Source organism: Pelmatolapia mariae, linkage group LG7, assembly GCF_036321145.2.
Source record: "Pelmatolapia mariae isolate MD_Pm_ZW linkage group LG7, Pm_UMD_F_2, whole genome shotgun sequence".
NCBI classification, from domain to species: Eukaryota; Metazoa; Chordata; class Actinopteri; order Cichliformes; family Cichlidae; genus Pelmatolapia; species Pelmatolapia mariae.
Window position 1 is genome coordinate 6,241,972 of NC_086233.1, and position 144,179 is coordinate 6,386,150.

At 39.3% G+C, this 144,179-nt stretch overlaps 1 protein-coding gene across 1 annotated transcript; it reads right to left on the reverse strand.

Moving 5' to 3' along the window:
- Positions 1–4,916: 4,916 nt before the first annotated feature.
- LOC134630417 (spondin-1-like) lies at positions 4,917–115,907 on the reverse strand. The gene is made up of 16 exons (XM_063477684.1): positions 115,381–115,907; positions 114,011–114,117; positions 95,096–95,229; positions 79,455–79,528; positions 78,372–78,485; positions 76,592–76,740; positions 34,331–34,395; positions 30,833–31,034; positions 25,937–26,077; positions 24,809–24,884; positions 21,740–21,922; positions 12,395–12,565; positions 10,565–10,732; positions 10,235–10,393; positions 8,168–8,365; positions 4,917–7,446 (listed from the first exon to the last, which is right to left on the reverse strand). The coding sequence occupies exons 1-16, from the start codon at positions 115,604–115,606 to the stop codon at positions 7,292–7,294; spliced, it is 2,322 nt and encodes a 773-aa protein (XP_063333754.1). The 5' UTR covers positions 115,607–115,907; the 3' UTR covers positions 4,917–7,291.
- Positions 115,908–144,179: the final 28,272 nt, after the last annotated feature.

The window sequence follows — 144,179 nt, forward strand, 5'->3', positions numbered from 1 at the left end:
TGATCCAAGTTATTTAGATTCATCTACCTTGAGTTTTTATCAAGGTAGATGAATCTACTGCATGTTTACCTTTCTACCTGACACAGGACAGGATGGAGCTACAGCACTGTGCAAAGGTTTTAGGCAGGTGTGAAAAAATGCTGTAAACAAAGAATGCTTTCAGAAATATAACTGATTGTTTATTGGCCCCAAATGTATTCTGCAGCAGGACAACGAGCCCAAACATACAGCCAAAGTCACTAAGAACTATCTTCAGCGTAAAAAAGTACTGGAAGTGATGGTATGACCTCCACAGAGCCCTGATGCCAACATCATCGAGTGTGTCTGGGATTACATGAAAAGACAGAAGGATGTGAGGAAGCCTACATCCACAGAAGATCTGTGTTTAGTTCTCCAAGACGTTTGGAACAACCTACCAGCCAAGTTCCTTCAAAAATTGTGTGCAAGTAGAAGAATTGATGCTGTTTTGAAGGAAAAGGGTGATCACACCAAATATTGATTTGATTTAGATTTCTCTTTTGTTCATTCACTGCATTTTGCTAATAATGAAAATAAATGATTAACACTTCCATTTTTGAAAGCATTCGCTTTCCACGTGCCTAAAACCTTTGCACAGTACTGTATGTATTCATGTTTCATGCATACAACAGCTTTGATCTCTACTTTCCAAATGTTGCAGCAGAAATCAAGACTATCACAGGATCCACAGGTTAGTCATTACAGAGGAGAGCAAAACAGCTGTCCTGGAGACATAACAGAGAACTGCCAGAGTTTTGACACTCTTTTGACATTACTTCTACCAAGAAGCAGGAATGTGGTGATGTTTGTGTCTAGAACAGACTTTAGTGCATGAGAACCCACCATACCATCGTATATAATATGTTAAAGATTTTTGTTTTGAGCCCTTTTATCCTTTTAGCTTACTAGACAGGACAGTGGAGGAGTCAGGAGAGGGGGACACTGACATTTGGGAAGTGGCTGAGGGTGGAATGAAACCTGGGCCTCTGCAGTGACCTTCTGTCATACTGGTTGCTTATTTAACACAGCCAGCTAAACTAGCACCCCTATTATTACATTTTTTCATGAGTATCTGTATGCTTCATATTATGGCATAAATAAATACACATTTTACATGTTTAAATTAGTCTTTCTACCTTGCCCATACAAACTGTATGGGCAAGGTAGAAAGACTCTTGTGAGACTCTTGTGAGGCACACAGTGTTTGCTTGTGCTTTTTTTGCTTGTCTGCTTCAATATTTGACATGTTGTGTATTTAGAGATGCTTATTTGCATTCCTTTATTCTAACAAATTTGAGTTATTATTGCTTTCCTACCAGCTTGAAGCAGTCTGGCATTGCCTTCTAACCTCTGACATCACCGGATCTTTTCCCTTTTCCGATCATTCTCTCTAAACTCCAGAGATGCTGGTGTGGGAAAATCCTAGTAGATCAGCAGTTTTTGAAATACCCAGAACAAGCCTTCTGGCACCAAAGTCGATTAAATCACCTTTCTTCCCCATTCTGATGCTCGGTTTGAACTTCAGCAGATGGTCTTGATCATGTCTACATCCTTAAATGGAATGAGTTTCTACCATTTGATTAGCTGATTAGATATTTGCATGAAAGTGCAGTGAACCTGTGTATCTAAGTGGCTGGTGAATGTATGTATTGTATTTATTATGAAGCTTCATTAGAGCCTCTATCTCTAATGAAGGAAAAAGGCAAACACACAAGCCTGAGTGAACAAATAAGTGATAGTGCAGGTAGACAGTATCTAGTGTAAGCCTATTTGATTTAGAATATATATTGCATCTATGTGCAGGACACCAGATTTTCTCAAGAATTCTACAGGAGGCATCATTTCATATGTTTACCCTTGCCCAGCCAATGCCCCTTGGCTTGTTGCTAAGAATTCAAAATAACAACATGAGTTTTGGGAGTTAAATTATTAAATATTGCAACAATGTTATCACTGCATCAGGACACCTATCCTCAGATGAACTTTTCAGGGTCCAAGGTTTTAAAGGAAAGTGACTGCAGTCATTGTCATGGGAACTGTCATAAAGTGCTTGTGCCCTGTTCTCAGCTGAAAGCATGTCTAATTGTTGCTCTCACTGTTTGAGCTGAAAGTTATTGCCCAGAACCCAGCAGCTTCAAAACATCATTCAATATTGATCTTTGGTGCATAAAAAGCTATATTGTACTTTCTCTAGCATCTCTTATTCATAAGAATATGATATGTGGGCTGACTTGATGACACTTAAAGTCTCATTGGATTGCACAGGTTTGTTAAACAAGCAGTCAAGGTTCAGAGTTGCAAGTTATGAGACTTCAGGTTTTATGAGGTTATTATATTTTTAAGTTAAGTCAGTTTAAATATGTAGTCTTTGTGCCTTTTATCTTAAACCATCAATCCACATTTTTATTTTTACACATTTTTCTGGAATATTAGAAATAACGGATTGTATGACTGTGGTCTTCTTATTAGACAGAGAAAACCAACTCTGCTGAAGTCATAGTAATGTCATTCTAGGACATGTCAGGTTTGCCTGCTATCATTGTGAAAGTGTGGCGTTTTATAGAAACTGGTTTTCAATGCAGGTGCAGCAAAAGGAGCCATTATGGGAAATGTATAATTTCATGTGGTGGAACTTAAAAACAAATGATGCAGACTGCTCTACCTCAGCTTTTATTTTGGCCATGTTTTTAATGTCAGGTATAAGCATTTCAGTAGATGATAGACAGCAGATGCAAAGTAGGGTTATAGCCATTATGAAACTGTTAATCTGAATATAAGCCAACTATGTTAACAGACACTGAATAAGTCGGACTACATTTTTAGTCCACTCCTACAGAAGAACTGCCATCCTCATGCCTGTATCTCCATCTAGTGGAATTACATTGCAAGTACATCAGACACAAGAACTCTAAATACCACAAAACCGACTGCAGAATAATTGTAGAAACCCTGTCACTGAAGTTCATCTGCTGAATTACTTGTATCTTCTTATCAAATAAGCCTGGCTGGACTAGACTAGGGCCCCAAACTCTGTGCAGTTATAACAGTCAACTACAAGCCAAAAGGACTTGTTTAAATCAGTTTGGCTATTATATCATCTATGAGTGTAGCTGATATACTAGCACCCAAAAATGTAATTATATTAGCACTCATTCCTGTACTATTTACGAACTTCGGGGTGAGGAAAGAACCAGAAATCTTGATTATTATGAAAAAGACTGTTATTTATGGTAAGAATAAATAATAAATAAATGAAGATACATATTCTCACTGAACCTGGACTCCTCTTTGTGTCATATTTTTCAATGCATGCATACAGTCATATGAAAAAGCAAGTACACCCCGAAAACAAATCATCTCGTCGTATAACAGTGCTAAAATTAGGCAAATACAACTTTTTTGAGCAACAACATGACATATTACACAGTCCTGTTATTTACTGAACAAAAACTGAGCCAAAAATGTAGATGCAGTGTGTGAAAGCAATGATTTTAAACCCTTTAGAACCATTTTTAGTAGCAATAACTTAATTATTTTCTGTACGACTATGAAACACTCACATTGTTGTGGAGGAATTCAGGCCCAGTCTTCTTTACAACATTGCGTCAGTTCATTGAGGTTTGTGAGGATCCATTTATGCACCTCTATCTTGAGGTCCCACCACAGCACAAGTCCAGAGTTGTTGCTGTCCTTAGGATCGTTGTCCTTTCGCATCACACAATTTCAGCCCGGCCTTAGCTGATGGACCTCGCATCTGACTCCAGAATACATTATGATCACTGACAGGTGAAGTGAGTAACGCTGGTCATCTATTTATCTGGTAGTCAGACCTGTTAGTCAGGCGGATATGTTAGGGAGCAAGTGAAAAGTGGGAAAAATGGACATAATTCAGTGATTTAAGCAAGTTTGACAAGGACCAAACTGTGATGACCTGGCACCAGGACTGTAGAAAAAAGGCAAGACAGCAGAGGGAGTGTGATGCTCCGGGCAGTGTTTTGCTGGGAAACACTGGGTCCTGCCATCCATGTGGATGTTACTTTGGCACATACCACCATGTATAACCAAAGTATTTTTGTGTACATCCTTTCATGGAAAAGGTACTCTTTCAGCATTATAATGCGCCTTGCCACAAAGCAAAAGTGTATCAGAAGGAGGAGAACTACAAGTTTGAGGTGTTGACCACAAATTCTCCAGGCCAGTCAGTCCAATTGAGCATCTGTGAGATGTGCTGGACAAACAAGTCAGATTCATAATGGCCCCAGCTCGCAACTTACACAACTTTGTTGAAAACATCTTGGTGCCGCAGCACACCTTCAGGGGTCTAAAGAAGTCCAGGGCTCCACAGGCTGGAAATGTTTTGGCAGCAAAAGAGGAATTAGCACAATATTAGGCAGATGGTCATAATGTTATGCCTCATGGATGCAATAACTACTGTTATTATTGCTATTTATTTATATAACTTTTGTAAAGCTAATTTAACATTAAACAGTGGTATGATAACTAATATCCACTTACCAGAAGTATTGTTAAAATATGTCATTTTCTTATCATGAATTAAAAGACTATTAAATTGGTGTTTTGCAATGTTTCATTACTGATCAGCAAGTTTGTTCTCATCCTTAAGACATTTAAATACAGCAAATATAGTCTGACTAAGTTAGATCAATTTTGTAGTATTGTAGTCATCACTTAGCACTTTATACAAGGCCGAATATTAGTTATCAAGGAACTATTTATTAGCGGTGGTTATTATAAAGTTTCAATGTTGTATGTGGTGCATGTTTCTTCTTTTATTTGAAGGACAATATTGCTTCTTCACTTGTCACCTTGTTGTCATTGTTGGTTCTTACACAACATGCTGAAGGAAGAGCTTCATTAGTGCAATGACTCCATGACTCTCACATTTACCATTTTTTTATTGTAAAGGTGGTTTCTTACAAAATAGTCACGTGGTACAGACATAAAGAAACAAAAGAAAGAGCCTTGTAAATAAAAGAAAGTGACTTCAGAGAAAACATCTACAGAAAACACACCTTTGTGTTGACATTCTTATAAAAAAATGCAACAAAATCTGCTAAGTAATGCAAAAAAAAAAAAAAAAAAAAAAAAAAATCCCCAAAAGATTTTACAAATCAATTTTATCTTCTCAAAGCGCAGTAAAAACAATACATGGGAAAAATGTGTTGTAACCAAGGTCCCAGTAACAGTCTGCTGTACATTGATCTATCCTACAGGTTTGAATACTGTAGAAACTTCTATATCCTCTACAGTACATATGCCTTTTACAGCCAGCAGATGTGTAAGATGTCTAAAACACTTCTAAGGCTCCGTCTGAACAAAGCAGATACAGTCATTTCGCTAGTGTTTTACGACCGCAACTACAGCTGATAAAGCGTGATGTCCAAATATAACATAATCATCTCTGAACATGCTAAAATAAACTCTTCTGACAGAATGAGAGCTATCGCAGGCTTGATGCTACATCAGCTGAAATGACAGATAAACAGCAGTACAGTATATAAAGACTCATTTTAACAGTATAAAACATCTCCACTGAAATGGTCTGTTCATAAGGAAAGTGGTTTTTAGTAATTACATAGCAGTGTCATTTATATGTGTTGGTTAGATAGTGAATGTACGTACATCCTCAGATTTTTAGAGACTTCTGTGTTACCATCTATGTCTTGCAAAAAAAAAGAAGAAGATTTTCACAGTTAGTTTGCAGTCAATTATTCAATCCTTGGGATTTTTTTCTCACCAGAACCGAAGCTCATTTTTAAATCAGTGGGTAATACATCCTAAAAATGTTTCCGTTTCCATTATCTGACGTTAAGTTTACTTCATACAACAATAACACTGGAGTAGCACATTAACATTTTGAGAAACAGGCTTCTTTTACACTGATCCAATTGAGTTGGATGTATAAACTTATCCTCTGATGTTTGTGAGAACCAACTTAGTTTGTTTAGCCTGAAGTCTGAAAGCAAGGGGAAGAGTTATCCTGGCTCTGCAATGCAATTGCTGTTTCACTGTCACCCTTACAGTGACTGCACATGTCCAAAAAATAGCCCTTCACAGAGCCCAGTGGAAAATGGTGTGCACTAAACATTTTACATAATGAGTGATGTGTCAGTGAACTAGACACACTAGAAGATGGATTTTGTGCTTTTTGAACGGAGCCACTCAGTGCGTTTTCTCATTGTCTTTTATGTAGTTTTCATTTTCCCTCAGCCAACCAGGTAGAAGTTGCATCCTTTTACCACACAAACTAAGAGTAATAATTAAACATGGCTTTAGTCCAGACAGATCACAATTTCACACTCGGTCACGATCCCGGCTGATTCCCTTCTACACATTCATCCATCCAGCTTCTCCACTGTCACTACAGGCTGCTTTACAACTGCCCTCCACCCTGCTCCTCCTGTTATCATGTGTCTGACTTTATAGTACAGATGTACATAATATTCTTTTGAGTATAATAGCTCTCACTGAACTAATATTTTTCCTGTGCAAGAAATCTTAATATAACAGTAGCACTGGATGAAACACTAAATCAAAGTAAAGTAGTACAGTATTAATGGCATTTAATGGTCAGATTAAAGTTGACTGGTAGTGTTATAGGAGGCATCTTAATAGGGACAAAGCAGGTTAACATATTTCCAATACAGAGCGTGTAATCCACTTAGCTAATGCTAATTTTGAATTCTCCCCAGTAGAGCCTTTACATAAATAGTACATTAAAAGTATCCAGCTTTTGCTAAAAAGCTCAGCTCCTGATTTTTTAGTAGCTAAATCAATGTTTTGGAGGTGCTGCAGAGGACAGGGAGATTTTGGTGAAAATACCCAGAAAATACTTTCCTACCAGGAGTAAACAAAACCTAACTAAAAAGTTAAAGTTTGTTGCAAAATATGTATTAGGTTACTTTAGCGTCAGGTTTCCTTCTTCTTCTTTTTTTTGCAGGACACAGGCTTTCTCTCTAATACTTCCACTATGCTCTAAAAGGAAAATAAATCAACCCTGTTAACTAAATGTCCACAAAATCGTCACTAAAACAGCATGTCATTACGTCTTATTCTTCTTATTCCTTCCCTTTCTTAAATCCTTAAATAAATCCTCAGATTTTTTCCAATAATAACCCATAATAATCCTGTACGTCTCCTCCCAGCTATATAAAAAAAATCAATCTCTGTCACCACTGTTTTTAATGAATTCTGACTTTCATGTTTAATCCACTGCACACCTCCCTGCCTCTCTGTAGCTTAGCAGTGCCCCCTAGCATTCCCGAGCGTTACAGGCACGGATCTCCTTCCTGTCCTTACAGCCTTTGGACTTTGTTCTTTTCTTTGCCACCCTGAAACGCTCCTGGATCCCTCCGCCGCACGGTTTGGTACACTCTGTCCAGCTAGACCACGGCTGCATCCTGCAACCTGATGGAATAAAACAGACTCTTAGTTAATAGAAAAAATTACAAGGAAAAGCAAAATATCCCGAAATTGCATGAACTTAAACATTTGTTCATTATTTCTCTTATACAGAGGCTTCGATCTCGGAAGGAGAGACAAATCCCTTCGGTTGCGTCAGGAAGGGCATCTCGTGTTTTTTAAGAGCAAAAAGAATGATCGGCCAAATCAAAACATGTGGAGCTATCTCCTTTAGCAGTCTCTTGTGAATAAGGGAGCAGCTGAAAGTAGCTTCACTGAACATCTCTGCTCTGTGTGTTCTCATGCTTGTCTGCACTCTTGCTCGACCCTTTGCATCGACTATCTTCTATTGCGGACATGGATACTAAAGACTTAATGTCTGTGTATCACATTTGTTAATGTGGTATATTTCCACATTCTATATTTCTATCAGGAAACAACTTTAGTTTAAACAGGTCACAAAATCAAACTCAGGCGATGTCATTGCAAGCCAATGTAACCTCATGGATCTGTTGATACGGTTACTCACGTCTAACTAGCTAGGTCCCACATGGAGCCATGCCACCAAAAACAAACGGCTGCAGATGAATATATCAGGGTTTGTCTAGTATCTCAGTCCTGACTTAAATTGCTTTGCTGGAATAAAACCACTAACCATCTAAAACATCGGCTCGTTAAAATGTCTAAATGCTACATGAAGCAGTTTTAACAGACTACCACGACCAACCTGGCACCTCTTCCTCCTTAATCGGTTTTCGCCGACACTTCCGGAGCTTGCACTTCTTCCTCTGGATGGTCTCAGGACAATAGCTGCCTCCAAACTGTGGCTCCACTTTGATCATACGGGTCCGAATGGTGTGTCCTTTACCACAGGTCTTGTTGCACTCTGACCACTCTGACCACTCTGAGACCATGCAGTCGACAGCTAGATAGATGGAAGGACAAAAGGAAGAGAAGGGGAAAAGGTAAACATGGAGGGAAAGATAAAGCACCAGCTAGGAACTGGCACAAAATTTAAAAAGAGCTACTCCAGGATTGGTGAGCTCACTTGACCTTATTATCTTCTCCCTGGCGTTTACTTAGTGTGCTTTTGTCTTGACTTTGTTGGTTCATTGTTACATAGCCTTTAAATATTATTATTATACTTTTTTTCTATTTCTATATCCATTTCTTTCTTGGTTTTTGCTTGGATCCTGATTTAATACTGTCACCAGCATGACACCATGAGTGCTGATGAACATTTACAGTTACAGCCCCGAATGCTCTGGAGCACAGAGAGTGTTGCACACCATGCTAACTAAGACTTAACCTTTGTTAAGTCTTAGTTAGCATGGAACTATGCAACTAGTGTATTCACATTATACAGATCAACTCCCAATGAGCACGGCAGGTGCTCACTTTTATACCAAAATTATAAAGTTTATGCAGATAAAAGATTTCTAAAAGCCAGCAGTGCATGCTATATCGTGATTGGAAATGACCAATCCAATATGGTGTTCAGTCATGTTTTTGTCACACTATAGTGCTACTAGTCACATGTGGCATGTGGTCAATTTAGGGGAATGGGCTGAATTCATTTCATGCAAAGTTGCTACATCTTAAACACGACGAAATGGTTTATGGAATCATTTTTTAATGAAGTTAATTTCTAACCCTGTACATGACTAATTTATCATACAAAAAACTTTGCTGTGCTCAAAGGCAAGTGATTACTATTGTCAATTCTCTGCTAGTCCCCTGCTCTGCAAGTTTCAGCTCTTAAGCAATGACATATGACTCCACATAGTCCCCAAGTCTGAGAAAAAGTGATGGGGGCATGTTAAATAATTACTGAAATACACTGTGGGCAAGGAGAATAAATCTTACTCTTTGGCTATGAAGATGGGAATGACTCTGCGTTGTGTGTGATTTATGTCTAGTAAGTGTGGCAGCGCCACTGTTTTAGTCCTGGAGGAAATCACTGACACCCTGATTAACTAGCCCCTTCTATAGTCAAACAAGAAAAGAAAAAAAAAAAAACAGTTTTTAACACCTTTCTTAGTAATATCATTAAAGCCTGACCAAAATGTGACTTTTGAGGTTGATACCTCAGGGGGTAGGTTTTGTTTGATTATTAGGAGGGGCACAGATGAAGTCCAGGGTCCTATCTGAGGAAATATGGAGGATGAGACTCTTATTTCCTGCATTCTTAGGAATCTTTGTAGAAAGGATTCCTAAGAATTATTACATATCAGCTGAAGTTGGTTGTAACAAGTGGCTATTTTGAATTACTGTTGCCTTCCTATCAGGTTAAAGCATTCTTGCCTTTCTCTTCTGACTTCTGGCATCAACAAGGCATTTTCTCACAGAGAAATGCTGCTCATCGGATATTTGGATCTCTTTTTCTCACTATTATTTGCAAACCGTAGAGATAGTTACGTGGGAAAAACCTGGTAGATCAGCAGTTTCTGAAATATAAAGTCACTTAAAGCAATGTTAGTTGCCGTTTTAATGGTCAGTTTGAATTTCAGCAGGTTATCTTGACCACCTCCAAATTTCCAAATGCATTGAGCTGGTGTGATCAGATATTAGCATTAATAGGTAACTAGTTACTATGTTAATATATTCTGGCTTTCTGTATTACTTTCAAAAATTTAGTCTCCACTTTTCTCATGTAATCCAGTTCAGTTAATGCAAACAGGGATCGTTTAATCTTCAGTGCTCTTTTGTGTTTGGCTGGTTTTAGATGTGAGAGTGTGAGCTGTACCCGGTATCTACCTAAGAACAACAACAACAACAACAAAAAAGCACTTACGACACTCAGGCAGCATGCACTTCTCTGTCTGCTCCAGCTCTTCAGTGCACTCTGCAGGATCAGACTTCAGCATCCTCTGCCGTGTTCGGATGCCCCGTCCACATGTGACACTACACTCACTCCACTCCGACCAAGGCGACAGCATGCAGGGGATGGTATCTGGTTTAAGTGATACACACACGTAATTATAGTAGCTAACCATAATAACACTCCCCTGACGTTGCTCATTCATTACAGTCAGCTAAAATAAAATGCAAATGAAGTGTTAATATACCAACAAATGCTCATGCAAAAAAACAACATAAGACAAAACAGCAACTGTTCACTCACGGCATTCTGGCATCATGCATTTCTCCACTTCAGCTACCTCGGTCTTACACATGGATCCATCTATAGGGGGCATCTTTACCATACGCTCCCTTCTTCTCATGCCAATCCCACAGGTGACGCTGCAGGGGTCCCACTCCCCCCACTCAGTCACCACGCAGCTGCTGAGTGCTGTTGGAAGGACAGAATACAAAAACCATCCCCATCCATCAGTTTCAGCTCAAAATTGAACATTTACGGCAAAAATGTATCATTAGTTCACTTTCAGTTAATATATGTTAGTATTTTAAGCACAGTGGAATAACTACTGTGCAAATTTGACCGACCGATCAATAATAGAGGACAAGTAGGAGAAAAAACACTCCTTTTGCCTTTAAAAAAACTAAAAAAAAGCCATCACTGTGATGTAAATATGATGGTTTCTACTCTGTATTTTTATAAAGAGCTTATAGATCTGCCTCTCCTTCAGTTTCCACTTAATTCTGACCATTAATAAGAAAAACTCCTTGCTACTTTAATATGCAAATGTACTCAAGAGATAAAATAGGCTACTCTCCAAACTTACAAATACAGAGCACATGTTTTATACAAGACAGATAACCTTCACCATCATTCACTTAGTGAATACCAGGAACAAAGCTAGAAGTCTGACGACCTTGAATAGCCATATCTGCTCAGCGTGTCTCTCATAAATTCAATAAAAACATCACAAACAAAGATGATCACAAATAGTGCAATATCAACTCCTATCAAACTACAAAGAAGCAACAGACACTACGGCAATGAAGCCACTGGCATGGGCAGTATAACAAGACTCAGGCACAAAAGGCATCCAAGTGGATCAATTAGCTCATAACCTCTGTCGCTATTACTGTTTATCAAGTTACAAGCTCTACAGCCACACTACAGGGGGAATTATAAAAAGCTTTCTCTGTCTAATGTTGATCTCAGAGATCTGAGCCAGTCAGACTCCTTCAAGATTCCAAAACACATCATTTTTTAAAAACTACTTCTAAAACCTGTTTTTATGTAAAAATGTAAGTGACTTTACTTATGTTATTATAGTTGTAACCCAAAGTGAGAGTTGGAGAACATTTCTTGGTGTATAAAGTAGGTGTAATCCAACCACTGACATCCCCCAGGTGATCTGGAGGTGTTGGTGAGGAGAGGGAGTCTGGCATCTCTGCTTAGAACGCTGCCCCATGACCTAGTCCTGGATTTGCAGTAGCTAATGGATGGATAGATGGACAATTGGATGTTTGCAGAAAGTGCACTGCATTAAGAGAAGTCCAGTCCCCCCACTCTGTTTCAAAATGGATATCAGAAATGGCTGCCTGAATGCTCTCAGAGGAAAATCACATATATCCTGTCCAACAGATACGATCTGGCAACCTTATATCGGATCTATAGGAACAACTTCCTTATCAGCTACACACATTTTCTGGCACCAGTGCACGTTAATGCTAACATCCAGATAAAATGGCTGAAGTAACTTTGCTGCGTCTTTGATGTTTTTATTAGGAGCATGTGTTCTAAACTATGTTACGGCCATGAAATACACCTTGTTCATCAATTAAATGTGCATTATTTACTTCATTTATGCTATTATTTTTTTCACTTTGTTCTTTTATGCTTCTTTGACAAAGTTTTTTCTTTTTTTGGTTGGACTATTTTGCATATTAAACACGGTGAAATTAGATGCTCTAATTTAAAGACGACAGGCTACATTAAACTCTATGCGAAAAAGAAATGTAGCAGCTGGCTCAAATTAAAGGCATTGTTAATTTGGTTGGTTGGGTCAATCTGTTCATACGGGAGAAAAAATAGACTCACAGCATTCATCGTTGACAACACACTTCTCAGTCTCCTCAGTGTTGAGCTGGCAGAGCGAGCCGTCCTCGGGATACTGTTTGACATATCGCTCTCGAGACCTCATCCCCATCCCGCAGGACACGCTGCAGGCCGACCAGCTGATCCACTCTGACATCATGCACGTCGAGGGCTCTGTCCAGCAGGAAGAGAAAGCAGACAACCACCAATTTGTTTTTCTTACTGAGTAAACACCTGCATTTGTACTTGAGCAAAATTCAGCGTTGTAAATGTGCGCAGTGTATGCAGTATAAAAGTAACACTCTGGAAGTCTGCTTCCACAAGACGTCATAAAACATACACTGTCGCCAAAATACTTCTCTTTGTGAACATTCCTTGTTTCAGAAACAAAGAGACATGGAGAGGTTAAAGGTCAGATTCTTGGAAATCAGTTTTTTAAATTTTAAAGAGAGTCCTTATTTAAATCTGCTGACTTACAAGTGGCAGCCATGAAAACAAAAAGCCACCATGCTGCCCTGTCTGTGTCTGTATGTCAGTGAGGTAGGTGATATCAGCTGCTCCAAAGCAGGGCTGGTTACTGGAATGAGATCAACGGAGCCTAAAAGCTAAATTATCTGTATATTAACACTAAAACAATAATAAGCAGTTCACCTAACCCACCTCTGGGAAAATGTAAAAACCTATTGATTGAAAACTTACAAACATACATGGAAATAGTGTATATAAGGCAAAACCAGAGTTTGTATAATTCTAATAAGTTTAGTCAGTATCTGAAATGAGCTAAAGCTAAACTTTGAATAGTGTGATGAGTGAATTCTCTTAGACAAGCTTTTGTGTAATTTCCTTGTAAGTTCAGGAATAGTTCTCCGGGCTTCTTAAGGGACCTTCCAAAGCTATTAATTGGGTATTTATTCATTATCAAATAAAATAAAAACATAAAAACACAGGTAGAACTAAAAGTGGCCTGAATAGTTTTACTCTGTTTCAAAAGCCCAAACATGCTATCAGATTCAGTTTTTGTTTTTATTGGATTTATGAAAGTGAATTCAAAGCCAGTGTTGAATTTCAGCTCTTTACTTATTAAATGTACCACAAACATGAAATTGATGTAATGCTGTGTAATATAATAAGAATAATAACAATAACACCAGACACCAAATAATCATACAGTAAGTAACCCACTGCAGAGCAGTCACATGTGGCAAAAGATCTTTTACACCCTTTATGTTGGGTGTGTGTTGGGTCCATATATAATATATATGGATTCTTGCAGCTCCCTATAGATTTTCAGTGGCAGAAAATTGCCCCAAAGTGGCTCTTTTGAAGGTTACCAACCAATGCTGACTCTAAAGTGGCCTTAGGATTACTGGACAATATCCTCATACCATTTTTTGCAGATCTATCAGACAGTAGATGGTGGGTTGACCATCCTCTTCTACGTTTAGAATCAATGGAGGGTGCCTGACGTCATGCCGCACTGAGCGGACTATTGAAATTAGTCTGAATAAGGAACACCCTGCATGTATACGCTTTAGTGAGCCAATAGAATGAGTGGGATCATCAATAAGACATGAATCTTAGTGACATGCACATATAACTGAACACAAACACAATGGACAAAAACAAACAAATGGACAACATACACACAATAATAACATGGACTGAACCACCACTCACAAGCACTTTATATAGCCTCTGTATACATTATCCACATACTTCACTTACCTTAACTCCACTACAGTAAATGCTGTATGGACAATCATTCTGTACAATACGATAATTATAATTCTACAACTGTTTATAACTTGCATAGTTCACATTTCTGTATAGATTTATATTTCATATTTCTGTATAGTTTTCATAATTATATCCTGTTCATAGCCTGTACATAGCTTGTACACTTACTACAGCCTGCACATACTTATACTTATAGCATATTCATAACCTACCTTCATACGGTGTACATTGTAACACACCCATAATAGACCCATATTTTGTACCCTCATACCTATAACAGACTCATTTCTGTAATATATCTATATTATGGCTAAAGCACTTTCTGGATGGATGCAAACTGCATTTTGTTGCCTGTACTTGTGACATGTGCAATGACAATAAAGTTGAATTCTATTCTATTCTATTCTATTCTATTCTATTCTATAACTTCAGAACCTTCCAGAGTCAGAGCACAAATGAATAAGTCTTAAAAACAAAATTGTTGATTTTACAGAATATTAAAGACGCAGCTTTTATATGTTGCATATTACTATTTTTTTATAACTCTAACTTTTAATATACTTACCTTATTTATATGGAAGTGCTGTTTTTAGCTCCTAAATTTTAAGCAAATCACTGCATTTATTTTTTCAGAAGATGCTTTTGAAATGTCAACTTCTTTAGATGTTTTACATTTTATCCTAGAAGATTTAAACCATTGTGGAAAAAAGACTCAAAAATTCCCAACATTTCCATGCAAAGAAAAGTAATTTCACCAGGAAACGTGTTTTATTGTCCCACCTGTGCCTTCTGCAGAAACAACCTTTCTGCTGCTAAAACCCAGTATTGGAATGGGACCTTCAGATCTTCAGTCTAGCACTCTCCCAAGTGAGCTATTTCAGCTTCACTATCTCAGTCAAGAGGTCCTCATCAAAAAGAATCCATACAGGAGCACTTGAGTTACAGGATCCTCTCTCTACACACCAAACCAGAATCCCCCCACAGCTGCTTAGGCTTCAGCCTGTTCAGTCATCTCAGAGTTGAAAGTGCCACTTTTAAAAAGCCCTTCCTCGGACACTGCCTTAACTCTCTTTTAATAAGGCGAGTTGCCTGAGGGACAGTCTTATTCACAGCAGGGGCCTTCAGGGAGTGGAAGTCAATATGTATGACCTCGCTGTGTATCAGCTGAAAAGTGAACTGCAGCTTCTCGAGCTTAACAAGGTTCCACTCTGATATATTTTATCACTATTAGCCAGAATGGTGCTTCGAGATCTCCCTGTTCTTCACTTACAGAGAGATGCTGTATGAGCCATCTTGTTCCAACACCTCTTCTGAGAATAGCGACTAAGACAGTGAATCAAAAGTGACAAAAGGGAGTCGGATACAAAGAGATCGTTTTGTAAGAATTTTTTTAAAAGAAGGAACGAATGAACTTCAAGCAACTTAGCATGGGTTTTTCTTTTTTTCTTCTTTTTGGAAATGTATAAGCCTCCTACCAAACTGAGAATAGTGTTACTTATCAGAGGTGGCCTAATAAAGCAGAGCTAAGTGAATCATTAATAAAAGATACAGGTATTTGAAGCTTGGATGAGGCCTCTAGAGAGCCAAAATATTTCCCAGGAATATTAATCACCCTTGGAGGCGGCCTCTATCCAGCCCCAGCATGAACCCTGCAATTATCAATCTCCCACTGCACACTAACGGAGCGCTAAATGAAAACAAAGGAGAGGCGCTCAGGAACAAAAAGCTATCCATGTTGCTGGCTGGTAATCAATAAGAGGAGTAGTGAGGGGTGGAAGTGTGTGCATGTGTGTGTTAGAAGCTTGTTGAGCCTTGAACAGCTGGAGCTTCACTAGTTTGAGGCCTTGTAGACACCCTGGGAGCAAAAGAAGAAGAGCGAGGAGGTGGGTGGGGAGCAGACAGGGGCTGACTTTACTGCCTCTCAGTATTTGTTCCAAATTGACAACTTCACCGAAAAACGGGCAAAAGCAAACTTCCAAAGTTTTCTGCTCGTTTGTGTGCTTGCTGTCATTTTTTTAAGCAAAGGTCCATCAACTCTGACTGAAATCAGACAAAAAAGTTTCTCATCTGGCAAGAAGAAAGAGAAACTGAGAGGAGGAGGAAAGAAATGTGGAAAAAGTTGAAAGTAATTTGATAACCTAGATTAGCGTGAACTGTCAGCTTAGTAAATATGTGTGTGTGGGCCCTCACTTTGTGTCAGACTGATAATTGGCTTCCCGCACATACACAATCCTCCACTTGCTCTTATTAGCTTTAACATAAGATTGAAAGCACGGTGCTTCTTTTAGAGATAAACACAATCAAATCCTGATTTAAGTATCCTGGATGCAGCAGGCCATCCAGCACCAAGACCTGATCCACATAATCTTTTATGTTTGAGTGAAGTAATTAGGGTATCCAATTACCAGTGTTTACTCTGTGTGATTAGGGATTTCCTGTATTTTGTCACATATTCCCTTGATGAAACTATATAAACATATCTTCAGATATGCGTGGCCTTTTTCTTAAATGGAGCTTTCGTAGTAACTAGCTGGAGATTCACTTTTTAATGACAAAGGTGCCACCTGTTTCCTTCCATAAGCGCACAGTAATCCCTCATAACAATAACCTAAACTGCCACAATGGAATTTAGGTAGAAAATAATTTCACCGGGCTGTGAAATATAACCAAGGGAACAAGATTCAATTGGTTTAAGCCACAATGAACCACCCAGAGTCACTGAGTGCGTTTTGTTTTTGGAATAAGATAAATAGCGAAGCTTTAATCTGCTTATTTCGAAGGTTCACTGATTGCCCCTCTTGTTGATCCGATTTTAATGTCTCAAACTCTAAAAGGATTAGAACATAGGAAATACAAACTTTTTTTAATGTAATATTACAAAATTGTATTTTGATTCATTTAGTAAAATTTGTGACTGTGACATTCCACATGTCGTTGCTCTGTTAATTTCTGTAATTATTGTTTGTGTATTATTATATTTTTAACTTCGTCGCTATTAAGTTTAGGTTTAGGTCCACTTGAAACAAGCTGAACATTCCACTGATGAGACTGAGAGCCAAAGTAGTCAATGTCGTAGCTGTGAAATGATGACTCGGCTTAATGGCAAGGAGAAAAACAGAATCAATGAGCCCAGGTGGTGTTGTGTCCAGGTTTCCTGTAGTGAGGTCTCTGCCCTCTCTTCAGGGGAACAGAAATGCATTTCACCTGTGTTTTTTAGGTCAGGACACCTTTACAGAATACAAAAACTTCCTGCTAAAGCTAAACTTTGAATAGTGTGATGAGCTTTTTTAACAGACTGAATTTGAAATTGTGAAGAGAAGTGACTCATGAGTTTGTTGAAGCATTTTTAAAAATGGTTGTTGTCATGTTAGTTATACATTCAGTCACTTACATTATCATTTCTATTCCATCAGACATGAGATTTTTTTTTCCAAACCAGCCACTACAGACCAACTTATCTATCTGGCACTAATACCATTTTAAGGGGGCACTGATGTGTAGCCATGCCAACATACTGGTTTTGCTAAGGTTTTATAATGTGGAGCAGAGTGAGGTAAAAAACAATTCAGCACTCCCCAGCTTTCCTCTGGGTGCAGAAGACAAGTGAGTGTTGGCTGCTTTGATTATTGTTGTCGTAGAGCACAGGTTGAAAATGCTTAACAATTTAAAGTCAGTGAATACAACTCTGGTTATACAAACTGTGTAAAATGTCAAGAAAACACCTGCTAACTGTTTAACCACAGTTAGCAACAGTTGTGCCATTCTTTTCTGATACAGGATTCTAGCTTTTAAACAGCACTGAGTCTTCTTTCGTTCTTGCTGAAATACACACAGACGTACATGTAAATGATGTCTGGATGGGAGCATATCCTCTAAAACCTGTATATACCTTTCAGCACTGATTGGCAGCTTGACCATCTGCAAAGGCACAATGTGGATGTGCATAAAGCAAAGAGGAAACTGCCTCTTTGAGATGCTCTTTTTACACCCAGTCATGTTACTGACCGGTTGCCAAGTGAGCTAATGAGTTGCTTTTCAGTACCACTATCATTTTCACCCTTTTCTTTCTGTAACCCAACTTTGGAGACATGTTGCGGTCATAAAATTCAAAATAAACCAACATATTTTATGATGTATGAGTAAATGTCTCAGTTTAAATATTTGTTCTTTTGTGAGTACAGTTTGGACTTTAATCGTTGAATTCTTTATAGTTACTTTTTACACAGTGTCCTAACATTTTTGGAATTTTAGTGATTTAGTGATTAATCAGAGTTCCAAAATTACACTTTAGTATCTTTAATAAATTTTAATAATTTTAACCACTGAATGAAATTTCAAAATTGTGGTTAGCCTGAAATCTCTATTCAAACTTTTGGACTCAAGAAAGTCACAAACTAAATACAATTTGACCTTATAAATACACTATCAGCATTATTAGTACCATTTTACATGCTGGGGATCTTAACACCTGACAAATTTATATTTATTTATTATTATGGATCGTAATTTATGTTGATAACTTGGTTAAAAGATGCTTAAAGGATTTGTGAATGTGTTCACTGCTGTAGTACATTTAGTTGAAGATCAGATTGAAACTGGGATTTGAGCCGATTTATATCACTCAAGGAATTAACAGCAACTTTTAATTTATTTTGCACTAGGGGGCAGCAGGAAGACACAAACAATGCTGATTTGGCTTAAAAATGTGGCAATCTTACAAGTCATAATAACGTACCTTTTTGAAATGAAACAAGGGTCGAGAATATAACAATAAACACAAAAATAAACAGACATTATATAACAGAAATGTTTTTTAATTTTTTTTTTAATCTTTTGTTTCTCTTGTACTGGCTTAAAGGACCAATAACAAGATCATACTGGAAGCCAAAAGTCCAAAACTCTAAAAGCACATGGTTTTTAAGAGGGAGTTCATTTAGTTGTGTTGCACAGATACTTAAACAGTCCTCCAGTTGTTCTTATTAGCTTTAACCGAAAAATTTAAGCTTGTTTTGACGTGTGCTGCATGTGTTTGGAAAGAATATAGAAATTTAATTATTCTGCTGCCACAGTTGGAATGTGGGCAGACGTGTTCATAACAGATGGGCGATGTTTAATTAAAATGCCTAATTTACTGTATAAGAAGGTATTTAATTAAAAGTAATGGTGTCACAATTTAAAGACATTAAACAAATCTAAATTAGTGCCACTCAAGAGTTGCTCTTAACTTTTACAGTAGGAGAAAACAAATAAATGAAATAAATGTCTATTTTCCACACTGTGGAGGACATCTTTTTTTACTCCTGAATTTGTATTTTAGATAATTTTTATAATGTTATTTGTAGAATTTTGTTTTCAGGGCTCTTTAGTAGGTAAAAATCTTCTCTTTTGGCCTTCCTCAGAAGGAATTCAAAAGCAGTTACTTTGAATCTAATAAGGAAGATGAAAAATGATCTGCATTTGCATTTTGTCAGGGTTATTAGAGGTCCTTCTACACAACTGCATAAATATTATTTAAATGGACTGATTCTTATATAGCGCTTTTTTACTCTCCCGGAGTACTCAAAGTGCTGTATACAACATGCCACATTCACCCAATCACACAAGTACTGTCTCTAAACTGAGTGCTTTTCTAACAACATTCACACACATTCACACTCCAATGGATTCATCGGAGAGCAACTTGGGGTTAGTATCTTGCCCAAGGATACTTGACATGCAGACTGGAGGAGCCAGGGATCGAACCACCAACCTTCCAATCAGTAGTTGACCTGCTCCTGAGCTACAGTCACCCGATATTTACTGAAATAAATCTGGCTGAGAAATCTTATTCTCTTCTAAAGCCTCCATTATTAATGCAGACAAAACTTAAATGAACTCCTGCCCAGTACACTCACTGCAATCTACTGTTGGGGTCTAGAAGAACTTCACGTTCAACCTCTACCAGAATATATACGGAGGGGGAAATAATTATTTGATCCCACTTACAAAGAAATAAATAGTCTCCAAATTTTAATATTTCATTTGAATGGAGAGAGACAGAATATCAAACAAAAATCCAGAACAAACACATTACAAACATATAAGAGTTATAAATTGATTTGCATGTCATATTGTGAAATGTGTGTTTGATCCCCTACAACACAGCCAAGAGTCAGGCTCCAATTTAGAGTCTCAATCCACTGCGTGTGTATAAAGCACACCTCTCAACAGAAGGTTTCTTCCATTCCAGCCTCTCCACTATCATGGGCAAGACCAAAGAGCTGTCGAAAGATGTCAGGGACAAGATTGTAGAGGCTGGGCTGGGCGACAAGACCATCAGCAAGAAGCTTTCGGAGAAGGTGACAGCTGTTGATGTGATTATTCGGAAATGGGAGAAACTGGAAATGACTATCAATCACCCTCAGTTCAAGAAGGAACATGATCCCAAAAACACCATCCCCACAGTCAAGCACAGAGGTGGAAACATTATGCTTTGGACAAGTTCACCACATTGAGGGGCCAACGGATTAGCGCTATGTGCTGCTAAATTCTGAATGAGAACCTCCTTCCCTCAGCCTGAACCCTGAAGATGGGTTTTCCAGCATGACATTTAACCAAAACATATCGCTAAGGCAACAAAAGAGTGGTTAAAGAAGCAGCACATTAAGGTGATGGAATGTCCTAGCCAGGTTCCAGGCCTCAATCCTATGGATAATCTGTAGAGAGAGCTGAAGCAACATAAAGGATTTAGAGACCTTCTATAAAGAGGAGTGGGCCAGAACCCCTCCTGATTTCTTGCAACCATGTACTAGTTATACTTTGCGTGGGGATCTTATTTCACTTAATGACATGCAAATCAATTTAAAACTTTTACGTAATCCATTCTGGGCCATAGAATGAAACTACCATATGAATTAGAGACTGTTCGCTTCTTTGTAAGTCAGCAAACTTACAAATTAAAACAGGAGTTTAAATAAATATTTCCCCCCAATATATGCAGCCATGTGAAAAAAACAGAACTCCGCGAAGTGCTGTGAAAATCTAAGCAAACCCCAACACTCTGTTTTCGTTGCAGTATTAAGTAGCAGCCAGGTGCTGCTAATCAAACGCGCCTGATTAACTGATCATCAGCAAGTGTGATGATCTCTATAAAAGCTAAAGCTTTTGCAGTTTGCTGGTGTGAAGAATTTAAGGGTGTGTTGATGCAATGCTACAATCTTCCCAGGAATTCATGTCCTTGCAAATTCACTCCAAGGTCGGAGCGGTGCTCAGAGAAACCACAAGAAAACTTGAGCACTACATCTCAAACTTAAATGTTCTCAGCTGTTTCTTTAGATTGTGGTATTATGTGTTGCCTTTAGGGATTCTTTTTAACCTACTTTGCTTTGTTAGATTCAGTTCAAGTGACAGTAATCAGTCTTAGGTGCAGCTAGTGAAACTAAGAAAAAAAATGTGGTTAGTCACATTTAATTCACGAGTTAACAAATTACTTTTATCACACAGAGCCAGGTAGGCTTGAATAATGTTCTTCCCTTAACAAATGAAACTGCCATTTAAAAACTGCAGAGTGTATTTGCATGAGTTATCTGTCAAATAATACCTGTGTGTGTCTGTGTGTGTGTGTGTGTTTACCCTCTCTGCTGCATCCTGGGCCCATGCAGGGCTGGAAATCTTGAGTGTGGGGACACGGCACGCTGAGATCCAGCTGGGCCTTCAGCATCCTTTGTCTCATCCGGCGACCTTTTTCACATGTAGAGCTGCTACAAGCTGACCAGGGAGACCATCCTGAGTAGATGCACGTCTCAGGTGTGTCATCTACGAGAGAAAGATCGGTGATGACTGGGAAAGAATAATTTCATTTTTTTCAGCAAATAAATTTGCTTTGCAAAACTTAATTTTCCTTTTCACTCCAGCGAAGTTGCTGAAGTCATTTGTCACATGAAGTGGGAGGGGAGAGGGATGAGGGACTGCACTGACATTGATTGTATAAAAACTGCATCCAAAGGTGATTACCACAGGTAGTTGACCACAAGAGGCCACAAAGTGACATCTGAGGGGGAGAGAAAGGAGCTGAGGGGAGAAGCTGGAGAGGAGTGTGATTTGTGAATGTCCTGTCCAATTATCAGTGATAGCAGAGCTACAAGAAGTAGCAGGGGTACTGGCTTCAATTAATAATGCTCCCTCAGGGCTTCAGAAAGGCAGAGAAAATGAGACGAGAGGCGAGAGAGAATATACTGCCAGGCCACAGAGACAAACGTGAGTGGGTCCAATTCTCTGGGATAAAGTGTAATGACAGGAGAATGAGGGAAGAAAGGAGCTGCCGACACTAAGCGGAAGGTAAGAGGAGCGTTGAGCTGATGTGTAAGCGAAAGCGTCAAAGCTTCAGGCGGACCAGGGGGATCAGCCCAAATAGATACTCGTCTCTGTAGTGTCACCTCATGCAGAGATAAGGGAGAAAGCGAGGACAGGTAGAGGAACAGAGGAGGGGAAAGAAGCAAATGACTCATGACTGACTGAGGAAGACATTCATTAGGTGGCAGGAGATCCTTCTTAAGAATTCTGCTGTGTGGGCAAAAACCTTCCCTCTTCTCAAAGCCACTTCTAGTAGAAATAGGCTAAAACATCTACGCACAGCATAAACAATGTCATGCGACAACCCGTATTTGGGCTAAAAACCGTTAAAAAACACAGTTGCTATAAGGATTTAAAAAACAGGTTACAGCAGGCAGTAACCTCTGGATCTGAAAAACTTCTGCTTCAGTGTCTACAAACATGTGTCAGTCCTTACAGACTGCCATTTAAAACCCCATGTTTACAGCACTGAAAAACATATTTACAGCCTCCTTTCTGTAATTTCCTCCTTAATAACTGTACACTGGGTGGAAAAAAAGAAACACCCTTCGTGCACCCACTTACATCCATCTAGACCTCACTTTGATTGACGGGCATCTCAAAACAGAAAGTGGAAGTCATTTTTTATACAACTTTATCAGTCTCTCACATCGTTGAGGAGGAATTTTGGGCCACTCTTCTTTACAAAGTTGAGTCAGTCCATTGATGTTTGCAGAGGTGTTTATGCACAGCTCTCTTAACCTTTCAGTTGTGGTCCCCACCCCTTACTTTAGTGGTCCAGTCAAAATTGACCAGTCTGTTTTAATAGCATAGCAAACATTTTTCACCACCAAATTCAGTTCAGTGGGTCTTTCATTTGGTCGTTCAGTTCCCATTCATTTCCTATGGCGGTCACTTTTGACCGGGAACACAACAGATGTAACAAGGTTGATTAAAACACTCAAAATTCAATGAAAGGGGTGCTCATCACTTTTATATGTTCAAGTGCAAAGTGTGGAGGATGTCATAAGGCCTTGAGGCAATCAGACGTAAAACACAATATTTATGAGTGTTTTAATTTGTAAATCTGTCACATTTGACCCAAACATGACAGGTACCACAGGTACCACCTGTGTACCATCACAGCACTTCAATTTAGGTCTGGACTTCGATTGGGTAATTGAATTCTTTTCTTTCTCAGCCATTCTGTTGTAAATGTGCTGCTGTGTTTGGGATCATTGTCCTGTTTGGAACAAGCTGTTGGACAGATGGCCTCATATTTGACTCTTTGGCATCCAGAGCAATTTATGTTCAATGACTGCAAGCTGCCCAGGTCGTGTGTTTACAAAAGAAGCTCAAATCATCACCGCTCCACCACCGTGCTGACAGTTGATATTAGACATTTCTATTGAAATGCTGTGTTTGGGTTGCTCCAAAAGTGGTGCTGTGCATTCTGGCCAAATATCTCTACTTTGGTCTCATCTGTCCAAAGGACATTGTTACACAAGTCTTGTGGTTTGTCCAGATGCTGATGTTTCTTTTTCCTACTATCATGAACTTTAAGATTTAACATCCTGACTGAGTCCTGTAGAGTCTGAATTAAAACAAAAACCTTTTCTTTTACATAGGAAGGCAAACCTCCTGATCAGGTTCATTTGAATAGCAACCCCTTGCTTCTACTTATCATCTTAATTCCTTCTTCTTAATAATTTGTAGAAGACGCAACAGAGTCCTGTGAAAACTTTTTCACATAACTTCACTGTCTTTTCTAAAAAGTTTAATGGTTAAATAAAAATAGAACTACTTTCATAACCATCATAATGAACGTCTTATGACTTTATGCCAAACAGGTAACGGTCACAAACAGATTTCATGTGTAGAGCCTCAGCCATCAGTGTCCAGACTGAAAGCATCTCTGCTGCATCACAGAATATCAAGTATGTTTGATAAGGGCAGGGCTTGCTCCAGACGCAACTGTGGGGGTCTGGAGCAGTGGGGCGCCCACCTGCACACAGCAGGGTGGAGACAAAGCCCTGCCAGATGTGTGTTATGATTGTGTGACCTTCCATCTGAGTCTCAGATGATACCAGTTGTGTCTGTAATGAGCTGTGCGTGCGTCCTTGATAATCTGAAGACACTGAATCCCTATTGTGGCTGCTCATTTTGCCAGGAACAAGGTTTAATAGTTAAAGTAAAAGTTTTGTGAACAAAGAGGCAAGTTCAAAGCACAGGAATGCAATATCTTATAATCATGGGGTTTGAATAATTAGTTAAACACTGAGGCTCTTACAGGTAATCTACTATGTCTTGTTTGGGGTCTTTCCCTGAACAACTTTAATTAGGAAAGAATGTATGTGAGTGTGTGTTTACCTGTCTCCTTCTCCTCTTGTCCAATATCTGCTACTATGTCATCTATGGTGTCGGGGACCACATTACACTGCTCCCCCTGTGCACACGAGGAAAGATGTGACTACACACTTAAACACTATCAAAAGCATGTTGACAAAGCGTGACTTTGAGACTTTATTTCTGAAGTTAAAAATAGTAGTTTAACATAGGATAAATAACACTAATTTAAGGCAGACCGCTTATTCATTTACCTTTATTTTCTGCTGTGTATGTATGTACTATATGAATTTTAAATAATAAATTACTTCAAAGTACTTCATTTCAAAAAGTTTTTCTACACTTGGCTCTCTATGATCTCAGTGAGATCTCACACTCACAGCTGCCCACCTACTCCTGAAATCTTTTGTTTTTGAGGGCCAGCCAATCAGGAAAAAGGTTGTCCTAAAGGGAGGGAAAAGGAGCTAAAACAAGGTCCAGTAAAGGTCCCTGTAATTAGGGATAATTTTTAATTGTCATGCAAAGATACTTCAGTATCTTCACTGCAGTGAAGTATCTTTGCATGACAATGCAAAGATGCTTTTTGATACTTCAAAAAGCAGTGGAAAAACTGCATGGGTCACATGAGGTGAGACTAGTACCTCTGCTGGTGAGCTAATTTGTAAGCATGTTTGTCATCTGCTGACCTTCACTGGCTTTGCTAACCATTATTACAACACAAACTCAGATTCTAGCAAATCCCACAATTAACATAAAAAGCTCACTGATGACTGTGTGTGTGTGTGTGTGTGACTGACATTTTTATTAGTCAAATTAAAAACTTTTTTTATGTGAACTTTAAAGTTTAACCATCTACAGAAAAAGCATCAACCACAGTAGAATTTCACATTATTTCCTATGAATTAAACTGTGTACCTTTATTTGTGGTTGGGATTCAAACTTCCCTTATTACAACATGAAATAAGTTAGGCGCGAATGTACACATAAAATAGTACACGTAAAATAGATAAGAGCCAAAGTCAAAATCGCTATTGGCATCTGTTTTGGCCAAATTTAATCGGTCCCTTTAACGTCTCACCACAGTAAAAAGCTGCAATGTATAGTTGTGTTTATTTGAAACCCTAAACACATTCACACAGATGAAATTTTTACCTTTCTAGCAATGCGTTCCACCACTACCCTGGCCACAGGGGTGATTGCTCCGCCCTCTGGGTCATAGAACGGGCTCTGGAGGTGGTCCAAACTGGTCAGAGGTCGGATCTTCTCCTGAGGAACCGTGGGCTTGTTTGGTGACTAAAAGAGGCAGAAGAAAGGGTGTCGATGAGCTTATAAGGAGTTTAACATGCACTATAAAAAATAATAAAGCATTTATATTATAAGTGACTCAAATGACTGTTAGTGGAAGATAAAATACATGTATATGCTGACAAACCTAATGATATTAATTTCTATTATGTTTTAGATGTTTTATTGGTTTAAACACTATATAGATTGCTGCATCCCTCTTTTATGCTTTTAGTAATCTCTCTGGGCAAAAATATTCCACCATAGCAAAACTAGACAGACGCTATCGCCCAACTAAAGGCAGACCTGCTATACTGAAATCCAAATCAAAGGGCTCTTACTTTTCACTTTTATCTCCCTAGGTAGATGTCACAGAGTTTCAACGTGAATCTAAAGGTGACTCAGCTCTGACGGCTCTTTAACAATCAGGGGAAAGCGGACGTGTCCAAATAATATGCAATGGCTAAAGATCGGGTCGTGAACTGAAAGAGAGCTATTCACACTCTCCCACATTAGGATAGAGCAAAGCACTTGGTCTAAGAAGGGATGGTGTCCTAGAGGAAAACATCTGCTCTCCTATATTGTGCATCCAAAATGCCTGAAAGAAGAGAGTCCCAGTCCTCCACTGAGGAATGGTTAGAGTAATTAAAGTTAAACAGCAAATATTGAGGGCATGGGAATTATTTGTGGGACAAGAATACTAATCCAATAGCGGCCTATTGTGAATGCATGTCTGTGAAACAGGCTTTTAAAAAGGGAACAACAGAATTCTTCTTGAGTGAAGCAAACAATACATAAGTGGCTTATTCATAGTAGAATAATTAAAAAAATGAATAGCAACACAATAGCTTTCTGATTTTGATTTTCCATTCTGTTCCAAAATGGATAGGTGGGGAAGTAAAAAAGGCGATCTTATGGAGTCACAGATTTTCCAATAAACCACCTGGTCTACAGCTTCATTTCTGTTTGATCTTACCATGCATCACTTATATCCATTCAAACAGACCCTTAATAGGAGATACTTTGTTTCCAGGTATGTGTGTGTCATAGCATGTGTTGCCATGTCCAGAGAGGAGATAAAAACATGTGACAATAATGAATTATTCTCTGTGTTCTCTCAAGTTCAGCATCATTTTAATTCTGCCCTGTTTTGATGTATTTTAATATATTCAGCACCAATAAATAAGCCATTAGAGGAGGTACAAAGTTACACTCTCATCTCCACTGCAATAGTGTTAATGATTCTCTTCATAACTCTAGCATGGTGATGCTTTGGTGCTGTGTTGGAGCTATGCAGAGCTTTGCAGGTGCACATCTACATGTTAGAGTTGTTTATTGCCACCACAGAAGATTTTAAAATTAACAGGAAATGATTAAAGCTTTACTTTTAATTCAAAGGTTTTCACAAGTATTGGATTAACAGTATAGGAATTGGAGCCATAAAAAAAACTCCACTTTGATATAGTTATACATATATTGTATCCAGTACGGGTCCATACTGGCTCGGATGTCGCCCAGATTAACAAGGTCCGCGTCAGGTGTTGAGGAACCAGGACACCCTGATGAGAAGTGCGCTTCTGGAACAAGATGGCATAGGTGGGCAAGAGATGAAAATAGGGTGCTGTTGGAATTTTACTACACAAGTAATCCCAGAGGAAGGAGTTACATGAATAGCATGAGTGGCCTATGGAATCTTCGATACCCAGGATCCAGATTGACAGCGAAACAACTAGTAGCTCAGTGTTCCAACATTCGGAAGAAGGAACTGCTCTCACAGCTAGAGATTGATGAGGTACAACACAAATGCTACGGCAAGGGGGAGCCAGGACCATGGGTCAGGGGGCAGACCACAGCAACCTCCCTGAACAGGGTCCAGTAACCATCACAGTGGCAGACATCCAAGAAAGGCAGGAAGAGTTGGACAGCACCAGGCCCTGACATGGTTCAGCCAAAAACCTGCCTCAGTACCACATGGCAGCTCCTGTCAGGCATCATAGCGGCTAAGATGATCAGGCACATGGCTACAATACATGAGCAGGGCACAGAAAGGAATTGGCAAGAATACCAGAGGAGCGAAACACCAGCTACTGGTAGACAGAACATTCACCCAAGACTGCAACACCAGACTGACCAATCTGTGCACTCCCTAGATTGATTACAAGAAGGCCTATGACTCAATGCCCCACACCTGGATCCTGGAATGCCTAGAACTGTACAAGATCAACAGGACCCTAAGATCCTTCATCAGGAACTCAATGGGGATGTGGCGTACAACACTAGAGGCCAACTCCAAGCCCGTAGCACAAGTCAGCATCAAATCCGGGATCTACCAAGGAGATGCTCTGCCCCCACTGCTGTTCTGCATAGGCCTGAACCCCCTCAGTGAGATCATTAACAAGACTGGCTACGGATACCGACCATGGAATGATGCAATCGTAGGCCACCTCCTCTACATGGATGACATCAAGCTGTATGCCAGGAGTGAACGAGACATCGATTCAGTGAAGGTAACAGTGGTCCCAGTGGTAATCGGAGCGCTAGGTGCAGTGACTCCCAAGCTAGGCAAGTGGCTCTACTAGATCTCAAGAACAACATCTGAGATCTCTGTCCAGAAGAGTGCAGTTGTAGGAACAGCAAAGACACTGCGCAGGACCCTCAAGCTCCCAGGCCTCTGGTAGAGGACCCGAGCTTACAGGATAGACCGCCTGCAGGAGCCAGAGGGGAAATTTTTTTTAATATAACGTATCAAGTTCAAGCTTGGCAATGTTGGCTTGACCATGTACAAAAGACTCTGTTGCCTTGGTTACTGGTTGAATTCATATTATCCTTGCATTTGCTAAGCTGAATAGCTTTCTTCCATCTGCTTAACGTCATTTCCCTGCTTACTTTCTCCTACATGTCCACTGGATTATCTAACTAAGACCAAAATGTAAAAAAAACATTTTCTTCTTACATTTTGGTTGAAAAAATTGTATTTGTGGAAGACACAAAAAACAATAAAAACAGCTTCACTAATGTCTGCAAACACAAAAACTGCAAAAGCATTTTTGTATAGTTTATGAGCAAGTGTCTGGAAGACTACGTTCCTCCATATGTCTGCATGTGGGTGGCAGGAATTCAATGTCTGATGTACAGGATGATGCATTCATTATCTCGTAGTAAAACCTTTGCAACAATACATTGTTTTTACCCAAGTAAGAAGACATTATCGGCTTGGAATATGTGCCATTTAAGGACTAAAGAAACAGCAGGGTCTAGGCAATGCATAGTTACATATATTACTTCTGTTATAGCCCACATTTTATATAAAGGCTGACTCATACACAGAATAAAAGAACATGGTTACAAAAATAGCTCACTACTGCTCAAAGTTACATTTATTTTTTTAAATGAGGAAACTGTATACTTTGTGTAGTCTAAATTATACTTCCTTTTGAAAATGGTGAGTAAATTGACGACACTTTTATTAATGTCCCTAATTTTATAACTTTGAATGCACGTGCATATACAGAAAAAAACCTTAAATTATATGAATGTGAGTGTCAGTGTCAGCTAGAGCGCTTAGGCAGAGACTATGTGATAAAAGACTAAGAAGAAACACTTCCATGTTTACAAAGTAACAGACGTGAGTTGAAAGAGGACTGGTTTTATGTAAGTGAGGTTTTTGAAAGGTATTTACCACCTCCACTCTGCAGGGTAAGCTCCTTGCTTATTCATGAGCTTGTAAACTATAAATAAATCCCTTTAGTCTCCAAACGGTGGGTGAATATGGATGAGCACCTTGCATTCCAAAAATGAAGAAAACCAAAGAAGTCTCTCAGAGTAACAGACAGGTGAAAGTCAAGAGTGCTGTGATGTGATGAGGCAATTTGCTATAAATTCTATTTAATGCCAGCACAGCCACACAGCACTAAACCTTCTAATAAAAGGCAATAAACAGATTTATCTCTTAGAATTCACTTGAAGATATTATACTGCTTATTCCATCTGATCTGGTATTAAAAATATATGTAAATATTTGGTCTGGTCAGAACATCATGGAGTATTACACCATGTCTAGAGTTATGCCACAAGCTTGTCTGCTGGAGGTGCAGCGTGCTAAGAGTGGAGCCTACATGTTGGACCCCATGTTGATTAAAGAAAAGTTAAAAGATTGATCTGCGACATTTGCCCTCCTGCAGGAGCTGATGCTGAGAATTTGATGCTACATAAAAAGGCATGTTTCATAAAGCTAATTGTCCCATAATTCCTTAATGATTCCTGTGGCAGTTTTGTTAAACTGTGACAAACCTTCAACGCCTCTTCTGCCTGTCGCACTTTACAGGTGTCTTCTAGTGGCAAAAATGTTTGAAATAAATAGAAAGGTTCTCCGAGAGTGTTTTCAACCAAGGCCAATGCCCTATTTCACAATTTTAGAGAAAATGATCCAGATACTCGGCAAATTTTCATGGGTTGAAATCACCTCAATCGGGGGTGGATGTAGGTCAGGAGGTAGAGCAAATCACTTCCTTATCGTAACGTTGGCGGGTCGATCAAATATCCCTGGGAAACGTACTATTCCCAAGTTGAATGTTTGCGAATGTGAGATGCACTTACATAGAAAAAAGTGCTTGTATGAATGGGAGAATGAGGCAAGTTGTATAAAGAGCTTTGAGTGCTCAATTTACCATTTGCATCAACAGTTATTAACTTTAGCCTGGCACTTTTTATGTGATCTTGCTAACCAACAGCAAAGATCACACTTGTAGAATCAGGATACACCACCTCATATGTGACGCCACTGTCAGTGCCTGCATCCCATGGGATGAGGTCTGTCTCCAGTCTCTGGACCCAGCCACACTCCTTGGTACAGAGGTCCTCTCCTGACAGCCCCACATTCCAGTCTGGGCTGGGCCCGAGCATGGTGAGGAAGGACATCAGGTGACGCGTCCGGTCTACGGAAAACTCTGCTGAGGGAGCTGCTCGCCTAGAAATGGTGGTGGAGAAAGAAACGACAGAAGGTAAATAATTCAAACCATACCCTAAGTATTACTGTAATGGTAGAGCATAATAATCTCATCATTATATCCAACATTCAGCTGTTGCCGTTTCAGTGAAAAACAGCCAGTTTTGATGTCATGACCTCTGATCTATGCTGCACTGCTAATTGCTCGATAATTGAGGCTCTAAAATATCCAATTAGCGACTGAAAATTGCTCATCGATACATATTCTCTTTGCACGTCCAAAAGGTAGTGAAAGCACTAAGCTATTCTGAATACAATAAAGTAAGCAATTTGAACTTTCTTTTAAAAAGACAAAACAAATCTTCTTAATTATCATGTATTAGTCAAGACATATGTGCAAACACAAATATTTCAGAATCACCTGACAAGTCTGCAAACAAAATACAACAAAATGAGCCAATGCTTCAGATGCCCAGTGAGTGTGTGGAGGTATAGCTGTGCAAGCATGTGTGCGAATGTTCTCATTAGTAAATATAATAGTGGCACAATATATCGCAAATGACAGACAACGCTAGGAGGGGTAATTAAACAGATGTTTGGTGAAAGATACAGTACATTAGTGTGTATATGTGTGTGCGTGTGTTCATGCTCATGCAGTGCTGAGGGCTACAATTGTGATAAGTTTCTAATTGCTCTTGAACTAATTCCAAAGAGAGCACAGGATGCCAGAGTGTGCAACTATTCAAGTGAGCCTGGCTTTTGAGAGGCGCATAAAGAAAACCATCATAAAACAATTACGAGTACGTTTATTAAAATGTATGCATTACATTACAATAGTATCTGAATTTTAATTATAATACAAAGTTCACTGAGTGTGTCAGAAATGAAACTTTTAGCCAACGTTTAAATACTTATCCTGCAAATTAAGAATTTAATACTGCTCATCAGGAAGATTAGCTTTAGTTTTTTTGTCATTCGTGGAGAGGTCACGATGTCTTGAAATTGCCACTTGGTAATCAGTAACAAAGACAGAAATATGAATCTCGTTCTGCTTTGTCTTTTGAAGACAAAGAAGTAAATCAATAAAAACTAATTCTTTGCCACGTTGCTTCAAACCAGACAGATTATTTTATGCTTTACAAAACAGACACTTTAAAATAATTTTGGCTTGAAGGAACAATCTTTTCAATTGGACAGATTGATTTAAGGCCTAGAAAATAACATATTTTTTATAAATTTACAAAACCAGGCATTTCAACTACAGGAGATGCAAACGGTCCTGCAAAACAAAGGTGCACCTACCAACAACAGTGGCCCGAGTTGGCCAAGCCAAAGATACATAAACATGGGGACAAAATTTTACATTCAGGAAAAAAAACATGCAAACGGCACTATTATGTCTGGTTAAATGTTCCCTAGTAAATACTGCATGTATAATGTATGAGGAAGTGAGATTAATGGGCTATTGAGATTTGTCTCCTAATGGAGACTCCCTTTAAACTTGGCTAACTCAACATGATAAATAACGGTAAACACATAACTCAGTCCCAATTTTGGTTTAATATCAGCTCCAAGCACCACATTTTCACTGCTTTCTTTCCTGGGGACATGTTGTAAGATAAGTATATATTTCCTGGTGAAGGAATACACATGCTACCTGGTAAGCCACACATTAGTAATAACACAAATGGAACCTTGCAGCAGGGCAAACTGTATGAGTCACAAATAGATGGTATAAAGGATGGTCGTAGCTTCTGGTTCAAAGGTGAAGCCAACATGGAAGTGGCTAAAACCTGACAGCCTTTTATTGGCCACCAGGTGGCGATACCTGTGGCTGCAAAAAGACTTTCAGTCCTCTAGAGCAGCGGTCCCCAATCGGTTTAATGTCAGACAATATTTTCACGGACCGGCCTTTAAGGTGTCGCAGATAAATACAACAAAATAAAATGATACGACCAAGGCAAAAACTGTGATGTGGTATTTTGTAAATATAATAATAAACGCAAATTCACTGTGTAATTGTGTAACTTTATTAGCAGCGTCCTCCTGAAATCCGCCAACAACACTGAGAGTAACATCCTCCTCTCTGCCCCTTAATCCTCTCTGGTCGCTATGGTAACGCGTAAATATTTCTTTCAAAATAAGACACACAATTACAACACGGGAAAAGACCCAGTGAAACCGAGATAATGATAAAAACCCTGAAAACCATAAATTTCCCACCCAAGGCTCAACTCTCGCGGCCCGGGGGTTGAGGACCACTGCTCTACAAGTCTGTGGGCTCAACCCCTCATTTTGGATCATACTAAATAACGCATCAAGTATATTCTGTAAATTTTAGACATTCTAATTTTGAAAAAGGATGATTAATCAGGAATTGCGTTCAGTTTCACAATCAGATCCAAGCCTCGGTCATCACATCCGGTTTCAAAGCAACAAGACCCTGTGAAACGCTCATCTCAAGGCTTCAAAATCAGACTTCACAAACCAGTGTCTGATATCACAGTAGCTACATCCATCTTTTATACAGTCTGTCGCATCACATTGTCACAGTAATTTACATTCATTTAGCTGGTCATGCATAAAATGTCCAAATGTGTGTTTTGTTTTGTTTTAGCTTGGCTCAAAGTTGCTGCTTTCATTCTACACTGCTATTAACTAAAGGTAGACCATCTATCAGCTAAGAAAAAAAAATCAATAAATACAATTAATTTCACTTTGATCGAGTCAAGAACTAAATTGATTTCCACTGTTATGAATTGAATGAATCAAATAGCCTATAATCAGTGTTCAAGTTTCAATTTTTCCACTCGAACGTTCAGCTTTCACACAAACAGTAAAATAAATATGTTCACTTGTAAACTCAAAAGATTAAGAATTTTCTGCAACACTGTTCTCTTATTTGCAACCAGTGTTGCTTATTGTTTTTAAATTGTTTGACCTTCTTTATATCACCTATTGACTTATAAAGTCTGTGTCTGAAGCGCTCCATCTGTCTGTTTTGTAGAGAAGAAGAGTCAAACGTCATATTAACCCAGATTAACAAAAAAAGTTTAAAAGTCAATAACTATGTTCAGGATACCCATTGTCTCTGACTGGGGTTCTTTTTTTTATCATTTTGTCAGCTAATACAAAGGTAAATAATAAATAATACACAAATAATTAGGTAATAATAAAGTAAAACAAAAACTTTAATCAAGAATTTAATTTTATGGCTGATGTTTCACAGGTTCAATTTAAATTTTCAATATTTCCAACCACATCTTTCCAAGATGCACCTCACCCTTGAGCAAAACTGACACTGAAGATATACTTACAGGTTGAGAGGCTGCCACGCAGGCCACTGAGCCTTCGTTTTAATGACGGTCAGTACTTCATCTCCCTGCAGAGAGAAAGACAGAGAGACATTTACAAGAAGTCATTTGTCACTAAATGGATGACTGTAAAGGGACAAAAAAGAAACATTGACAGAGAAAAGGACAAAATTGACAAATTGACATGACTGAGGGTGAGTACTCTCATCCAAGGACAGCAAAGCGTATTCCACTTTTCAAAGGCTTAAGAGCCTGGACAAAGTGTGTCTTATCGGGACAAAATGACTCGATGCTGTCTTATAATAGCTGTCTGTCATTCTAGCACAGAGCCACACTTTATACTCTGCGCAGCACCCACCACTCTCTATAGTCTCTCGGTAGCATTATGGCCACTTTATGGACCGCGCAACACATTATCTATCATAATGCATCTCATCCAATTATTCAGCCAAAAGCAGGAAGACAAATGACGAATTTAGTGTGGCGCAGCACTTGATTAGAACTGAATTGGAAAGTCGAAATGTGCCCTTTCTGCTTTAATAAGAGCCTTTATTGTGTTTTCTCCACCTCCATCTTTTGTCTCTTTCTCCTTAAAAGACAAACACACACAGACACACACATACACACACAACTGAATCAGTTTGGGATATGCCAAAACAAAAAAAAATCCCTTTTTCTGGTTGACTGAAGGTTCCACAGTCGCCTTGAAAGCCTCCTCTCTTCCTCTCTTCCCTGGGGCAGTGAGGAGAAAACAAGAGTGTGTGTGTTACTGCGTGCGCGTGCGTGTGTATCTTGGTTGGTTGGTTGTTGGGTGTGCGGGTGTTTGCATGTGTATGTACATGGAGGAAAACTGGTGTAGAAGCAAGTGTCCATCTTCTCTTCAGAGTAGCCCGGGGCTCTGTGACTTCTTTGGCTTCAGACCCCACCAACCTCCTCTCCCTCACACACACGCATACACGCACACGCACACGCACACACACACACACACACACACACACACACAAATACATGCACACGCAGATATTTATACGACTACAAAGAGCCAGAGGAGCAGAAATGCAGTGCCATCTCCAAAAGCTGCCACGATGGACTCAAAAGAGACAGACTCATAAATAGAAGGACACATGAGCCATGAACGGATAACCACACAGGAAGGTGTCATCCACAGAGACAGCAATAATATATGCGGGGTTTTTTTTCATATTTTCCCTTGAAGCAAATCTGCTTTTTGTGTTTCTTTCACGAATCCACAGTAGCTCCACAAAGTTCAATTAAAAACAAAAGCTTAGGAGAAAAACAATCTTGTCATGATGACAAAAAAAAAGTATCTTGATTGTATAATAGACAACAGAATGCTTTGATTTTATCATCCATCAGCATATTAATATACAAGCTCTCCTCGTTTATGTGGCGCTTTCTTCCAAAGTCATATAAGACAGGAAATGATCCATGCTACAGCAGCTTGGTGTGTCACTGAATACATTTTTTCCCTGTTGCTTTAATGAGACACAGAGCAATGACTCATTTCACATTTCAGTGTCATTTTAGTTTAACTTTAGCTACTGCTCTCACACTGACAGAGGATGGTTTAGGAAAATCCAACAAATCCTCATCACAGAGTCTAAAACAAAACCGTAGTGTCCCCATCAACTGGTAGCACAGAGATATGCAAAAAGGCTTCCATTAGAGCCTTGATACGATGGCAATGGCACAACTGGACACAGATAACTCTTTTTTAACAGCCTGATAAAGTCTGGATTTGGAAGCGAACTGGGTGGCAATAGAGAAAGCCACAACATTTGGGTGCTTTGAGTATTGCCCTTTAATTTGTGTTCACTCTGTTTAGCTGTGTTTGGGTTTACACACCACAAGCCAAGGAGTACTTTACAAGGATCCACATTTGATGAGTTCAGGGTGACCAAGCCGTCTCACTATTGCCAAAAAAACATGGTGTGTTCGGGTGCCAAGTACAGAGAACTGGAAAAACATTAACACATTTAATTACCAACATTTAGGGCCATTTAGTTTTGGATGATTAGGGACAAGTTATAGACAAAAGTTAGCGTCAGTTTGCAAGCAGACCAACGTTTACAGAAGATTTGAAGGGAGAGAACAACTAAAACCTATTTTACTGATAAAATGACAGTTTATTTGAGTTGCTGACTGGTTACCAACCAGTTTGTAGAAGATTATTATATTTCTTTTATTGTAAAAGTTAATAAATACTGTTTAGAACATTTATAAATATGTAAGGTTATTTTAAAGGTAAACCAGACATTTATAAGACTTTTTACTAGTTATTTATCCATGCATACAAAAAGTAGTTGGTTAAGTTTTTCAAAAGATTGGGTTTTTGGTTCAAACATGATGTGTGTGGAGTGAGACTGGTCACACTTTTGCACCTCGTGTGCATCTCTGAGACATCAGCAGCTTGGACTAAATGGAAATGACACAGGGCTCGCTGACCTGGCAAGAGGGATTCTCGTGATCTTGTGAATCGGATAAAGAATCCAGCTGCCTCAGATGGTAACGGGTCAAAGTTGTCCAGCAAAGAAGGAAAGAAAAATGCACGTGGCTCATTTTGAAAAGCAGTTTCAGCATCTTTTCATATAGTTTTGCAGACTTCTTATGCCCAACAAAATTCAGTATTTGATCTAATGTAATGGTTCAGTCCAGGCTTTAGGAGACAACAAAGTCGTCTGTGGAAAGGTTGAAGTAATCAACACTGGTACTGTTTTAATATTTAAGTCCAACTGAATCCCTCAAATAAAAGAAATTACATAGGTTTTCACACCAAGGAGAAGGTGGGTGAAGGATGCACTAAACATATTATGTACATTATGTACTTTTTTCCTGTTCAAATTACGGATAATAGGCTACTAGTTCTTAATACGAATAAACTAAACATGACTAAACATTTGTCTCTGTTTCATCTTTCTTGTTTAAACATGAGAAACTCAGTAATTACACAATTTATACTTTCAAGAAACACATTCTCAGGATAAACATGATGAAGGCATTTTTCTCTGTCGTTCTTTCACCATCTGCCATTACCAGACACTCTGAATGTTTTGGTTCAATTTAGGCTAAAAGAAACAGCACCCTGTTCTTGTGAAACACTCCTGCACATTTTATGGCAGACCTCAGCCAATATCACATAATGCAAAATGCTTTGTGGAGGCTCATAGGAGATGCAAATCTTCCTGTAATGGTCTTGTTTGTTTATGGCAATTATCGTAATGGCACAAAATGACTGTGATTTAGTAATGTTTAAATGCACATTACATTTTCACGAATGTTTTCGAGGAGAAGAGAAACAGGAGAACAGAAGGACAAGGACACGGATTTAGAGACGCTTGTTGGGTAAGGACAGAAAACAGGAGGGAAAGATTCTGGAGGAAGAAGGAGAAAAACGACAAGCATTCATAAAGTGAGACAAGGAGGACGAAAGGAGAGAGATTTTAAAAAGAGCAAGGCAGGAAATGAGAAGACTGATTTAATGGTGGAAGAAAATGACAATCTGAGAGGCTACGGACAGGATAGAGCTTAAAAAGAGACGCACACATACATTTAGTTTGATTAAAATGACCTTACCTTCATCACACTTTCCTAGCATAATAACTACTCCCTCCATGCTTGTTTTGTTCTATATTACATTTCCTCAGGTTTGGGAAGCCTTTTCAAAACAATAGCATAAGCTATTTAGGGGCAGGTTAAAGTAAAGACTGCTTTGTTTTTTTTTTTTTTTAATTTGTCACTAGCCTAAATTTTTGGTAATCTTGACCATGCCATGATCATAAAAGATGGATTTTGCTATTGTAAAACAGCATCTCAGGGAGTAGTTTATTGAGGACTTGAGACACAATGAATCAATTCTCTGCACAGTTAAACTAGGCTGATCGGCATCTGATTCTAGGTACATACCTATGTAATGTACAGATATGAGACTGGTATTTAGTTGTCATCTAATTTTTTGGAAGGAGAAAATTCAAAAGCAGGCAGCAGGAACAAACAGGAATTAGGATAAGTGAGAAACAAGGAGCAAGGTGGCTGGTGATGAACCAAACAGCCAAAAGATTAGGCTGCTGACAGGTGAAGTGACTAACACTGATTATCTTGTTGCAATGGCATCTGTCAAGGGGTGAATTACATTAGACAGCAAGCGAAAAGTCAGTTCTTGAAGCTGATGTGACAGAAGCCCAAAAAAATGGACAAACATGAGGGATCTGGGCAACTCTGACAAGGACCAAATTATGATGGAACACCCCCATATCTCAACATGTCAGCATGTAGCTGCTTTGGCTATATGAGAGGGACCTCCGCAATAGAAGGAAGGTGGTTTTATGGTGATGATTGACTGGTGTACACTACAGATCCAGTGGAAACTGTACTCCAACACACTGTATTCAAGTTTAGTTAAATGCTTAAGTAAATATGTTGACATGTTCACTGTAAGAAATCAATGTTTTTCTCTTTAATATTTAACTTGTCCGCCTTGGAAGCCTACTTTGGGTAACCCTTGTTTCTGTTTTCTGAATTGAATGGTTCAGTCATATTTCTGGTCTGATTCCTGAACAAAATAACCGGGTGTTAGTGAGGTTGACCTCTGCTTATACAGCTTACAAGGGCTTCTCCTGGAATGAGGTGGTCATTAAATGGTCATCAAACCACGTCTTTATTAATATATACCGAGGTGTCAAAGCTCACCATTAAGACTACAGGGGAGGTGGTCAAAACTTATCTTTATGGGGAGAAAAGTTAAGAAAGATTCCATTTTAATCAAAGTTTAGTATCCTACTTTACTAACCCCACTAATCCTAAAGTAAAGTGCAGGCTAATGAGTTACAATAGGTCTTACATATCAACTACAACACTGGAAATCGATGAATCCAGTCTCAGCTGGATTTCATGCATTTGAACCAACAATTCATCAGACATCTCAAAACTGTCAACCTCATGACATACCTAAGTCATCACTGGTGATAACCCCAACTCTCACCTTAGGCTACCAGAATATTTCAGTTTTGTTTTTATTAAATTCTTCTTTCAAGTCTTAGCACTGCGGAACAAAGAAAATAATAATTCTAACTGAAATCCATCAAAAACTATTTTACTATCCCCCCCCCCAAAAAAAAAACTAGGGTTCGGGTAAAAACAAATAGCGTTAGGATAGGGTAAGACTTTGGCTTATTACCTACGATGACCTCAGAGTGTTCATGGCAATAGTTTTAACAAATGTCACTGGTGTAAAAGTACAGGTCGGTTCTATCTCTGTGTGTAAAGTCAGGGCTGAAGACAAAACCGCTTGCTGGTTTGTCTAGACTCTAACTTTAAGTTAAATTAAATTAAAGCTATCCAGAAACTAACTATTGTTACACTTTGGTTGATGAAAGCTCCCTCCTACAGTCTTTTCATTAGTAATACAGGCAAAGGAAAGGTAGACGAGACGCCTTTGGGAAGTAAACAGTTAGCAGGTGAATGAATCTTCTCTGCCACAGCCTTTTGTAAATGAATTAGAGTCTTGCTCTGTTAAGTTGCTAGGGTGGCTAATTTTACCACTTAAAGTGAGAGTTGAATGGGCTACTGTACTGAAGTGCCAGAGTAACACAGTATTAGACGTCCACACAGACATACAGGTTGGCTAAAAACATACATGCAGAGAACTATAATAGTTTTATTACAATACATTTCTTCTTTTCGCCTAATCAACATCACAACATTTTTTAATGTCTTCCACATAGATGCCCATTTACTCATGTGTGCAAAGTGTTGAACTGAGAACACACTCTTGGGTGAGCGCTGCTCTGTCGGAGACTTGATGTCATTCGTGTTCTGTCAGACTCTACAGCAGCAGGTGTCACAGCAGTGAAGAAAAAGCTGAGGCCCAGGACACATATTACAGCAAAATTACAAAGATTAGTGAGTGACACTGCTGGCAAACGCTTGGGCACACGGAGCCGAGGCGAAAACTGGAGGAAAATAGTGCTGTGACTCACTGCTGTCCATGCGGCATCTGAGCTGTGACAGCAAATATAACGTCTATATCTGGACAATCAGACTGATGGATGGGAAAAATGGTGACAGGGTAAAAGCAAGAGACAGCGACAGAGATCTAGAGCGATGCCGACAAGATGGATAAATATAAAAGCAGAGATGGAAGCGCACCCGACGAGCCGGTGTGTTGCATATTTTTACCAAATTAAAAACTGAATGATGAAGGCAGACGTCGAGAACTAATGTTTCCCATTAGGGCAAAAAAAGCTTTTAAAGTCAGTTCAGCCATCAATAAATAAAACAGGAAATAGCCAGGGGTTGAAATGTTTTTGCAGTATAATAATTAAGAAAATCATCCCACGATTGTCCAGAATGGTTTCTGCATCTTGAATCACAATAGCTAAATGGCCAAGGAGGTTCATAAATGTTCACAGACTTGTTGACATAGCAGAACTTCAACCTTCAGCCTATACTCTGATGAAGGCTGTAAGGTCTTAATCAGTTATGCCAGTCATGTGTGAAGATTTGATCACTTACTAAAAAGCTGATGCACAGGGAGAGATGCCTCAATCTTTGCTCATCCAGTGTCAGGTGTGTTTATGACCTTTTAACCTTTTCTCAGAAAGGAGTTTCAAGTTTTGATTTTAAGCATTGGTCTGCCAATACTGTGTCTCAATGCATCTTTTTTACATTACATTTTACAGCCACATATAATCATCAGCATCAAAAGAAGACACATAAACTGTTATAAGACTTTTTCAGTCATTAACAAAGACTTAAATTCAGCCTAATTTTATAAATCAATACATATTTAACCAGCAAGCAATTGTGTTGTACTGCTGTACTGTTGTATCAAAACGCAAATGCAACCTTTTTGTTTTTTTGAATTCATTTTGGATTATGAAATGATTACGATCAGTGCATTCACTTCAGGTACACACACTACCATCAGATAGCAAAAAGTCATTTGTAGTGAAAAAGTGTTTGTCCTGTTTTTTGGCATATTTGTCACATGTTTTAGAAAGTAAGTAAATAAAAAATGCAGTTTTTAAAAGACAATTTAATTTATTAAGAGAGAATGTTATACAATACAAGTATAGGAAAGAAATGAATCCAACCAGGAATTTCATCTCATTCTCCAACGTGAGAGAAGAAATGAGACGTATGTCAGACAAGTCTTCTGGGCTCGGAAGAAGGGGGAGGAGTCAATAAGATGGGTAGTGTTTGCTGAAGAAATGTCTCTGAGAAGGTTAGGTTGAAGTTAAAGCATGTATGTAAAGCATCTTAAAATAATCTCAGGTTAGGGTTGTGTCTGCTTTCTGCAATAAAACAGTTGCAGTACCATAGCTATTATCTGGAGTCACGTTCCTGTCTACCTGTTCAAAGCTCCACCAAAACTAGTTGGGATTGCAAAATGCTCCACTACTTATATATGTAATGATCAGCTGCCTTTCACAGCTAAAAACAATGCCTGAACCAAAATACACTCCCACTCAACTCACAGACAGTTGGGCAGGAACTTGGGGTCATATTTTGATTATATTTTATCGATATTTAGTGTAATTTTCTCACAGACAGAGTAATCCTTCAGCACTGATTTCCAAGACAACAAAAAGCTACAAAAGTCCACATTCTGGGGCACGTGGGGCAGAAACAAAAGTCCATGTCCTTTTGGGGATTGCTTTTTTTTTTTTTTTTAACACTTCTTTAGTCCTTTCTGAGTCTTGGCTACACAAATTTGCCTCCTTGGATACTATGATTATGTGTCCATTGACAGTGACAACACCAGCTGAGTAAACTGGTGGAGAGCAGCTGTGCTTGAAATTTCATATTTGTGGTGCAATAAAAAGGTAGAACTGGAGCCCCGTCGGTGTGCAACCCGTTCATCTTTTTCTTTTTGTCGTCTGCTTGTTTTCAGCCCAGCATCTGCTCTCATTTTGTTGTCAATATATATTTATTTTTGTATTGTTCATACAACATACAACTGGTACAGCTACCAGGTGTTCAGCTGAAATCAGTCCATGTAAACATTTGGATTATAACGCAGATTGAACCAGTTGGGTCTGAAAAAAACAGCCAGTCATATTAGTTGGTAATTTAAAATGCCAAATCAATCCTGCAAAAACAAAAACTAAACTAAAAAAAACATTACCAAAGGTGAAGAAACAAAGATACAGAAGGATCCTAGACTTAAATAACACAATAACCAAACTGTTTTGAGAAGGATTTTTAAGACTGGAATCAATAAAGATACTTGGTGATTTAAAAATCCAATATAATTTTTTATATTTTTTTCTTTAGACACATGAATGAGTTCAGGATATTGCCAAATGGCTAATATTGACCGATATAGCCACCCTCCCCATATATAGGCTCTAGTTGCCATGGCGATATTACACATTGTTTGAGTGATAACGTAGTAACATAAAACAATGATCCTTGGCGATATGTGTCCTGTCACTTATCAACCATCTTTGAAACACCTCCGGGGAGTTATCTGCAAGCCAATCTCTCAACTGGGAGGGAATTATATATTCTGTTACACTATCCAATGGGACATAACTTCTTGTACAGGATCACCAGTCAAGTCTGGTAAAAATATCGTCAAAAGTCACAAAATAGTAGTTGTAAAGGTTTTATTCCCAGCACAACAACAGGTTAACATCCTTCCTACTTTTAATAGTTTAATAACTTTTTAGGGACAGGTGGGACAACCCTCATCTCAGCAAATCAGTTAGTAGTTCAGTACATAAGTGGCAATTATTGAGAAATGCATTGATGGAGGAAGAGGGCGTAGACTCTAGAAAGAATAGCTTGTAGCAGTTTATTTAAAATAAATACATAAATAAAAATAAGTTGCCTAATATGAGCTCGTTCATTTTAACCTGCACAAACTGAACTTAGAGTTATTCCCTGTGAACATCATCACTTTTAATTATCCGATCAAACGTTATCACTAAAACATCCATTTCCAAGGTGTAAAGTATACTTTGTTGCTCCTACATTTAAGCTGCCCAGCACCCAATAATGGAGCCAGTCAAGCGTAGTATTAAATATCAATTTTTTTTAACTTGATCAAAACACGAATCAGCAGAGGGGATTAACGTGCACGAGAGGATTGCATTGTAACTAGAGCTGCAACGATTCATTGAGCAATTCAAAGAACTCGATAATAAAGAATTCTGGACACAAATTCTTTGCTGCGATGCTTCATTTAACACATGGCTCTGTACCGCGCCGATGTATTAAACGATGTAAATGTGAGCATTTCACCCACATTCATGACTAAAAACAGAGCTGCAGAAGTACAAATACGTCAGTACTGGACCTGAGTAGAATTTTTTTTAGGTATCTGTACTTTACTTGAGTATTTATTTTTTTAATAGTTTGACACAGATTTATTATATATACACACACATATATATATATATATAAAAAAAAAATATATATATATATATATATATATTAGGGGTGCAACAATACTCGTATCGACATTGAACCGTTCGATACAGTGCTTTCGGTTCGGTACACATATGTATCGAACAATACAAAATTTTTAATTTATTTTATCAACTTTTCCTCTGACGATGCTGTCTGTGTTGAGAGCTCAGTGGATCTGCGTTCGACTTATCCGCCTAGGCTGCACTGTCGAGCGCAGATCCACTGAGCGCAGCGCAAGCTAGCAAGACAGAAGTTGCTCGTTGCAACTTGGCAAACTGAACCTCCCCCACCCTCATTCAGATCTGGCCTTTGGAACTATTTTGGTCTTCATGTGAAGTATGACCCTGATGGTAAGCGCATCATGGACAAAAGTAAAACAGTATGTCGGATGTGCCATGCAACGCTCAATTACATTGGTGGGAACTAGTGCGTTAGCGCAGTTAGCTTGTTAACGTGTTGACGCCGTCCAGCCCCACGCACGGGGCGATCCGCGGTAGCTCGTTAACGGAGATTTGCCGTGTTGTGGCGTTAACGTCATTTCAACGAGATTAACGCTGACGGCACTAGTGGGAACACAACGAATATGACTGCACATTTACGCCGACATCATCCTAGTGCGAAGACAAGTGGAAGCAGACAAAAACAACAAGCACGCATGCTACAAACTTTACCCGAGTCATTTAGACCGCTGTTAGCACATGATTCTCCTTATGGGGACCTGATATGTTTAATATGCTGCTGAGAATATAGCCCAGAAGAAGCGTATAGTATAGCTTTTATTTCGGAAAGAGCCATTTGTCTGTAATAAACTCTCTTTTTCCAAAGATGAGTGATTTCTCGATCAGATAGATTTATTACTTTGTTTCAGCAACATTAAATTTAAAAACTGTACTTTTGAGTTAAAATATATATTTATAATTTTAATAAATGACAAATTAAAAAGGCATGAACATTTTTTTGTATCGAAAAAATATCGAACCGTGACAACAAAGTATCGAACCGAACCGAACCGTGAATTTTGTGTATCGTTGCACCCCTAACATATACATATACACCTTTATTTGACTTTCATTGTACTTGAGATTATTTATATATTTTTGTATTTAAGAAAATGTTTTCTTAAAAAAATTAATTTTAATATAGCATGTAAAAACAATCAAAGGGCTGAGTTGTTGTTTTTTTGACTTATTTTACTTATTTTTTGACGTTATTTGCAGTTATTAAACTGTAAAGCACTGTAATTTTTGTGTCTTTTCTCTTTTGAATAGTTATTATTGCTCATTAATAACACAATAATTAATAAGAATAAGAATAATTATTAAGAATAAGAATTTCTTATGCGATTACTCGATGGGATAACCAATAGATTATTCGAGTATTATAATAATCTATAGCAGCAGTCCTAAGTGTAACACTTACAGATTTTGGAGTACATTTTCTTTGTCAGCTAGATTGAAACATACTCATGTGCACAGGACAGAGGCAGACACACAGGCAGCCTGCAGCATTCCTTCCCAAATCCCCTCAGTGATCTCAGTTCTGCCCACTTATCACTCAGCTCACTTTGGAATGAAGTTTTGTCTGCAGGGACTCTGCGACAAGAGGCTCTGTATTGTCTTTCCAAACTTGGTCTAATAAAGGAAAATGAGTCTGGGGACTCTGGGAAAAGGTGTCTAATAAAAAATCAACACTGCACTAATGCAATTACAATTGCATAGGGGCTGTGGAACTGTAACTCAGTCGGATAAAATTCCCAGCTTAGGTCAAAGTGTGGGAACACACACACACACAAACACACATCCTCTTCTCACATACACATGCTGCACAAAACCCCACTCAGGAAACCCATTTTGGTTTTAGGTAAAGGTGAGTGCACGATGAAACAATCTAACCTTTTAGAAACAGCAATTCTCATCATCTTACAGGATATATCTTCAGTCATTTCTCAGATATTATCTTGCTTACACACACAGTATCTCAGCTCAGGAGGTTATTTATCAACCATCTGCGACATCGATATAAAGCCATGGGGCATTTCACATCATCTGTCCAATTACATTGTAATTTACTTGTCCCTCAAGCTAGGTGCTGTAATTGTACTATACAATATAGCAACCAGTGTTCCCCTACAGCAAAACCAAGAACAGATTTCAAATAAACAAAGCCAATATCTCCTTTCCCCTGAAGACTCACAAATCAATCATATAATGTGTTTTTTTTTCCCCAAGACAACTGATGGACTGTGACAGTGAAATGTTTTGTGCTTTAAATGTTTCTCATTTTAATTTTGCTTCTGGAAAGTTTGTTCACTTCCGTGTACATGTAAAACCCATCATAACTCATGTTCCAGCAATTTGTGTTAAATTTTAATACTTCACATAAAACACACATATTGGATGTCAGCGTTCAAAATCAAAGTAATGGAGCAATAGAAACCACATTAGAAGTGAGACTTTACGACTGCGTTTCTAATTGTAATGATGCTACTGGCAAATGTTGTAATGTCAGCATATTAAAACACGCTGTTTTATTTGATGCTGCCAATTAAAATCCTGGTGTTAGTACAGAGAAAGAATTCCCGATGGTTTAGGATTTATAGGCGTTAGATCTGCTGTGACAGCAAAAACCACACCCACTGTTTTTAAAGCCACAAAATCTAAAATCTGAGGCAATAACCGATAACACTGAGTATCCACAAGAAAGGTTGAAGAAGAAGAGCAAGGGGAAGGGGGTGGTTGACCAGGCAAATTACAGCTTTGGCACAGCGTCCTGGCTGGATTAGTGAAGCCTGGAAAAAAAATCTCAGGGGACAGAGATTTGTCACATTGGAGAGGAAAAGTTCCTAGCAAGGATAGTAGAATGGGACCAGAACTATCAACCACAAGATTATTTGACGACTAGGCCTCTCTGAATCAGTTTTCTGATCCAGTTAAAGTTGTTAGTTCCATCCTTGTTACTTGTTTTCATTTAAAAACACTAGTAGCTTACTTTGGGCATGTTTGGATCTCAGGAATAGCCTTCTCTGAGATGAATACAAAACGTCCTGTTAACTCTTGATCAGAACAAAGACCATCTTTTGAAAACCCAACATCCTGTCAGAAGCTAGAACAGACTCAAACACTCTTTCAGATACATCAGCATATAGGGTTGGCACAACAAACAGCAAAACAGCAACTATCTCAGTTCCCTCCACTTTGGTTTCCTTGTTTCTATCTCACAGCTCCACAGTTAATAACCATTTTGCCAATTATAACATCACCTCATGAGATCAGTGGGTCCCACGCTGTAATCAAAGAGACGGCCTGAAAGAGCTGATAAATGGGCTGTTCCGGTAAACTCTGCAACACAGTTCCAGCTGTGAAAACAATGCTTAATGCGGGCTGGCCCCTAGTCGGAAGCCTTACCAATGATATTAAAACCTAGTGCTGAATGTAGTGTCACATGTAATCTAGAGATGGTTTGACAGAGTAGAACAAATGCACTGAATCAGTTAAGCAATCTCCTTTGTCAGAAAAACCCAATTTCTTTTCCACTTACAGTCACAAGATTGACCCAGAGAACCATATTAGAGACACGCTAGCTGCTTTTAGACCAAACAGGTCTGGGTGCTACTTGGGGGAAAGTACTCAACTTGAGAAGTCACCTGGGAACTAAATATCTTTTAAGCCTTTTTCTGTTTGCATACCCTCTACTAACAGGAAGAGTGAAATCGTGCAATAGCCGACCAGCTGCTGGTAAAGCAAAGTCACCTCTGATTGTCCCTTACTTTCTAATCCTTGTGTGGGTTCTCTCCGAGTGCTCCAGGTTCCTCAAAAAATCCATACTCATGCATTAAATAGGTTAACTGATATTTCTAAATTAGCCCTCTCTGTCAGCTCTGTAATAGACTGGCGACCTGTTCAGGCTGTATGTCGCATTCGTCCTATAAGAGCTGACATAGCTATTTATTTCAAAACTGGAAGGCAAGAGTAAAGAGTTGAAAGCACAGTTGAGTGAAGTATAATGGCTCTGTATAATTTATCCATTTGCCATGCAAACTATTTAGAAACCAATTTTTTTGTTTGTAAATTTGTGACAGTTTTAAGTATACTTTAGTTGCAGTGATGTGTGACCAGATCTAGAATTCACTCAGTGCAAATCACCTCTGGTTGGGCAGTGGTGAACCCTGACAGGGGCCCCAAGTCAGTGAGCATCTCCTTTATCTCTCTCAGAAAAGCATGACTTCCCATGTCTGTCTTCACGGTAGCCATAATGTGTAGTTTTAGAGGCCTGTGTGCTCCATTACTATATCCTTTGAGCAAGTACTGATGTCAACCCAAGGGACTTTTTAAAAATTCTTCAATCTAAAGAATTTTTCTAGAATAGGCAAATATTTTAAAAAATAATTGTTATGCTTTTCCAGACCAAGTTCTTACTGGTCAGACAATCAAGTCCAGTCTCCATTATTCACCAGTACTGCCTTTGGAGCACTCTGGAGCATTTTTATTAGAAATACTTGAAAATTAACATGGTTTGCTATGAGGTACTGTCCTACAAATGAGTTTAAGCTTCAGATTCTATGAATGAAATCAAAGCATCTTGTTAGCTGGTACAGCTTATGGATGTAGCTTGTTAATTTTAATCTGTTCTGACTTTTTTTTGAATTACATAAAAGTGGCAAAAGCTACAGCACAGAGGCTTCAAAATGCTCGTCCACAAACCAGCGTGAGACTCTAGCTGTGTCAGTCTTTTGTGCTGTCCAAAGATGTCTTTTTACAATCTACTGAGGCTAAAAAGGCTGGCAGGTAGAGTCACTTCACACACTTTGGCAGACTAATTGATTGTTTTAGGAGCAGGTAGGATTGCAGCCAGGATTTTGTTGACTGCAGCCAAAGTGATTTCACATGGGCCTGCCCTCTCCAAACCATTAAGGGCACAGGAAAAAAGGCAATATTTTTTAAAAAATATTTGAAACCGTAGCTTTTCATGACATTTAAACTGTGGTTGCTTCCTACTGGTGTAGCTTGGTATTTTAGAACAAAACCGGCATCACAACACTGTGATGTTTCAGTGTTTCAGTGACAAAAACATTTTTATTTGTGTGTCTGTTTGTTTGTGTGTTGGTGTGCACATTTCCTGTAACCCGGAGGCCTGGTAATCCATCACACCCGCGTCAGGTGTAATATGTGACACATTCACCTGAGGAAACATTGTCACATTAGTCAGTGTGGATCAATGTTGAGTTTTGTCTTGGAAAATCTCTCTGTCGCAAACAACCAAACAGCTGCAATTAATAACAGCTGAAGAGCAAGGTTTTTTTACGCCGTGCATGATTTACAGAGCTCCGTGGTAAAGCATATGCACGAGCTTTTATATTTACATGAGCAAAATCCAAGCGAAAGCACATCCACAGATCATCCCACTTTAAAGTGCTAACACACCTAACGTGCCGTTTGTTTATGTGTTTGCCGTGCCATTAACTGCGAGGTAGTTTGGGAAAATGGATGACTACTGAATCAGAAAGGAATTTGTTTTTCATCACCGGATCCACGGAAAACATCAAAACATGTTATGACAGATTAAGAGAAAAATACTTTGAAGCTCAGATGAGAAATTAGATGTTGTCATTACAATAAAAATAACTCGACTGACATGAAAGCACGTTTGAAAGTGAGGTCTTGCAGTAGCAGAAATGGGGGTGCTTTGGCACGAAGCCTTTTGAATTTGCATTTGAAGTGGATCTGGAAATGACGTTTTAAAGACTTCTATCCATAGAAGACTGCGAGCACTCATCCAAGACACCTCAAAGGCTTTTAGACTAGGCACTCAGGTTTAAATTTGAAACATCATTATCATCAAGATCTACTGGAGATGAGAAGAGAAGAGGAGGGGTAGCCGAGAAGAGGTAGAAAATTTCATCTTATTAACCTGAGTAATTTAGTACCTTGTCTTGTGTAATGGGAGTCTCGTACCATTAGGGGGCTTCTCCTCTTCTCCTGCACACTGTCTGTCCATTTCTCTGTTCCTCTTGGTCCCTCTGGTGACTGCCATTTCTTGCCATATTGTTGCAATCACTCAGTCCAAGTAAACCTTAACTGATTGGCTCTTTTGTTTCTGTGTTTCGGGGAAAGAAAGGTTCTGACATTTTCCCAAGGTTACAAATGTTGCTTTTAGCATAGTGGGCTACAGATAATTGATCAAAACTGCAATCTTGAACCTTTCCTTAGCTGTAATTTAGGAAGAAGGCAAAGGTCATTATGTGCTCAGCTGAGAACTGGTTCTTTGCTTCTGGCAGCTAAGGTGATTATTTTGAAAGCGCCTCTGGCAGTTTCATTTTGTGCTGTATTATGGTAGACTGAAGGGAAAAAAAGCCCTGACTGACCTGAAAGAAACCCTTTTATATAAAAGAAGGAAGATAACATGCTGCTATTTTTTTAACACCTAGTTTTTGCTTAAGCATTCAGTATTTAATATTTGTTCTCATGCATCGTTGCTTTGCTACAATTGGCTGGAGGGTGGGCAATATTTTCCAGTTACACCACAGCCCTGACGTAGGACTGTGAACCTTACTAACGTTAATGTTAACATATTTTTTCGGACAAAGCCAGCTGGGACAGGCCGGCAATTTTAAACACATTTGTTCCATTCATTCTTTGGAGCCTGAATCAGGTTTTTGTAAACACCGTAGAAAAAAAGGAAACCTGTTTGGTCTTCACAGTAAGTCGTGTTTGTGCCAGTGAGGGCAGATTTTAAGGTCTGCTAGTAGAAATGCACCAGCTACAATTTTCTTTCCAATTTCCTCCCAAGTCTGATCTAATTATCTAAGTCTGATCATGATAATAACTCTGACTTTCAGCATCATCAAAAATGTTCATACGTTTTCTTTAACCCTTTCATCTATTGTAACAACCTCAATCAGGATTTTTTTTAAGTATTTTTATTCATCTATAGGCATGAAAAAAAGATTTTTTTGAACTTCATTTTAAACATGTACTTTTCAAAGAGTTTTTTACATGTCCACTTAGGTGGACAACTGGCTGACCAGTGGGTGGCAGGGTATGGAGTGAGACATCAATGTCCAATATAGTGGTTTATGTGCAAGTATACCATCAACACTGACACAAATACAAGAAAACAGCCTTTGAATAGCGGTCCACTGTTTTCCAATGTTTTCCTACCAAAAATTCTACAGGTTACAGGGGCAGGGCATTTTTCCACAAATAAAATCTGCATATCCAACTTTCTACAAAACGATTTCTTCAGTGTGCTTCATGCCATGCAGATCGGGCGGAACATTTCACTACTTTTACTGAAATCAAACAAAAAAAGCTTAATCTTTAGAACTGAGAGTTACTGAGAGTCACAAAGCTGTGAAAACAAAGGAAACGTGCATAGGATTATGAGAAAGCTAGACATAATTACATTTTTTGCAGTGAAAAAAAATCTCTTTCCCCAAATCAAGCTGCCAAGTTTGTACTGATTTGCATATTTGCACAGCTCATTCTACCAAGTGGAACGATGCAAGTTGTTCCGGTTTGACTTTGTTATATTGCTCAACAGACGCATGGCTAATTTGATCAGCAGGCAATAAGATATATCTGAGGCTACGCAGAAACTGACAAACACCAGTCGCTCACTGATTGGTTGGTGCATCTCTACTTAGAAGTTAAACTAATGTTTACTAAGGTACATCGTTTGAGGCAATTTACACTTCACACAGCTCCCTCTAGAGCCACTAAAGACATTATACAACTGCTTTTACGTAGAAAGTAATCTCTCACATGAACCCTGACAGTCAAAGTAGTGCTGGCAGGCTACCAAGCTATTATCACATAAATCTGTGTCTGAGTGGTTAGTTCCCTGTCAAAAGTTACATCTGAAAAAATCTTTTACTTTGAACTGTAATGATAATGACAAGCTGTATGTGAAGATAATCAGACCTGCAGACTTCTTCTGAGGCTATCACTGGGTCTGTTTGGATGAAGTAGCTGGAAATCTTTTACCACAATCAAACCAATCTGCTGCGATCTATCTGTTATATCTAATCAGAGACTGATTTACACTCCAGATACAAGGTCACTGCTGCTGACCCGACTGTGGTATCAGCAGTCAAAGTCATGTGAACCAGAACTACAAAGTGTGATTTAAAAGCAACTGAATTTGTGTTACACAGTACAATCAAAGCATCAATGTCACTGAAAAAAAGACATTTTTAACACTTGTTAAGCAGAAAGACATGAGTGAGGAAGTAGAGGGGAGTAAGTTCACTAAGGTGCAAAAAGAAAAGCGCAAGGAAGAAAAACAAAGCGCAAGTAAGAACAGACGATGGAGAGAAAGCCCACACAGCGCGATGAGAGCGAAGGAAGTGAGGTCAGGGTGGGGAGTAAGAAAAGTAGAGTTTTGTGAAGAGAAGAGCAAAGAAAAGGGAGAGGGGGGGAGGTCAGAGAGGGAGTGAAAGTCCAGTAATTGCTTTGACCTTGAGCTGAGCCGAGGTGTAACTCAGTCAAAGCGAGTGATGAATTCCATGCCCTCGGCCCTGTCGCGGGGATAAAGCCACCGCTCGCAGGGATTTTTGTTTATGACCACTTGGAAAAAAATATGGAGGGAGGACAGAAGAGTCGCTGAAAGAGAACCTTGCTGGGCAGCTTTCACAGCCGCAGAGGGAAACCGGTAAATGGAAACGGTGGGCTGGAGGGGTTGCTTAAAGGCCAGAGAAACAAGACGGAGTGCAGTAGAAATAATTGTAACACGTTTGGGGAAGATCTATTTTGGCTGTGTGACCTGTCAGACGAATGTTTATGACCACTGACAGACCGAGCTCTGGAGAAGGACTCGGAGAAAGCGGCACTCGCAGAGCTTCTCTTCACTTTCTTTCCGGGGTTATAGCAGCTCCAGCACAAAATACAGTAGCAGGTTTTTCCTGCTCATTAAACTTTCATAAGTCTTATAGCAGCTACAGGAAAATGTCATATTCTGAATGTCTTATACCATGTCACCCACTGTATGAAGAATGACCTTTTATACGACTTGCTTTTCATAGTGTTTCGAGCACATAAATGATGTCACATTGTTCTAGCGGTAAAAAATCCTTGAAGTTGGAGACAATTTCATTCCTTCATTTTTTTCTAATAAACAAATACGCAAGAGTTTGATGATGACCAACGCCAAAATGTAGACACATATTTTACTTGATACGAAAAACCCTTAAAAAAATGTGAAATATAGCGCATGTTTATTTTCTCAAACACTGTACCTAAAAAATGAATCAAACAGAAAATGCTGATTCTTTGCTAATTTTGCTACCAGCAGATGTTAATACTGAAAAAGTATAACCCCATCACCCACCCGATTCTAATCACAGACAACTCACTCTATTATAGGTTGAAACCTGAATAGGAAATCCTCAACTGATGCCGTACCTGTTACATGAAAGGCTGCAAAGTTAGTCAGCTGGGAGGCGTCAGCACTGTTAGCAGAATGTGCTGATGGTGCAGACGCAACCATTACTGGGAGTTTGGGCAATTTACCACCACACCTGCACCATCTTCCTCCCTGTTATTATGTGTCAAGACAGCACAGTGTTGCTAAAGTTAGTGAGCTAGGCTAACATGCTTCAATATTATACCAAATAAAAGATTTTGTTAATTAGAACTTAGGACTACTTAGATTCCTAGGAGGCACGTCTTTTGCATGGGGTGGAACACCAAACCTGCTATTAACACAGGTGTGCGACATACTTGCCTAACTCGAAAAAATAAGCAAACTTTAGAGATACAGGTTACAGTTTGGTTAAATGCACATTTTTGACCTGCAAATTCACAACAACAAAAATATTTTAATGTCTCTGCAGGATTACTGCCCGTTTCTGAGCGCCTCTGTCAAAAGCTTTTTGGGAATATGGTTACGTTGTATATATTTTAAAATACTTAAATTATAACCAAACTTACTAGGGCTTCATTACTGTGGCCCCTTAACCCTATCAGATTAAATTAGGCCCCAAGTTACCCTAAATAAATAGTGGGGCCATATTTTTCTCTGAAATGAGGGCTACAAGTTTCTATAAAAGTAATTACTCCGTAAACTACACGTTAGTCTGATTATTTATGAGCACTCTTATGCATATTATGAACACTCTTTCAGATTGCCAAGCACTCTGCACTTTCTACACTGACCCCCACTGAAAACATTTCCACCTACGCATTCCTAAAAACAGCCACTAAAAATCCCTGATTAACTTGATGGAAATTACACTGCTCTCTAAAGATGCGACTGCCGCTACAACTTGTACTTGAGTTCCTGGGTCCTCCGTACTACCTGTCTCCCTGAGGAACCCATGGTAATTATCTTGTCATGGGGCTAGATTGGTGTGTTGAACACAACTGATTACACCAAGGCTGATTGGCGCAAAATATAAATGGCTCCAGCGTCACTAATGAAGAGGGATGTGAACTGGTGTCAAGCTGCTGTCACGCAGTAAATGCCAACCCGCATGACACAGCCACTGAGGTTGAGATGATGGCCCTGATTACACCTTATCATCCCATATCCGACTGATAACTGTTAAACAACGGTGGAATGACAGGAATAACATGGAAGAGAGAAATCTGTGGAAGAAATGGAGACAGAAAATGGGAGAGCACAGACAGTTGACAGCATAGAGGATGACATAATGTCTGCGTGTGTGCACAGCAAGGGTATGAAAAGTGAACAAATTATTAAGCCAACAAAAATGAAATGATGACTATTTTTTAAGTTAAATTTCTCAAGATATAGGGGAAAAGTACTCTGAGCACAGATTTAGTGTATACTTTACACAAATGACTTTGGGCCAATCCATGACTGATGTGTGTTTTTCTATCGTTGTCATATTGAAAAATTAAGCTGTTGCCAATCAGATGTTTTCCAGATGGTACTGCATGATGGATCAATATATAAGAGTACATTTTTGCATTCATAGTTCCATCAATCCTGAAAAAAAATCCCCAAACACAGTTCCAAACCACAGCAGAACTTTCACTGTTTTACAGTGTAGACACTGTTGAACCTCTCCCCTCCTGACCTGACCTCCTCTGTACACACTGACAATGACTTGTGTTTCCCTTCCTTAGGAATGGCTTCTTGTATGCTACCCTTCCACTAAGACCACTCTCATGAAGCTTCAGCAAACAGTAGATGGATCAACTGAAGGGTCACATGCATTTCTCAGGTCCTGTGTCAGGTCTTTGCTAGATTTTTTTCCTATTTCTTTAGGACATGCCTTTCAGATACTGCTGTGGATATTTTTTGGCACCAACTTCTTTCTTCCTACAGCTTCGTTAAAATATTTACGGGAAAAAATCATGTGTTGGCAACAGCCTGCTAGTAAAAAAAGTGCCTAAAGATATCATTTAAAATGGGTTTCATTGCCAAGCTGCCCGTTATGTGTAGACACAACATTGGTTCATCACTTGTGTTAGGTGTCTTTTTTATGCTTGAATAAGTAGCTTAAATAATACTAATCTGAAATTGATAAAAAAGCAGCCAATGCCCAAAGAAAAACTTTAAAAGACCCCCAGCAGGAGACTACCTGGAGAGCTGGATATGCTTGGAAGCCAATAATAAAGTCTCAAGTGGCCTTTCAAGGAACTACTTGACTACATGGGACCTGTGGACAGCAGGTGTTAATACTCATATAACTACTGGCATACACAGAATGTTAAATTGTTATCACAGGGAGAAAGAACAAGTAATCACATGCTAATTTCATTTACTCTGTTTTGATTTCTAAGAACCTGTGATATATATAGGTAATATTTAACCATTTAGCAATCGCAACAGCACTGTCTACAACTTCTGTAAAGAAACCAAGTCCTATGTGAGGCTGAACACAAGAGCAACAAGCAAGGCTCTAAGACAATGTTTTTCTGAGCAGCCCAAGCACTCTAGCAGCAACCAAAGCCAATCACAATCTCAATTTTATCTGAAAACCAACAAAAGAATAAGAAAGAACAAGTTAAGATAAGAAGTTTTTATGTTGATAAAAACAGGGCAAGAAGGAAGAGGAAATGGTCAGGGCTAAAGATACAAAACAAAAGATAAGGAAGGAAAAGAAAGACAGTAAAACATCCAGAATAAAAGAGGAGTGAAAAGTATAATATGTAAGCAAAAAGTAAGGAAAGCAGAAGCTGATTTGAGAAGAAAGTGAGGAAAATAAGTGAAATGCATCAAAGAAAGAAGGTGAAAAACAATGCACTGTTTACCATATGTCATTCTGCTGATGTGTTGGGGATTAAAGCTTCGGTCCACATGAAAGAAGCAGCCTCATTATAAAACTCCCAACATATTGCTACCTGGTAGGCGTGTGAAGCTAACAAGCTACTGTACATCTCCCTATTTGTTGTTAGTCATCTGTGCATTCCTGTTACCAACTAGCTACAAGACAACTGATCATCTCACCTCTGTCTCTCTCATGCATGCAAAAAGCCACACGCCCAAACACACCTCTCCTGATCAAAACTTAATCTCTCTTCTCTAACCTAATGAGATACAATGGAAAAGAATAATTAGGATGAAAATCTATGGTGGGAAGCATGTTAATACCTTTAAAAAAATCTGCTCATTATTTCAAGACTGGAAGACAGACTCGGATCTCGCCCCGGGGCTCGCAGCTTGGGAGATAATTGGAGATTCATGATGTGATTGTGATTATTGATGAGAGAGGAGAGGGGATGGTTGGCCACTGTTAATCTTGACCCGCCTCCAACTGAGACGCTGCTGACATAAACAACAGGTGTGGACTTGCATCTTAGTGTCCATTCAGGGCTTTTAATGAATACAAATTCCCAATTAGGAGAGGACACACACGCACATGCACGAACACACAAACACAAACGCTGCAGATGCAAACATAGAAAAGTGGCAGCTGTAAAAACGCAACGGCGCTCCCTGTGGAGTAGAAACAAAGGATTAAGGGGGAGTGAAGGTATGTAATCATTTGTCCTCAGCATTTCAAAAAGATCGACGCTGACTTTGGATAGAAAGCTTAAAATTGAAGATGTGGCTATGAGTGAGTGCAGAGATTGAGGTGACCTTGGACGTGGTAAGTTAGTAAAAAAAGATGTTCACCACAAAGCGATTAAATTTAACAGAATAATCAAGAAAATGACACATTTTGGTGAACTTGTTAATCAGTGTTTATTGTCATTTTCTTACTTTTTGGATAAAAAGTTGCCAAAGTGGACAGCTGCAATAAAGAAAGGGTGCAATAAACGCAAAGGTGGGGAATTAAGTGAAACATTTAATGCTGTAATGAGCTCATGTAGCACTACCTGCACGCATGAGGTGGGACATCATATGTGCAGGAAGAGAGTAGAGGGACATGGTGGCATTGTTTCTTATTTCCAGCATGTCCATCCCAGCAGGATAGCACACAATCACCTTTAACTTCATTTACATACAGCAGTGACTCAACATGTAGACATGCGGTCAGCTAAACACCATCAAAATTGCCTGGTTCTTTACTTCTTTATAGCTTTTTTTCCATGTGATTTTCTTTTGATATGGAGAAGTAAACAGAAGCGCAGCCCAATAAGGTACATTACCACTTACAGCTTGCCTAAAAAATAAATATAACTAAAAATCACAGGTGCAGACCCAGCTGGTTTGTAATAGACCGGTGCTAAGCGCAGATTGTTCTCACTGTATCATATGGAGAAAAAAAGAAACCAGGAAATATCGTTTGCTCCAATGGCCAAAAATAGTCCAGGTCTGATATCAAAAACTGCAGTCTGTTATGAGGCAGATGGCCAGAGGAAATGTTTCCACATGCAGTGGTGGTGTAGTCAGACACTCTCTTACAAACCAGGGGATACTGAACATATTACCGCTACGACAAAAAACATAATACAAAAAAACGCCAAACATGTCTTTCTTTCATACGCACAGATATTAGTGATGCTTATTTTTTATACTTATAAAATCAGATTTATGCAAATAATGTATATCTACTTACAAATGATAAAAACCTGCGGTGTTCACTTTTAAAACATGTACACATCACAATATTTAAAATATGTAGCATTAAGTGTTGACGGTGAAAGGCGGAGTGTGATTATACCTGGCACGTTTTCTTGCTTCCTCCTCTTCCCACGTTGCACTCGTTTTTTTTCTAAGTTCTAATTAACAAAAGGATATTGTGCACAACTTACGAGGCAGAAAGCCCAAGAAGGACATTCAGCTAATCTTCTTGAAGAGCAACTTTAATTTTAATTTCTTTCTGAAGACCAAAACGAATCTGCTTATTACTGCAAGAAAAAGCAGCAATTTCCTGACATTGGTTATTATAGATTTTTATTTTTAGCTTCTCTTGAACAATTAATTAATTATAAAAAATGCTACTGCTTAATGTTCTGTCTCCTGCTTAATGTTGTGTTTATGAACTCGACGATTAAATTATTGTTTGGTTCACGTCTATAATAAGAGCTGCTTTATCATTGCAATTCTATTCCAACTACAATTTTAATCAAATGTTCACATTCACAGTTAATTTACTTGACCTAACGGCTGAATGACATTTAATATTTTATCTGTCCCTGTGTTATAATTGTAGTGTATCTTTACAGCTCAATCTTCAGTCGAGCTGAATGTTTGCAGATCTTAGTTTAAAGACATTTTCAGACTGAGTGCAAAGTAAACTTCAGGCTGGGAGCAACTTCATACAAAATTAATGAGAAGATGTTAACTCACCCTGGGTAGCAGCAAATGAGGCAACATTTATGCGTGTTAAAAATATTTAAACTAAAGCACAAAATCTAAGCCTGTAGTAGGACTTAATGATGAGCAGACACAGCTCTCACTTTGGCCGTACTAAAAGGACATAATGGTTGTCTGCTGTTGTGAGACACTGTGGACAAAATGGTTTAAGTCCAATAATCAAATGCTTGGGGTCGGGCGGGTTGGGGAGTGCTGGGATTTTACTTAGGGGGCTGGAGGGAAAACAGCTGCTCCACAGAATCAGCATTGCTCTTCCTGCGTCTGGTTCAACAGTCAGCCAGAGACTTCATTCCTGCACCCTGGGAGGCAATCTTCTGATAGCTTGATGAAACCGCAGATAAAATTCACTTCACAAAAAGTTTGAAACCACCTCGAGGCTGTGCTCAACCCCAGAAGAAAGTCAGTCACTCACCCTCCACGGCTTGTAAAACGTATTGCTACTAGGACAGGGTAGCAATTAAAGTAGACTCAGACCTTTTTGCATCTGGTTTATGACAGCTGGAGTACAAGAGGACACATAAAGTAGAAACTGCAGGCAAATTAAAAACTACTGCAGCAAGGGATGTGGAATACTCCCATTATTAGAAGGTTTAAAAAAAGTACTCAAAGTGAACGGTGACATCATTGAGGTTGATTTTTTTTTTTAAAAGGGACTAGCCAATCAAAATCATCTACTTGTGTTAAGCAATATGTAGTCAGTGACTTTGTATTAAAGTCTGCAATCAACCAACAAGCAGCCAGTGCTACTTTGATAAGGTCAAGAAAACAATGAACAGGTTATGTGCATGTCAAAATGAAAGCCCAAACACAGAACACTGAAGGCAGGGACACGGACCAAAAGGCAAGCTTTTCATAACTCACAAAAATGTCCAGAAATCCAGAAAAACAAAGTTTGGAGGGGACGAAGTACAAAGGTAACAGGACTATAAATCCATATGGGAACAAGAGAACCAATGAGAATGGGGCATACAATAAGAAAGGAGGGACAAGAGGCAAAAGCAGGAAGGAAAAACACAATTTGCTTGTTAGGTGTCGACAAAGCGATCCTTTGCTTTTTGTCTTTTTGAAAAGATTTAAGTCCCCAACATTCGTGCATTGGTCACTATAGGCCCAAGACCTGGAGCCAAATCATTTTTAATGCTTCTAAGATTTCAGTCACATCAAAACATTCAAACCATGCAGCATAATCTTCATACTCCAGTTGTACATGGGGTCCTCTCAGACATTTACTGGAGAACTTAAGGGAGTTTTGGGGGGGGTTTTGCACTATAATGTGATGTGTTCAGTGTGAACAGTTTTACACTCTTAGAACTGCAATAAAAGACACAACATTAAAACACAGTTCTGCTTTTGGTTTGCACTTCTGTTGTGTAAGTTTTGTGGATTTATCATCATTTGAATGGCAAATTTTGGAACACTCAATGCCCTTTGTTCTCCTCTCGCTCTCATTTTCAGCCTTTTCCGTTCCAGTGAGGCTTAGGTAAAATCCTTTTACCACCCTCCCTTTTCTTCTGAAAAAGGGAAAAGAAACCCTGACAGAGAAATAAAATGACCAAACAAAATAAAACAAAGTAAGACATGCCAAGGACAAGACAGGCCCTGCGGTGCCAGCCAGCCTAACAAACTGTCTCGCCACAGCCTCAATCTCCTCCATTGATTTGCTGACAGGGGATCTTTAGCCCTGAGTAAAAACAATCCATCGGGGACACCGGTTTCTGTCAGTGCTGTGCATTTTGAAATACCTTATTAAACATTTATGACCAGGCACACGTTATTACAACCACAATTCTATTAATCTAATTCATCATTTATACATCACTGGATTATCCATTCGGCTCTGCTGTCACATTATCTTTACAGACTGAATTTCAATGTGGCCTTTAAAAAGATCACTCATTTATAGGGATCACATACTGTATATTTAAAAAAAGAACACTGTGACATATCACATTTGATAGGAGATAATTCAACAGACAGTTGAAGTGTCGCAAAAAACATTAAAGAATTAAAATGTGGGAAAACTGCAGAATAAAGGGCCCTTTAGAGCCAGCAGTCATCTCCACAGCAAAGAGGATATGTTACAGCGGAGACCTGTGAACGCGAAAATTCCCCAAGTGCATCTGAGCATTGAGCTTAAATGAAGTCCCACTGCAAAGTGAAGCATTAAAGCCTTTCAACGTAAGATGAAAGACAGACAGAGGCATGAGATGTGCTATGAGCGTCGTCGTCATCCTGCCTAACACTAGAATGTAATTGTAAACCTTCTTTGATGACTGCTGCAAATAACTATGCTATAAAATCCCATTTGGATTACATAGTCTGTCTAAACTTTATTTGTCTCAGGGAGTCTCTGGATTCTGCATTAAAGATTTTTGAAAGCCTGACTAACAGCTTTCATGTCAGAATCTCCATATGGCAGGAAGTGGAAAGTGAATTTTAATGCCTCAAATCGGGGTGCTGATGTCCATAAAATGGACATTTATGTTCACTGGGCTAGCTGATGTGTCCCGCTTTATATCAAAAGGGGATGAAGGTGAGAAATATCTCATGTCAGAGAGTCCAGCTGTCTCTGGAGTTCTGCCCAGTGCTGTTAGTGAAAGTCTGCATTTGCCTTTTCAAGTTTGAATTGGTCTCTTCCTCTGGGGGGGTAGAAGGATCTATACCTGACACCAGAATTCAATTTAGGCACAGAGCATGTTTCAGTCCAAGAGCTTAAAACCGCACTAGTAACTATGAGGGCGTACTTAGGCACAGCTGTAGCTTGAGCTAAATGCTAAAATCAGCATGCAAACACATTGATGTTTTCACGTATTCAAAAACACATAAATATATTCCACCTACACAGATAAAACACGGCCAGTTTAAATCACAGTATTGTTGATAGCCCACATGTTAAATATAACTGCAGCACATTTTGCTTGAGCAGCTGTAATTGAATTTTTTAAATTCTCTCAAGTTCATACAAACATTTGTTTACTACACAGAACACTGAATCTAAATATTGGGAAGAATATAACAGAGCTTATGATTCGATTTCTTTTGTTACAATTTACACTCAACAGTGCTGCTGTGAACTCAGCAAGTTTCAACTGAGGTGCTATAACGTGCACACGCTTGTGGGTGGAGGACAGTAAGCTGAATAAATGTGTTAGAGTTTTGATAAATGTCTGAAAGGGCTGCAACTACAGTAGGGCTAAATGAACTAGGATGTATTACTCACTGTGCAGCTCTGAAACTTTAAAAAACTTAAACCTGGATGGTGCAGTTGGGTCTAACTTCAGAGATGTTGTAGGTGTACAAACTGTATTTTTACCATTGAGATAGACGAGTGACAGAAAAAAAGTAACGTTTGTGCTGAATGTAGACAATTTCAAGACAGGTGAGGGACTGAGTACAGCTTTACAAGCGCAAAGAGGGGCCCATGTATCCATAAGAAACAAGGCACTGTCATATACTTATAAATGAATAAAGTGTTGTCATTTCAAAACAACACACCAGCAGAGATGTGATGTAATGGGCAGGGAACAGTCTATAGACATGACTGAAAAGAGACAGGCAGCTACATTAAAAAATATTCCTAATATTCCAACCCGAAAGTGATGAAGCTGTGATGGAGACACATTTTTCAAAGCAGACCGAATGGTACATCAGATTGCCTCAATCAGAGAGGAAGGTATTTTAAAAAAAAAATGCAAATTATTTATTTGCATTTGTCTTTGATCGGCTTTTTAATGGTTAGTCCAGGTCAATGACTCAAATTAGTAGAAGTGAGGCCTAGTGGACATCTGGCAGGTTTGATAAGCACACGAGTTAATCGAATCGGCAGCGCGTGTAATTTTAAGCCTGAAAGATCACACGCTACAGTCGTTGTGAAGGGGGAAATTAGCTCAAACTGACCAAAACTGTATTTTTGTCCTGGACTCTAGAAAGTCTTTTCTGCAGGGTTAACGTGAGCATTTTTATATTGCTGGAAATCCGCACCACAGGAAATCTCACAGTCTAAGAATGCTAGCCTGTCATTTTTCATATATCCTCCATGGTGAACTTGATGTGTCGGTCCACCTTAGTGAGTCCGTATGTGGCAACCTCTGGCAAAGTAGATGACACAACACAGAAGAGCCACCTCGTCAGGCCAGTACGCTGCAGTCTATTTACACCTACAGGCCAGTGGACACTCTTTCAATGACGAGGATGTACACATCCTGGACAGAGAGGAACGCTGGCTTGAGCGCAGAGTCAAGGAGGCCATGTGAAAAGGGAAAAAACATCTGTGAACTGAGAACGGGGCCAAAGGGTACATCTTTCACCACCTTACAATGCTGTGATTGCAGCCATTCCCCAACTCTCTGTGAATGGTACTCATGACCATTGATCAATGATGATCAATGGTCATGACAATTTGCATATTAATGCATATTAATGACTGACCTTTCAGTCATTGTACAAATGTACTGTTTATAAGGTCAGGGAAACCTGCAACCAGCTGAGACTGAAGAAGTCACTTGGATGAGTGATGAAATGTTTCTCCCACTGAAAACGCTACGTCCAGATGAACAAAATCAACTTTTTGGGATTGCAGTCAATAACCATTTTCACTCCCATTTTTACACCTTGGCTCGTGTGATTAGGTAGAGGATCAATAGGGGGCCCATGACCCTCTTGGGGGACACTCACATAGTGCTTAAAATCTGGGACTCTCCACCAGTTGCTCTTAGAACTGAAGAAGTTTCTCAGGTGAGAGGTGAAAGTCCAGATGCTTTTCTTTCCAAGCTCCTTAGACTACAATGACCTGGATGACGGAGAACCTTCACAGACAGTCAATAGGTGTTGCTTTGCAGCCTCATGTTGCCATCAGTGGAAGCGCAAGTTTTGGCACTTTCATGTTGGCCTTATTGGTCAGTGTTTAGGGATTGCTGCTTGACATTTAAAGGTTGGTGTACACTTATAATTATAGTTTTTTTAAAATGCAGTTTTTGTTACTGTTACCTACCTTAACGTAATCTGTCAGAAAAAGTCGGCACTGTCTCTTTAGCAAGGAAATCAAGTCTCTGCCAAACTAAAATATTGGATTTAAAATGAATCAGCTGATGCAAAAAGGAGGCTTTTAATAAACGACTTCCTCCAAACGTATGAACATTTTTAAAGTAAAAACAAATTACAAGTTGAAAAATGTGCCTCTCTGTCTCAGATTGTGCTTTCTGAGAGAAACACACTGAAAAAAGAAACACTGTTCTCATCCTCTCATTCACTTCACATGCCACGCTACCTCGAAGAAGCCAGCTCCTCACTACGAAGACAAGGATCTGTGTTTAATATTAACAAGATTATTCCACAGTCAGTATAAGGAGGAAACAAAAAGACGAGAGATGCCAGATGCAGTCATTAATTGGTATTACACACTGATGCATGAGTGAGATTGACATGAAATAATTTTTAAAACTAGGGAGGATGTGTCTTGCCTGTCACCGTCCTCCACTTCATTCGTCCAGTTGTCTCCCTCCTGCAACTCTCAGCCAATTAGAGCCAGTTGAGAGACGTTGTCTGTCTGTCAGCCACCAAAAGCTTTTCAAAAATCCCCCAGGACTGACTCTGTGAACACGATGTGTGCATCTGTGTGTGCGTCCTATTGTTATCAGCTGCTCTCTAACTTAACAAACCTAACGCAAGATCCATAATATTACTCCCACGAGTTCACAAATCAAGATACATGCAGAGGAAAAGTCACACACACACAGACACACATACAGCCAACACTGGGTTGAGCTGTCTCTCATTTTTCCAGCCTCCTCCTGCTCTCACAGACAAATGAAGTCCAAATATAGTGCAGCTGACAACACCCTTCATAGTAACCTGCTGTCAAATTACTCCAACACCCAGTAAAGAGCACATACAGCACAAACATGCATGAGGGGTGCAGTGAAATAAAATGTCTAAACTATAAAAAATACACAAGCTAAGCATTGTTTTCTCTAGAGCAGCAGTACTGGGGATAAAAGGGGAATATATTCTAGTTGTATTTTACTGAGGATGATATGTATCTGATTAAAAAAAGAAGCTGCCTGGAGGCAGAGAAAATGTGTGAATTGTCAGTGTGGTGTACGGCAGCAGTCCCCAACCTTTTTTGCGCCACAGACCGGTTTATGCCCGACAATATTTTCACGGACCGGCCTTTAAGGTGTCGCGGATAAATACAACAAAATAAAACTAGTACCGGTACCGAAAAAAAGAAGATTTATTCATAACACACGTGAAAAGACCCAGGAAAACCGAGTTAACGATAAAAACGATAACAAAATAACGCTGAAAACCGATAAAAACCCTGAAAACCATGCATTTCACACCTGAGCCTCAACTCTCGCGGCCCGGTACCAAACGACTCACGGACCGGTACCGGTCCGAGGCCCGGGGCTTGGGGACCGCTGGTGTACGGCAGCAGCGCAAATTCGTCCAAGACACCAAGAGATATCAAGGTTAGAGTCCTACTACAATGAAAAACAATCTTGTAATAAAAACTGAATTATCCAATGTCTCCATCAAGAAACGCTGTACCTGGAAGGCTTGACAAGCTGTCTATCACCCGTTTCCCCGAAAGGACCACACGATGCGAAACAGACGCTGTGTATTCACAACAACTACTTACCCTCACATGTGAGTGTTTGCGTGGTACCCTCACAGGTGAGAGCTTTCATTTCCCTGCTGAGGCCTTTTGAGCAGAGCCAAAAGACAGTTCTCTCAATGGAGTTTAGATGCTGTGACGAGTTGACAAAACATTTTGGAAAGCAGCGACGGTTTGTGAACATGCAGAGAAAGTACATCACTTAGCATTACTTCCTCGCCTCTAAATGTGACAGATGTCAGCGACGAGAAAGGAATGGAAGGAGAGCTTTGGAGCACTCTCCGAGCGCCTTGTGTTGTCTCTCTTTATTCAGCGGTGCGCTCCTGACTTCTATGGGAAGCAATAAAGATGTAGGGAGTGGTTTTGTGTGTGTGTGCATGCGTGCCTGCCTATCTGTCCTTCTGTCTAGTGGCACGTCTGTAGCAATTTCCTGTGAAGTGTTTTGCGGAGAGAGAGGAAAGTGAAGGATGGAGTTCTTGGTCCTCTTCTCCCTCTCTGTCTATTCATCTTCATCTTACCCTCCACCTTCTTTCTCTGACATTCTCTCTGAAATAAGGACCTTCAAAGCAGGGAGAGATAATGCAAACACTATGAGATTACAGAGAAAGGAAAAAGCAAGAAAAAAAAGAACTGACATTAGGATGAGAATGTCAAGAAACTGGAAAACCGATATAACATTGGATGGGAATTGTATTTGTATAGCACATTTTATTGCACGTAAATGCTGTGTGCTTTACATAAAAGGAATGTAGCATATGCCTTTGATTGATTGATCATGCTCATAAGAGCATGAGAAAAAGGAAAACATTTTTGGGTGTTTGGGAGGGGATGCCAGTCAGTTAGGCAGTGAGGTGTTTGAAGAAAATGAACGGGCGAAAAAGGAAGCAAAAAACCCCAAGAAGAAACAGTAACATTATAAAAAAAAGACAAGCTGAGAAAACAGAATAAAAATAGGAAGCCACAAAGCCTTTTTGAGTTTATTCAACTAAAAGATGACATTCAAATTTAAGGTTATGGCCTGTTCCAGGAATACTGAGATTACCCTTTGTAAATAAATACGCTACATGAAAAAAAACCCCAGATAATTAATTAACTTCTTTAGTTTCTCTAGAAATTCATTTGCTACACTGCTCATTATGTGACATCTTTTTCAGTTTGACGTTATGTATTGAATTCAATCACAGAGCCGGCAGCAACGTTGGTGAGAGGCAGCAGAAAGATAGCAGCAACTACTGCAATTCTACTGCAGAAAAGGGCAACATTTCCTCTACAACATTCAAGCCTGTACAGCTCTGCTTCTCTTACCTGATGAAAGTGAAGCTTTGGTTTTTACTGTTATAATACGGTGTTGGGCTGCTGGGTCATTTTCCTCTAGCTCTGCACTACCATTGTGGACTGGCTATAGAGCAGGTTAGCATATTACCTTCACTTTTATAGATGGATAGCTGTCCGTGGTCTGGAAATAGTTTGGACTTTACTGTCATGCTATAATGCATCTCCAACACATAAAATCTGTAGACTGCTAAACAGAGTTCCTAAACAGAGAAGCCCTCTCCCTCTCCCAGCCACCTCCTCCAGCTTGTCCGGGGGAACACCAAGGCGTTCCCAGGCCAGCCGAGAAATATAATCTCTCCAGCGTGTCCTGGGTCTGCCCCGGGGCCTCCTCTCGGTGGGACATGCCCGGAGCACCTCGCCTAGGAGGCATCCTTGTCAGATGCCCGAACCACCTCAACTGGCTCCTTTCAATGGAGGAGCAGCGGCTTTACTCTGAGCCCCTCCCAGATGGCTGAACTTCTCACCCTATCTCTAAGTGAGAGGCCAGCCACCCTTCGGAGAAAGCTAATTTCTTCTGCTTGTATCCGCGATCTCGTTCTTTCGGTCACTACCCACAGCTCTTGACCATAGGTGAGGACGTAGATCAACCGGGCCTTAGTCCATGGGGCCCAGCCAGGCACAACGGGACATGGGGGCTAGGGGACATGGGCCCATCCTCCTGCAGACCACCCGCAGGAGGGGCCTTAGGGGTTGGATGCATTGTGTGCCGGGCAGCGGCCAGTAGTGGAGGCCCAGTCACTGGTCACCAAGACTGGCAATTGGGACATGGAAAAGAAACTAACACATTAAAAATGGCTTAAAACATGTTAATTCCCAAAAAAAAAAAAAAAAATTAAATTATTTATTTGAACCAAGTGAAGCAATCATACATTAACAAAACCTTTTCCTCTTAAATTTCTTGAAAAATGGTCGTCAGTCTCTTGACAGATTTGGGCTCCCATGGCTGCTTTGTGAACAACATCTAATGGCCTTTGTTACCCTTTGTACAAACAACTTTTATTATGATTTTTTATTCTTATAAGCCTGCTAATTTTCATCAGCTAAGTTTTTTCTCACTCGATACACAACAGTAGTACTTGTGAGGTCGGGCTTGTAACATCAGAGCTGGAAAAGCTGAAATAGCAAAGGAAGAAAGTAACCTTTTACAGCGGGTCAGCATTCCCTTTCCCCCACTCCATCCCAACTTTTCACCCTCTCTGATCCTGGTTTTGCCAGAGGTCTCTTACTGTTAAAAGGGAGTTCTTCCTCGCGACAGTCACCATGCTCTTGTTCTGAAGACTTTTAACCTACAATATAAAGCACCATGAGATCACTGTTTTTGTAAACTGATACTAAAAAAAAGTAAATTATATTTAAATTGAACTGTCAAAAAAAGTATAAAATTTCCTGACATGTTTTAAGGATGGATGAAAAAATTAAATTTTGAACGAAGTGGACGAAAAAGAAACCGCAAAGAGAAACAAAAAATGAGACAGAAGATAAAAGATAAGTAACTTAAGGAACTAAACTTTGTCCACTTTTAAGAGGGGAAGGCGAAAAAAAAAAAGAAAATAGGAATTACCTTTATTAATATCTAAGGAAATGAAATAATGAAAATAGGTTCAGACTAGCAGCAGAAAGCCACAAACCTCTTGCCATGACCATCCTCTGCGGCACAGAGGTCACTGTGACACATTTCAAACTTTTTGTGAAAGTGAGATTTTAAAAGCGTCACTTTGTGCAGAGGAAATATCAGATGCAGTTTTCCCCAGGGAGGTCTGATAGGTAGTGGCTCAGGGCAGTAAATGGTCAGGTCTATGGCTCAAGGCAACGTTTGGAGCGAAAACCTGTGTCTGTGACAACCTCTGTCCACCTCTCTTTATACCCCTGCCTCCTTTGTGTCCCTGTTTTAAAAGAAAAAAATATGTGGATTCTGACTGCTGCCTACAGTGCTAAAAGCTGAACAACTTTTTAAAGAAGATACAAAAAAATGGTTTCCACAACAACAGCTGTAGTCATAACACGCAGTGCCCTGAAGCGCTTGCTGAGCAATGCATGCGGAAAGAAGAAGATTGCGATTCACAAATCCTTTCAGAGGTAAGCTGGAGTGTACAAGTAAAATCACCATTAAGGCAAAGAACTAAATTAAGGTAATTAAAATTTTAAAGTTTTTTTAAAGTTGATACAAATTTCTTGTTGGCCAGCAGCTCTTGACATTTCTCTGTCTGATCTTGACGTGATCACAGCTGGTTGAGAGTACGTGGCATTTCAGTGGAAGTAATAATCAGGTAGCTGCAGTTTTTTTTGTGTCCTCTATCGTGAGCTGTGGCATTAAAAAGGATGAGAACGTAATCCCTGGCCAGCAGCACTTCACATTTTACAACTTCCATTCATGTGATGGTTACAAACTCTCTGCCTCATGTGACATTTGAAACCAATCAATAATTAAATGCGCCGTGTAATTTTGTTTCTTGAGTTGGAGAGTGGTGACATTAAAACATACTTTTAGGTCCCAAAGGGACAAAAATCTCTCATACTTGTCTGCTCTTAACCTGCTGACATGAGTGACTTTCACTTTAGTTCACTAAAGTAAAAAAACAGACAATTAGCATATTATATAGATTCAAAAGAAAAAAAAACCTCCATATGGTATCACCTCCTCGCAGTGGTGGCACCAAAGGTTATTTAGGAATCATTTGTGGATGATCAAGAATTTGTAGCTAATTTTAATAAGCTGCCCCATACAACTTGCCACTAAGAGGATTCCACGTCTTTAAAAAGGATTTAAACAGCCAAACCATAAGCGAAATGTCAACATTAAAAACACACACTGATCAGATTAAAACTACCTGACATGGGATTACTCTGTGCAGTGATTATCACTGTTGCCTGACAGTAAGGAGGTCCAAACCCAGTGGCTCACTGGGGCCTGTGTGGAGTTTGCATATTTTCCTGGAGCCTGCACAGGTACTCGCTGTGTTCGCCCATAATAAGGGTGAATCCCGCCTCTAGCCTCCGAGCTCAAGCCCTCCAGAAACCCCAAAATGGATATGCATTATCTCATTACAATGCCATGTTCTGCTGGGAAAACTTGGGCCCTTTGTCTGGATGTCACTTTCAAATCCATCACCCACCTGAAGTTTGTTGCAGACCTCATTCCTCACCTAATGTCTCTGTAGCCAGCATAAGCAGAGCATGTTGTCATTACAGTGGCACTTCCCCTTAGCAGTGAGCTCTCCCATTAGGATAACATACCCCATCACAGTGGAAACTTGCTGGTTAATTTATGAATGAGAAAAATCAACAAAAAGCACAAGGTGCTAACCTAGTTTCCAGATCTCAATCCCATCGAGCTTTAAACAAGCCCAAGCCCTCACAAAGCCCAGAGATTCCATGTTCCCATCATCACTCCAAAGCAAACACTGCATCTGTGCTTTACGGCTAAAAGGATACAACAGCTGACGGTAGCACGACACCCCTAAATTTCAGGAATTTCACATTTTGCCAGGTGAATTGCATTTTGATAATCTTGATAACCATCTATCAACATATGATTCTTTTGTACTTCAACGTTTCTTATTTCGTGTTGTAGTCTAAGAAGCATTTTGTAAATAACCTTTGAGTATGTTGCATCCACATAAACAGTCTGTGTGAAGTGCAAAAGAGGGAATGGATAACTTTTTAGCTTAAAAAATTTTTCTGCATTCACTAACAGTGAGAGAGTGCCAGCAACGCGTGTGCTTGCCGCACCAAAAGCCCTGAAATATTGTCCAGCGTCCCCAGAAGCAAAGTCAGCAGGTGACAGATAATGGGTTCCCAGATTGCATCGTTTGTAATGTAGGCAGCAGGTTTTGTGAAAGTGTTCTAATTCAATGCATTAATCACAACAAACATTCGCAACACAAGTATTCAGACCAGGTAAAATGTAGTCATACGCACATCTGTATCACACATTGTGCTGTGGAACTACCTTATGGTGATTCGCATGTTTTACCAATTAAATTCCTTCAATTTGCATTAAATATATTCTAATATTGCTAATGATACTGATTAAACAAACAATGGAATGGCAATTTTAAAAAATGAGAATAAAATCCTTTAAACTCTACCTGAGTGTAGTTGTAGGATTACAGGTACTATAAAAGGTCTGCAGCTTATTAACTTCAGTAAACTGCCAACAGCACTTGAGGATACTGGCATGTTTAAATCTGCAATATAATGCTCTATGTGCACTGTGATATGAGCAGATCTGTGCCTGAAGCTTTACAAAGTGTTATCTCAAATTTTCCACAGGCTCATGCATGTTGGGCTGCGCCCGTTGGGCATTTGTGCAAACGGGAGTGGATGCCAGGTACAGGAGGAGGACGGACGGCAAGATCGACAAGTTCAGCTTGACCAAGCAGGAGAGGATTGTTGTAAGTCATGTCTTTAATGAACGCAGAGGCCTTGTGAAAAAATGTCACAGCTGTTCACTCTTTTGTAATGCGACACACGCGGCTCTGTCAACATCATATTTAGCATCTAAATATTTATGTACAGAAAACCCTGTGTTTAACTTTCAAAAGGATATTCAATCTCATGTCATTACTTTCTAATACAGTATATGACGTCTTCTTGCAGTGTGCTGCTGCACCTTTCTGACAGAGATGTTCTGGCTTGTAGGTACATCATCACAGTGAGAGCTCTGAGGTCTCATCTCCCCTCCCCGTCCTGTCTGTGTCTCTGTCTGCCAGTCTGCTTGTCTTGTGCCGGGCTTAGGCGTTTGTTAGATGGGGAGCATTGGCTGGCGCTGCGATGGAGAGGTTGGTCTTAAGGCTTTGTCCACACATCACCACAGCTGATTGCTCCTCTGGATGGTTGGGATTCTCAGCTAAGACAGGGATTACTGACCCATGTCGGCTTCCCACCTTTACAGCAGCCACTTCGATGTTCACCCAGTCTGAACCTTAATGCCCCAGCGAATTGAAAGAAAAAATGTGTATGTGTGTATCTGTGTTTTACTTTTCTTGTGCCTGAAACCTTGGAAAGTTAACTAATATATATTTTTGAAACAGATACCCAACTATACATAACCCAGCTTAAACTAACAAAGCACAGGGCCCTGTGTGGTATTGGTATTTTGGTACCAAGCACATTTTTTGAGATTGCAGCTTCAAGCAGGATAATGTGCCATGTCGCAAAGCTCAAATCATCTCAGACTGGTTCTTTGGACAATGAGGTCACTGTATTCAAATGGCTTCCACAGTCACCAGATCTCTATTCAATAGAGCACCTCATGGAAGTAGTGATATGGAAGATTTACAGAAAATTTGCAGCAACTGTGTGATGGTGTCATGTCAATAAAGGCCAGGATTGTTGAGGGGCCAAGGATGCTGTATCTAGAACACAGCTCATGCAACAACTCAAAATCATCAGTTTACTGTCCATAGCAATTTACTCTCTACCGTTCACCTTTAGGATATTACTAGGATATGAAATCATTCTTTCAAACTGAAAAGAAGGAAAAATGTCATTCACACTTATCTGCAGTTTAACATGTATAGTAAACGCCAGTATTACAAAATTTCGTTCCAAGCTGAGTAAAGCAGATGTTCTCTCTTTTCATCAACATCTTAGCCAGTGTAAAAATGGGCTGACTTGGCTTATGATCAAAAACTAGCGAATCGACAACCTCAAGCAAAGTACAACAAAAGAGCAACATGAAAGAGGTGCCATTCTCCCTCTTACAAGTCAGTGTAACATCAAAACATATTTCAAGCTGCTATTTTAAGGCAGTCAGTAGGTGCATTTAAAACAACATAAAAATTCATCTTAGTCAGTGCACATATAAATGAGAATGTTAGAAGTTTTCCAAAACAAAAAAACAAAACTGTACCAGATCCTGATCATTTGCTGATGATTTGCTGTTTATAGCACTTCAGATTTAGGTTTGCGATGTTGACAAAAGCAAAAACCAAAACCAGAAACAGACACTTGGCATTCAGCACATATTGTAGACTTCAATTTTAAATACTGTACAATACATAAATATCCGTTTCACGGCCACTTATTGAAGTAGTGTAGCTGCTCTGTCTCAGCCATCCAAGCTGACACTGGATGAGGAGCAGGATACGACTGATAGGCTGCCAGTCCAAAACAGTGCAAAAGTACCTTTCAAACAGGATGATGATATGGACCATGGGCAGTCAACAAAGTTTAACACACTGCAACTTCAACCACTGCATGCTTGAAAGACCAGCTAACAAAAGCAAGTCATCATTTGGGGAAGGCAAAATAGAGAAAATGTTGATAATGTGTTCCTGAATTCACTGAATTATATAACACAAGTATGGAAACACTTTTAAATCCAAGTGGAAATTTGTTTGTGTTAACACTGTAAATAAAGGCACCTTACATTTAGTATCTGTTCCTCCAAATAACTCTACAGATCTTTTAAACTCTTTAGAAATGAGAGACAAAGGTACAGAAACCAAATGACACAAAATTTCCATAAATTTATACCATATTATTAAATGTACTAGTATACATTACTTGTACAATTATAATATATTGGAAATCCTTTTAGTCGTACTCTATATGACTATTTTCGTTTTTTGTATTTTTGAACTACTGGGTTGATACTGTATTTACATATTTTTTAATTTATATATGTTATAGGTTTAGTGTATCTTAACAGATATGAATATAAAAATATTAGGTAAATAAAAATAAGCCAGCCTAGCATATTGAAAGACTACACACTAGAAACACTGCAGGTCCAGTACATTTTCACATGAACAGGACATACCGATAAAACAAAAACAACCTTTTGAATCATGGACATATAAAAAAAGTTTTTAAGACTTGGTACAAAGTCCAGCAACTCGATAGCTGACATTCCAGTGTACAATCGGGCTGTTTCATCCAACAGCTCAATAGCTAACATTCCAGTCTACAGTACACAATCAAGCCATCTCATTCTGCCATGAGACAGGCTGAAGTTTTCATTGTCTCAGGGTGGTTATTAGTCCCAGAGACAGACAGAGCCAGCCAAGAGAGGAGTTAGGGCTGTCTGTCAGCTTATAATGTCTCCACACAACAGCCCAAACCTAAACTGACAGGCACACACCACACTGACAGCCCACCAGCACCACGCTATTGTTCCCTCGCAAATGGCCAGGACGCACCTATCAGTGCCCACAGAAACAGCGTGAGGCAGAAAGAAAACACGCAGAGACATCCATATACTTTAGGTCAAAGCAGTTCACATGAGCAACATTTATGTAACATTTTAATCAGAAGACAGTGCATTTTAATCTTCTATCACAGTAATCACAGTTTTATAACACACTAACATACTGAACGTTAATGTTAATGTGGTGGCAAAACTGAAACTTTTTGTAAACTAAAATGACTGCCAGCTCTTTTGAGAGATGGACAAGGGCACTTATACTATTTATATTGAATATTTCTGTGTAAAATAAATGCACATTATAAAGTGTTATAGTGGTATACAGCAAAATAGGCTCTTTTAATGCAGTCAAATATTTTTGCCATGTGTAATCACTGATATCATTTTATTTTTCTGTTATGACATCTGTTTGTTATAACCTTATTTTGTTTCCACAGTACATCGTGTGATTCTGTGCTTTAGACCTGAAAATTCAGTTTGACATTCCCTTAAAGTTTGGAAATATCCTATTATCAGGTCTTACAAATGAGCTCTTTGCTCCTTCTATATTTCTGGAAAGCAAACAGGGAGACAGGAATTAATAAAAGAAACGGCTGAAATAAACTAGAACTATATCGTTGTATTATTTAAAAATTGTATTTATTAATTCGTTTTTGGTAACAGTCACACCTGCATTGCAGGCAAAAGGGAAGAAAGGGCATTGTGTTCATAGTAGTGGTGCTGAACAGAGAACGATGGGCTCCAGCTATTCTCCTTAAAGCAGGATTGCTTATGTAACTTTAATGCACTTTAGTTATAATTACATAAAGTTATATTCTTAACTTTAATCCCATTTTCTCATCCTCTGTTACTGCATAATGATTATTGGCAAATGACGCTGCAACTGAGGCGATATTCCCTAACCAAAATAAAAAATAAAAAACAGAACAGGGAAATGGAAAACGAGATTTTTAGGCCCTTTCACCAGAGTCAGAATCAAATGTATCAGATTTCCACCACATGCAATCCACTTTAAATCTTTGCATTCAGCAGCTGTTAGCTACCTGTGTGGCCAACACAACAGTTACTTGTACCAGGAGCTTAAATGGAATTTCATGGTAAGAAGAATTAATCTGGACTGGGGGTGCAGCGCTTGCAGGATGCTGCAAGGGAGCCTTTGGGCTTTGTTACCATTAGTGCCTTACAACGACCCAACCTGCTGCTGCACTCGTTTATCCAGGAGTGGTCGATGGACCGCTGCGGGGGATGCAGCGAGATGATGTAATTTTATTGACGTTATAAGATAAAAAGAACTCAGCTTTTACTTTTCTCTTGCGCTTGAAAGCCTGTGACCAATAATACCCTTAATGTCCCAGCATGTAAGGCAGAAGGACTCATCAGACACTTTCGCATTTGCTTTTTAACCCTACATACAGAGAAGAACCCAACAATCATATGACCCCCTATCAGCATGCACTTTGGCAACAGTGGGAAGGAAAAACTCCCTTTTAACAGGAAGAAACCTCCAGCCATCTCTTGAGTAATTCAAGAGTCTAACTTCCAAATAACTACATTTTATTCACAAATTTTTGCTTAATTTTGCTGCTGTAGCCACAGAGCCCCTGATTTCTGAGAAATTCAGTGATTTAAAAAGTCTTTTTTCTAAACACTACCCTTTTTCTACATTTCAGCTATACTTTACTAAATCAAAGCTAAATACTTGTTTTGACACAACAGAGCAGAAACACTGTGGACTGCAGAGACACAAGCACGAGTCATCAGAACGGAAACTAAAAAATCTAAAAACAAAAGTCTGAATATGATCTGGTCTGTATATGATTGGGTAAAGATTTTGGCTTTTATAGGCTGGTTTTCAGAACCTTTTATTCACAGATTCATCCATATAAGATTTTACATGATGAATGGAAAAATTGAGGATAAAAATAAGGTCTTGTGCTGATTATAAATGTCTGAAAAATGCAGTTCTCAGTCACGTATTGCAGCAAGTAAATTCCAAGTGAATGAATGAATATCATTTATAGACGGCAGGTTGAATTCTAATTCAGGATGAAGCTATGCAATTTGCAATTTGGGACTAATCCCAAGATGTAAAAATCACTGTTCCTTTAAGAACTGCAGTACATAAATGTAGGAAAAAATGCCTTTTGGTAGTCCAGCATATAGCTATAGGAAATTATATATTATATTGACAGACATCCAAGCATTTGGGTTACACACACACACACACACATACACACACACACACACACACACACACACACACACACACACACACACACACACACACACACACGTATGCTCAAGCAAACCTGTCAGCTGTGTCCTGTTATGCACTCTTCTCTATCTGCACTATGTTTCAGTTTTACCACACACACACGCACACACGAAGAAGAAGAGCTGAGACAACAGCTCGTCCTCCCAGTATGCTATCCAGTGAATGCCTTCCAAAAATATCCGATCCCCTAAAGGCATAGTTCAGTCAAAAGAAGTTTGCTGATGGTTTCCAAAGGAATCTGATTTCATGCAGTGGCTAGCATTAAAAGCTGTCAATATGCATCTGGTTTAAATAAGCAGAAAGATCATAGATAATAATGCCGAGACATGATGTGGAGATGGGAGTGTCACTGTGGTGCTGCACGTTCATCAGCTGCAGCTTTGAAAATGTGTGTTTGCTCGGCGTGCGTGTTGGTGTGTGTGAGCAATATTTCAGCTTGTTCTTCGAGCAACCTGTCATTAATCTCACAGTATGTTGTAATAGCCCTCGAAAAATGGTAGGGCAGCCTGAACGCCTCAAATGATGATCATACCATATACATATATACACTGTTATGGTCTAAAATTGGTGGTTTTTATTTATACTTTTGATGTGTCGCGCCACTAGAACTTTTAATCCAACATGATGGGAAAGGATCATGTGAAAAGACATGAAAATAACACTGACACTTCAAAAACGGAGTGGGTGAGAACCCACAGAGAATCCGTATGATGGTAATCCTACCTTCTGTCGAATCTCTTCTTCCATCTTGATGGGGGAGCCAAACTCAGCCACCTGACGGACTCCCTCACTGGCATAGCCTCCGTACTCCCACAGCACGTAACTTCTGGAGTGGGATGCACCAATCAGAGCCGACCAGTGGTTGGCGCGTCCTACAACACAGGAAGTCAGGAACACTCGTAACTCACTGAAGCTTATGACAACATGTTTACGATTTTTTTTTTTAACTTTTGTTTCATTTCTATCATTCATTCATCCTGACTCTGTGCTCATGTTTAACATCTTTAACTTATTTCTACTAGCAGTTTCAGTTACCAGAAGTTACCACAATTGGTTAAGTTACAGTTGTACAGGCGTTATGTGTTGGACTGCATACAGAGACTTAGTGAAATCTCGTCATTTACCACAAGGAAACCTTTATAAACCAAATAGTATATAGACATATGTCATCTAAACCTTCAGTTCAGTTCAGTTCAGATCATTTTTATTTCAAACATTTCAAACATGTGCCTTCACAGTCATTACAAAATATTCATTATTTGTTTGAAAAGGAGTAGGCAGAAGTATTTACTTATTTGTCCCTACCCCCTCAAGTTTTACCTCTCATTCATTTAATTTTCTTTTAGTCTTAAATTAAACAAACAACATATGAAACAAAAGTAAAGCAAAACAAAACAAAACGTACATAAATCAAAAACAAGAAATAAGCAAGCCCCACCACAGTATAGTTTCTTTCATATGAAAAATACAGAATGTGTATATTTGCAGATTCACAAGTTATGGAAAAACAAACAAAACAAAAAAACAAAAAAAACAAAAAAGAACCACAACACCATTACCAGCAACATTACCGTCCTGGGTTAACCCTGTTTTCTTCATTCTTATACTTATTTAAAATTAGGTTTTTATATTTTATTTTAAACTGGTTTATGTTTTTACTTTCTTTTATTTCTTCTGTTAGACTGTTCCATAATTTAACTCCTGCAATTGAGATAGACATAGTTCTTAAAGTTGTTCTAGCACTTTGTGTTTTTAAATTCCATTTCCCTCTTAAGTTATACCCACCTTCTCTTTCTATGAACAATTTACAGATTTCTTTTGGAAGCAATTTATTTCTTACTTTATATATTATTTGCGCTGTTTTAAGCTTCACCAAGTCTTGGAATTTAATAGCTTTCATTTTGACAAAGAGTGCATTTGTATGGTCCCTGTACCCCACATTATTTATTAATCTAATGGCCCTTTTCTGTATTATAGTTATTGTTTGTGTGTTACTTTTGTATGTGTTTCCCCAGACCTCTACACAGTAGCTCATATATGACAGTAGTAAAGCACAGTATAATATGTGCAGTGCTTTCTGATCCAACATATGCTTTGCTTTCCCCAGGACAGCAATGCCCCGTGCCAATTTCCCCCGAACATAAGTAATGTGTGGCTTCCAACAGAGCTTGTGGTCAATGATCACACCAAGAAATTTTATTTCATTTACTCTTTCTAAATATACATTGTCAACACATATTTCTATTTTGATGTTTTTCTTTTGGTTTCCAAAAAACATAAATTTGGTTTTATCTAGATTCAATGATAATTTATTTATATCAAACCACTTCTTTAATAAAGCCACAAATTATCAAACAGTTTTTTTTACCGTTTCTATCATCACGCTGCCATCTTACAATACTTTTATACATTTTTCATGCAGACCTACAGAGCATTTCCAGGTACCAGAGTGCACTGTGTACATGTATGCATCAGTCAGAAGATGTTGAGAAGCTGAACTCACTTGGATAATCTTTAGGATGTACTTTCTCTGACCAGTTTCCATAAAAGGTGAGTCTGTACTTGGCAGTTCCACAGGCACAGCATTCAATGGCAGGAGCTTGCGTAGCTTCACCCTCTACGAGAAGACAGGATGCAACGATGACGGCACAAACAAAATGACACTCGAGTGTAAAAATTTAAGGTTAATCGGGACGCAGGGCCCTGATTAATCCTAAAAAACACATTTCTGGAGTAAACAAACAGACACACCGACGTGCAAGGTTTGATATAAATGCACACCTGCATAAATTACCTGGCGACTGACAATTTGGAATCACTGAGAATGACACAAAATTACATCCCCGGAATAAACCGGTATTAAAATGACACATTAGCTTTAACTCAGACTCATAAATATTCAGATTTTGCCCAGGACCAATGTTTTGCAAAGGTAGGTCAAGGGGATTTCTTGAATATTTATGACTCACCAAATTATTAAAAAAAGAAAGCCTCACTTGACATCTAAGTTATAGCAGGATGACTCACAACACTGAAGGCACCTAACTTACGTCAGCAAATTGAAACAGGGCGGCTTGATTGGCTTGCATAATAGCCTGGAAAATTAGATTTCGGAGAGGTAAGGAGGATTTTATGAAAGTAAAATTCCCCTGAGATTAAGTTTGAGAAACCACTCGTCCAGGCTCTCTTTTTTTTATTGTACAATAAATGTGTGCATCAGAGCTTAGAGAGTCCTGTCACCTTATTGTCTCACAAGAGCGCAGTGTTTATCAGGCTGGCTGTGAGCTTTAGGAAGCTAGAGTGCCATTTTTCTCTGCAATGAAATCACAGGTAGCATGAAAGCAACGGCTCTGCAGTGAAATAGAAAGCAATATTTAAATTCCCATGACATCCAGGATTTGTTGTCCTCACAATTTTCCCCAGCTGGCTTTGTTGGTTTGAGATTTTTTTAAAAATGGTATGAAATAAAGGGAGGTAATGTGCTCCAAAGACGGAGGGGGGTAAACTACACGTAGAGCACGGGACACTAGCAACATGATACGCAATCAAGGATGAAAAGAAAGACTTGATGGGCAGCTTTTATTACCTTTCTCGCACAGTTGAACGGTGAGAGAGCCTTCATCCTGGAAATAGATGACTCTCTTCTGGACAATACTCGCCCTGGAGACACAGAGAGACATGTAGTGAGAAAGGCAAAGAAGCAGAAGAAAAGTGAAAGAAAACAGAGAGAAAGTTTGATAGTAGGAGGAGTGCAATAAGAGTATTAGATGGTTAATAGGTGACCGCAGTGTTTTTTCCACTACGTGATCCATTAAATCTTCAGCGGAAGGGGGAGGGTAATGGGCTCCCCGAGGTTGGACAGGGAGTACACATCTTTTCACAGGAACAACGTCCTATTCTCCAAACCCCATGATACAATCATCCTGCTGCAATATGAAATGTATCAGAGCAATCATGCCCATGGACATGAAGAAGAGAGAGCAGGGATTACAGTCAGAGAAGGAATATAGATCTTTCCATGGATTTTAGATGAAGCCTGGTTCTAACTTATGAGCTAATACTGGCTGAAAATGAAACTCCCCCAGTGAAAATAGGCTGTTTTACCAGTACTATTTACATTTCTCTTCAGGAAAAAGGAACTGCATTACTCACACTGCACAGATAAAACTCTGTGTGCTCTGGCACTGCTATTGAAACTCTGAGGAAAAGGACAGGAAAATAGGATGAAGAAATTGTTGGAGGAACACTAAGGCATGATGGTCTTACAACACTTTTGCAATAGATTTGCAACAGTTATATAGAGTTCGAAATCATTCCTATGCTCTTATATATTTAGTACAGCTTTTCATAGATGAAAAATTGACTATCACGAACACCAAGCTGCTGACATTACATTTGCAAACTGAGAGTTAAGACACGTTTTATCCTTGATAAACTTGTTCTTCCCAATAAAACTTGCTAAACTTACTTTTCAATTGTCTTGGTCTCTGGAAGGGCATCTATCTCACACTGGGTGTGTTTTCACACAGCTAAACTATTGGTCTGTGAAATGGTCCAGTGCAGCATAAAAGGACATCTTCGCAGGCAGGAACAGGTCAGAACAGATCAGCACATGGTTATGGTTAAAGAAGCTCTCACACAACCTGCAAGTGACATTTTAAAGAAACTGTTCTGACCAAGGTGATCATTAACTGGAATAATTCACAAGACAGTTTTAAAGAGCATAACTTGCCAGAAAAAAACAAAAAAGATATCAAACATTTAAGAAGCATAACTGCTTTGTGTAGTTTATTATGAGAGGATAAGAAGGTTAATTATCTCTCTCCAGACAAACAGATAATTGAATAAACAATGTTTATATAATATATAAATATAATATATAATTAAATAAATCACTATAGTTTTGCTCATCAACGGCTTTACATATATATAATAAATGTACTCGTAGGAACCAGTTGCCAAAAAGGATGAGACACATCATTTAAGATACACTACCCTTGACTTGAGAGGCAAATAAATAAAAAAATATATATAATTAGGCATAATATTGACAACAGGTCATTGTTAACAAGTACAGAGTAATGAATACCAATGTCAGATTTCAAATTGGATTTAAATATTTGACTACAGTAACTCTGATTTTCTTCCTCTGCCAGAAAACCAGAAAAATCTTCCTGGTCAAATTTTGAAGGACAGGAAAAAGAATGAGAACTGCCTTGATGATCTTGAGTCCTGTGACTTTGCAGTGCTTTTTCAGTAATTCATGTTTGTATTGCTTGCACATAAAAGAAATCACTGGATTAGTTATAAGTTATAAGCTTCATATTTTTTCTCTGACTAAAAAAAATCCCCAGAACAACTACATTTTAATGGAAATTGTGTCAATCGGATGCGGAGGCTTTTAAATTATAAAAATGTAATTACTTGTATTAAGTTTGTGGGTCTTTTCTTTAATGTCTGATTTTAGTGTCTTGGTTTTAATATCTGCTCGTTAGGTAGGTATTCAGGTTTCAGTTTGGGGATTTGGATTTTTTCCACTTGATATCCGTGGAACGTTGACAACGTCAGTTAAATTTCTCACGAAAGGCAGCCACTTTTTATCATACCAAAAAAAATGTCTAGCAGAAAATGAATGAATGGTATGTTACTGCTTTGCATTAACCTCTTCCTAAACAGAGACAGTTTTGTACTCTCCAGTGAGGCTTCAACAGAGACACAGAGAAGTGGTGCAGAATTTGAGAAAAACAAAAAAAGTTTTTGTTTTGTGTGTGTTCAAATCCCCCAACAGCCCCACAAATATGATTTTCAAAGGCCAAAAATCACACACACGTCAAGAACCTCATAAAAGCAACACATGTTGATTGCATAGATTGTCCTGAGAAAATGAACCAACTTGATTGTGCATTATGGACTGAAATTATACGAGCTTCCCCCCTACACACGGAGGTAATCAAGCTTCAGTCATGAAGCCTAAGATTCTGCAGATATTATGCAATTACACTGCATACACCCATTATTATCCTAAAAGCAGTCTTTGTCTCACAGTAGCAAGAATTTCACAGTGACTCCACCTCATATTGTAGAGAGACATAAACCGAAAGAAAGTGAGCTGAACAACAGTGACGGTGGAGACAGAGGAGGGACGGGCGATATTAAGTAGGAGTTATCGGTTATATTGCTCCTATAAATCTTACACAGGCTGAATGGTGCAATATACCCTGCAACACGGGTTGGCTGCCTGGGCATGAAATTGAAAAACAAAAGTGAAATATGCTGACTATTATTTAGGCGCCCTTGACAGATTTAAAGTAAATGTGTTAATAGTTTGAATGGCATTAATTATCAGTTGGTTAAATGTATAAACAACAATATATCTGATAATATGAAAAGATACATTTTAACTTGCCTCCAGCTACACTTGCCTTACTTAATAATATCCTCCCTCTCCTAGACATACATCTTCAGTGCGATCAAGTCTGCATGTTTATTCAATTTAGTTGCGAAATTTTGTCAATTTCAGGCCAGTGCAAGCTCAGAAAAGAGCACTGGAGATGTGTGGGTGGAAACAAGTTGTAACACTGTTGCTGCTTTTCCCGCTGGTCCTAAAAAGGTCAAAGATTACCAAATACAACATTCCAGCAGTGTACAAATAGGGGCTATATGCTAGAATACACACTATAGGCACCGGATGAGAACTGTTGCAACGTATCTGCTGGATAATTTATGCAAAACGCTAAAACTACTGTTGGTTGCTGAATGATGACATTTTTTCCACGTCAGCTGTTTAGTTAACACGTGTAGTTCTGCTGTTCTTTGTGTACCACAATTATCAACACGCCTTACAGGCAGGTGGCACAATAGTGTCAGTGTTTGTCATACGTTTTACGTGAATAAAACATTTTAATTTTTTTTTAATGGGAGTGACCTTTTAAGTCTGGACTCCTGCAGCAATTATGTTACGGCCCTTCTAATGATCAACAGTCTCTTTCTCCCTTTATGTTGCTGAAGGTTTTTCCCTTCTCTTGTCTTCCATGTTGGGTCTTTGTTCATTCTTGGCTCCCTTTCAGGCTACTTCCAGTTTTATTTTGAAGTTTAGGGCATCCACCTCTTTATTACCTTTCTCTTCCTAGTGCGTTTTTTGTCCGTTCCCTCCAGCCCCATAGGCTGTCTACTGAACTACCTCTTATTTTTGCATTCTCCATTGAGTTTAGTTCAGGCTTCCTATTGTCATTTCTCTTCTTTTTCTTTGGTTTTGTTTTGTTCTCAGGTTTTTACGTCACCTCTGTGCAGGTTGTGTTTAACACCTTTTGAAATTAGGGGCAGTCTGCCTTCTTCCTTCCGTGTGGCTCATTTAAAGATGATTCTAACACCACATTGGCACTTGTGAATACTGCAGAAGTGAACATTTCTGTTAGTGAGAAAGTTTTACTTTTACACATCCGCTGACCTTTAAGCAAAAAATGAAGAAAAAAAAATCACTGATGCACACAGTCTGCATTTTTGCTACAGTTTCCAGCCTTCTATACTCCTGTCTGGCATTTCCTTTTTCCTTCATCTCTCTTCTCTTCAGGTTTCTTATTAATCATACTTCTAATGTCTGCTCACTCTTCTTCTGGGAGGCTTTTGTTGGCGCTCCCCGCTGAATCTTTGGTATGCTGTTTCGATTCATGTGGGGAGAGCCCCAGGTGGCAAAACCAATACATACAACTGTGCAACTGTTCATACAAAAATATCGATTTCACTGCATGATAAATGCTCGATAAAACAATAACAAACAACACAGAAGTAAGGAGAGGAAACTCAACTTACATGAAAAAATAAAGAATCAATTATCCTGTTCAGTTCTACTCTGTGCATTTACTCACCTATAAGCAAAAACTGTGTATGTGGAGGAAACAATCCAATAAAATGTAAGGCATAAGTTACATAATGATGCATTTATGTTTGCAAATAGGAAGCTGTTAATTGATGGACAAGGATGAGAGCGAATCCATAAAAATATGAATTAACCATTCAGTGCTTGTTCTCTTTTATTAAACGTTTGACGAAACATCGTTTTGTAGAAGAGTAATTATGTTACAGTTTGCAGATAAGCGATTATGAATCGCATTGGGTGCACCAGGAATCAATTTTTAATTATATAAGGCTGCATTTGTTGGTTTGTTTAAAGTGGAAGTGAAAGCAAAAAATATGTCAGTAAACTGAGTTCAACTTAGTAATTTAAAGGGTAAGAAAAACGCTGGAGGGCATGTCAAAGTGAGTGAGTTCATTTCATACACTTAACTCCACAACTCTAATGCCATCATTATGTTTTATGGGGACCTCTGGCCAATTTAAATGCTCATTGTATTAATGAGAAATTAAGTGTTGTTTTTGAGCTGTGTGTTACACAAAGCACAAGAGATGAAACATTACAGCGAGGATGGGAACTGCAGACATTGCGATCCTTGACTGCATTATGGTGGATCTGGTGAACTCAGGGAATAACCAAAAGGAACTATATAAACCATTTTTTACTATAAATTTCTGGTGAATTATTTGCAGTCCATCTAATTGCTGTTTCAGTCTATATCAAAAACTTGTTAATACAAGTCGTTAATACGGGGAGTTATTGTGATGTCAGGATTCACCACTGCCTGCCTGTGGTGCTAGCTAAACACAGGGGTGGGGGTCCAAAAACCCCACTTGAGGTCAAACAGTCCAGCAGGAATCAGGGACAAGTGTGGATGTTGAATAAACCCACCAACATGTTTGGGCCTCACAGCAGGCAAAGCAAGAATCAATCTAGAAATAATCAATTTCTTTTTCTATGAATGTATTTGTTTTAGTATTCTGAGAACCCCAACGTTAACAAGAACTGTGTTTTAAAGGCTGGCCATACTTTAAATAGTCTAGTTTTATAATCAGTGAAAAAGCATATTCTCTTGTTTCTCAGAAAATCAGGACACAAGAGTTTAAACTCTGCTGTCAAACAGATTCAGTGCAGTCAGACTCGTGCCGTCACTGAGCAAGCAGATGAATTGTGGCCTCATCCCCTTCCTGGAGTCCTTCCACTAACAGCTTTGGAATACTGATGGAAAGATCAGGCAGGAGGTCAATGTGAGGTGAAAATGTGATGAACAGATGGCTGAAGGGCAGAATTGGAGAGAGGAGGGAGATGTTTAAGTGTAAACCTGATCAACAAAGCGATCAACCCCCCATCTTCCCCCATGCACACTCACTTTCCCTCATCGCTATCCATCTCTCTGTCTAGCTCAGCTCTCGGGGGAAACGTTTCCCAACACTAAAAGATTTTTCAGGAGTTTGTAAAGATTAAAGAACAGATTCAGGCTGAGCTCATCAGAGCTACAGAAGGACCTTAGTGACCTGGTGTGGAAAACAGACAAACACACACATACACAAACACATATCCTGCATCCACAGTTATTAGTATACAGGCTCCTCACTCTATTGAAAGATAAAAGTCCTAACAAGGCAGAAATATGAAAAACTTTCTCCTCAGAGCTCTCTTCATAACATGCAGCAGTTGAGTCTGGATGATGCTTTGAAGATGCGGAAAAGGAGGGGAAATGTGGATGGCTCACCATTATTAAAGTAATCTGAGATGATTTGACAGTTTCCCTACGAAAAAAGAAATGCAATCAAGTCATGTTTACTACAGTCTCAAGATATAAACAAAACCCTGTAAAGCCAAGAGTTTTCATCTACTGAGGTTTGAAGATCATTTCGAAACGACGAGTGCTCTAGTGCTGTGAGTTTTCTTTTGATAGTTGATGATAGTTTATGTGGGTAGATTAAGAGCTTTGCTTTTTGGTTCAAAAGATGGAAATATTACCACCAAAAGAAGAAGACGAAAACCTTAAAAGTTACAGAAACAAAGGATTGCGGCTCAAATAACTACATGTCATACATGAAAAGTTGTAGTGACAGCTTACTGCTGTGTCAGCGGGGGAAATCACTAAAGCTGAAAAATCATTGCAACATAAAAATTTCAGGGCTGAGAAACAGTTAAAAAAATAACCAAATCAACTTTAAAAGAAACTCAAACTATAATTAAAAATTCATATTCTAATTTTCCTTTAGCATGATTTTTTCAGTACCAACATTCATCATCCATATCATAGAATATAATATCAATTTTATTTGTATAGCGCCAAATCACAACAGCAGTCACTCCAAGATGCTTTATTTTTTAAGGACCCTACAATAACACAGAAAACCACAACAATCAGGCAGCCCTCTGAGCAAGCACTTGGCGACAGTGGGGAGGAAAAACTCAATTTTAGCAGGATGTTAGCTTCAGTAGAAAGAGGAAGGGACAGCCATCGTGACTGGTTGGGGAGGAGGGGAGTGAGTTGCAGTTAATAATAACTAACGATTAAAATACAAAGTGGTGTATAAAAACACGGACAGTGAAATGTGGTGAGTGAAGAAGAAACACTCTGCATCATGGCAAGTTCCCAGCAGCTTAGACCTACTGAGATGGGATTAACAGAGGGTTACCTGATCCGGTCCTAACTATAAACCTTATCAAAAAGTAAAGTTTTACTGCTCAAAAAAATCTCAAAAGCAGAAAGGATGTCAGTCTCCCAAACCGGGACAAAGCTGGTTCCTCAGAAGAAAGGTCTGGAAGTTGAAGGTTCTGCATCCCATTCTGCTATAAAGTGCTCCTATGGTATTTATATCATAGTTTCAACAGCAAAACTCCATCAAAACATTCATTAGTCCCTTCATGCCACACTCATCTTCTAATTGTGATTCCTTCTGTGTTAAAATAACCTTCTCATATAGTTATTTTTATATTTTTTATTTGCCGGTTTGTGCAGTTTTCCTGCTTCTGTCATTGTATTGTGAACAACAATGAAATGTAACCTTTGTATGTAGCAGATCTTTTCTAGGGTACCAGGGAGACGGTGTTATAGATGGTAATTACTACTGTAACTAGTGTAAACTTGGAGCAGTAAGCTTAGAGCTTTGTTTGATTTGGGTGTGATGGGCTGTGGGTTCCTTGGACTGTCTCAGAGAGAGCGATGTCTTATTGTCAACAACATCACTGGCTGAAACACAGAACTGAGTAATTCCAGAGATGTGTGAATTAGACCATTAGAAGAGTTGCCGTGGTGACAGGATGTGATCCCTGTGGGTTTGTTGAAAACTCTGGCAACTGGAAGTTTTATGGCACATATCCTTTGTGAAAACAACAGTTGTTCAAGTTTCCAAATCAATGATATTTTGTCGCAATGCGTTTTGCTCTAAGTTGGTGTTGGGAAAATCTTATTTTTATGACATCATGATTATCAGGACTGAGCATGTGGCTCATGTCATCAGCAAATGGTCAAAGTTGATCGGTATAAGCTACGTATATACATATAGCCCTGACTCACTCAGCAATATCATGGTTTTAATTCTTTGAGAATCTGATATTTTATATTTGCCAATTATTCGACCATGAAAGAAATGAAAGCTAGAGGAATAAGCCTGTTATCCAAATATAAGTAAAAGGCAGATCATTCAGTTGCTATAATCTCTTTTTTCCACTGAATTATCAGAAAACAGATAAGGCATGCAGCAAATGAATGCTCGTTTCTCTTCCACTACATTTCAGAAATTAAAGTGATGCATTTTTGCTTTTGAAATATTCTCTTATATTCAAGCTCAAAGTTGGCTATATAACAAAGTTGTTTGGAAAAAACGGTTTCAAATTGATAAGGTTATTTTGGTTGTAGTGTTTAACAGATTTCAAATGTGTTTTTCATTCTTGAAAATCTCATGTAGTTTCCTCCTGTACTTGTGAGCAAAAATGCATTAAGAGGTGGGCTACACCGTTACCTTATTTTTTCCAGCATTTTATATATAAATCAGAGTCAAGAGCCAAGTCATAACTTTTCTCAGATTTGACCAATTTATATATTGAGCCTGCACACAAAGTTAGAGAGACAAGTTTTAGATGGTTTTGGACGTGTGCAAAGGAGGGATAGTGAATATAGGCCTCCTAATAACAGCAGGATAAGAGGAAGACCAAAAAGAAAATTCATGAACTGAAGGAGGACATGCAGAGCGTTGGTGTGACAGAGGAGGATGCTACAGATAGGGTGAGATGGAGGCAGATGATCCACTGAGATGACCCCTAAAGGAAGCAGCTGAAAGTAGAAGATATTGATTGAATATGCTTTATTTTCAATGGGCACGTATTATTCTCCTTCCCAGCGCCATATTTTCATTCGTGAACTTTATTTTTCCATGAATCACAGTTCAAAATAAATGATAATCTCAACAAATAAACTTTACTTTCTTATGTTAGACCTCAGCACAGCTCTTCAGTTCATTTTCTGTCTAAAAGAAGTATTTTAGTTTCCTTCCCCAGCTCCCTTCATGCCACATTGAAGGCTTGAAGGGAGGCTGCCCCTTCCAAACAACAGGTTTGAACAACAGATGGGTAAGGGTTCTGTCCCTGAGATGAGCATGTGAGGGATGTCCACTCTCACTAACATTATATAAGGTCCAGAGTAGTAAAACCTTACTAACTAGTGACGCTACTGTTCTCATTTATTGCCAATGGATCTTGATTTTTGACATTTCAGAAGATGTCACATGTTCAAAGTAAGCAACTTGCTGTTAAACATAGTGGAACTTTAATAGTAGCTGCTAGGACATATTTTTTAATCGGTAGAGACCAAAATAAACTTAAACTACCCAAACTATAGGGATAAGCCGTTATACTTACATTCAAAGATTGTATATAGCAGATAGGGTATGCAGTCATTTATATATTAATGTAAGGTACATATAAATATTACTTATTTATATTTAACAAAACATCCCTAAATTTAGGGAAATGATAAAAGGGATACCTTTTGGATTTGAATGTATGAAAGGGTCACGGCCTCTGCAACTGACCACTGACCATAAAGAGAAGTGAGACATTTTAAAGCACACATTGAGTGCAGATCATAGTATGAGCAAGCCTGTAGAAGCTGCTATGCAAAGCTTTTTGTCCACCCATACATTTCTAACTATAGCTGCTTTCACACTTGCACGGCCGCCCCATACTTTTCTTACATTTCCCAGCAGAGCTTCTCTGCGCTCTCTAACAAGGCAGCACCCTCGCCTAGACCAACAAGAGCATTTTCCATTTGTCAGAATGCATCTGATGGGAAGATGTCTACATGTAGGAAAGGGCAACTTTGGACGATGTCACAGCATAGTTCAGGATGTCCTCGGATTTTGAAATTCTGCACAGCTGCTCTCATATTGTCATCACAGATAAACACGAGTTAGGCCAACACTAAAAAAAACAAACAAAAACGCAGCGTTTTCACCAGAGCTAATTCTGCTCAGTGATAAAACAAACTTACTCAACAAACGTTGGCAAAATTAATATTCAAACATTTTCTCTTTTCAGGCGTTCAGACACTGATGACGGTAGACACAGTTTTGTGCTTTATATAACACTAAGTATATAGTGTATACAAATAGTTTATTTATAAAAGTGCTATACTTGTAGTATTAGAGCCAAAGCATTAAAAATAAATACAGTGAAGCTAAATATGCAGTAGAAAATAACAAATACAGTGCCTGTGAGGGTTTTTTTACAGCTTGTTTCCCTCAGCCGGAGGCTACACATTGTTTCCAGACAGACAAAAAAGCCAGATGAATGACGACAACTTGACCAGTTGAGGGGGAGGAGGGCAGGCCTGACAGTACACTACCTGCCTCCAGGAGAGAAGTTACACACAGTTGTTGTTAGTTCCAGTGCCAGCGAGAGCTGAGATGAGCAGGTAGAGCACATGATAGAGAGCGCTATTTAAAAGCTGCTGACATGTTCTGCTTGCCAAGAAACCGATGAGCGTGTTTAACAGCCGGCTTCTTTCAGGAGTTCTCAGCTCACACATTCCTTCACTGTGTGAACTTTAGAAAATCGCTTCTTCCAAGTTTCACAAGAAGCAGCGATGTCAGGTATGGACATAGCAGTCGTGATAACATGAATATTTTCATCATTTTTGATTAGTTCCTAATCAGTACAGTTTTTACTTATCATTTGTTATGTAAACTCTCAAAATTTATTATTATATTATTGACTGAGTTTGCTATTACTATCCACGCCACTGTGGCTACTATTGTTTTTACCACGTGAGTCTGTGTGTGTAGTGTGTAATGGGTAAAACCAGTAAGGGGGCCCACTGACCCCGACACTTTAAGCCCCTGTTTTGTGATGGCACGACGTGCATCTGAGGTGATGTTTAGTCAACAGTGCAATAATATAATTTTAAATTTCCATCACTTATAATAAAACAAAACTAGATGCTGGAATCAGAAAAGTTATTAATTGTTTAGTTTAGTTATTAATTGATTATTCAAACTGTAATTCATCAATGTTGATTATTATAGGACTGTAGTTACCATAGAAACCGCTAAGATCTGGCAGTTGTTTCACTAAAAGTCAGACGGAAAGGAAGCAAACCTACAGTTCAATCAGGTTATCTACAGTAGGCACACTCACAACCTCAGAAATAATCCCTTACATGCATTACAGCTTGAAACTCTGATGAAGTTTTATAATTGACAGTTTGAGTAACAGACACGATTTTTATTCTCTTGGGAGTTTCTTTAAAATTAAATAATATGTTGTTCAAAAAAATTAGAGGAACACTTTTTAATCCGAGTATAGCGACAAGTCAATTAAATTTCTGGGAATCTGATTGGCTCATTTACACTGTTAAAAAAAAATCCTTAAAAAACAGTAATATTCCGGCAGCTGGGGCGCCAAAATAATACCAGAAAATAACAGAAAATAACTTTCTCATAAAAATACGGTTATTTTCAGTAATGACAATACAGTTTGGTGCCCTAATTTTACATGGGATTTTGCCTTTTTCAAGTGCTTTTAAACATTGAATTAGGAACATTTTAATGTGATTAAACAATGAAATTACCTATAAAGAAGGTCAATGAATGTGACAATATGAATAATAATATTTAAATGTACAGAAATATACAGTTAACAGTTGGTTTAACTAATAATGGATTGCATGCCCTGGGACAGACTGACAGAGGCGAGGCTGCCATATTGCACCATCGGCCCCTCTGGCCATCACCAGTAGGTGAAGAGTCTTGACCAAGGACACAACGACCGAGAGTGTCCGAGCCGGGGCTCGAACCGGCAACCTTCTGATTACAAGGCGAACTGCCAACTCTTGAGCCACGATCGCCCTAAATAGCAATAATAGTAATAATTATTTGATGTTAAAAAAGTTTATAGGAATCATTTCATATATTTTTCCATAGCATTACATTTGAATTTAACAGTTCAATCTTTCAAATAACGGACAAATATTTGTGAAATCATGATACATTTGTGAATGTATTTTAACATTCTAAATATGCATATGTACAGACAGATACATTTAAAAAACAAGAAAATTATGTTTTATTACATTACAGTGATTTTACGTTAATTTACATTTGAAATGTGAAATCACAGTCTATTTATGTAAATTTAATGATATTCTAGAAGAACAGAACAAAACTGTAAAATACACAGTAAAATACTTTTATATTAGGACTTTTTCTTACAGTGTAGGTAGCAGAGGCTGTTGTTAATCCGTTTCAGCTGTTTTGGTGTTAATGAAATTAACAACAGGTGCACAAGAGGGGCAACAACGAGACAACATGCAAAACGGGAGTGGTTTTACAGGTGACATGTTTTCCCCTCCTCATCTTTTCTGGAAGGAGGCCGCAGGGAAGACCCAGGACACACCCCAGATCTTTCTAAACCTGTCAGTTTACTGGGTGTTCACTTTCCCAGCAACAAAACACACAAAATTCAGAAGTGAATGTAATAGCAATTAAGTACACTACAATAAGAACAAAAAAGGCTTCCCAAAAAGTGTTAAACCTAAAGTAGCATAATGAGACAGAGCTAAAAAAAAAAAAAAAAAAAAAAAAAAAAAAAAAGAAGCTCACAGAGAAAGCCTTTTCTTTCTTGGTCTGTTTGCAGTTAAGACCAAAACAGACAAACAGAACTTGCTTTTGTAACAAACGATTAACATTTCCAAAGCACTTAGTTTCTTCCATGCAATGCAAGTTTTTCTTCTAGCAACCTGTGCACTTCTGCTGATGTTCGGTGTATAAAACACAAAGCAACTATTCTTTTAAAGTTTGAAAGCAGATCTTGCTTTTCACCACTATATTTTTTTAAAAAAGGAGGAAATAAATATATAAACCTGCAGCTGATTTTGTAATTAAAAAAAACAACAAAAAAACAAAACAAGCCCCTCTTTTTAAATGCTACAGCTGTCACTAACAGCTTTATCACCCCCCTTGCAAAAAATTATAATTGCAATGATTCCAAAATAGCAGGTGTTGAAGTTGGCATCGAATGAAATACACAATCCCAGAGGCTTTCTCCAGCACTGAAACGACCAGTGGGCTCATACGGGGGGGAAGAAGTACTGGAACGCTCCCAACTGCAGGGAGCTGTATTTGAAAGTGCCTGGAATGAGCCGAGAGACATGTGTTTGACGTTGTGGACTGACAGCATATTTTTTCTCCAAGCGAGTGAATGCTGAGTGGGATGAAACAGATCGCAAGATAAAGAGAGGCGGGGAGAAGAAGAGCATTCCCACAGTGGGATGAAAATGTGTAGCTTTGCTGTGAAGATTGCTAGAAGAAGTGAAGTTGTCTTTTTGCCACTCTCAGAATTGGCCAGGGTAAAGCTACATGATTTATGAAGACAGCTGCCTGTGTTGTCCACTAAAGCGGTGTTTTATAGCGCAAACCTACTGCAAAGTATCTCCTTTCTGGCTGGTGTGAATCTGCTCCTCGACACTGTGAAAAGCATCACGGGAAAAACAGAATAGATCCGAACAAAGATAACATGACGGGCACGTTACAACAGCAGAGAGCAGACCGTTAACAAAGAAGACTAAGTGAGACGAGGAAGGCGAAGATGTTAAATGAGGTAATACTAAATCTCTATCTCGCAGCTGACAGACAAAAGTGACAGAAAAACGAGGTGAATTTGCATAGCAGATGTTCCACTACATAGGGCTAGATTTATTGAACCGGCAGACACTGGGATGGCTATGTGCCATCTGTCATACAGCAAAAGCAGATAAATTAAAAGTAACAGCTGTGAGTATACGGTGGAGGTGAGGGCAAGTTATAGCAACTCGCTCAGTGGAGGAAGAGATGCATGTCGGCGAGGTTATTCCCTTTGGGAAGTCTGATTGAAGAGATGGAAACAAGCGAGAGAGAGAGAGAGAGAAAGCTAAGAAAAGGAAGGCATACCTGTGGAGAGAAGAGGAGAGAGGCAGACGCCTTCAGAGGTGTGCTCCCTCTGAGTTATCTCAGTTTATCATTTGTATTCTCAAGTTGTCAAAAAGTGGCTCACAGCTACATATTGCCATAAGTCACTGTAGCTGTCTGAGCCCACACATCATTTGTTTTTTCCTCGCACATGGCTTGAATTATACGTCACACTCCATCATGTATTAACGGGAAGAGCTATTTTTATAGCGTCCTATAATCTAAATTTGTAGAAGCATAAAGTGTAGCCATTGTGCATAACAATCATCCCCTTCTTTCACTAAAATCAGCTTTGTATGCTCCCGCTCTGTTTCTCTCCCATAATTTTCATTAAATTCCAGAAAAACAAGTAGCCTTTAAAAAAAAGGTCTAATAATAATAAATGCCTTTGATTAGTTTGAATCTCAGAGAGAAACATTTTTTTCCTTTTGTTTCTATAAATGTCTAAAGCATTTTCATGTATTTTTACGGAAAGCCTTAGTTTCACCTTTACATTTTGCTAATGCATTTGTAAAAATGGACATAAAAACAACATTTTACTGACTGATTGCGAACAATAAAAACATTACCCAAAGGCAACGGTCAACCCAGACAGCCAACACTCTCTGCTACACCTCAAAAACTGCTCAGGAATTACTCTAGGAACACAATGAAAAAACCAAAGTTCTTATTGTCGAGCATCAGCAGGATGTGACTAAACTGGATCCGCCCTAAAAGCCCCAAGACTGAAAGAGCCAGACCACACTTCATCCTCCAATCAGTGGTTTTAATGTTGTGGATCATCTCCATATTACAGCCCAACCGATATATGCATATGTCCGGTATGCATATATCGATACATGTCCTTCCTATCATTAGAATTCGCATACAGTGCATTTTCCCGCCTTTTTTATTTATTTAAGGAAACACTGTTATCACTTTGTAAAAAAAAAAAGAGCTCTTATTTTATGGAGGCTTTAAAATGATTAATAAAAGGCACAACACTGAACAGTTATTGTTCTTCCAGTGCGTGTCTAGACAAAATAATACCTCCTGATACAGTGCACCTTCTTTAGAGTTTCACAGCATTTCTCCTTAGAGTTACTGGCGCCATTTCACACATGCACATAAAGCTAAGGTCACACACACTCCTGAAATTACACAGAGGTTTAGAGCCCCACCTGCTTCAAACCACAAATTGCCCCCCAGTAATCACCATCCATCTCTCCTTTGTAGAGCTGGTCCCTTTACAGAAGCTAATGCGTGCACCAACTAAAGAAACACCTGGCATCAGCTTACTTAATGTGCTGCCTATAACCGATTACGAGTATCTGTAAAAGCAACAATGACCACACCAGTGAGCTATATTCACTAACAGGAGAGATTCTGCTTTGCGGTTGCTTTGTGAAGGAAAAGAAAAAGTAAAAAGTGAGTAAAGTGCTCCTGATGTTGTAGAATTATTTAAGATGACACATGGATGTTAATCTGACCTATTTTTCCATTCCAAAGTATTCTTATGTTCCTTTCTATTAGATACTGTTGATTTCCAGCAGCATGAAAACCAACTTGCTCAAACTTGCTTGAGTAAAGTTATCTGTCACTTTGACCTTTATGGTTTTGTTACCATGTACAAAAGAAAAAAGAAAAAGAAAAAAAAAACCCACACACAGACAAAACACTCCTATCAGCTAGCAGGGACTGATTTAAAATCTGCCATCATGGCTTTTAAACCCAGACACCTGTGCCTATCACAGTTCAAATAATCTTTCACTATGTGTTATCTTTAAGGTTTGATTTTCCATAAACATGTACTATTCAAGCTTTAACTGGCGTTATCGATCTGAACTTTTAAACCTGTTTTGACGCAAGAAGCAGCTGTTTTTTTTCCTTTAACTTTACTAAACGTCTATGTGATGAATAATCGTAAAAGCAAAAACTCACTTAAGTATAACACAGCCAGTCCCACTGGGTGGTGCTGTCCATAAGACCTGTATCCTGGTGCGTCTGCGAGGCGTGCTCTCTGTCACCGCGGGCGGACAGTTGGTCATGAACTGTGTCTCGTCTTCATCAATGATCTAGAAACAAAAGAATGAGCATTCAGTATTAAATGGCTTTGCTTCTGAAAGGTCACTTTGAACTTTATGGCATCAAATAATGTTGGTGTTCCTAAAAATTCCCTGGAAAAAGAGACCCCAGATCAACCCAGGCAAGGGAATTCAAAAACAATGTTACAAGACCCAACAAGCCTCACAATGCAATACTGCACCTCTATGCTCTGCCAAGTAGCATAGACAATATATCAAACACAGTACACACAACAGCTTATTAGACAATGTGATTACTTATATTATTTTAGAAGAGTGTGCATTAAAAACCAGAGGCAGGTAGAGTAGCAGCACAGAACAGAGCAGGCATCGGTGACAACAGATTACACTCTTCAAGTTTATTGAAACTGACGAACAATTACACAAAACATGAAATATTCTGTAGGTTTTCAGAATAAAAGAAATGTAGTAGAAATTGATGTTTCAACAAAATGTGAAATAAAAGCAAAACACTTTTGCGTGCTGTCCTTGTATTTAATGACTTTCTACAGCGCATAAGGAGTGATCGTGTGTGCAGGCTTTCCTATTATTATAATAAACTATACAGAGTTAACTGGAAATTTCTATTTGCAAATTTGGTTTTGGAAACTCTTTCGTAAGCTGGTTAAAAATATTATATAATTCCCCAACAGCTTGTGTCAGAACAAATGACCAAACATCCTCCAGCTTCTGTCTCCTGAGGGGCACCAGGCAGGGGTGCACACTCTCCCCTTCACTGTTTGCAATTTTTATTGAGCCACTAGCAGCAGCAATTAGACAGGCTACAACAATTAAGGGCATAAAATGTAAGAATGTAGAACATAAAATCAGCCTTTATGCGGATGATGTGTTACTTTTTCTCCAAAACTCACAAACCAATCTCTCTGGGGTAATTGCATTGATAAACTCTTACTCAAGAGTCTCAGATTATTCAATTAACTGGTCAAAATCTACAGTTCTTCCGATTAATTGCTCCTTCCATAATTCTTCATCTACTCAACTGCAATCTGGAAATATTAAATATTTAGGTATCAATATCTCTCCTAAGCTTGCAGAATTAACTAAATTAAACCACATCCCACTTTTAAAGACAGTAGAAGGCGATCTGGCTAGATGGAAATCTCTACCCATATCACTCATGGGAAGGGCCGCTGCTATAAAAATGATGGTCTTGCCAAAAATAAACTATTTATTTTCAATGATCCCAAGTAAGCCATCACAAGATTGGTTCAGATCTCTAGACTTGTATATTTCTGAATTCCTTTGGCGTATCAGCTTAAAAACATTACAAAGGACCAAGGATAAAGGAGGACTAGATCTGCCTAACTTTAATCACTACTTTTTAGCCAACAGGCTTCAGTTCATCTCTAGATGGTTAAAACACACCTTCTTAGATGAACCCTGGATAGATGTAGAACAGGCACTATGTAATAATCTAGAGATTTCAGACCTACTATTTATCAGCTCAAACATCAAACGACATGAATGCTTTAAAAGCATCAACATCAGCTCTTCTCTAACAGCATGGTGGGAGTTTCTAAAAATAACAGAGTCTTCATTAATCCCATGCAAACGTACACCTATCTGGAACAATCCGGACATATTACAAAACAATAATATGATCAACTTGCCAGATTGGAGTTATAAAGTAATTAAATACTTGGAACATATATTGGAAGGAACAGACTTTATTTCATTTGACAGACTAGTTACACAATATGGGATCAACAAGTAAAGATTTTTGGAATATCAACAAATTAAATCCATAGTAAAAAAAGAAATTTAATCCCAGTGAAGCTGAATTACAAACACCACCAAGTGTGGTACAATGTTTTAATCTAAAAAAACCCAAATTATTGTCTAAAATATACAGAACACTTTCTAAAATAGATGAATCAATATCCCTTCCTATTGCAAAATGGGAAGTGGATTTATCGATCAGCTTAGACCAAAACCTTTGGTCTCAGATATGCTTTAAAACCTTTCAATGGATCAGAAATCCCAATTTGCAATTAATACAATACAAAATATTACATAGAGTGCACTATACTGGTCATAGGATGTTCAAGATGGGCCCTATGCATTACCAAGAAAACGGTCCTCATTAACTGGAAAAATAGAAATAATCTTAATTCTAACCAATATAAAAACCATCTAATAGATCACATTAGTCTTGATACAGCCTCTGCCATCACATTTGATCAATCCCTCTGGGCTCCTTTGATCGGCTTCATCACCTAGTGGGGGTGGGGGGTCATGGTCTGGTCCTGCCTTTGCTATTGTTGTTGATACAGGGGTAGGGATGGCCTTAGGGCATCTGGGGATTCCCTAGGGACGTTTTCCTGGAGGGCCTAACGCGGGGGTTGTGGCCATGACCTGGTTAGGGGCTCTGGTGGCTCTTAGATGGTGTTTTCCTTGTGGCTGCGTACAGCGGAGATGGGGGAGGGTCTGTCCTGGCGGACAGCTGCCCCTGGGTGAGTCCGGGACGGGCGTGGAGGCTTGGGGGTCTGGGGTCCTGGTTGTTGTGTCGCCGGGGTGGTGGGTGGGTGGGTGCATGGGGGCTCAGCCCCGGTGCAGGGGACCTCTGGTGCATCGGCCCAACTGGAGGGCTCTCTAACTGGCGGGGAGGCTGTTACATCTTTGCAGGAGGTCTCCTCTCTACAGGAGCACACTCTGCAGGTGGGGGAGATATAGGAGAGGTGGAGAATGACTCAACCTGGGTGTCTATTGTCTTGTGTAGTCTGGGAGAAGATTGGATGATGGGGTGGGTGCAGTTTTCTCTGCGGTGGAGTTGGGTGGGCTGCCCTGTGGGGCGGGTGGTGCTGCTTCTGTGGGCCCCGGTCCGGATGGGCCTGGGCCCCCTTGCCCTGGTGGGTTCCAGAGTGTGGGGGTGCCTACTGGGGTCAGTGGGGGAGCTGGCCCCAGGGAGGGGCCGCTTGCCCCTCCCTTTCTTCCTTCCCCATCCTCAGCTGCCTCCCTGTTCCCGCTCCACCACACCCACACACACGCAGAGCTTGGCATGCAGGTGTGTCACCAGGGTGCAGGAGGGGCACTCCCCCTCTGTCCCCTTCTGGCCGCCTGTGCCTCAATTTTATTCCCACATTACTCATACTCTCATAACACATACATATAGGGGCTTGGGTGTGGGCACGTTATACAGCGTCCAGAGGATGGTCTGTGTATTCAAACCCACCTCTGGCGCTGGTGCCCTACCCTCAATTTTAAATGCATATAGACACTGAGGGTTTTCGGGAGGAGCCGTGCTGCTCTCTGGCAGGAAGCACCATGCCCTCCTTTGTATGCACCAAATACGCTTATAGTATAAGTTGATGCACAGAATGAGAGGTCTCATCTTCATCACACGGCAAGAAAAACAAAATGTTTCATGTATTATATGATGGTGAAAACAGAGTGTAAATTTAGTTTTAATATGATTTGTTTTACCATTTATGCTTAATCTTAAGACAATACCAGAAATGACACCAGTTTGGGCTGAAAGCAAAGTTGTGGGAAAGCGGACAATTTGAGAGTCCCTGAGAGAGGCTTTGGATAATAACAAACTTGTGTATTCATGACATGTCTAGCACAGTCCCTTCGGTACTTGGACCTTGTCAGACATTTTAATAGACTAAACACACACGAAAAACAAAAGCACACATCCACACATGACCTCTGACCTAGTAGCTAGCATTCTACAGCTGCTTCGCCTCAACAATAACAATGACCTAACACCCAGTCCCAAAGTCCTGAGGACAAAAAGAGGGAGACAAGAGTCACAGACTCTCTTCTTCATTGGGTTGAGAGAAAGGCAGAGTTTTTTGACAGAGGAATCTAAACATATATTAAGAATAACGAGGTGGATTCAGGTGAACAGAACATGTACAAGGATGGCGCAAAGATGCAGTCTAGACATGAGGAAAACTCTGCTTAATTTCTGTAACAGTGCTGGTGAACATTTAACATTTAGAGAAAGAGCACAGCAGTTCTACAGAGTGTGTGATCCTCCTCATGTTATATCAGATTGTTTTGCCTATCGGACAGCACTGTAGTCTGTTTACAATAGAACCACAATTCACTTTCCACAATGTTTAGGAGTTATTGATGGGAATTTTTGTCCATTTGTTCAGAAGCTGCATAGACTTCCAAACAGAGGTCAGGATTCTGTGCAGGCCAGTAGAGTTCTTCTAGACTAAACTCACTCATCCATGTCTCTATGGACCTTGTTTTCTTTTGCACTGGTGCGCCGTCATGTTGGAACAGGAAGGGTCCATCCCCAAACTGTTCACACAAAGTTGGGAGGAGGCAATTTTCCAAACTGTCTAAGTATGCTGAAGCATTAAGAGTTCCTTTCACTTGAACTAGGAGGCTGCTACTTCGTGGCTGAGTTGCTGTCTTTCCACTTTCTTATAATACCACTAACAGTTGAATGTGGAATATTTAGTAGTGAGGAAATTTCATAACTGGGTTATAAAAGGTATCATCCTATCTGCCGGAATTCACTGAGCTCCTGAGAGCGACCAATTCTTTTACAAATGTTTGTAGAAGCAGTCTGCATGCCTAATCACTTCCACTGGGACACCAGAATTCAATCATTTGGATGGGTGAGTCAATACTTTTGGCATATAGTGTACATTATAGGTTAAAACATATCCCATGCATATTTAAGACAGTTACGTCTTAACCCAACCCAAAACAAGTCAAGATAGATATTTCAGATTGTCAAAGTGAACACAGCAAAGACCTAGTCCAAATTTAGGTAAGGAAAAAGCACCTGGGTCAAGAAAGTTAATTTCCATGTCAAGACACATAATTTTCAGGCCAAGGTCAACTGTAACTCATAATGGCAGTTCTCGTCTGCTCTCTGTCTGAAGAGTGAGTGAACTTGCTAACTCTGCAGAGTAAAGTGAAGACTGCCTTCAGATACTTAATTTGCATGTAGATGCACATTATCTAATTATAAGGGGAACTTGTCCCTGCTTGCCTTCTACTTTAGTGGTGTAAGTGCAACAAGATGCTAAAATCATAGTTGGACAAAGGATGGCTGTGGTGCTACCCGAGATCTATGTCAGAAAGACAAGAATACAGTTTTTTCATTTCTGAATGTGAATCTTCAAGTTGACTTTAAAGGTTGATCCACAGAAATGACATCATTCACTGTTTCTCAAGTTGGAAACTATAGCACTTTAACCTCATTTTATCCAGGCTGAAATACAACTTTCAGAGCATTTAATATCCAGCATGTAGAGCTGGGCGATAGAACGATAACGATATGTATTGCGAAATAACTTTTTCTCGATAGAAAAATTAAACTATTGCGATAGACCTCATCTATCTCTTGCTCTCTTAAAAAAAAGAAAAGAAAAGAAGAACAGCCAATCCAAATTAAGTAGCGCAGAGCCGAACCAATCACAGCCGCAGCGTCACGTCACGTGACTTGTTACGTACAGCACAAGTGCCAAGCCGCACATGTGTAGTTGTTTGGGAAGCAGCCAGCCGCCGTGTCGGTCGCAAACGAAATGGCTCTTAGAGCCGGATCTTTGACGTGAACGACGCGAGCCGGCTCCTTATCGCGAGCCGTGGGGTTTTTCTTTCTTTCTCTCACCCTCTCTCTCGCACTTTTTTTCCGCTTCACTCTGCACGCGAGCCTTGCGCTTTGCGCTGGGAAGAGGGGGGAGGGGCGGTAGGTACACTCGCAGTAGCACAGGAACAGAGCGGGAGGGAGAGAGAGAGAAAGAGAGCCAGGGACAACAACGTCACATTAGAAAGGTATAGTAATCATCTACAACTATTTTCAGTTGCGGATGATAAAGGATTCAGAAAGTTCAGAAAGCTATACAACAAGGAGAGATTGAAAATTTCCTTTTAGTTCTCAGTTTATTTGATATTGACAAAAGTTAGTCAATTTTGTCTGTTCTTCTGTAAAACAAACTAAGATTTATTTTTAGAATTAATATTTTGTTTTTTAAGTGGAATTGACAATTTAGTAGTCTGTTTTGTTTGTTCTATTTTGAAACTTAAACGCTTTAGCGGCTGCCTTTTGTGTAGTTTGCAATATTTGCCTTTATTTATCTGAAAAAGTCTCATGTTCCTTAAGTACATCTACCCTGTTGAACTTATTATGGGAAATAAATATTAAAATCAAGACAAGCTGCTGATTATTTCACATTTTACTTGTGAGCAACGGCACATTTAAATCTTACAAATATAATTATTTGGCTTATATCGTGATATATATCGTTATCGCCTGAAATGAAAAAAACATATCGTGATATGAAAAAATCTTATATCGCCCAGCTCTACCAGCATGACTACCTTGCAAACTTTTCAAAACACTCATTCCACCATTGATCTATTCAGCGTTTACACTGCATAATGAGCCTTTTATTATGGCCTAAAGAACAGATCAAAAATGAATGCATCACAGCAGTGCTTATTTTCAGAACAGTGCTGTCATGTTGACCCAGCACTTTACTCAGCATCACGGTCATGTCTTGTTTTTTTTGTTTTTTTAATACTTAAAAAAAATTTTAATTCTAACCAGACACTTTGTTAAGTCGATGCTTTTAACTGTTTGTAAAACATATATATATATAATCAGCCAATCACATGGCAGCAACTCTGTACATTGAAGGGGAAGAAAGGTGATTTAAGTGACTTTGAACATCGTTGGTCTCAGACAGACTGCTCTGAGTATTTGAGTATTTCAGAAACTACTGACATACTGAGATTTTCCCATGCTACCATTTCTAGAGTTTACAGAGAACAGTCTGAAAAGGAGAAAATGCCCAGTGACTGCAGGTCTTTAGGCTAAAATACCTTGATGATGTTAGAGGTCAGGAGAATGGTCAAACTGCTTTATGCTGATAGGAAGGCAACAGTAAGACAAATAAACCCTGGTTACAGACAAGTTATGCAGAAGACCATCTCTGCATGCACAACACATCAAATCTTGAAGCAGACGAACTACAGCGTTGGATGCCACGCCTGTCGGGTAAAACAGGATACTGAGGCTACAATTTGAAAAAGCTGACCAGATTTGGACAACAAAAAATTGGAAACATTTTGCCTGGTCTGATGAGCCTCAAGTTCTGCTGCCACATTTGGATTGTAAGGTCAAAAATTGACATAAATAACATAAAACCGTGGCTCTATCCTGCCCTGTATTAACAGTTCTGGCTGGAGGTGATGCTCAGTTGGTAACCCTAGTACCAGATGAGCATTGTTTAAAGATGACAGTATACCTGATTATTGTTGTTGACCATGTGCATCCTTTTATGATCACAGTCTGCCCATCACCTGATGGCTACGTCCAGCATGATAATATGCCATGTAACAAAGTCCAAACCTGATAAGAACAGTTGGGACTGGTGGAACAGCAGATTCACATCATGGATATGAAGTTGAAAAACATGCAGCAACTGTGGGATACGATCATGTCAATATGAAGTGCTATGCTAAAAAAAGGCAAGTCCCAAGTCTGGAAAAGGACACAGTTAAGAGAGATAAATGAAATGCCACTTCAAGATAATCTAATGTTAGAAGTCAAGAAGGTTAAGGTCACAAGTAAAGACTCCAGTCTGAAACACTGGCTTTAAAGTCACTGCACGAAAAACAGTCTGAAGACAGGCAAGTCTTAAATTAAGACAAGTATGCAAATCTGCAACTGCACTAATCACAGTCAGGCTTTAAGTCCAGAAAATAAAATCCCCATTACGGACAGCCTTGTAGATAAAAGTACAACTACTTACACAATGGTGATATTTCTGTCATGACTATTCTGTAAACAGTAAAGCTACTAACAAGGCAGACACATTGAACGTTCAACCCATATTGTTCAATCACCCAAAATGTGCAAGCAATGGAAAGACAGAACAAAAAACCCTGAAAGGACGAGTGAAGGCATGTGAGAAGACTCGCAAAGCAGCGTTTATTTTCACTGCACACCCCGGTGTCTGCGAGTGTCCACGCCACGGTTTGTCTGTCTCAATCTCGCTCTCTCAATCTCTTGCTCCATGTTGAGACAGTAAACACAGATGCTTCAGAGTCCCTGCACAAGCAAACGCAGAACTGTGCTTACACACACACACACACACACACACACACACACACACACAAAACAAAGAGACAGAGAGCTCAAGACAGACAATGCAAACCCACGATCCCCAGAGAAATCTGACAATAAGAGTGATATTAGTGTGCAATGCTGTGCGTGTTGGGGTTTTTTTGGTTTCGGTTGGTGTGTGCACAGACTTTGCAAGTTAGTAATTAAATGCAAAGCAGTTACAAAGGAGTGAATACAGTTAAAACCTTTGGGACTTGAGTGCAAAGATAAAACTTTTCAGAGGAAAAACATAAGCAGACAGAAAGATAGATTGAAATGTCACATCAACACTTGAAGACGAGCTTATTTCAGAAAGTAACAAAGTTCTCTTGTCTTGATGAAGACCTCGGAGGCACCGACATTTTGCCTTGAGCTTTCCATCAATCAAAGCTGTGCTATTACTGCAGAACACCGCCGAGATCTTGGGGCTAACACCAATATTGCATCATATTACATTTTTTGTCTGAGCCACCCAACCAAGGGAGAAGTGTCACAAATCCAAACAGCTCCTCTGTAAAAGAAAAAAAAATCAAACATATGTGTGTGTGTGTGTGTGTGTGTGTGTTTGTGGCTCTATTTCCTATCAAATGGGGCCAATTCTGTGGCTTTTGGCATTCAATTACACAAAATAACGCTGAAAAAGAGGGAGTGCATTGTTCATTGGGTCTATTTCATATAAAAAAAGAGCCCCAAAGCTCTTTTTAAAATCTCCTTCTTTTACAGTGATATCCACATTTATAGAGCACTAATGGTTTGCGGGGGTCATTTCAGAGAAACTCTTAAAACCGTTTTGCTGTCACAGTGATCAGACCAAAGAGTCTTCATCTCTTGTTTGTGTTCATGCACACTAGAAATGGTCTGCCAGGTTTTTTATGAAGTCTCAAATGATTTGCTTCCTGCCCTTCTTTCAGTTTGTTGTGTTCTCTTTTCTCACATTATTGACATGTGGCGATAAAAGCGCTGAAAACATCAGACAAGTCTGTCACCTTGACAAAACAGCATATTTAGGGGGCGCACTTAATGACTGACCCACAGTAAAAAGACTTTGTATGACAGAAAACTGTTTTTAACCTGTTTCTCAAACTTAATTATATAGTCACTGACTTTTCGATCTCTACAAATAGACATTTGCATATGAATGTGCAGAATCTGTAGGCAGCAGGCAAAATCCTGGTACTGCAAGCTTTCTGGGTACTCTCTATACTCCAGCTAGTATTGACCAAACATTTGAATATAGATCAAAATATGAAATCATGGGCCATAATGCAACCACAAAAACCCTTGGCTTGATATCACAGTAGATTTTGAAGAATGTATTTGCATTGTTACAGTCAGGCTGTAAACAATGACTGGCACACAAACAGGAAGTCTTGACCTGGATGCTTTGATGATGTTAGATATCAAATATCTGAATATGTGATGGTTACACAGGAAGACTGGTGACAGCACCCAGTGATAAGTCATCAGACGATAACCAATGGGTTACCAGATTGCTGGCTTCACTTCCATGGTAACCAGCTGTTTCATTCTGTGTATGCGTGAATCTGGAGAAGTTAAAACCAACAAAAATAACTAAATAAATACATTTAAAAACAGAACATTAGACTTTTTCAGTAAGTTACCTCTATCTATCAGTCAGTAAGCAGCTGACCTTGGTTTTAGTCAAACAAAATCTCTGGTACAATGAATTTTAAGCATATACAAACAGTTCAAATGGGAACATAAAAGGTGAATAACTGTATGAAAGGTTACTGGTTTATTCCAGATGGCAGGAAGCCTCACCTAGAGTCCATGGTAGCAATTTAACTTGAATAATACCTTATCCAGTCATTTTTGTAACAGATAAACATGTTTAATGTGCATGCATATGCATATTCATTGGGTCCCTTTGTGTATGTATGTGCCTGTCTTCCGGTCTCTTTTGGCCCTCAGAGTTTGTTTAGGCTATTGCCAGCACGAAACAGCATGAATAAACTATACAGGCTCCTGCACAGACCCAAACTGAGTCACAGAGAGTGGAGACCACTGCAGTCACCCTCGATCACTTTTTCCTTCCAAACACTAAAAATGAAGTGGTGATATTTTCCGTGACAGCAAACAGTGGCAATTAGTTTTTCCTTTTGCAAGTAATTTTGCCTGAGCTATTATTCCAGTAATGTAGATTAAACCACAATTTCACACAATACTGTGTCATTAGGAATTTGTCAAGTGGGAGGAAATCTTTGGATCCTAATTTGGTCTTCATTTTTGGAGCTTCGTTGTGCTATTTTTTGCACACAACTTCCCAGAGATCGACCGTCAGTCAAACAGAGTAATTAGTATAATGTCAGAGGGCGAAACTTTACTTCAAAAGAAGAAGAAGAGTTTAATTGCAAGACCTGGTACCTCTATTTTGTGTTCCATCAAACAAGCTATTCACTGGTTGTTTTGCAGTGGTGTTGCTGCAGTAGTGTTTTCTATTATTGGTTTTGGGGTCCAATATGTTTTTCTGGTTTATCAGCAAATAAAATGTCAAAAACAACCAATGTATCAATAAGGAAATATTACCAGTTTGGTAATCGCTTATAACAAAAATATAAGCATGAGCACATAATATTTTGATTTAGGTAATAAAAATAAAAAATAGCGCTTTGGGTGTGCATATGTTAGAGGACAGTGATGTATGTTTTTTCTCTTTTAGGCTACTTTTATCTTGTATTGTATCCTGAACACTGAAATATCTGTCACGAAGCTTCTAATATGAAGTGTTTTTAATGTTTGAACCTGTTTGAATAACATCATTCAGGTGTCACTAAATGTAATTTGGGAGTTTGTAGAAACATTAGTGGATCTCCTGTTTGTTGCCCATAGCTGGCTGTGAATCAGATTATTGCCTTTGATTTTAATACATACCTGCAGCATTACACAGCATCCATAAACAAAGAGTGATATGTGCATTTGCAATAAAATCTTTTACGCCAGATGGATCAGAATCTGAAGGTAAATAATCCTGTGTTCTCTACGTTTTAAACATGTCAGCTGTTAAACAGACTCCAGATTTATTTGTCGGGAACGTTTGTAATAAAGCAAACATACTCTGGATGAATCCTATGTTCCATGTGAGCTGTCAGTATTCATCTTGAGAATAGCCGCAGGACCCACAGTCCCGTCAACGGCTGACTGTTAGCACTGTTGCCTCTCAGTAATGGCTCATTGGTCGTGGGTCCAAATCTAGGCTGGGTCCTTTCTGTATGGAGTTCAGCTTCCTCCCAAAGACATGCATGAGGGTTAGGTTAGCTGGTGAGTCTAAATGGTTGTCTGCCAATATGAGCCCTGCAACATATGGCGCCTTTGCAGGGTATACCCCGCCTTCCTCTTAGTGCTTAAAATCTGATACTTTGTTACTTTTAATTTTACCAAATAATAATATGTGCCTGTGTTTTCAGTAGATTAGTTGCCCCCTCATCAGGGCTGCTTGTTGGCGACACATCAGATTTGTGCATTTCTTGATCGATGACATTGGTCATAATTGAAAAAAACTGACCCGTCTTGAAATTTTCGATTACCTGTTGTGCATTGTAAGTCCGACTCCTGGCAATGCCAGCTCTAGATGTTCTTATAAGAGTGATGGTTGTGAGGAACCAAGTATGAGATCAGTTCTTCTTTTTTTTGAAGATTAACCTACTGGGAACTAGAGCAGGGCGATATGGCCAAAAATATTTATCACGATATACATTTGAAAATTTGCGATAACGATATAACTGACGATATAATTGATGCGAGACAAAATACAACTCCACAACATTACTAGCTCAAAAAGACAACCTTCCATTTATTTTCACTTAAACAAGAAGCTGGTTTTTATGTGCATTAAAACTATATAAAAATTTAACAGTGCAAATGCAAATTCCTTGCTGAAAGTTTAACCAAAAGGCATTTCCAGTAGAAATGGGCTGACATATCCTGAGCATAACCATGTATAATATCCACTTTAGTTAAAAAGAGGTGCTTTGCAACAGTAAACTGCAGTGTGCAGTACCTATTTTTCGGACCATAAGGTGCACGGGATTATAAGGCACATTAAGCGAAACAAAGCAGTCAGATAAATCAAACTTTATTAAACTCATTCTTCTTGCTTCCTCCACTTCTGTACCATTGATTCATTAATGCTGTATTCTATCACAGCTGCTCTTATTCCCATGTTGTTGCAGTATATTAATGACTAACCTCATATTGTGGATGGATTATCTCAGTTGTTCTCCTGACTGAAGTTTGGTCCGTTTACAGCATCCTGCCATGCGATTGCATTTGTCTCTAACTATCAGGAACCTTAACGTTAACTTTTATAAGTGGAAAAGTTAGTGTTCGTCCTCCAGCTTTACTGTTTATGTTATGCTAACATAGCTGTGTCGCTAGCGATCACGTAGCACATCATTATACACCAGGTAGCCCAACTTCAGTAACCCTACAAACGTCACTGCTGTTTAGTTTCCTGTCTTCATTTATGTTGGAAGTGATAGCAGAGCTGTACGTTTGAATTTTTTCAGAAATCTCTCAGTCAGAACATGCTATATCATGCTTAGGTAACTAGCGAAACTAGCGAGCTAACTTCCGCTAGCTTCCTGCTAACTTCTAACTCCGTTAAATGTAATAATTTATGTTTTCATGGATGCCTGGAAGTTAAACTTCATAGTTACACCTGGTAAAGCAGCAACGCTGATCGTTTTATTAAAGATGAAAGGATTTAGACAGTTTTTAACTCTCAGTGATGCTGCAGTGTTCGTTTGGCCTGAAACATACGGAGTTTAGGACCCAGATTACTCCCAGATTTAAGAGCATCTTAGTCCGACAAATAATGCAATAATGACGGCCCGCTTGCATGTTCTGCAAAATAATGTGCTTCGTCGTGTGTCTGACGGACAAACACCAAACCAGTTCCACATCACTGAAGTTGCACCATTTTTACAAACCAATTCTGGTTCATCTGTTTCACTCAACAATCGGCCATGTGCGTATGAAAACAAAGGCACTGCGCATGCGCGTTTTACTCATATTCTATCGCGATATTTCATTTTCCTATCGTTGCCTAACATTATACCGGTATTACCGTGAACGGTATAATATGGCCCAGCCCTACTGGGAACCAGTTTTCTGTTGTTTAAGTTTAATCAGTGATGGAGCTGTAATTACTTATGCCAAATAAATGTTTCCTGCAGACAGATATTTAAAATTCACATTCCTTGCAGCAGAATAAAGTTACCAGACACCAAAGTGCAGCAAATGCTCTTGCTCAGTATTTGGATATTGCTTGAATAACTATAATGTTAGATTAATTGCGATGCAGATTTGCATAACGATCATTTATTTATATGTTTTGGATGGCTATAAAATGCCCTAAAATGATATGTCACCTACTTGTGAGAATTCATTTTGTCAGACACTCTGAATCCCCAAAGAATCAAAGAGGCCTGTACTCATTGTCTTGATGCATAATGTATTTAATAAGTCTTAATCAGAGCAGCGCCCATTATTTATGCAAACCTCAAGCATCTGAAGCAACCAGCTTGCCAGGCATAATAAATAGAAGTTGTGTAAACTGTTGGAAGTTCCTTGAAGTCAATAAGCACACAGTTGTCCTTGTAATCTTCTGCCCATGAGAAAATAGAGATGGGCTGTTAGAGGCGGTGCTTGGGCTTTGGGTGCTAACAGAAGCAATAATTACTGCAAGATTACTTTAGAGGGTGATTACACTACATATCAGGTCACCATCATTCCAACCCTGCACACATCCTTCACACCCTTTTCTTTATAGCTCTCCAAGTTCTACTTGGCTTGTGTAATTGCCTCTGACTCAAGCCTATGACTTTAAACGGATTGAGTTTGTTTATCCCCAGCTAAACTCAGAACCCCGGATAATCTGTGCAAGAAAAAAAGAAGAAGATAATATCTCACGTCTGCTCAACGCTTCGCTTATCCAAACAAGCTCCGTTTGTCTCCCTGAGCAATAACACGTTGCTGGCCTAGATAAATATGACCCACGTCCCACAGTAACACAAGGAGGGCTGGGAAAAACACACACGCAGTCCCACTCTTATACCCGTATGCCCATTCAGCGCATGTATAAGCACAAAGGCACACATTTCAGAGCAAACAATGAGCGCCGGGTGAGTGCGATACCGAGTCTCCCTCACAGATGCACACTGGCAGCACATGTTCTCCAAGGTCTGACACATTAAGGCAGAAGTCCTTTAATGGTAGTAATGGGGACAAAGAGAAGATTATTGCTTAAGCAAAAAAACTATGAGCACCAGCTCTCAGTTGTGGTGTTTTAGTGAAGCAGCAGGCGGGCACATTCCAGGACAGCTGCCAGAGACAACGGAGCACCGGAGAGCAAGGAGAGAGAACAGCCGTACAGGGAAACACAACTGTGTTCATTTGGCTTCTCTTTCCATGCGCAATAACAATCATGACTTTGCAGAACTAGCAGCATAATTAACTTGAGGAAAATAAAGTTTCAGGCATTGTTGTGCATAACTCATTTCAAGTATTATTATGTAAACCTCAATGATAAAGAGAAGCCTGGCTTGATGGATTTAGGTCATTTAGATAAAAAGCCAGACTCACTGTCATGCTGCATCTTCTCTTATCGACCCGCTATTATAAAATGGGACACAAAGGACAGCGTATTTAATGAATGAAGTCATCTTAAAAACTTGTTTCTGTTACTAAGTGAATCCAAAGTAAAGTTTGCATTTGGATAATCAAGTGAACTATGCTACGTGTCTGTTTTTCTACCCCCACATCGACTTTTCAGAACTTTTCCAAACCAAGCAGTCTTTAAACACTTGACAAGGTTCTGACAAGAGCTTATCTCATTGCTCCTTAATCATTTCCCACATTTTTGGGAAAAGTGGAAATCACAACTGTCAATTAAAGAACAAAGAGAATCTGATGGATTCTACCAATATGTATCAAACAGATTGCAAAGGCAGATTGTCAACTTTAATTCAGTTCAAGCTCAGCCCACACTGTTCCAGTTTCTGCTCTCTGCCTACTCCCTGGTCTCAGCCTCACTCCAGACTCTGCTGGGACTCTGAGGTTGAGACAGGGAGGTGTTTTTTTATTGTGCAAGGAGCAGAAATCACACAGAAGTTTGAACTGTTTAAACCAAAAAGCTAGTTAGCTGAACTGCATGACTGCCCAGCTGACTTTCGGTGAATTGGATGTCACCGAATGTCCTTCATCTGAATTCAGACAAAACCAAGGTCCTATTGGGAGCGACCAAACAATGTGGGGTGTTTCTGGAATCTTTGTTTTCCTACAAGCTGGTTTGTGAGCTAGAAAGAAAAATCCACATTTATAAAGTTTACTTTTTCTGCCTTAAGAGGTTTTCACAACACTTTCATCCTCAAGAACTCAATTTTTCAGACCAGCACACAGCTAGTTTCAACAGTTGGTGTTTTTCTCTTTCGTGTTCAATGTTTTTAATGGATGACTTTTTGGGGTGTGTGTTGTTGTTTATCCTCTGGCTGCTGTTTGTCATTTATCATTTGCAAAGAATGTTCATTAAAAATGTTCTTGTTAGAGAACTTGGAGAACAAACCTAGAGGCAACTCTGCTGCAGGAGGCAAAGACAGGCATGTGAGACTTCACACTATATAGAATTACCAGAGCAAAAGCAGCCCAGTAAATGAACCAATGAACCAATGAACCAGTAAACAAATATATTAAGTATCAGTTCAATCTCTCCCTCTCCTTTTAGTCTCTGCGGGGCAGAACAAATGACTGTGAATGAACAATTCACCTGAAGAATGTTGGAAAAAACTGATATTTCAGCAAAGCCTGGACATTTTTATGCGTTTCTTTAAAAAGATGCTTTAAAAGAAAACGAATGTCACAACATGGATTTATTTAAAAGTACATTTAAAGTTCATCTATAAAAAATAAACAAAGAGGACTTTTCCCTGTATTAAATTTGTCATGTCCAAGACAAATGGAATAATGTTCAGAATCACCTGTGTTTGGGACCCACCACATTGTGCAGTGTGCAACCAAGAACCCAGGTTGCATGTGGGGGATGAACTGATAAATGAAATTTTTATGTCTAGGTTTAATTGTTTTTATTTTTTAGCACCTTGAAGTGCATCTGCAGTATAAGAAATAAAGGGTTTTTTTCCTTCTCTTGAATCCTTTTGTCAGTGGTTCTAACTTGTGGGGCCAGCCCCACTGATGGGGTGCAGAAACACTGCAGGTGAGGCTTGGACAAACAGGTGGAAAATATAAATTGAAGGTAAGGTGAAGGATTTTTTTTCTTAGAAACAAAACAGGCAGGGATTTCCTGACCGTTATTCAAGTAAAGTTCAACTTGAATCCGTCTTTTGTTGTTGTTTGATGTGAACTTTTTTGGGTGTTGAAGTGAGGCAAGCTGGAAAAAGTGAGTGTCTTTAAATGAAGAACGGCAAATATGGCTCGTTTCGGACAAAGAGTGAACTAAGGGGCTGTACCAAGATGCTAACCCCAACTCGTCCCGGCAGATGGCCCCGCCCCTCCCTGAGCCTGGTTCTGCCAAAGGTTTCTTCCTTTTAAAAGGGAGTTTTTCCTTCCCACTGTCGCCAAAGTGCTTGCTCATAGGGGGTCATATGATTGCTTTACAATATAAAGCGCCTTGAGGCGACTGTTGTTGTGATTTGGCACTGTATAAATAAAATTTAATTTAATTTAATTATATCCCAATTCATAAGAATTATTTTGGATTGTGATTCATGCAAAGCTACTGAGATAGCAGACAGCATTACTATTACTATAACAATCCTAAACACTGTATTTAGCTGAAGCATTATGTAGCCCTTAGTGATGTTTAAGAAGTTTAAAGACTGCCTCGCATACATCCATGTTTATTAGCACATTTGGTCGCCTGTGCCACTGATTTGCTATATTCATTGCAATGACAAATGTTAATGTACAATAAAGCTGTCAGTAAATACTAGAAATTCAATCACAGAAACACAATTTTCCAAAAAAAAATGCATTTGAATGTGAAACTTAAATACATTTTTAAAAAGAGCACAACCAACAGACCTCTGTTTTCCAAGTTCAACAGAATGAGAAGCTGGGATTCCACCAGAGAAGCTGTTAGACCCACCTCTGTAGGGGAGTTAACAACCAATAGCCCACCATAAGGCATACTATGTGTGTCAATACCAGAACAGCTATTTGTCATAGGCATAGGTCAAGCTTTTGCTGACTCAGTTTTCATATACACCGCTGCCAGAGCAGAGAAAGCGGTGACTGATTCAGCGTACCATAATTGGTAGTGGATGAATATCAGCGGAACAAGTTAAGGTAAACTGTGTTAAGTCATAGCACTTGCCTGAAACTTACTGTTTTAATTTTACTTGTGAAGGTCTTTAGTTCTACTAACTTTCGAGGCGCTTTCAGCCTGTTAGGCTGCATAAATAACAGTTAAAGGCTGTAGTAATCTAATTACATACATGAGCTAGTTTGTCAGTTTGTGCCTAAAAAACAGAAAACTCTCTGATGATTAGGCCTGATGGGCAGATGGAGGCGGTGGTGGTGGGGTGGTCAGGAGTCACAATATTCTAATGGTTTGATTTTGTAGTGTGAAACCAACAGCAGGAATAAGCATCGCACCACCCACATACTTGTTTTCATTTCAGTCACCGTCTGATACCAGCTCAAAAAAAAGCCACTTTTAAAAACATTGCTCTCCTTGTGGTCAAACTCTCCTCGGGGTGTCTTTAATTAGTGTGTTTTGAAGTAAATAAGACAAATGCTGAAAAAAAGAGAGAGAAGTCGTTCCGCATAGTGTTACGGATTTAAGATAACTGCTTCAAACGTGGGAAAGTTCATATATGATTGGCTGTCCAGATTCCAACTTTCACTCTTTCTACTGGGATCATCGGGTTTCCACTAAGCTGTTTAACCAAAGCCATGGAGGTCCAGCAAACACAGATGTTCCTAGCATGATTGAAATGGAAGCTTGTGGTTTAGGACAAAGAGACTGATAAATAACTGACACTCACTGGCTAAAACAAGTGGCTAAACCTTCTCAGTCCTCTCTTTAAACCCATGGTTACATGAAAGTGGCCTCTCGCTCATGTTTGGTAAGAGTCTGGTTAGGATCAGCGTGTGGAAACACAGCTACAGATGTGTGTTCCTGTTTACACTGAACAGGAGGTAATTGAGGAAGTCTGGCCCTCTCTTCAGGAGCTCTCTGCCGCTCAGTGGGAGTTGTGTTACTACTGAACCAAACATTTCACATCTCGCTCTCTTAACTCTCCTTGTTTATCTCTTTTCTCTCCGTCCCTATATGCCTCTTTCTCTCCTCCTCTGCCTTCCCCTTCTTCCGCTGAAAGAAATATCTGCTATTTAGCGGGGAATGATGCCATGTCTGCCTCACCCTGAAAGAGCTGCACCAAAGCGGCAGCAAGAATCTCTTTCTTTTTCCACCACAACAGCTTTCTAGCTTCATCCAGGGAAGCTGTGTTGCATCTGTCAGCAATACCTCCTTTAACCTCCGTATCAGAAGACAGCAGGGAGCAGCTAAGTCGACTCCCATGTGCATTAAAGCATACAAATGAGTTCATCTTTTGGGAACTTTCCCAAGGAGCAAAGAGCACATTCGGTATGCAGCAATCCCACCTCCTTCTCTCCACACCTGCTTAGCCTTACCTGGAACTGCCCGGTGTAGTCGTCATCTGTGGTGCCCTCTCTGCCCTCTTTCAGTGCGATGAGAGTGAAGCCTCTGAAATAAGCAGGGCTGGTTGCCAGGAGGACCACTGTAAAAGATGTGTGCATTGAAACTCAACAATAACACAAAAGAGGCGTTTTCATTGTTACATCAGGGTCTTGCTGTTACAGAGGGTCACCCAGGGAAACATGTGAAAGCAGCACTCCTTTGAGTATTGGACTGATGTGGAAGAGTGAGGGATATAAATAGTAGTTTAGCATCTCACAGCAGAATAAAAAAAGACTATAAATCTATAAATCTTTTTGGAGTTTTGTGTGGGGAACAGGCCAGGAACAGGAGCCAGATAATGAGATGTGGGTGAAATTTTATTTGGCTCAGCCTTACCTTGACTTTCATACTATTTGTCTTAAATTTGCTCCTGGCGCTGAGGAGAAGTGTCAATATTATCAGCTTTATCTGTTTGGTTTTTTTAGTCAACTTATTTCCTACTTAAGTGCCATGAAGGCTGGGGGATATTTCTTCTTTGGTGGTGTCCTTCATAGGACCCTGATAGCTGATTAAAATTTAGACATGGATTGCTGAAATGTGGTGTCACTGCCAAAAACATTGCATGATCAGGGGTATGATCACAGCAGGGAGATTTTAAAACAAGGTGACCTTTTTTTTTTAATTTTTACAATCCATGTTTTAAATGCCTGCAGCAAAACTGCAGCACATTAGGTCACATCCAACACCCTTCCACTGGACTCATTTCAATTTTTAGAAAAAAAAAAAGAAGCTTTGGACTTAAAACATGCGAGTGAATTGTGAATTGTGATTACAATTGATTAGTGATTCTTCTAAACTCATCAACAATCTCTGTGCCACAGGCCAAAGAGGCCTTTTTTGAAACGTGCTCATATTCATCTGATAGGAGGAGTTTAAATTTGTAGGGGTCAGCTTAATTGGTGCCAGATCTGTGTGAGTCTCCGTGTGGATACTTGTATGTTAGTATGTGTTTGCGTCCATTTCCTGGCAACGAGAGAAGAGGAAGTGAATATAGGTCAGACATTATAACTCTAAATATCCTTATCAAACCAGTACTCTCCCAGAAGGGGCCAGAGGAAGCAGACTGGGTTTGGAAAATTGCGTCCTTCAGGCTACAATTTTCTAATAAAATGTGATTGCTGTGGTTATTACCTTGATGCCAGTGAGAACATGTGATTACACATAGTTCTGGTTTTGGAAGTAAAACACAGCAGAAATTGCGAAGTACACGTGCCTCCGTTTCAACTTGACAAACAATCCACTTGCTAAATTTTCTAAGGTTTGCGCGCTAATTGCGCAAAGTCTCAAAACAAGCCAACTCTACCTCTGTAAGTGCTGCCAGGCCGGTAGGTATCCGGGTCTCCCTCCACTCTGAGCCTGAACTCATGGTGCCCATCCCTCCGGGTCCCCTGGGTCTGCGCCCGGAGGATCCGCCCGCAGTACCCGTCCGACCTCCCTCCGGAGGGCTCCTCCACGAACGCGATGGCGTTGCACACAAAACTCGAGACGAAATAGTACTGCAAAAGCAGCAGATGCAGATACATCCCCATCTCGGAACTGCAGCCCGGAGATGGAGCGTACGCTGGCAGTTCAATCAAAAAAAAATACACAACCCAGTAGGGGAAAGGCGAAACAGCGGACAGAAGAACAGTTCCTGCCCCCTCCCCCGGGAACTCCCACTGAACTACGGCAGCGTCACAGTCAGTGGTAAAGGTGAAGAGAAGGAGACGAGTCCATCCTGAAGTGAGGAGAGCGCGCGTCTGGGGCGCACCACGGTAAAGCGGTCCTGAGAGGGGAGAGTGAATGAAGAGCTGCTGCCGCTGCTGCTGTTCCTAAATCAGTCAGTGGTGCTGATAGAGAGACTGAAAGCAGACTTGAAGGACTTGAGGGAAAGTCCAAACGGTAGCTTAATGAGGACTGTTTACCTCCCACCCTCCTTCCTCCGTTCGCCTGAAACACGCACAGTAACACTCAGTCTGTGTGGCTCTCGTGGGGGAAATTACAAATGTTTTGCCTGGTGGTCTAATGTAAAAACAGGTTTTAAACACTCTTAAATACACCAGGAAGTCGTTACAACCGTAAAAGTCTAGTTACTTACAAAGTGAAGCAAGAACAGACCTGTGAGTCTTTTTCCTGAAATGCTATGCGCATTTTATCCACATTGGCCCAATGTGAGCGATATCATTTGCTTCTTTCATGTACTTTGTGTATTTGTCCATTTGGCTGTAGTTTAATATGAATGAAGGTGTGCCACATAAACACAACATTAAAGTCTCTGAAGCTTGACCGTCAGACAACAATGAACCGTAAAAATGCTTAAGTGATCATTTCAATTGCGTCATTTTCATCATAATTTAGTTCACTGTTTTATTCCATCATTTTCCCTCACACATCTAGTTCGCGTAAAGCACCAATTCATCTCCCCTCGCATCTACAAACACACTAACCACAACCGCTTTCTAATTATTTATGGAAGCCAGGCAGCTTGTTCCGTCCAGCAGGTGACGCCAAAGTATCTTTGTGCCTTAAGCTACTTGGTAAACTTGTCACTCTTCTCATCACTGCACTCTTTTACTCTTCCATCTCGTCAAGTTTTATTATAGTATGGAGAAAAGTATGAGGGATTATGGAAATGCGGCGGGGTGTGGGGTGTGGGTTTTAGGGCTCATATTAAATGTGTAGTTTGGACTCAGCTGAAGCAATAAGTTTAAGTTAGATGATATTTTGATCCATTTCCCTTTTTTTCATTTATCTTGTTCCTTTATGACGTTTTACAGCCCTCATTTTATTCTGTCTGACATATAAAGCAACTCTGAGTAACTTTAATTTCTGCTTTTATTTAACCGATATCATCAATGACAGCTTTTTTGGAGAACAAATGTACGCGTGGGTGTGTGTTTAAATAATAAATGACACACAGAATTGAGCTGGACAAAATAAACTTGTACTCAACTTGCATGCTATTATAATTGACATGTTGTATCTGCATGCCAAATATGTGTGCATGTATTTATACCTAGGGAGTATTACCTAACTCAGAGTAGAGCTGGAAATAGTTAAATTAAACGGTATTGCCTGTGATGGAGCCCATCTGGAGGTACTCTGCTTTATAAGCTATCTGACGGATGTCTGACGTCTGTAGCAAAGCTTTGACCAAGATGTGGAGTCCGAACAACTCATCAGCCACTCAGAATGAAAACAGCCTGCTTGTAGGCTAGCCAGAAACATTCCTGCAGTGGAACAAAGCTTTTCAGGAGAGAGTATTGGTTTAAAATGTCCTAGTCTGGTCCTCTGGAACATGTTTTTCTTAATACTGTAGAATAGCAAGAAGCAATTTAATCTCATTAAGTATTTACATTAAATGTGGTTATGCAAGTTTTACCAGTGAAGTCAGAAGAATTCAGCAGAGTAGTAGTATGAAATGAGTTCCTTTGTCTCCTGACTATAAGTTAATACGAGAGTGTAAATATTTCCTTTGTGTAAAAAGTCCTGTAGCCACTGCATCTGTCTTGTCTAGTCAATCTGCCTGCCTAAATAAGACTTGCATGAAGGTAATAAGGTTCTAATGCAGGAAGTATAGGCCAAAAGGGTGTATTAAATATGAAAATTGCACTGATCTTAGAGTGTGGAAGTCATTTCCTCTAATGGACCATAAAGATTCTAAAAAAGCTCTTGATATCATGCTCAAGTGTGTAATAGAATTTCTAATCATTTTACAAAGCCCTTTTTTTCTGCACATAGAAAGCATGTGCTTTATTTAATTCAATTCATTTCAATTTTATTTATATAGCACTAAATCCCAACAGTTGCCTCAAGGTGCTTTATATTGTAAAGAAAAGGACCTACAATAATACAAAAAAACAGAGAAAACCCCCCAAATCATTTGACCCCCTGTGACAAAGCGTATTGGCGACAGTGGGAAGGAAAAACTCCCTTTAAACAAGAACAAACCTCCAGCAGGCCACACTCAGGGAGGGGCAGACATCTGCCAACACCGGTCAGGGGTAAGAGGATGAAGACAGGACAAAGACACGCTGTGGAAGAGAAACAAAGATTAATAATAGCAACTAATTAAATGCAGAGATGTGCTTTATTTACGCTCTTGTTTCTAACAAAGATGAATTAAATGTACAAACCGGATTCCAAAAAAGTTGGGACACCAAACAAATTGTGAATAAAAAATGAATGCAATGATGTGGAGATGGCAAATGTCAATATTCCATTCAGAATAGAACGTAGATGACAGATCAAAAGTTTAATCCGAGAAAATGTATCATTTTAAAGGAAAAATATGTTGATTCAAAATTTCACGGTGTCAACAAATCCCAAAAAAGTTGGGACAAGTAGCAATAAGAGGCTGGAAAAAGTAAGTCTGAGCATAACGAAGAGCTGGAAGACCAATTAACACTAATTAGGTTAACCGGCAACATGATTGGGTATAAAAAGAGCTTCTCAGAGTGGCAGTGTCTCTCAGAAGCCAAGATGGGTAGAGGATCACCAATTCCCACAATGTTGCGCAGAAAGATAGTGGAGCAATATCAGAAAGGTGTTACCCAGCGAAAAATTGCAAAGACTTTGCAGTTATCATCATCAACTGTGCATAACATCATCCGAAGATTCCGAGAATCTGGAACAATCTCTGTGCGTAAGGGTCAAAGGCGTAAACCCATACTGGATGCCCGTGATCTCCGGGCTCTTAAACGACACTGCACCACAAACAGGAATGCTACTGTAAAGGAAATCACAGAATGGGCTCAGGAATACTTCCAGAAACCATTGTCAGTGAACACAATCCACCGTGCCATACGCTGTTGCCAGCTGAAACTCTACAGTGCAAAGAAGAAGCCATTTCTAAGCAAGATCCACAAGCTCAGGCGTTTCCACTGGGCCAGGAATCATGTAAAATGGAGTGTGGCAAAATGGAAGACTGTTCTGTGGTCAGACAAGTCACGATTCCAAGTTCTTTTTGGAAATGTGGGACGCCATGTCATCCGGACCAAAGAGGACAAGGACAACCCAAGTTGTTATCAACGCTCAGTTCAGAAGCCTGCATCTCTGATGGTATGGGGTTGCATGAGTGCGTGTGGCATGGGCAGCTTGCATGTCTGGAAAGGCACCCTCAATGCAGAAAAATATATTCAGGTTCTAGAACAACATATGCTCCCATCCAGACGTCATCTCTTTCAGGGAAGACCCTGCATTTTTCAACAAGATAATGCCAGACCACATTCTGCATCAATCACAACATCATGGCTGCGTAGGAGAAGGATCCGGGTACTGAAATGGCCAGTCTGCAGTCCAGATCTTTCACCTATAGAGAACATTTGGCGCATCATAAAGAGGAAGGTGCGACAAAGAAGGCCCAAGACGATTGAACAGTTAGAGGCCTGTGTTAGACATGAATGGGAGAGCATTCCTATTGCTAAACTTGAGAAACTGGTCTCCTCGGTCCCCAGACGTCTGTTGAGTGTTGTAAGAAGAAGGGGAGATGCCACACAGTGGTGAAAATGGCCTTGTCCCAACTTTTTTGGGATTTGTTGACACCATGACATTTTGAATCACCATATTTTTCCCTTAAGATGATAAATTTTCTCAGTTTCAACTTTTGTTCCGTGATTTATGTTCTATTCTGAATAAAATATTGACATTTGCCATCTCCACATCATTGCATTCAGTTTTTATACACAATTTGTTTGGTGTCCCAACTTTTTTGGAATCCGGTTTGTATTTGTCATTTTGTCTAGTATTTCCAAAAATGGTGAAGGAGACATTTTTCAGTATAAGTGCCACCACTATGTATATTTGTGAGGCATAAATTTCTGGTTGAACAATAAAGACCACGAGGGACACATTCTGCAGTTTAATCACTTGTGTAATAAGACAACTGATCCAAGTCTAATTCAGTTTCCATTCTAACTCTTCAGTGAGTCCAGTGTAAAGGTTAATAGTGTGGACAGCCACACAGTTACAGCTTAAAATCCCAGTAATACTCCATTACTTGAGAAATGGTTACCATCCTATTTGGGGTAGCAGAGGCTCACAAAAAAAGGCAGGTAATCCACCATTTAGACAGCTGGTAGTTCGATTCCTGGCTGCTCCATTCTGCAGGCTGAAATGTCCTTGGACAAGAAACTGAACCTCAGATTGCAACTGATGCATTGACTGGAGTGAGATTATTAGATAGAAAGCACTTAGATATAGAAAAAAAGAATATATGTGGATAAAGTTCTAAATAAGTCCATTAACCATTTGGAGTTAAAGGGATGTTTTCAAATCTTTGCATTACCTTGAAACAGGAGTGTGAAGACTGCACCTAGCCATGCAGTCTGCTTTTACAAACAACCATGTGAGAATTGGTTGTTCTAAAGCGCTCACTAAATTTGAGCATCATCCTGTAGTATGATGCCAATACTACAACAAATCTGCTTGAGAAAGTAACCCAGCACTTCAATTCAATAATAGAGAGAAAACAGAGAAAACTCCAACAATCAAACACCTCTCTATGAGCAAGCGCTTTGGCGACAATGGAAAGCAAAAACTCCCTTTTAACAGGAAGAAACCTCAGGCAGAACAGGCTCAGAGAGGGTCAGCCGTCTGGCGCGACTGGTTGGAGTGAAGGGAAGAAGATAGGAATAAGACACGCTATGGAAGAGAGCCAGAGATAAATAATGACCAACGATTAAATGCAGATCGGTATATAAATACACATTTCTCCCACTGAAAACACTACGTCCAGATGAACAGAATTAACCTTTTGGGATAAACACATAGTGAGTGAACAAAAAAGGTGAGTAAAAAAGAAACACTGATTGCATTATAGGAAGCCTCTTGCAGCCTAGGCCCAATGCAGCGTAAGTAAGGGAAGAATCTCTAAATTTACAAATATCAGTAAGGAAAGTTGTAAGCCTAATATTAAAAGTTGAAAAGGTGTCTCCTGAATCCAAACTGGAAGCTGGTCCCACAGAAAACAGGTCTGGAAGCTGAAGGCTCTGCCTCCCATGTAGGAACCACAAGTAAAACAACAGTCTGAGAGCAAAGTACTGGACTGGGGTGATACAGTACAATTTAGGATAAGATGGGGCCTGATTATTCAAGACTTTGTATGTGATGAGAAGGGTTTTAAAACTGCATTTAACAGGGAGCCAATGAAGAGGAACCTCTCTTTCTAGTCCCTGTCAGTACTCTTCCAGGAGGATTTTGAATCAACTGAAGGCTTTTCAGGGAGTTTTTAGGACATCCTGATAAAAAATGAATTACAGTAGTCCAGCCTAGAAGTAATAAATAGATGATGATGATTATCTAATTTTAGAGATGGTGCACAAATGGAAGAAAGCAGTCCTACATGTCTGATCAAAAACAACTCCAAGATTCCTCACAGTGCTGCTGACGGCCAACCCAATGCCATCCAGAGTAAGAATGTTGTTAAATACCTAATTTCTAAGATTTTTTGGGCCGAGTACAATAACCTCAATTTTATCTGAATTTAGAAGCAGGTCCATGTCTTTATGTCTTTCAGACATTCCTGTAGTTGAGCTAGTTGGTGTGTGTTATCTGGTTTCATGCATGGATAAAGTTGAGTGTCATCTGCATAGCAGTGAAAATGTATGCTATGTCTTCTGATGATACTGCCTAAGGGAAGCATGTATAATGTAAACAGAATTGGTCCTAGCACTGAACCCTGTGGAACACCATAATTAACCTTATTGTGTGAAGAGGACTCTCCATTTACATGAACAAACTGGAATTTATTAGATATGATTCAGCGCACTGAATACCTACAGTATGCTCTCGCTGTAATAAAATATGGTCAGCAGAATCAAACGCTGCACTGAGGTTTTAGCAGGACGAGGAAAGAGATGAGCCCACTGTCAGAAGCCACAAGAAGATCATTTATAACCTTCACTAGTGCCATTTATGTCTGTGAGATGGTTATGAGTAATTTTAAAAAAATTTATTTGTGAAGAAATTCATAAAGTCATTACTCGTTATGATTAAAGGAATTCTTGGCTCAACATAGCTCTGAGGTTTTTTTTGGATTCTTATTTCCTTCAATCAGTGATAAATAACAAGATGTTCTGGCTTCACAGAGGGTATTTTTGTAGAGCAACAAACTATGTTTCCAGGCTAAATGAAAATCTTCTAAATTTGTGAGATGCCATTTACTCTCCAGCTTATGAGTTATCTGCTTTAAGGTCCACATTTGAGAGTTATACCACGTCAAGTACTTCTGATTCAAGGCTTTCTTTTTCAGCAGACCCACAGTATCCAGAGTCGTACACAGTGAAGATGTAAAACTATTACCAAGATAATTGGCCTCTGTGGGAGTAGGGCTCAGGTAGCTGCTCTGCACTGCACATGCAGGTGCAGAAAGGACAGGTGAAGAGGCTATGCTGCTAGCGAGTCAGCTACAAGCTGAGCTACGCTAGTGAATCCCTAAATACTGTGAATATTATTAGTAGGTGATTCAACACAGAGTGTGCTTTGGATAAAGCATGTGAAGATTACACCACGAAATAAGACGGTATCTGAAAGTTTTAATTAAATGGGCTCCAGAGCTAAGCTGCACAAGCACAGCACTAGATTACTGTCATCGATTGACAGCAATTATTTAATTTATGTGTGTCTAATTGAAATGTGATGCTTTTGTTTGGCAGATATTTAATATTGAATAACCTGGGAAGGATGGAGACTATGTATCTAAATGTAAAAAAGTTTAAAAACCTTATTTTATACTGGAAAATGTCTAAAACGAACCTCACTAAAATCCTAAAAAGCATTGTGACATTATTTAATGATTGCTGTCATTAAGCAACAATTTAGGGTTAAAAGCTTTGCTTTTAAATTAGACTCCAATGCTATTTGATCTTTTCAGATTATATGATGACTTGCCCCACTATAATGTAGGACACAGGCTTTCCACATTGAAACCGTGGATGGCTGGGATCCAGATAGGCATCAGAGACAAATGAGATCTATTTATCAAATTAAAATACTTGATGAAATCCAGTGTATCTAGTATTGAAAGCAAATTGAGAAAAGTTGACTTAAGTAAAAAAAAACAAACCTCAAAGCTGAGGACTATGGGCTTCTCTTGTATAAAGTTAGTTGAAATGTCATTTGTAACCTCTTGGCCTCAAGGCCAAGCAGCAAAATCTGTTATCTCAGCTCTCTTGGAGAGGCATTCATCATTGTGTCATGATGTCTTTAATAAGGATAGAACACTGTAGAGTGCAGGCACACACACACACACACACACACACACCACCACCACCACCACCACCACCACCACCACCAAAGCACTGACAAGTGATCACTGATCGTATCACTGCACAGATAAAAGAAGATCAAACAGGTACGATCAGTCTCAATGAAACATAATTACGACAGACAGTGTGTTCGTGTGTTTTACTCAGTATGTATGGAACTATACATGTGTACTGGAAATATACAGCACTGTACTTTCTGAGGCTGTTTCCCACTACTGCTGCAGTACAGAGAATATCACATTAAGAAAAATAATGATTTTGTGTAATGCTAAAGTGATTTCTGCATCTCCTTCATTATGGGACAGCGTCAGGCTTAAATGTTTTGATTGAATATCATGTATAAATGCATCAGTTTTGAAGTTTACAACCTTTACAAGCTTACAGCTTTTGTAAGGCATTCTTCCCCAGCCTCATTTGTGGCACCCATTTTGCTTTTTGTTGGGATACCCATCCATTATCTGTTCTAACCCAGAGTTTCCCAAATATGAGATAAAGCATTTCTCCTCTCACCATCTAATCTTGTTGCAGCAGGTAGTACCTGATATTGTTCTTGCGGTTGTTACTGTTGTTTTTTGGGGGGGGAGGGGGGGCATCAAATGATGCACCAAAACACCCTCTTTTATGAGGGCACCACTTAGGCTCAAGCAAAAAGCCTGGGTTAAAATAAAAACCTAATAACCAGTCATGATACCTATTATCTCTGGTTTTGCCAGGTCTGCTAAAGAAAGCTGCACCGAACATGCTTTGTAGCACAGGGTATATATGGTTGTGCCTAAAACACATTTGCTTTTTTATCTGTGCAAAATTGCTTTCATGTTGGTTGACATGTATTTGGTTCTTTTTTATTGTGTTTAGTTTTTTTTCTGGACAACAATCATATGGTCTATTTGCTGAATGTAGACATCGTGTGACACCCACCGTGTTTCCGCTAGCATTCTTCATCGCCTTATCAGACACAATCCACTAAACAGTCTTGCCGCCTCCGATTAAAACCCAAGTTCTTCAGCTTCCTTAGCATCATGTTAGCATTACCGAATGATGTATTTGGCAATGGAACAGTTGGCATCCCCGCTCCAGCTAAACCCATAAGAAGGGTCACTTTTGCAACACAAGTTGACTTACTGTATTTCATAACTACTGGTCTAGCTAACCAAGCTGACCAGGTTGAGGTGTATTATTTGTATTAATGTTCATCAAAGGAGGGGTCTTGATTGTAGACTTTGACTATTTACCTCCTTAAATGTATTCTTGACTTTTATTTATTTTAGAATTCTGTCATTATCTGCTTTAGCTTTCTTTCATGGTCGTCCAGGCCATTAATCAGTTGTCCAAACTGCAGGTACATTTGCAAGAGAATCATTAAATATATCAGTCAGGGCATTGAAATCCCACCACAGCAAACTTTAAGGGGAATGTCAAAGAAAAACCTAAACCTGCAGCAGTGGATGTAGCTACAGTCTGTGGACATAAGCAAATGATCATTTGCATGTAGATTAATTCGACAAGTATTTCAAGCAATGTCCACCATTGTGATTAGTCGTATGCATAATACAAACTGCAGCGCAGGATTCTGACTGATTGGTTTCATAAATAGGATTGAAAGAAAATAAAATGGAAATTGTTTGGAGATGACTCCCTGTCCAAAAGCAAACAAGTTTGAATTCATGATATTCATGTGGAATTGTGGAAGATGATGATAGGCCAGTGACATACCAGTCTGTTCTACCAGAAACAGGGACACACACAGTCCTATATTAGAGTCAGCTTCTTTTCTCTCACTTCTCACTGGATTGCAGCAGTTTGGGCCCAGTGAAAATCACTGCTCTGAAACGCCTGATGGCTATGCAACAGTGTGTCTGCCAACAAATTATAGGGGCTGAACATCTATTATAAGATGGCAATCAGCCTCACTTATTCAAAAATATTTTAATGTCTGAAAAGTAATTTCCATGTGCTCATGTTAAATCATTCATGACAAATTGGTGAAGATAAAATGGCGTGAAAAAACATATATGGAGATGACTTTCATGCGGACCCCATGCGTGGACATCTCTGTTCCGTTTCCAAACCCTCGGTGCCCTGACACTCACCACAAATATCTGGTTCTGTCAATCAAATTTAACAAGCTATAGATGGAGGAGGCAGTGATGGGGTGGAGGAAGGTGGGGGAGGAAATGTGCTGGTGACTGCCCTCAAAACGAGAGGAAAAAGGAAAAAGACCAAGAAACAGATTCAAAGGAGTGACTTAAAGTAACCACAGGTTAGAGAAGCACGTAATGAGTCTGGCTTATATTCATCCTGTGTTTACACAGCCAAAGGCTTCACCTCAGGTTGCCCAAGCCTTCTGATGGCCAATTAATGACTGCCGTGAGAAAAATACAACACAGTTAAGTCTTTTAATTGTGTTGGAATAGATGTTGAGAGTGGGCATGAAAAAATAATAACTTAGTTCACAGATTTAATAAGAACAAGAATCTCTTTCAAATGTAGATTGACCTCATCAAATCTTGAACAGTATGAAATCCACAACACTACTGCCAGATGGAATAACTGAGATGGCATTTGGAGACGGAACAAGTGATAAGCTTTCAGTTCTTTCTGCTGCACCTTTACCTCCAACCAATTTATTTTTCTATCAAATTACTGCTGACTGCATGTAATTATCTGTGTTTCTGTTCTGCCTCACCAGCCTGGTCCATCGATCTTGGGTTGAGCTGTTCATACTTTAATTTTGTCAAGACAAAACTAAGCTAGCAAATAGTCATGCATTGTTGTGATCATTTGTATTCAGGGCCTCAGAGGTTCAGTCCATAATGGGTTTGCTTAGTCATCATTATCACTGCTAACTTTATAATTTTGGACCAATTGTTTTTTTTCTTGGATAAATTAATTTCCTACCAGCTGCAGATTTAGTGAATGGTGCTATTTGTTAAATGTTAGCATGCTAACAATGTAACAATGTAAAAGGCTGAATTCAATGAACATTATGGATCCAGTTTCCCTCAATTTAGCCACACTCTAAGCCCTCCAAAACATATCCCGCTTCATCTCTTTTTTAACACTTTAAAATCAAAACTTATTAAATCCATTAAATAGGATTTGACTCTAGGTATTTAGACCAAAAAACTTACCAGGGAAATGAGTTTATTGACCTTTAAAACCAGTGTAAAATTGGCTACTTTTTTTATACAACTGGAATCACACTCAGTACAAAAATACAAATTTAAGCACATACAGTGCTGTGAAAAAGGATTTGCTGCCATACATTTTTTAGATAATAAAAATGATGATTATTATTATATATTTGGGAAGCAATCCTACTTAGACTCCTCTGTGGATATGGCAGGCCATGTCTAAAGCCCTGTGATATTGTTCTCGAGGCTGACTGGCACTTGCAGTGTGTTTCTGCAAAAAGTGGATCACCTCATTGACAAATCTCATTCATCATTTCTTTCTGTGCTGGTCACTTTCGTCAGGACTGTTTCACTGGCCTTAGTGATTGCTGAACTCTGAATACAGCACAGCCGTGTCTGGAACATTGCTTTGACTTTTTCATTCACTAGTTCTGGTGAGCTTTCACATCATAACAAAAAGTCAGACAGCTGAATCACAGGCCATGAAAATGTTCTTTTGCCCCCTTTGATAATTTTTTCTTCATCATTCTCCACTTCCCCTCTCATCCTCCTCCGTTTGACGGCCTCTCTTCGATCGTGTTCTTAATCTTTCTCTTCTTTAAAAATATTATATTGTTTTCAAAAGGCCATCTATAGCCCGCTCAGCCAGACTAATGATCTTCTTTAGACGGCCCTTAGGCTGATTAGCAGCATGCCAAAAATACAATCAGGAGAAGAAAATACGCAGAATGCCATGAAACATCTTTTATCGAGTTGAGGTGAATTACTGAACTAATCATTTTATGATGATAACATTTAAGTTGAAATCACATTGTTTTATAAAATTAGTTAATATGATTTTCAGAAACTGTATCATGGAACAACATGTAGACTGTCATTCAAGGAATTCAACACAAATCAATTCAACTTTAATGTGAGGTCCAAATCCAGCTGCCGGCAACATCAGGAAAGAGCCAGTGAAGACTGAGAAGCACTGAGTGCATAAGGAACAACTGAAACAGATGAAGTGGTCCCTCATGTGTGTGTGTGTGTGTGTGTGTGTGTGTGTGTGTGTGTGTGTGTGTGTGTGTGTGTGTGTGTGTGTGTGTGTGTGTGTGTGTTGGATTACCTCCTCCCAGGAGTTGGTGTGGCCTTCTGAACTCTAGCTAATGCACCTGTTTGTCATTACACTTATCTGCTTTATGTAACCCCTGTTTTCTTCAACATTCATCACCAGATTGTTGAGTTGCTCAGTTGGTAGAACAGCCCAGACTGCTTTTTGTTTTCTAAAATTACATACCCAGCCTATCCTTCTTGTCAAGCAAGTATTCTCGGTGGGTCAGCCAACCACTTCTGAAAACCTATCTATCTTCTACCTTCTGAAGAGACTTACCTGAGAGCACAGCTAAACAAAGAATGTGGTGAAAATGTACAGTACCTGTGAGGTCAGCTAATTAGAGAAGGGGATTTTTGAGACTTTGGATACACAATAGCAGGCCTCTGGAGAAACTCACCTGTGAACTAAAGCTATCAATGCAATATTTTTATCATGTAGCGAGCAGGTAGTGGACCCAAATGCAGAACGCAGGACTTGGAAGTGGAACACATAATCAAGCCTTTATTGCTGGGTGATCAAATAAGTGCAAAATGATCCATTGGAAAAGCTGACTGGGGGATATAGACTCCCAGGGAAACTTGCAAGAGAAAAGACAGCATAGAAAGCAAACAGTAACTACGGGAACCACGGAGCAGACAAGCACACAGTAATGAGGGAGAAGATGACAATGAGCAGAAGGTGACACAGACAATAAACAAGATAACGAGGGCAGTGGAAACAGGTGGGAATACAGCTGAGACTCAGGGGAAAACAAGACAGAAGGAAAACTAAACAGAGAGTACATAAGATGAAGGACTAACAAAATAAAACAGGAAGTAACTAAGCACGAACTCACAGACAGACGAAAACTTGATAAGAAATGGAAACAGATGGGAAGCTAACAAAAACGAGGGATGGAATGCAAATACAACCTTAACTGAGAATAGAACCCAGATAAATAAAACTAGAAACTAGAAAGATATCAAGAACAAAGGGGAAAACAGAGAAATTACAGCAAACATGACACAAATGGAAACAAGACAAAACAAAGAGACGGGATCAGAACCGACACGGGAACATAAGGGAGGCAAAAATACATAAAAAATAAAATGAACCCCAGAATAGAAGCAAATGAGAAACAAAACCCAGAAATGTCAATATGAAGAGAAATCAGGAAATGCTGAAATTAGACAAATATCTAAACACTGGGTTCTAAACTGCTAATTAAAACTGTTAACCTTTTCCAGTACGTGAGTTTTTTGAGTAACAGAACACAGTATACAGAGGACATGTTCTTTTTTTGTAGTGTTGCCCAAACACCATTCATTTACTTTTCATTATTAAATTTCCTGTGTGTGTTTAATGATCAGTGAAAACGTGCTCAGTGAGGCTCACAGGCACTGTATATGCTAAAGAAGAGGGATCAGATTTTCATGGCTATATTAGGACTACATGTGGTCCAAAAAGATGCTTATCTTGGGTTTAATTTGGTTAAAATATGACAGACTAATAACTATGAAAGCAGCAGGTGCAGTGGACATGTGATATCAAGGTCTGGAAATGAAATAAGACTCAATTGAAGCAGTTGAAGCTTTGTTGTGTTCATCTGACTGTTAATTGTTAAAATGTTTCCCACCTGGATCAAACACAGTCTGGATATTTCTTCTGTTACAACACTGAGATTGAAGTGCAGAAGAAGCTCAAACTGTGCTTTTTATCTATAGTAACCTGCTAACTATAGCACCAAATAAATGCACTGCAGTATTTTCACTGCTTGTTTTTTTTTTTTACCTTCCTGAATTTGTTTCGATTCACCCCAAACCAAAATCTCGGACAATGACAAAAAAGCAAATCCTTTTGACGTTAAAAGAGGCCGACTGCTGCAGCTCAGGACCATAATGGCTATTTCAGACTGCATTTGTGGCCAACATACTCGAGCATATTGAATGAACTTTTGATCTCTCTGCCATGTGCAATAATAGAATGAGTATAGAATGATTGAAGGTAAAAAATTAAGCTGTTCATCACGTGGGTCACTGCCTCTGGTGGTCTTTTTACTGTGGATTTGTCTACTGCAGGGTTCATCCAGAGGAATCTCACATGAATATATAACTGGAAAAGTTCATGACATCTTTTCCTGTTCCTGAAAACTGAAACCCTGAACAAACAGATCTCAGCTAAAAAAGAAGTATACCTTACACACACACACACACACACACACGCTAGAATTGCTGTCCTGCACACGTCTCACTTAAAATGAATGCCAGCTTGTAATTCTTTCTGCTCAGTCATGATTTTATTTTGTATATTTCCTGCAAGAATGCATATAAGGATTTTGCTACAAACAGCACATAATTGGTTTCAGGATTCGAGGTAATGTTTGTCGCAGTTCACTTAAAGGTTTCACAATCCATTGTTGTGGGAATAGCAGAAATTTCCTCCACCTGGTTTGGATCATTGCATGATGAATGGGCAGGAAAATTACTTGCAAAAACTTGTTAAAAGACAGAAAACAAAAAAAAGGGGGGGGGGACTGTTAGAGTATCTCTGATGAACTGCTGTACTCTTGTAAACTCCTAGCACAACAAACTTTGTTCACCAAGTAGTTTTTTTCCATCAATAATAAGCATTTAATTTTGTTTTGTTACACAAGCGGAGCCAGGGACATCATCCTGAGCGTCTGATGCTTGAAAAGAATTCAGGAAAAGGCATGATAGCGTCACACAGTTGTTCCCGATTTGTTGACTGCACACCCATGATGTGAATCTCCTGTTCCAGCACATCCCAAAGGTGCTCTGTTGGATTAAGATCTGGTTACTAATGATAAAAATTAAAAATTCACACTTTACTTTTGCTTTGTAAAGATGGTCACATTATCCTTCTGGAAGCAGGACAACGTGCAGAAGATGCTTACTAGACTGAGTTTAAACCTAATTTTGTTTTGATAATTATTTTCCAAGTATTTAGACTCCTATTTAAGTATTTAATAGGGCAAATAAATGCAAAATATATATCTTTAAGTACCTAAAGTAAACTTTAAAGTAGCCAAAGTATAGCCAAACTATTCTTTAATAACAGTTTGTGTCTTCCATGAAAGCATGGAAATCATTCAGGTTAATGTAAAACCTACTAGTCGGCTATATGAATACACAAACATTTTCCAAATCAAGGACCAGATAAGGGTAATGGGCAGAGTTTTGGTTCTGAGTAAGATTCTGTAGCTCTTGCTGTGTGTGAAAAAATGTTAATACTTACAATAACATATAACATGTTTTATTTCCATTTTCATGTTTTTACCTCCAAATCTGAAGCCATGGTTCTCAGCCAGAAAACGGTGGAGTGCCCACTCCGGGTCAGGGACGAGACCCTGCCCCAAGTGGAGGAGTTTAAGCATCTCGGGGTCTTGTTCACGAGTGCGTGAGAGATTATATTTCTCGGCTGGCCTGGGAACGCCTTGGTGTTCCCCCGGATAAGCTGGAGGAGGTGGCTGGGATGAGGGAGAGGGAGGTCTGGGCTTCTCTGCTTGGGCTGCTGCCCCCGCGACCCGGCCCCAGATAAGTGGAAGAAAATGGATGGATGGATGTTTTATTTCCTGAAAGAGCAATTTGTTTTTTGTTTTGGTTTTTTTTTTGCAATTTTATTTCTAATTTTATATGAAAAAGGTTATCACATTATTTTATTCCCTTTAACATCATGCTGTGGCTCATGACAGATTTTTGTCCATCAACATCTTGAATGTGGCGTGGCCATTCATAAAAATCAGAAAGCGCAGACTCAGTGAATGGTAACTCAGGTTATTGATTATCCCCAGTGGGCAATTTTACCATGATTTCTAACGCCTCCTCCTTTTCTTTCATCAGGAGCCACATACAAACATGTAGATTATGTGGTCTGTTTAGTGACCTTATGATCCTTCCAATGGTACTCAACTTATTCGCCAAATACCAAATACTGATTTTGTGATCTCCCTCACCTTTTGGCCAAAATGCCATTTTTGCACACAAAATCGCCACAAAATATTTTCTTAAACAGTCCTTGTGGATAAACAACCCTGTGACCTTTCTTCTAGTACCACCCTTCAGTCAAACTGTTTAACACCTCCACCCACATGAGTATGAGAAAGTGTCTGCATGCTTGTTCACACTCTTACTTCTCCTTATAACAGCTGCTAGCAGGGTTTTAGCCTGTTACAACAGGTGTTGTCTTTTGCTTTTGGCATATATACCTCCTCTCCCTTGGTTATTAACTGGCAGCCCTTTGCTTTGATTAAAGGACAAGTGTTTGCCACTCACAGCACTGCCTACAGGTGGTGCTTGCTGTGGCAGCAGATGGTGTCATGTGTTGGCTTTGCTCCTGCTCTTATCATGGCAAATTGGACGAGTCAGCTTATTTGTAAATGTAAACTTAATTTACCAAATACAAATAAACTAAAACACAATGTGGGTATTATATGAGCTTAGCAACACTAGCCTCTGAAACCCGCACTTCCAGGTTGAAAGCCCCCAAAAGCCTTTTTGGGCATAAATACTGTCATAAATATTTTTGTGAAAAAAAACTGTAATATTATTGCAGTTTTGAATGAACCATCTCAGTCTGGATACATTTTTTTACAATTTGGTTTTACAGGTTCCCTGTGAATGAATTTTAATCGCTGTGGTGATCCCTTCCCATTTCATCTAGTGTTCTTAAAAAGGAAAATAATTACTCGCTCAGTGGAAAATGCTATTATGTTACCCACTGCTAACTATTTTTTTTAAATAAATACATTTGGTAATCTAGTTGGAGTAAAGGAGGCATCATGCGTTCTAAATTAAATGTAAGGTTGGTGGTTTGATCCCCAGCTCCTCCACTGGCCTTGTTGCTACAAATGCCAATAAATGCACTGGTTAAATTTGTCACTGTATCACAGATTTATTTCTGCTAGTTAATTACAACCCATGCACTAAGGTTAAAGAAGAAAAGCTGCAGCTGTTAAGTAAATGAGTTGGGTTCACATATGAAAATACAGAAGTGTTAATTTATTTTATTTACTCTTTATGTATCCAGGAAAAAAATGAAAGTATTGAGATTAAAAATTTATTTTAAAAGTGTGTCCTCACCAAAAAGACAGCAGTGGTGTACAATCAGTTGGACACACACGTTTAAAAAAAAAAAGGGAATTAAATAATGAAAAAATTTTATGACATAATGATGCTTTATGCAGATAATTAAGACACAAATAAGAAAACCTTTTCAAACATCCAAAAAAGACACCCAACAAACTTCAGGTAGCAAACGGGAAATGCACAGGATATCAGACAAAGTGAAGACAGGGCTATAAATACACTTAGAACTGATGTGGATGACAAACAGCTGAAGAAGGAGATGCAAGTGGAAGTAACTAACAACAGGCAACAGTAATCACGGAACACCGGGAAGCAAAACTAATACAGGACACAAATAACAAAGTAAACACTACCAACATGAACTAGTGTGTAACTGTCAGTTACTCATGCTTTTACGTATAGCAAAGAATCCATAACAATGATCTTATTTGCTTTGTAAGCTACTTCTGCTGTGTTTCCCTTGCAAACACTAACCAAGTGAGGCTTGCCTGGCATCAACCTTAAATAGTTTGTATCCTTGAATTACTTTTTAATTTTTTTTAGCTAGATAATTTATCAGCATGTCCCAAAAACTTCAAGGAAAAACATAAATAAAGTCTTCCATTTATAAGATGAATATTTTCAACCCCTAGGTGTCTGTTTTATAGAAACATTAAATCCCATTTAAATTCCTACAAAACGTGCATGTATATGCATAGCGGTTAAGTATTTAAACACTCAACTCCTTGCTGCCTTTTATGCACAGACCGACCAGCCTTTATTACTCTGTAAAGAGCCTAAGGCTTTGCAGTCTTATAGCAGCTACAATAGCTGTGAAGCACTAAATTGCCTAGCATCGTACCTAAGCAAACTCGTCCACTTTGCTGCATGCATTATCATATTTTTAAATCCACCTGATACACTTTTGGAACTAATTGACCACTTTCTGTGGAAATAAAGCATCAAGGACAAATAGGGAACACACTCTTTCACACACTTTCAGTATGACCTCAAGAGCACACAAACCCACACACACACACACACACGCACACACACACACACACACACACACACACACACACACACACACACACGCACACACACGCGCACACACACACACGCCTGTCAAAGCCTTACACAGTTCAAAACTTAAATCTTCTAATTCTCCTGTGAGTACACTTCTCTCATATGTATGTTAATGAATCACTGTCTCAGCAAAACACACCCTCAGCAGCAAGGGAGTTTAAAGACCACCAACTCTCAGTGAACCCTGGTGTCCCGAGAGATTTCCTGCCAAGACATGCCTCCTTTTTCTGTACCTGATATGTTTTTCTTCCTCAAGCCTGCATTAGCAAACGCCTTTGTCCACAGCTCTGGTGTTTGTAAATGGATATAGATAAACGCCTCCAATATGTCTCCAGTGTGAGTGACCCTGCATAATGCTAACTGAGCACATTGTCATGATTTTGTAAAGAAAAGTTTGGGGAAAAGTTGTTTCGGAATAAAGCATCAATTTTGTCATTAAATACATTCAGATGGATGCGGTGAATAAAGCACAATATGATACAGTGTACTCAGCTATCAGTTCCAACATTTACTATCTGCCCAAACTCTTCTTAGAATATTTTCCACGTCTGGAATTGAATTAAAAACAACTTTATAATAAAGTGGCTCAAACTTGCCCACTTCCTGGGACTGCAGATTGGGGATAAGATAGGTTGAATGTACCAATCGTGGTAGGCAGTCTTAGCATGTGACTTTTGTTATCTTGTCACATTTGTCACATTTTTGTTCATACCCAACATGCACGTTGGGTATGAACAGTATTTAAAAAGAAGAAAAATGACACATTCTGAAAGGATAGTGTTAGAGTCATCACAGTGGTGACTTAGACCTCAGTTATGCACCAAATAAGCAACTGCTTGATATTCCATATGTTTCAGAGTGACTAACTTGTTATCATTTTTCTATTACAGTAACAGTGTTTGATAAATTCCATCCCTACATTTTCTATAGTTCACCCTGGATCAGGTCACAGAGGCAGCAGTCTAATCAGGGAAGCCCAGATCTTCTACTCCCTCCAGCTCTTCTAGGTGGGCACAGCCAAGCCGGAGTTATCTTTAAGTCGGCCATGCCTGCAACAGCTCACTTAGAAGAAATCATGGAGGCAACCTGAGCAGATGCTGTAACACCTCATCTGGATCTCCCCTGTGCCGCTTGTAGTTATGAGCGCAGGAATGTACTTGACCCATAAATTGTCAGCCTCGCCTTCTCACTCAGCTCTGCATCACTGCAGATGCTGAGCCAGTCCATCTTTCACTCCTCACTCATTCTTTGTGAACAGGATCCCAAGATACTTGAACTCCTCCTTTTGTAACTAATTTCTAACCAATCCCTTTTGTGTACGAGGACCAGGACTTCAGATCTCACACCACTTCAGACTTGGCTGCAAACCACCCATGCCAGCTGGAGACCTTTGCTCAGTAAGTCTGGTAAAGTCCAGTATTTTATTCACTTTGTCCACCTGTATGTGGCAAGCGTGTTTTTACTGAAAAAAGACCCTTCTGTGGCACGTGGCTTTGCAGGTGGTGGGTGTTTGTATGTCTGTGTGAAGTCTATGGGCTGACTTTTTCAACATGAAAGTGAAAGAACTATGACATACAATCACCAAACTTTCTACATTTGTAGCTGAGGTGATCATGAACCTTTACAGGCATTTTAGATGACACTGAAACAAAGGTTGCGTATGAGCCCAACCTAATCCACAGAAAATAGTCACCTGACTGCAGCTTCTTTCGGGCTTTTAGAATGATTTTTCTTTTATGTATTTTATGGTTCAGTCTTACTTTTTCCAGCAGAATCGCTCTGATGAAGCCACCAATAGTATGATAGTAAAAACAAATAGCCGGTGAGCCAAGTGTAGTGTTTAACTGCTGAAGAGTTGCCTAAGGGAATGACTGTTGAGAATGAATGAAATAAAACAACTCTAACAAATGTCTAAAGAAACAAAGAAGGGTTCGTTGCAGCGAGGAATCTACTGACAGTAATGATTCAGATCTTTGTGGCTCTTAATGTTTCACAGTCATTTAGCTGACCCACCTACAACTGTTTCAGTTCATTCTCACAATACTCATCTACAGAAATAGCTGCTGTCCATGAAGGAGCTCTCTGCAAATAGTCAATCTCATCTCAGAGGCCAATTTGATGCAAATCAATCTCCCAAGTGGCCAAAAATGTGTTTACAGACAGTAATATTTCAGTTTTGTGTTCACTTGTTCTTTTACTCCTGAGACTAATCAATAATTCTGAATTATTGCTGTTAATTATATCTTAGGCCTTATAAGTCAACAATAGTTCAGTTCAATAATTCAGCATGTTCCAGTACCAAAGTGGACGGTGTAGCTGATTGTGCCCACTCATCAAGGTTTTTGTAGTACCTGACATAATTCATGTTGTTACCAGGACGAAAGCACCGCTGGAATTGTTTTATCCTTCTGAGTGTGTATGCATGTACATGATTTTAAAACATGGTATTGTAGACAGCTACATCAGCAGATACTATTGCAAAAGGTGTTTACATGTCTGTGGGCAGATCAGATCTGTCTGTCTGTGCAATCAAGAAATTTTGCAGATATATAACTTAGAGCAAACCGAAGGCTGAATTTGAAGATGGGTAAGACATTAAGCTAGTTGCTGAGATTTAAAAATGCATTTAACTTTGCTGAGAAGTAGTTGAGTGTGAGAAAAAATCCATTTTCTAATGGTCACGTGGGTTTGAAACCAAGCCCCATATTTTTTCCTCCAATTTTGCCTCCTGTACCATCAACCAGTCTAATCTAAATAAAACAATGGATTATTTACAAAATGCATTGCCATTTGTCTGATCTCTTGGCCTTTGTTGGCCAAGAAAATTAATCTGTTAATGGATTATCAGTGATTGCCCAGCAACCGCTTTAAAGAATGAGATAAAGGCTCTCGGTTTTAAATGCACAAGCTCCCTTTTACTAATTTCTTTTTAATTAGTAACAAACAGCAGGAAAAAATGAGGAGACAACAAAGAAAAAGGGAAATTGATTCAGCATGATTAGGCTATTGCTTATGAGAAAACAGAACCATTCAATTTTGTTGTTGTTTTTTTTTTTTTTTTTGCCACTTTTAAGAAGCTCTCACTTCATCACATGTGGTAACACAGCTGGTGCTGTTTTAACTGTGTTTTTCATTTTTTGTGTTTGTCTAACATCTAACATTTTTAAAAACTGTAGCAGAAAATACAACAGTGGTATTTTCAGAATGTGGGAGAAAATCCAAGCAGCTGTGGAGAATATGCAAACTCTGCACAGAAATGTTCCATCAAGACGGGAGTAAAAGTAATTAGAAAATATTGTCCACAGAGACCACGAAGCATGGGGAGTCTGAAGAGTCACATCTTTTGGACAGGGTTGTGTGTTGGTTCATGGATTTTAAAAAAAGATCTTATGTTGTTACAAAATCTCTTCTCCCACAGCCTCATCCTCCTCTGGAGTCCACCCTTTGCTAAGGTGCCCATTTCTCAAAGTGCTTGTCTTTTCTGTGGAGATGCTGCGATCCATGCAGATGCGCTGTCTTGCACATTCTTCCTTGCACTTGTGTTTCTGCCTCTGGGCCCTTCTCTTTCATTTCGATCTCCTCAGCCACTTTTTAAACAGGTCCAGTTATGATAGCTGTTACGTCTGAAGGGTCAGCAGAGTGGCTGCTTTATCAACTCTGCAGTTGAAGGGCTTTCTCTCTTTTGCGCCATGCATCTACTCCATCTCTGACAATTACTGAGATGTCCTTCTTGACAGTGAAAGATGTCATCTTTGTCTCTTTTCCACTGATATCCGAGCTTGCATCTTATAAACTTGTACTATGTGCAGGACTGTCTCCTGTGCACCTCTGCATAGCCTGCAGGTTGGGTACTGTCAGCTCTCTGCCTCTATGAAGCTGGAGCTTAGGGCCTGTTTTTGTGTAGCCATAATCAGAGCTTTTGTGCTGTCTGTTAGGCCAATCTTTTCTTGCCACTGCTCGGACTTCTTGATGTCAGGCACTTCCTTGGTCTGTCAGTGGCACATCCAGTGGAGGGGATTAGTTTCTCCTTCTGTTCATTGTCACTGTCTGTCTTCAGCTGCCTAAGGCGCCCATCTAAGGGGAGGCCTTGTTCCTGATATATTTGATGTTATTTGTTTTTTCCTGGATCGTGGCTCTGACACTCACCAATCATCGCCCTCCCTCTTTTCATTGCTCGGAGAGCTTCAGGCTGCTGGACTGTAAGTGGAACTCCCGGTGCTTTGTTTTTTTGTCTTGACATTAGTGGCATCTATCTCTGCATGTGGCTTAACCAGCTTCTCAGCACCTGTGTTACTCACTAGAGCTGTTTGGCCATGGCTAAGCTTTTAGTATCATTCATGTTGACATTTGTGGTATACGGGTACTTGGAGTTGTCCTGTATATACTGGTTCACCATCCTTCTATCTGCCACCATTTGGCCACAGTCATGCAGTCCTAATGATTTCCCTAAATCCTTTCTGTAAAAAATCCTTTCTTCCCAAATGTTTATAGGTGAAGGTTAACAGGTGAAAAGTGAAGCAGCTTCACAGTGTAGTGGTTTATACATTTTCTTGTCAAGTGAAAGATTCCTGGTTCAGTCTTAGCTGGATATATGCTTCCCCTTTGCAGTTGTGTCAGCAAAAGTTATCCAACTTAAAACAATGCCAAATCAAACAAGCAGTGTCGTTGCTGTGGCGACCTCTTGTCACATGGGAGCAGCTGAAAGTAGCATGTTTGTTCAAAAGTGGGTGTGGTGTGACCCATGAGTACCCGATTTTCATGTAATAACAATGATTCAGTCCTCATAAATTGGAACGCCGCCATGTTGATAACTGTAGACGCTGGTATTATATCATTTTACGGCATTCTCTACACTGCTTTATATTCTGCTGCACAGCTGTCGTCTTGTTACACTGATTCAAAAGCTTCAGATTAAGCAAGTGACTACAATTTGGATACCCACTGCCACAAATGCACATCTTTGGATATGCACGTCTGCCATCTGCACACAAAAGACTTGATTACAGTATTGCTTTGTGTTTGTCTTGGCTGTGTTGATAATGATTGCTCAAAACACCCATCATCTTGTAGAAGAAAACTGTATCAAGATTGCTTTGTTAATGGTCACAAAAGGACAAGATGATGAGGATTGAACTGTCTCTTGGTCTTCATCAGTTTCAACGATGCAATCTGGGCCGAGAATATTGAAAGCTTTCTATCAGGCACTGAAAGATTTTAATAAACAAAACTTTATTCTTGTAAGAAAGTTTCATCTGAATGTGTAAATAAGTTGCACATTATTCCCTAAATTGTCACGGTCCTGGGTCGTGACCCAGTGTTTTGTGTTGTTTATTATTAATAGTCTTTGGTTTCATTTTATTTAGAGTTCTTAGTCTTTTGGTTTCTATCTCTCTGTTCAATGTTTGCTCTGTTGCCCCTATCATCCATATCCCCTTGTCAAGTTTGTGTCTCCGTGTTATGTTTCCTGTTTTACTTTGACAGTCTGCATCTGTGTCAGTTTTACTTCCCCTTGGTCTCATCATTCAAGGAGGCCGCGACAAAGGCTGTCCCAATTCGAAGGCTGCTCCAAATGGGGCTGACAAATTCGTTCTTCATTTCCCCAAATTTGAAGAATGGGTCGGGTGCATCCTTCATGGCCCAAACTATCCCAGAATTCGTACTGCGGCCCAGCCAATTCCGGTTTCCAACAATGGCGGCAGCTACTTAGTTGTAATATTACTCTTTGAACACTTTTTTTATTAAATTATTATTTATAATACTTTTATAATAATATAAAAATACTTTTTAAACGCGGCAATGGCAGAGGAGCGCGGCTAAAGAGTTAACCTACGAGAATGTAGGTGTGTAAACTTCAAATATCTGCTCGATTTATCAAGACATCACATATTTGCAAAAGTGCTCTAAAGTTTTCGGACACGTTTCTTACCCACCAGCTCAAAAGCTGACTGGGAGGTCAAGACTCACTGGAGCCGGCGAGAACAGCGCACTCCCGGCACATCGTTTTCAAACCCACCTCGGTCTTTCGCTACTCAGGTTAAACATGATATATAAGTCACTTAGATAACTTAAAAATGTTATTGTTTGGCTTTTTTTTAGTGTTTTATTTGTTTGCAAGTAAATCGGTTTGGCTGAGATTAAAGTTATAGTTTTCACACAGCTGAATAAATGTCAAACAGAGAACTGATTAAACAGAAGTGTGAGATGGTAGAGAATTTACTCCAGTGTCCTGTTATATTTTAGATAGCGAGGAGCAGATGGCTGAGTTTATTAAACTGCACCGAGACAGTGGTGTCGCAAATCTGAAGGCTAGAGCATCCCATTTCACAGCCTCGCACTTCTGGCCGTCTTGGTCTTCGGAGGACCTTCGCGGTCTCCGTGGGCTGGGTCCTCCGAAGGATGCAGCCCCTGAATTGAGATACAGCCTTTGATTACTCCTAGCTGTGCTCTTCCCTCTTCTGTGTCTCATTCCCTCGTTATCCCTCTGTGTATTTAAGCCAAGGGCGTAGATTTGGCATGGACGGAAGGGACATGTCCCCGCCAATATTGAGCGATTATTGAATTGTCCCCACCAATAATTTGATCTCTTCCAGTAAAGAAAAACAAAACCGATAGCAAGAAAAAAACGATATGTCAACGTCTCATTCACCTAGCGGTGCACAAAGAGTCAAATTACGTTCTCTACTGGAGTCCTACATCATGTGACAAATATGGCCAATGTGATTGGCTGTGCCTTTCAGAGAGCTCTGTTTAGTTTTAGCAGCGGCAAGCCTGCGCTGTGAGGACTTGCAAGGAGGAGAGGAGGATGACAGCAAAAAGGAAGAACCTGGATATAAGAAAGTATTTTTCAAAGAAACCTGTGAGTCACTTAAAGTCAAGTTCACTCATAAAATGTGTCCCTCATAATAACGTTACAGGCTATGCTAGGCCATACATGCCAACACTCCCGAATTTCAGTGCCCCTCCCGAAAATCTCCCGGAGCCACCATTCTCCCCAATTTCTCCCGATTTTCCACCCGGACAACAAAATTGAAAAAGCATATCCCAGATTGGCCCAGCCAATTCCAGTTTCTAACAATGGCTACTATTACTGCAGCTACTTAGTTTTAAAATTACTCTTATTACCCTTTCTTGGTCGCAAAATAAACTTTTAACATATTTTCAGGCAAGAATGTAGCTGTGTAAACTTCAAATATCTGAGCCGACGAGAACAGCAAACTCCGGGCACATCGTTTTCAAACCGCCGTGGTCTTTTGCTACTCAGGTTAAACATGATATATAAGTTACTTAAATAACTTAAACATGTTATTGTTTGGCCTTTTTCAGTGTTTTATTTGTTCCTGAGTAAATCGGTTTGGCTGAGATTAAAGTTATTAGATTAGGTTAGATTAAATAAAACTTTATTAATCCCTCGGGAGGGTTCCTCTGGGGTTTTCACACAGCTGAATAAACGTCAAACAGAAAACTGATTAAACAGAAGTGTGAGATGGTCGAGAATTTACGGCAGCGTCCGGTTATATTTTAGATAGCAAGGAGCAGACGGCAGAGTTTCACTCCACAGAGAGAGCTCGTGACGTCATTCTGAAGGCTAGATCATCACAGTCGCTCACTTCCGGTCTACCCGGCTTTCGGAGGACCCGGCCCACTTAGACCGCGAAGGCCGGGTCCTCAGGTGGACGCAACCTCTGAGTTTGGACACCCCCCGGCCTGTTTCCGGCCGGACAATAATAACGGTGATATTTAACTTATTTTATCCGATAAATAAACACTGTAAGATTCAAGTTTTTTGTATATATATGTATATGTATACCACTCCCACCCCATGTAAAAGATGTTGGTGTACTATAACTGAAGTAATGTTGTTAAGTCCTTAAAGTCATATTCTTTTATTGTCATGACTGTATTTGAAGCTATTTTTATTTTTGTATGATACCTGATTTATATCAGGTATCATAGCTGAAGTAAACTAAAGTCTAAAATACTTAGTCAGTCATTTGTTTAATAGTAATTTAACATTATATAATTCACATATAAAACTATGAATTGTGATTTTAAATGGTTTAAAAGCATGTAGAATAGCATATGTAGGCAAGTATATTTCTCTTCTTTTTATTAAGAAGCAAAGACAAAAAGAAAAAAAAAAAGAAACAGGGCAGGGTTCGGTGGTTGAATCATCCGTCCCCACCAATGCCAAAACCAAATCTACGCCCTTGATTTAAGCCCTGTGTTTTCCTCCATTGGTTGCTGGTTTGTCTCTGTATCACCCATCACTTTTCCCATGTTCCTGGATCCATATTCTGTGGTCCCCATCTCAGGTTTTTTTTTATGTTTCAGCTGTTTCCTAGCAAACTGTGACATAAATATACATTTTTGTTTTATAGTAACTTAATTATTAGGTTGTATGCTTGATAGAAATGGCTAATAAATAGTGTGACAGGGTGATATTCCTATTGTTTAATCGATTTACACTGTAACCTTTTCCTAAAATATGTTTTAAATGTCCTTTTTCTTAAAAACAATATCCAAAGTTTAACAGAATTAGTAAAAATGAATAAATAAAAAAAACAGTAAAATAAAAGAACAGACACAAAAGATAGAGTCGTCTGTTTTCACTGTTATTTGTTAGCATAAAGAAAATTTGCTTATCTTGTAAATAGCTAAAATGCCACATCAAACCATTTTTCCTTCTACCTGCTTACAACAAACAATAAAAATAAAACATTTCAGTGGAGGAAAACCTGGTAAAATTTGCAAGAAACAGAAATTAGAAATAGACTTACATTTTAGGTACACAGAATCATGTTTTTTTGTTTTGTTTTGGTTTGGGGTTTTTTGCTACCAGCCTGTTTAATGGCTATTATTATAGTGCATCATTTAATGGGGGTTGTACCATCTTGCTTAACAGAAAACTGCTGAATGTCACAATATTTTAAAATTTTTTCCCAATAAGTGTCTTGGATATAATTTTTCTTTCTGTTGGGTTTGGGCTAGTGATGTGCGGATCGATATATCAATTCCACCGATACCAGTCATTTGTGTTCTAGAATCGATTCTCATATTAAAATATCGATATTTTATTAATTTAGGGCAAATTTGTAGTTTATCATTAACAGGAACAGAGTGGAAAGAAACTATATCATTCGGATTGTCTACATTGGAAGGAACTACTTCCTCTTCCGCCTTTCATAGTCATGTGCGATATACAGCTGTATAAATGTGTAGCAGGCCCTTGGCGTGCGCACTCACAACAACGGCTGGGCGTAAATGGAGTCATGTGCAGACGTATTTTACCTCCACAAATAGCCGAGACGCGGTTTGCGATACATGTGGCAAGACAGTGAGGTGTTGTGGCAACACCAAAACCTCGTCAAATACCTCACTGTAAATCATATCACAGAATATGATGAGCATATGTTGAGGCGAACTGAAGAGGAGGAGAGGGACAGGGAAAGGTGCTGCTAGGTCGAGACAGACGTCTCTCGCGGAGTCCTTTAGTGCTGCAGTCAGGCAACATGCTCAAATGGCACAAAACTTCAGTTTTTTTTATTTCTATATGATAATTCTGCATTATTAAGTGATAAGAACAAGTAGTCTGATGTCCTGTAATCATAATGAAGGTATAATTTGAGATACAATAAAAGATACAGTAAAAAAAAATAAGTTTTTGTACAAAGTATCGGTATCGGACCAGTATCGTCAATACCATCCTGAATTTTACTTGGTATTGGATTGGAAAGGAAATCAGTGGTATCGCACTTCACTAGTTTGGGCACTGAACCTGACAGAAGCTCACTTTCATATATTCAGCAGAGTACTCTTTAAAACAAGGGCTTAGTGGGGTAACATATAGTTACCTCCTTAACACTTGGGGTTAATTGTGTCAAAGATGATTTACTCCTTTCCAGGTTACGATCTGGAACATAAGATGCTCCAAAGAGTTAGAAAAGAGGTCAGCATGTAAAAAAACAAAAAAAAAACAAAACCTTAGTCTGCTGACCACTCAGTTTTCTGAAAAATATTGTCCCCACTCTTGGAAGTTCCCGGGAGCTCTGTGCATAAATACCGGGTCTAAAATACACTGTCTCATGTTCCGGACAATCAACAATAAATATAAATTCTTAAAAGCATTTTTTCCTATTAGTTGCATACAATTTGACCACTGTTCTGTTCTGTTCTGTTTTGTTTTGTTTTGTTTTGTTGCAAATAAGTCTGGTTGGCATTTATCCCAGCTTTCCCTCCTGCCTTTAAACACTGCATTTTCCAGTCTTACTGGTTACTATGGCGATAATGAAATAAAACCTTAAAAAAAAAAACAACTGCTTTTTCATTACATTTCAAATTCCTTTAACTTTAAATATGTTTATATTGTCTATTCTGTGAAATAGTCAGATGTCTATTCTCATAAATGTACAGAATTCACCTGCTTGCTGCTACTACTGCACATTCACCCAATGTATATACTATATATATATATATAATGT

Excerpts from the sequence above, each read along its gene's own strand:
- LOC134630417 (XM_063477684.1), bottom strand. The coding sequence starts at position 115,606 with ATGGGGATGTATCTGCATCTGCTGCTTTTGCAGTACTATTTCGTCTCG. Across the intron at positions 79,529-95,095 it reads ACTGGCTGTGTTATACTTAA|GGCGAGTATTGTCCAGAAGA; the intron begins GTGAGTTTTTGC and ends CTGTGTCTCCAG. Across the intron at positions 8,366-10,234 it reads GTGCATGCTGCCTGAGTGTC|CTGTCGACTGCATGGTCTCA; the intron begins GTAAGTGCTTTT and ends CCATCTATCTAG.